This window comes from Harpia harpyja, chromosome 2, assembly GCF_026419915.1.
Source record: "Harpia harpyja isolate bHarHar1 chromosome 2, bHarHar1 primary haplotype, whole genome shotgun sequence".
In the NCBI taxonomy this organism is placed as follows: domain Eukaryota; kingdom Metazoa; phylum Chordata; class Aves; order Accipitriformes; family Accipitridae; genus Harpia; species Harpia harpyja.
This window is the reverse complement of record NC_068941.1, coordinates 82,141,130-82,285,308: the sequence shown is the minus strand read 5'-3', so window position 1 is coordinate 82,285,308 and position 144,179 is coordinate 82,141,130. Positions and strand designations below refer to the sequence as shown.

The window sequence follows — 144,179 nt, the reverse complement described above, 5'->3', positions numbered from 1 at the left end:
CCCTTCCTGAAAGTTAGGACCTTAAGATTGATCCCATTCACGGGATCTGAACCAACTGCATGCTGCTGGTTTTTATTCTGTTTGCTCATTTACATGTGTAGGAAGCATCATTTCTGGGTCATGTAGGTGAATAAGGTATAAAGTGTAACATTCTCTGGGAACATATTCATCATATGTTCCCAGAGAATCCCAGAGAACCTGGATCACCATATTATCCAGGTGCTCCATCTGGCCCTGAATTGCACTCCCTTATGGCTGTGTTATTTGAAGGGACAGGAGGCAACATCCAAGTCAAGGCAGCAGTTGGATTCCAGGAGGCGATGGGGACAGAGAGCTAAAATAAAATACCGAGCTCAAACCCCTGTCTCTGTTCTATGAATAATACCAGGAATACATCCATGAACTACTAACTGTACTGCATAGCCTCAAGAGATACCAACACCTCCCATTATACCATGACCACATTGAAATATTTCCTGCAATTTCTCAGCGTCAGCAGTAAAGTATCTATCTACCCTACACCACCTGTGGTGATTAAATGTGCCTTATAAATGTCAAAACACTTTCCAGCATAAATCTTCAAAGGTCTGCATGCAACTGTGTTTGAAACTGGCTCTTTTTTTTTTTTAAAACTCTCTCTTTTTGCCCTCCGCACTAAGAAAGGGAAATGGCAGTAGATGTTATTGAACTTCAGGCATTTATTTCCACTAATGGTAGAGCACAGAACTGAACTACGAGGTCCTATTGTGACATACCAAAGGCTATTTTCTAACGAGTTCATGCACATCTCTCTGTTACCAATGACTAGTCAGGTAAAAATGTCCTTTGGCCTCTGTCTGCCTGGAAAATCCATCTTACTTTTAAAGTCAATTGGAAGTTGTATCTGGAAATCCTTGGATGAGTTAATCTTAGGGTAGTGTTTTCCGGCATAAAAATAAGCTGGCTAGGAAAATATTCTACTCTCCATAGGGTCATTCACTCCTATGTACAAAATATAACTCATTCTTTTATGGGAACAATTGCTTCTAGAAATGTGAATCATTTATGGGTGGTGTCTACAGCTTCAATCTTGAAAACAATTGCAAGTGTGAGAAGGTCCTGGACTGAAATGGGGCTAGTGTATAACTAAAACGAAGCCGATCAAGTGATGGTCACTGTGCCAGGCACACGTTCATCAGGGGGCAGAAATCCAGCCCTATTAGCACCACCTCATCCCAAGTGCCCCATAGCAGTTTGCATCCTCACAGAAGAGGTGTGAGCTGTTTGGCCACTGAGCACCAAGTAATTTGTGGTGACCTATCATCTAGGCTAAACTACTATGCTATCTGTAAAACCTGATTCCTCCTCTTTCTCATTACTTCATGCCCTCACACCCCACACTGCCCATCCACTTAAAAAGACTGGCCTAAATTGTAGGGTCCTTTAAAAGTTTTCCAAAGGTCAGTAATTTGGGGTTATTTGAAGCCTTTTGCAGAGTAAGTTGCAAGTAACTCCTCCCACTCAGACAACCTTTTCCCAGACCAAAGACAAACATTTGGGACTGTTGGTTCCTATGGGCTGTGGACCTCCAGCACTGAGACTGGACATGCTGTGGAAATGCACACAGAGTAGGAACAAACCTCTCAGGCTGAGTTGCCTCTAGAGTGAACTGTAAACCAGTTCACTTCCCACAAAATGTAGACATAACGCAGACTGAGAGGGAAAATCTGCACCGGGGAAGACTTCAACTTCCTTTGGCCATAGTCCTGAACAGCATGTGCTGAAGGGAAGTGACACAAGCAGCTCTAAGAAGGTCTGGAAATAAGTGGTTGCCAGGTGCAGCCGAACATGAAGTGAATTAGTTTATACTTTGCTGCTCTGTGCACATGCAGAAATGGCCATGGAACCAATACAATAGACCAAAAGTACACATCAATAAACCTGAGGAGCCCAATCTGGTGTAATTCATAGAATCAGAATTGTTCGGGTCAGAAGGGACCTTAAAGATCATCTAGTTCCAACCCCCTGCCATGGGCAGGGACACCTTCCACTAGACCAGGTTGCTCAAAGCCCCATCCAACCTGGCCTTGAACACTGCCAGGGAGGGGGCATCCACAGCCTCTCTGGGCAACCTGTTCCAGTGCCTCACCACCCTCACAGTGAAGAATTGAGGTCAGGGAGATCAATTCCACCATCTTCTCCAGGAATTCCCCTTGGATAAGTCAAAAAGTTCAATCCAACACTAAAGACTTCAGGGCTTTCCAGCAGTCTCAGTATTTACAATAGTAATCAGCACCAAAGACAACCACCTCCTTAAGTCCACAATTATGTGTTTCAGTGGGTTCATTTTGTAGACGTGCCTATACCAAGACCACATTCCTCCAGGAAGCTGTCGCACTCCCTCAGTCACAGAGCATTTGGGGGGACTGTACAAAAACCTGCTTTCTATAATCAGAAACCATAAGGAGAGTGAGCTCCACTTTATCACTATCTGCCTAAAAATATAAATAATCCAAAATCTGAAGTGTGTGTTGGACAGCACCCTCAGGCTATCATTTTACACCCAGCTGTTATTCTCAGAGGGTTCTCAGTAAATCCAGGAATAGACCCAGCCAGGAGTCGGGAACAGGCTCAGAGGAGAATGTCACCATATGGCAGCTCCTGACTGTTGCATAAATATATGGATTAGCTGAACCGGCTTCAGGATGTCTCTATTAAGGACAGTAAAGTCAAGAAGAGACATAAAACTATCAGAAAGATGAAAGAGTACCTGAACTGGCTGGTTTTTTCCATTTAAGTATCTTCCTGTCCAAAGTATGACACCAATTGGTTAATTCAGTTTAAATCTGAAGGTTAAAGACAATTCCTAAATAAAAATTAAACAGAATAATCATATGTTATTGCTATGACAACACAGAATAGCACATTAGCAACCCAAATGACAATATTCTTCTATTACACTGACATTGGCAAGAAAAGAAATTATGTTGGAGTTTTTAACATAAGTTTTCAAAAGGGAAAGATATGATTGCCTGTTAAAACCCACCATGAAGGTAGAAATCCTCAAAGAGTATTTTCTTTACCTATTCAAGCAGCTAGTGAGTGGGTTTTGAACAGTGTGCTTTAAAGCTGAGAGGACCCTGCCGTAAAACAGGTTCTCCCATTCACTTGCTGTGTACCTTACAGCAAACCACTTTAACCTCATTGCTGTCATCATCAGCCCAAGAGCAGCTCAAGGGGGAGTAAAGCTACAGACTTTACCTGGGTCTGGGACTCAGAGGACCTCACTGTGTCCTCTTTGTTGGCAGGTGACACACGTGGAGCAGTGGGTCACAGCAGGGGAGAGCTGCAGTGGGCCAGCTGACAGGGATGGGGCACTGGTGCTAGAGCGTGGGGCTCCTATGACAGCATCCTCCAGCTTGGTACCTTGTAGGGACCTCACCATGCTCTGACAGCAGAGCCCAATACGTGCTGGTTGGGATGGGCAAAATAGATGCCAAACACCAAAAGCCATTTACTCAGAGAGTGAGATTTAATAGGACTGGGATGATAGAGAGGCCAGAATGAAAGATAGTTCATGATTTAAAAAATAAGACAAACATCGGGTATTAGGCTGTATATTGCCCCACCCTCCACTGACAGAATAGCCTTTCTCAAAGGGAAGAAATGCCCTTTTTCTTACTGCTGCTCCTACATCATTTGTTTGTAAGAGCCCTGAGGACACAGTGCAAAGCTGTATTCATTCCCCACCAGGCTGGGCATTTCTAGAGGCAAAGGCAAGGCACTCAGCAAGCCTACAGCCACGTATCAACATCTGCCCTTGGCACAAGCCAAACTCTACAGTAAAGCCTTAGTGTGGTGCCCAGGAATTTACTCATACAGCTTCACAACAGCAGTAAAAGGATACATTTTTCTCTATTTTCAGTGTATCTGGATGGTTTATCATGATGTTTCAGACTCTGAGGTAGGATTGGGTCTAGGTTGTTTTTTGGGATTGGCTTGGGCTCGCCATCCCTCTTCATGAATGCAGAATGAATATCCCAGCATGGCACCAGGGACCTCTATGCTGTGGCCGATCCCATGCTCCGGATGAGAGGATAAACTTGGGTTTTCAATTGCTTGTGGCTGTAGTTGCTGTTTTGCACTTCTGGAAAGACTGAAGCTGCTCACCATGACACCAAGCCAATTTCATAGCTGGGTGACAACTGAAGAAGTACAAAACAGCAAACAAACTCATCCTGAAAAGTTTTCTGTACTCCATTTTGGGTTCAAAATGTTCGCAAAGAAAGTTCTGTTAGTTTAAAAAGTTGTTGGCCGAAATGGATGCATTTTCCAGGGAAGTCAGCCAGTTTTTAAAGGAGGCCAAATCTGTTTCCACATGGAAATTGGCTCATTTTTGGAGTATAGATGAGCTCTGCATAAAAATATATTAAATTCCTTCCCCCACCCACAACTGTATACACTTCCATGCATCTTGATGGGAGAACTGCTATTGCATCAGCAATAGGGAAATGCAATTTGAACAAGTGCAATATTATGTAACTAAAATGACAGTCATGTCAGTATGGATGAGACAGGCAAAAGAGAGAAAAAATCTGGAAAACAAAAATTATCCAATTCAGTCAGCTCTTGGAAATGCGTTTTCAATCTATCTAAGCTCTCCTAGAAGCTGCACATGGGTACATATACCTTAAACTTTCTTGTTCTTTAAAAAAATAATCAAAGCCTTAGCAATAGAAAATAAAGTTAGAAAAAAATCCACAACCCATAACATAACATAACATAACATAACATAACATAACGTAACATAACATAACTATTAAGAAATGCATGGTATATTGCCAATAATTAACAAAAGGGCAATTATACAGCTTGTTCCTGCAATAGTCCTCATCCTGAGTGCATTTGGATAGCAAGTTTGTTCCAAGGAGCACACCCTCCTCAAAGAGTATCCTGGAAAAAAGAGAAATGTTTTTTAATACATACTGTACTGAAGAACCTAGATGTGTCAAAAAACACATAGCATGTACCAATGCCTCTCTCTGAAGTGTCTGCCATTTGGAATATTGTCATTCAAATACTTTGCCTGTTTAGTCTATTTTGAATGGCTTCATTATGGAACTGGTGGGAAATTCTCCAGAAACTGGAAAAATATGTTTTGGAAAGTATTTCAGATTCAGGATTGTCAGAATGCCCCATTTTAACCTTTTCAGTGAAAGAAAAAATCAGTGCATATTGATACATGCATATGTATTCTACAATGTGTAGCTATAAAATATATAGCAAATTAATAGTATCTTGACTCACAAATGCTTGGAAATGATCAAAGTAGAAGATTTCAGGTGGTCTGCATTAAATGCTAAAGGAGGAATTAAAGTCAAAAAATGTCAAAATTTTGGCAATTTACACAGGATGGAAACCCAAGTCTTGCCCTCCTGTAATCTTACACATCCCAGATCAATGGCATCTTTAGTAAAGGAGATCGTAGTGCTGCCCATCATTGATCGACAGATGTGAGACCTTATGCCAGATGAGCTTGACACCTCGGGGACGTGTAACCGTGGCACTCATGACCAGGCTGGGTACAGGGAAGAAAGCTGTGCACACGTGTAGGAATCACAGTTCAGTTGCTAACGCATCTCTTATTGAGAAAGGTCATTGCTTCATTCAGGTATTCGCTAAATATAGGAAATGCTCAGGAAGCTGAACGCTTTGATCTTGAAATACTTGTAGGCTTGGCGCTATGAAAGGATGAGAGAAACATTTAAAAAGGATCGAGGGAAACAGATGTCTGGCTTCTTCCATCCACTACCACTAAATCAGTCACTGGCCCAAACTAGTATTTAGCACAGGTGATTTTCCACAAAGCTAATCCTGCTTTCATTCAGGACATTCTTCTTCCAATAAAAATCCATCTGCTTGCCTAGCTTTAGACACCAGCATAAATTTTAGCTCATGCAAATGGGCTTTTCAAGGGGGTCTCTGCACCGAGGCTGAGAGAACCACATGCTGCTTAGTGAGAAATCGCAGAGCTCGTCGCAGCTTGAGCTGTCTGAGTCACCAGCTGATGAGAAACTTGACTTTTTGCTCGATTTTTCCTGCTCTTTTTAAAGGAAACTTTAAAAAACAAATAAACCCTACAGGCAGGCAAGCAAACTTTCTCATTTCATAGGCACCCCCTCCCAGCCATGGTTAAATACACCACAAAATCCATTTTCTCATGGATTTTTTTCATTTGTTTCCTGCTTGCCTCCTTTTGTTTTTCTACATGCATTACTATCATTTTCTCCTCCTGCACACAGGCTGTGAGCATTTAGTTCATCCTCTCCAACATACACAGCAAAGGGCTACCAACCGTTACATGGCCCAGCAGCTGCGTCCACATCCCCTTTGCAAAGAAGCCACACTGAGATGGCTTTTGCTAAAAGAGGGTGATAGCAATAGTTTTGGTTCATGAAGTTTCAGAGTAAGGGCATGACTGGAAATCGAGTCAACCAGGTCCTCCCCTTGCAACCCCAGCCCTAATTTAAAGCCAGAGCTCACTGAAACACCCCTTTGTCAGCCCAGGCTGAGTGCCCAGCTCACAGCTTCCCGCAGTCCCCTGCATCGCAGTTGCTCAGCAGCTTTTCATCTCTCCTAGCTGGTAATGCTCATGAAGCTGTAGACCCAGATGCTTATGGACCAGTCCATAAATACAGATAATTGCTTAAAACTCTTAACTCCAGACAATTATCTGCTTATGTATTTACATCATTCTTATTAACATTATGTCTCATCAGCTCCAATGCATTAATGGACTTCATCCTCTGCAAGTGCCTACCACAATAGAACAAAATATAATGTCAACATTTGTTCCTATTTTTCTTATAAGTAGGTGCCAGGTTCTTCTGATCATCAAAATAGTTTTTTATCTTGAAAACGCTACAAAAAACATACTGTCAACAAAAGCAAGTTTGTACTGGAAAGTTTACAAGTTCAACAAAAGTAATTCTGCTGCTTAACAAAACTGTGATTGCAAAAGAACTCAAAACATTTATACTGCCATGAGTGCAATTTAAGGATATTTAGCCTTTGCTAAACCTTCTACAGACAAAATGATGTTTCACCCTGTCTATAATATCAACCTTTAGACTGCAAAATCTAATAAGGTATGAGCAGTAAAACTGTATTGTGAATGCTGAAGTTTCATTACAATACTGCAGCTTTACAAATAGAGACAGCCTTCTGTAACTTTTTTGAGTCATCATAAAAAAATTCACTGTAAGACATAATTTGTTTAACATCAGCATATCAGGTAACTTTGTTTACACCATGTAATTCAGTTCCCCGTTAAGTTTTATGAACAACAGATAACATGTCACTATATTACAGCAAATAAACCAATGATAAAATCACTAGTCTTTCATCTCATAATTTTGGGTTAACCCAGATTTTTTGTAGTAAGGTAGAGCAATTCTTGTAGTTTGGGGACCACTACAGAGCACAGACTTCTGTAAACTAAGTTCATCAAAGCTTAGTCAGGATGAAAAACATGGGAGGATGTTTTGCTTCTCTCCAATTCTGAGAGAATCTGGGCAAATACTTGGTAGAGACTTAAGTGTCCCCAGAGACGAGAAAACACGCTCGGTTCAGGGTACCGCAGCTTTTCACATCCCCAATTAAAAAAAGTCCAGAGAGATCAATAAAATACCCATCTTCTGAAAAAAATTACTAAATAAAAGTCAATGTTATGGTACCTAACTTGAATCCACACATCTTTTCAGCTTTACGTTTCCTTTGGGAAACTCTGTTATGTGATCACCAGCAAAATCAACTGACATTTTTTCCTTTACCTGTAATACGCCTATTATCCATAAAGGGTAATACATGCTGTTCTGTTCATGGCCTTATGGACTGACATTGGAGGTGAAAGTTGTTTTGGGCTAAAGAGTATATGGCTGATGTATTGCTTCCATTTATTATTTGATCTCATTCTATTGTGTGTTTCCTTACAGCACACTCAATAGGTCTGTAATCATGGGGAACAAGATAGAAAGGGTAGGGCAAGTATTGTATTTCCTGCCTTGGCTGGTGCATAATTTTTATTAGAGCTTATTTTGGATCACAACTTTAAGATAAGGATCCAGCATGAAGGACTAGAGATACAGCATTCTGGGCTTAAAACTCCAGATATTTTTTGTTTCTATGTAAGCAACACAAAGAGTTAATACACTGTCCACTTTTTTATAGCTGAAATGTTTGAGCTTTTGTTTAAAAAAAATGGGAAATGATACAGTGGTGCTTAAAAAAATTGTTTTTCCAGCTCCTTTGGTACAACAATTGTTTGATATAAACTTGCATGACACTGTGAGCTTCCTTTCTGCTAATAGCCCAAATGTTCTTTTTCCAGCAGGAGGAAAATGCCTGTGTCCAGGGTGAGATCACACCGGCTGCCCCAGAACGAGGAGCCCCACTGCGGTGCCAAGGCAGGGCTCGGCAAGCACGCTGAGCGCATGCGGAGTTTGGTGTGTACAGAGGATGGAGGGAGGGATATGTGTATGCAGGGGCTCTTTTTTAAAGGAAAAGCCATGTACAGTGTGGCCCATAGGGGAAAGAGGACATGAAGTAGAAAATGAACTGCAGCTGTTTGCTTATAAAGGAGAACAGGGTGCATTCTGCCGGCCCAAAAGCTCTGAGTGCTCGAGCAAAGACGGAGGAGTTTACACCAAAGCAGCTAAGATGTGGGTAGAGGATTCATCCAGCTGAGGGCATGGAGAAGGGGCGACCTCCAGCTGAGAGCATGGCACACAGCCAGGGACAGAGCTGAGCAAGAGGCTCAGACACCAGGATCCCTGCTCCTCTCCCAAGAAACACCGTTCCCCTTGCAGGGATGGACACCCCGAGATGTGGACATCCCGCCTCTGGCCCTGGGGCTGGGCAAGGCAGAGGGCAGCATACTCCGGCAGCAGGTTCCCAGAGACCAGAGGGCCAGAGCCATGCTTTGATCAAGTTGTCTCTGATGACTTTTGGGAATTATGCCTCAGGAAGTGAAAGAAAACTTTCAGTATAGCCACATGGCTCTTGAAATAATAGAAACCACTTGAGAAGCTGCAGGTTAGGACAGGTCTGGAGATTTCAGAAGTTTTCAGTAAGATCTTCAACTGTTTCTTGAGGTAGCTTGTTGAAGTGGAGATCTTGCCAGGCTGTTACTCATAAAAAGAGTTGAAAGATCCCAGAAAAAGGTCTTGCCTAGAAAAGCAGGTTGCATAAACTCAGGCCATCCAACATCTTCACAGCTTCAACTGCCTGATGGCAGGGGAGTCCGTGACTAACTCCCAGCTGTACCCTTTACACACATAACACCACATGTGTGCAAGAAAAATGCATCATGGACCCAGACCCAAAGAGCCCCTGGGACTCTTCAAGCTCTTTCTTCCAGGAGTGCAAGGGCAGATGGAAATGTGTGTCCCTTATGATGGGCCTCCACAGGCAGGCTCCTCCTCTGCTTGCTGTCAAGGGGACACTGGCAAGGACCTTGCCTGCAAGGTCCCTTTCCCCACCTCAGCTACCTCCTAGCAACCCTGCAGCAGGTCCCCCTGCAAGTCCAAGGTCCGCAGCCCCGAGCTCTTTCTGAAATAGGTTCCTCCCGCTGGGGTCTGCAGAGACCCTCTTTGGCACGGCCAATGCTCCCTGCCTCCCCGCCACGGAGCAGGAGCAGGAACACAAGAAGTTATCATGCTCAGCAAATGCCCTGCAACACCCTGACTTGCCTTCAGTTAACCACTCCCTGGATTTCACATTGTGGGTGTTACCGAAAACCACAGACATTTGATATTCGTACGTTTTGTCTCAGAATTTTTGCTTCAGTAGCCCTCAGTGGGCCTGTCCAAGCAGACAAGATGGTGTAGATATTGCAACAGTAAAATGGAGGAAAGTGGTGAAGCTTTTCTATGCCAGATGTGCAGTGGTTAATTTGGGATGGCAAGAAGCCCACAGTGGCCAGTTCCTGTGTCCTGTCCAACAGGCGATGACATTCTCTGATTGCAAACATGATCCTACGCACCTCAAAGACAATTTTAGTCACAGGCTAAATTGTATAAATCTGCTTTCAGAAAAGATAAAATCTTCCCTTGTATTTTTTTCCATTGCTCAATTAACTATTGTTTCGCTCAGCATGTTTTAATCATAAATAAGTTCATTAATAGATGTGCTCTTTGGAGTCATGGGGGACTCTGTGATACGATGGCATTAATCTTTCTGAATAACATCATTAATATCATTTGCCCCTTAAAGGCACCCACTATGTCCCCCGGGCAATTAAAACTGCTTCGTGGTACTGAATGAGCTCATCCAGCTGAAATGACTACAATGCGTGTCTGTATAATATTACTGTTAGTTGCATCCTATTTATTTATTTATACTACTTATCAGCCACTATAAGAACTTGTTTGTGAGCATATTTGTCCTTTTGCTGTAAAGCCACCAGCTCATCTGGCTGCTCTCCACCTGGGTCTCAGGAGAACTGTTCTATAGAAGGGTCATGAAAGGAGAAGGAGATCTAGAAATCCCTAAACTGGGAGCTTTTTGACAATTCTCTTCAAAACAACCTAGAAGTTGTTTTACAACTAAAGCCTGATCCCGTTAGAAGGACTCCCACTGAATTCAGCAGGCTTGGGGATGTTACTGAATCTACCACTGGCATTCCTACCAGCCTTACTGAAACAAAATTCCCAGTTTCTCGGTGAAGATGCATTTTTCTCCCCAGAGCTGGGAAAGGTGAAATTGCAGCACCTCCACAGTGAGAGGCTGGGCCATGTCTACTAAAGATTTCCAGCACCTGACATATTTGAATACATATCTTTATATTCTCCCTATAGCCACTTATACCTTCCTATCCTGAAGTCAAGATTCAAACTCCCAAAGAAATTGGGTTTACTTCTTATTCATCCTACTTCCTCATCAGTAAAACAGGGACACTGCTTTTCTCTCCTTTATAAAGCGAGCTGAGAACTGTAGATAAAAATTCCTATACAGAGGTGGGATATCTTAAATTTTTCATGAGTGTACTGGATAGCTACTGTGTGCTCTGAGCAGAGCAGTGAAGTTTGTGGGTTTGCTTTGTTTATTCTGTCCATATTTGGATGGGAAGAGGCATAGGCAGTAGATGAAAGTAGTTCATATAATAAAACTGGGTTTGGATGAAACTCAGCAGTATATTACTGTTTCGTTTTAGCACTCCTGAAATAGTAAGGCCTTGTCAAATTCAGTCCCAGGGGAGAAGACCAGGCAGATTTCAGTTTCAACATGTGCCACATAGTTGCACTTTGCCATATTTGCTCACATTATGGCATATACGTGTGGAGAAAGAAGGGAAGAATTTCCCCATTTCTAAGCTGTAAAATGTCTTTCAACACCTCTGTTCTTTACTGCAATAACAATATATCATTACTAGTCACAGAGCGAGGCAATTACACAACTACAGCCACTCTATCTGCAAACATGGCAATCCAAAATGTGGATCCAGTTCAAATTTAAGCAGGAGGAATGAATGTTTTCTTCTTAAATTCCCACTTGTATCTCAAAAAAATCCCCAAACCCAACCCAACACTTTTTGCTACCTCTTTCACTTCCAGCTATGTGCAAATTCCTCAATATATGACCACAGCCTTATCCTACAGGGCTTTTGACCAGGGGTTTGACTGGTGTTCCCACAGGCAAGATGCATTTTGAGGTTGCAGGTTACATGAAGAGAAGAAAAAAAGGAGTGTTTCACTAATGAGGAACTTTGCTGACCCTTGAGAACAAGGAGGAGTGGTCAGATACTATCCACAATCTAAGGACAGTGCTATTTGCAGCTTTGGTTGTCAGACCTGTCTGATGGGGGAGGTAGGGGAGGGGAAGGGGAAGCTGCAGGCAAAGACACCAGTGTTTGAAGTTACCTGGAGGCTGAGATCAGGGGAAGAGACATTGATCAGAAACATCCTTTTGCCCATTCCTGGCTCAGTCCAGCAGGAACCGAGGACACAACCACCCTACCACACATGGATGCTTCTCCTGAAGGCCAGAATCTGGATTTTTAACAGCAAGTGAGCTCCTGGGAGCAGAGCATCCCCACAGCCCCTGCAATGTGAGAACCAGTAACGTCTCCAGGTGTTTCTGCTGCCTAGTATAACTATGTGGGATGAAGAGATGCAGCCATCTCACCAAGACCAGACCAGCGTACAAAGTCAGGGTGTCCTACTAATCAAAAATGAGCATGCGGTGACCTGGATGTTCCTCCCAGCTGTGCCACAACGTCCCTTCTGACAGCGGGAAAACCTCTGTGCCACAAATGCCCCCTCTATAAAGAGGAAATAACATTTGCCTTCTCCCACGCCTGGACTGCCCGGGCAAGTCAACCATTTGGACAGGGATTTCATCTGGCTGCAGCTTTGCAGATAAGAGCTCACAGTGGGAGCCCTGATCCCAGCCAGGGCCTCCAGGCACAACAATAATATGAATGATTAGCAGTGGTGAGCGGGCAGGGCAGGCAGCAGCCCTGCCTCTTGTCTAGCTCACACCGCGCACATCAGGGCTCCTAAATATCTCTCCTAGTGATATTTACAGAGCAGCCAGAGCCACGGATGCTGCTGACCCAAAAAAAGGAGGGTGAGGCAGGATTTCTTCCTGCCTCCTTGCTTTCACGTGGGCATGCAAGTTTCGGAATACAGGAGAAATAATTCATCAGCTGAATCTCAGGCACAGGCCAGAGCAAACTCTCTGCTGACTGCAGACCTGTTGCGCAGGAAGCTGCCTCCTGGCTCTCAAACAACATATCTGGTTTAAACCTACTTACAGTGCCTTCGTCCAAATCTTCCTGCCAAACTTCGGATCTCTCTGCATATCCCGCTCCTCTGCCTGTTCCTGCCTCCTGCTCCCTCTCCCTCCATCTTCCTTCCCACAGCCGTGGGAACAGACTTCATCACTTGAGAAAAATGCCCTGCTCATACCCCCCGCTGTTGCTTGAAGCAGACAAAAAAAATTAAAGTCTTTTGAGCAGAGAATCCTTGTCAGGACAAGAAATAATACTGACCTCAGTGAGGATGGCATGTACCGCCAGAGAGGTGGTTCAGGCTGTGTGTGCTGCAACCAGCTGTCTGTGAAACTACAATACGGTGTGGAGTATATGGAATATAATTTCCCTCTCCATTTACATTTAATACAATGGCTTTGGACCACACATTACAAAAAAAATGAAGTCTAGGCACTTGGCTTTCACTAATGGCTTGTTACTCCTCTAACACTGTCTCTTCAGTGCAGAATGACAGAGTGATTTGTGTCTCTCCCAGAGACTCCCCTAGCCTTCTTCCCTACCCTGTGTGAAATTTGCTACTTTTTAAAAATAATAACACCTCTGTATAACAGTGGGAGGACTGGACTCACATGGGTGGTCTCTTATAATGAAGATAGAGTATCTGGGAACAATATTTTAATGTGTTTTGCTTCTAATTGAGTTTTTCCAACGTTTGGGATAATTATTTCTACCAATTAGCCCAGTGGTATTGTTAGCTGGAGGCAACCGGTCCTTCTTCAGGCCTCTGACAGAGGTTTACAGTATGCACAATGGTGCATAGTCCACTTTATGAGAAAAAAATTGCCCCTCTGCTCCCAAAACTATGGGAAAGGACTCCATTGTGAGACAAATATTTCCCATGGAACTTGTCCTGAGAAGCCTCATAAGGGTCCATGTTTCAGATAAAAGCAAGTGGGTGGAGATTTTAAAATAAAGCTCAAGAAAGAAGGGGTTATGCCTGAAGGGGAGAGAGTGGAAAGGAGAGGGGACGCAGCGGTCAGACTTGACGAGGCATGGGACAGCTTTGGTCCTCATACCCTGCAGTGTCCCAGAGGAGATGCTAAGCCCCACAACTCTGGGACTGAGCCTATCCCTAATGATGAAAAAACAGGTCAAGATTTAATGACAGTAAATTCATTCAGAGTAAATTTTAAGCCTTTCTTTACAAACATAAGAGCTAGACACTTGTTTTTCCTAATAAATGAGAGCTGAAAGATGATGCAGTCGTGTAAATGCCAGAGCAGTGGCCTTGGGCACAAGCCTGTAGTGGCTTTGCCTTACATCAGCCCTGAACAGGAAATTTTCTAGCAGTCTGCAGACGGAAGCTGTTAATGCTGAGGAAAGAGGGCTGGCAAGAATTCAGTGCAAAGACCCTGCGGCAAAAATATATAATTATTATAAAGGAAAAGACTAGCGAGGAGTAATGTATGAGATGGTAGAAAATAGGCATAACACCGCGGAATTTTAAGCCAAGTCTCGCAGGACCAAAAATTTCTGCATGGGCAAAATTCAGTTAATGAAAGCAGTCGAATTTTTCGAGTCAAAGATGAATGAGGCCTTTACATAATCCAAAATGCAGATGACCTGGTGATGATGGCCATATAAATATGAATTCTTACCTACATTAAAAAAAAAAACCAACAACCTCCCCAAGTTTTTAAAGAAAGTAGGGGGAGAAATGCTCCCTCTACAGAAATTTCTCAGTGAAATCCTTTTCATTAGAAAATGCTCATTCCTGGAAACGGAAATCATTTGTGGAAGCACAAGAGCATCAGGAGAGATGCCTCTGCATTCAGGACAGAGCTCGTGGGCTGCCTCACAGTGGCAGAAACACGATTTATCCTGGGGCACCGATGACCTGCTGAAACCCCTTGTTTTAAGTACACGTTTTCATTGCCATGTCACGTCAATGTTAAAAGACCACCACTGTAATCTGTACAAGGCAGAACTGCTGCCTCTCCGGCACAGGCCCAGCATGGGATGGAGCCACAATGGTGCTCAGAGGCCAATTGTCTGGGCATTGCCAGAGCTGGCTGATGGATACCAAGGTTTTGCCAACGTAGGATCTGCCCCTAAACATGCAACTACAATCAAATAAAACCTACAGCAACTTCTATTACTAGTGTAGGAAAAGTATAAGAGAAAACTGAGCAAAGCTTGTTATGAAATCAAGCCACAGGGGAGATTTTTGCAAATGGGAAACAAACACTTAGTGCTCCTTCAGCAGGAAAGTAGGTACAGTACAGTGGAATGGGATTTGAAGGAGAAACCCTGTAAAGATAACTCATTTTATGAGCTTTTAGATGTGTGTTTGTCCCTATCTTCTTCCCTTTCCTTCCTTGCCCAGTAAATTCTCCCTGTACTGGGATGGTCTCTGAATTGCTGTTAGCAATTTCAGTGCTTTAGCAAAGAAGCAGAGAATCTATTACTAAGATAAAAGTCCCAAACAACCATTTTATCATGTGCTAGATGCCTTGGCAGCGAGTCCTTTACACAACAAATATCTCCATACAGAGGCAGGAGGACTGAAACTTCAATGGAGTCACTCACGTGATGACTGCGGAGGTACGGCACAGAGATTTAGACCGATCTCCCTGAGGATTACAGAGCCAGCTCATGAAAATATCAGAAATACAAGTCATCCACACCCATTGCCTTTGCCATGACACCTCTTTCTTTATTAAACTTTTTATAATATGTATAAATAAATATGTTTAAGGAATGTACCTCTATTAGACATTGTTTTTCCATGGAAGCAATGGCCCCAGTTTTCTGAAGGACTGAAAGTCCTGTGGGTAGAAATCAGATAATCCATCTGCCTAGACCATTCCTGATGGCTGTCCATCTGTCTGACCTCTTCTGCTAAATCTGCAGTGATGGAGACTCTGCAATACCCTTTGTTAATCTTAATTTCATCTGAAATGTGAGAAAATAAGGGTGAGCATCTTTAAGGCAGGACTGGATAGAAAGGAGGTTTCCTAACTTGAAAAAATATTGTTTGATGTTTCTTTCACATTGTCACTTATTCTACACATTTCAGACCAGCAGTATCTAGCATTTGGATCTCAGTTTTAACTATCTCAGACCAGTTTGTACTGGCTTTTACAAAAGATGAGCAAGCTCTATTACAGCTCCAGGTAGGAAAGGGTTTTTATTGAGATCATACCATAATAAATTGCCTGGTGTCTGTTCTAACGGAGTTTTAGTAACCTTAAAAGATGAAAAAAAGATAAAATCCCAACTACAAAATCTTGAAGCAATTCCTTAAAAAGAGAGGTCTGTCTCAGATTATAAGAAAGTCCCACTGTGATTTTCCACAAGCTCCTACAGAGAGGCTTAAAATAGTGAATCGGGCAGTAGTCAACAGGGACACCATGGATCAGAGCTAATGTACATCCATGCAAGACATTTTTTAACATGTAAGCCAGCATCAGATGCTTTGGAGAAAATTCATGCAGCTGTGGGATAATCTGCCTGCCAGGACAATTTCATCTTAAATCTTAAACACTTAAACACTGAAGAATGACGTCTGATAGTATTTCCAAGCCTCTAGTTTGGTTAGCTTTAGAGTTATAGTTCTCTCTGCACTTGCTATCAATATAAAATGTCCAATTCCTACTTGAACCTTGCTAAATCCTTAGCTTCAAAGAGGCTTGGTTTCAACAGTCTATCTAGACTTTGTCAGTAAAGGTAAAGAGAAAGAAAAAACTTTACAAGTGCCTTAGATATGAGAACCAGCTCCAGGAGAATATAACACTGGGAAAAATAAAGAAGTATAACTTCAAAAGGTCAGAGAGCAAATGTCTGAAACAGCTGAAGAAAAGCCATCTCTCACCCCAGAGATTTAAGATAACTGGCAGAAAAAAGAAAATAATTTTGAAGGATACCTGCTTCCGCCATGCAGAAACAGGTTTTCATTGGTAAATACGCTAACCCAAAGCTGTTTAATATCACTTTTGTAACAGACGTTGGCTACATTTGCACATAGGAACTCCAGGAAATGCTTGAGGTGGATGCAAAGAGCCGTGAATGTAGGTACTTGGAAATACTTTATAAAGCGCTGTAGCTTTCCTGCAGGCAGTGGATCTCTGCCAGTTGCACAAGATGAAGATCTGGCCTACTCATTAAAGGTTTCAGATCTTCAAGAAAAGAGATAGGCACGTGTTCAGAGTTGGGCTCCCTGACCTAAAAACCCAAGGAGAGAGTAGGAGAATGGAGCAGCACATGTGAAAATATCCCAGATAAACTATAGGTCATAGATCAGAGATGCACTGACAATCACATTTAGTTCTTTCAAAGAAGAAATTGCTCATATTTCTAGAGGGTGTACCGGAAAAGGGATCTTAATTCTGCATGTCTTTTTAGCAGCCAAAGGAGGGCACTGCTAATGAGATATGGGAGTCCTGCTTCTGTTTAAGGTGTGAAATCAATCCTGAATGTCTGGGTAAAGCGGAAGCTGGTCTAAGGTAGTTAAAACTTAGTATCAGGACATTATATTTTTAGGTTAAAATACATACAATCATTCATTTCTTATTCTACACAGACATTTCTGGGCAAAAATGTGGAATAAGACCACAAGAGACCACCCCAAGTCAGCGCAACGCCCCACCTAGTCCTATCCGCACCAGTATCAGTGCATTAGGGGAAGGAAGCATGGCACATATAGGTCAAGTATTTCCGTGACGTACCCTCCCGAAGTGCAGTCATCCAGGGACTTACCAAGCTGGGAGGACATTGTGTTTAATAACTGTTCATGGGCTCTGCCTCCTTGAAAATGCCTTTTTGAACTCATTTATAATTTTGGCCTCCACATCATCCCTAGCAATGATTTCCACAATTCCACTGGGTGAAAAATTAGTGCTTTCGTATAATTTATTTTTAAACCTGATAGTCTGACTGGGTGCCCTTGACTTTTTGGGTTGTATTCACCTTCTCTACGTTGCTCAGGATTTCATGTGTCTTCACTGCACTGCCTTCAGCCACCTCACTTCTAAGCTGAAGCGTCACAGCCTATGCATGAAAGTTGCTCTGCTCTTCTCTGTCCCTTTTGCCTTTCTTTGTGCCAGTTCTCCTATATCTTTCTGAACATAAAGATGACTAGGATTACAATTCATATCCAAAATAGAAAAGGGCCCAGCACTGTGTATATGTTCTCTCTTTTCCCCAGAAAAGTGCATTTTAAAACAAGATAATACAAGATTTGCCAAGATCTCTGTAAAGCCTCATTGATTTTATTGTTTCTTCTCATGCACTCTCCACACTAAACCAGTTTTACAGGACTATATCCTTAGATCCTATAGACTTGGCTGTTTTTCCAATAAACTTCAAAGCAAAGCCCTCACTTACTTTAGCAGGCCCTTTTACTTTTGCACTTGAGTTGTATAATTGTTAATCCAAAACATCCTGCCTCAATGGTGCCAAGCACTTTAAAATTAAAATACACCAGAACTTGGAAAGTTATACTAGTCACCCCAAAAATAGCTGGCCTGCCGTTTTCAGCCTGATATGCGATTCAGTGTTGCAGTGAATATCTGGTGTGTCTCCGGATAATCCCTTGCTCTGGTAGGTGTGCATGCTCTCATCTTGGGCTCTGTAGCAAGCACCAGAGCTGACTGCAACACAAGCTAAAGCTGCCAGGGAATCAGCTTTCTGGAGTCACTGCTGGAGCAGGTTTAGCCAGGAAAGATACTGCACAGAGGCCCAGATTTCACATTTCTTCACTCACCACAACCGAAGATCAGCCTGGCTCAGAGTTAGTTCATTCATAGGCCACCTCGGTTCTCCTTGTGTTGTTTCTTTGGGTTTCAGGGTGTAAAGCTTCACGCTGTGTGTGTGACCCACAACCTTGATGCCTCGTGCCCATCCACCTACCCTTCCTCCCTGTCTGCATCCTGCTGGGAGGCACGCAGGGTGCTCTGGGCAGACGACTATTTTGCAGTTGTGTCTGGAGGCACTGAGGAAGGACCTGGCCACGTCCCCAGAATATGTTCCCAAACAGGGGACACAACAATGTCCTTTGCCAGAGACCTTACAGTGGGTGTGGAGTGGTGAAGATGATTCACACAACCAAAGGTTTGAAGTGCCGACTGTTTTCACATGGCAGAAAGGATGGACTACATTTGTCCTGGTTCCTTTTATGTGCCCAGTCCCAGGGACTGTGGCGTGAATCCTGGGAGATACTTAGGAGAACCTCACTATTCAGAATAATAATTAAGAATTAATGACTGGATATTTACCAACACATAGAGTTGCCATGTCCAACACACTTGGCAACTGGCAACCTTCAATTCATGCAGGATCAGACCTGTTTAATCGATTAATCCTCACAACATGTTGAAGCAGCCGGGTTTTATTGTCCTTATTTTGCAGAAGGGAAGAGTTCAGGCAGCAAAGTTGGGTGACTTGTCTTTCACCACAGAGAGGATTTCTTCTCTAGCTCCTCTTACTGGTGCCAAAGACCCCACCTTTTCTAAAATAAAGGACTTAATTGGAAGTCAGCTGAAAGAAGGACTGCCTTTAGATCATCCTGGATTCAGGAAAGGGGGATTTAGACTGCAGGCTGCCCTGGGATGCCTCTCGCTGCACCTCTCACATGACAGTCAGTTCTCACGCTCACACCCTTGTTTCATGTCTTTCAGGCAGATTCAACTGTCTCCAAATAATTCCTGGATTAAAAGTGCAGGCTTATGCTCATCCAGTGCTAAACACCTCCTGTTCCTGCTGCAGGAGGAATGAAGTGTGCTCAGCTCAATAAACTGCATAACAACTTAGGATTATCCAAAAATAGGCCAGGTGTGATGAGAACCAGCACTTCCTGAAGCTAAACTGCATGTGCATGCTACAGAACACCTCTATAACACCCAGTGCTGCAGGGGCTTTTTTTTTTTTAAAGGAAACATATTTTCAGAAAATGATAGATCAAGATCAATAACAAAGCATTAAACATCGATCATGGTAACAAGAAACCAATGGATGTTTATGACTGATCAATCCACTTTGCCAAAGCAATAAACCACCACTGGGGTTATAAATTGTGGAGCTGAGTTTGCAGTTTTAAAATGTCATCCAAAATCAGTTGCCCCCCCAGTCAGACCATTAGTTGTCAACAACTTAGTTAAATAATAAGCCAGCGGTTCACATCTGCTTGGGAACAGAGTCAAGCTTGAGCTGTTTCCCTGGCTACTTGAGCTGAATTCATTTCTGTTATCATTAACGTGAATGTGGGTAAGGAAAGCAAAAACTATGCTGGAAATGAAATCAAGCTCTCCTCCCACTGGCTGAAGCACATAAATCTTCTATGTTAATGGTGCCACAGAATAGGTCTGATGGACTTCAGTGGGGGTCAGGGATGCACAAGGAATGCGGAGTCAAGCCCCATGTACCACTGACCTTTCTGAGGAGGTGTGTGTTATTGCAGCCTCCACCAAATCTGCTGCTCAGTGCCCACCTGATGTCATTAGTATCTGTCTACAAATAGCACCGACAACCCCTGCAGACCCTCTGCTTTGCTTCATCTCGATGTGAGCAGCAGTGGGAGGAGCTGTGCTGTTAAGAAGGCCCAAAAGTATGTGAAACTCAGCTCCTGCCCTTGGCCTTTGGGGTCAGTGGTCAGTGTGGAGATTGCTCCTACCTGCGGTCAGCTCCATCCTTTCTCTCCATGGGACAGAGTTAGAGACACCGCACGGAAGGGGGAAGGTGAGACTTGTGAAATATGGCCCAGCAGAAGAGGAAGAGGGTATCTGGGGTACAACAACCCTGGGACAGCGGGCCACTACCAAGCATGGCTCACACCAGCGAGTGCCCAGTGTCCTGGGCACCTCCCTGATGTGCCAATGCCGATGCTACATCGCTTTGGTACAGCTTGGCACATACTTGGCATCCCAGTGTAGCGGTGGTGGTGTATTGCCCACTGCTAGTGAGGATGGACGCTGCAATAGCCTAATGTTAACCAACCTCACCTTGTTTCTTCCAGTGGGATCGGCAGGAGTCAGGATCTTAGCAGAGGGCAAACTTTAAAAATTAAAACTTATAAATAAATACAACCAGCAAGCCTCACAGAATTTATTCTCCTCTCACACCAATTTTATGCTGTTGACTCTCCAGGGATGTCAGTGACATATTTCCTGGGTTTGCAACTACATCAAGCATTTTGCACTCACTGTCTCTCACATTTGACAACATTGTTGCTCAAGACAGAGTCCATGGGCCTGCTTCCTTTGTGATTTGCACTCCTGTAGCTGAGTACAAGATGGTAGATGATCAGGTTGCTGGTTTTAGATACGCAAAGCGCCCAGCTATGCAATTCAAAGAGCAGTGGTACACCTGGACAGCAAGAAATTAGGCTGGGAACAAGAATCAGGAAAACTTATTTAAAGCCATTCTCAACTACAGTCTTCCTAAGCTATTCTATTTCGGCTCCTGGTAGCTTTTCCACCAGTGTCCAAGCAGATAACTGCCATGCTGGAGCTACCCTTTCGGTAAACACGTTCAAGAGCATTGAGAAGGCAGCCACTGTGTAAAGAAACATAGGAAGTGCTGAACCTGACAATTAAAACAGAGTGTCACGTGAGTACTTTTATCTATTTTTTAGCACCTTTGTCTGTTTTTTCAAGACAGGACAAAATAAGCCAGTGCCACAGCATAGCTACCTTCACCCAGAGATTTGAAAGCAGGGACCAGTAGATCACCCAACAGCCTTTTTCCTTGCTCTCGCCGCCATGTTACATGTGTAAAAAACAAGTGGGCATAAAACCATCACATTAACGTTATTCAAAGCCCAGCCTTACCCTTGCACTGCTCTTTCTTCTGAAGCACATCCTATCCTCCTGTGTGCAGTTATTTATATTTCTTCATGCTGTCCCTTCTGGCAGGCTGTTCTACTTAACACCCCCCGAGAGGAGAATTCCCAGCAGGACCTCTCTGCAGCAACACTGCTTTTAACCTACCATTATAATGACCATAATTTAGTGCAATTGCATTTCTACCCCCCCCGTGAATGTTAAACATTAACCTTGGGCCCACTATTGACTGCTGAAGGCATCTGCTGCAATCATATAGGAAATGTTGGGCATTATTTGGCTCTTCAGGAAATAAAGGCATACAGAGGTCCATGCTGTGTTGTTTCGAGGAAGAGCAGAAAACGTCTGTGCAGAACCAGTTTTTAAAATCAGCCTTTAAATTGGGCTTCCATAACTTCTGCTTCCAAAAGTTGGTTCAGTAAAGCACTAAATCTTTTCCACAGCCCTAGGATTCAGAAGGCACAGAGGTTTCCTTGATGATCAACCTTGTTAGCTCCAAGGACCTATTCTTTCAGAGCCCTCATTGTGTGGCAAGAAGAAAGAAAAAAATGGGTTCTTGGAAGTAAAGACCCTCCTTCTGTTCAGGTTTGAATAAAGAAAGGGTCACTGCCCCTGAAGGCTTGCCTCTCTCTTTTCCTTTTCTTAGACCACATAAATAGAAGAGTACTGCCAGCCCATAAGCTGAATACATCAGGTTCTGATCAGTACACCAAAGCTTTTGCAACACATGAAACTCATATATGCTGTCACGTGCACAGGGTGTCACGTACACGTTAATCCTACGCAGGATTGAATGTGCAGATTCCTGTCTTTCTGTGGCGTGTATCTCCTGTTGCATAATCCCCAAACAGCACTCTGCCCTTGGAATGAAATTCTGAGAATGTTTTGAACTTTTTTTAACCTGCAAATAGAAGGCTGGTGGTAGGATTAGTAGGTGCTGACGGAAGAAGTACTAGGAAGTGTGAATCCTAAAAAACATCTCCTTTCCTTTGTCTTCAAAGGCCCTGATAGGTTTCCCTCTCCCTTGTTTCTTCTTACCCAAACTTACCAGCAAAATCCCTCCCACCAAGTCATCCATGACTTTCAGCCTTCTTTTACTTTTTCAGCGTTTTGAAACACCTACCATGCATAAAAGCAAGGTATATCTAATTGAACCGTCCTCCTCAACTCCCTCATACAGCTCACAGCAGCAGACTAGAAGCACCCCACGAGAAGGTCCTTCGTGTGAGTGCATCCAGCGCCTTGCACATGGGGATACCCATCCCTATTAGTTGCCCTTGGGGGCATCTAAAAATCCAGCGATGGTCCTGTTTGCAGACACATAACAGACCCAAACAGTTTACAGTCAAAGGAGACAAAAATCTCATTGTCCCTTGATGTAATATGGGATGCTAATTACCCCACTTTTTCTACAAAGAGCAGTAAGGCTGTTGCATTTACCCAAAGCTGTGTGAGAAGCCGTGGCAGACCCACTGGATGAGCTCAGGTGGCCTTGGTTCCCATCCAGACCTACTTCAGACAAGCATTTCTCAGGGATGGCATTGCACCAAAAGCCTTACTACACCCAGACCTGTACATGTTGAGATGTGTGGCTGCATTGCCTGGCTCTCTGAGCCACCCACCTTCTTACAGACAAATGCAAGATTGGTTGGACAATATTTGCTCCTCAGCAAATCCAACTGGCTGTTTCTTATCACTGCATTGATTGCTAGGTATGTACAGTTTGATTATTTTTTATTCCAATGCCTTTCTAGTAAATGGTGGGGCTGACTGCTTTATATAACCTCAGGTCCACCTTTCTCTCTTCTTTGAGGACAGAGATTATATCTGCACCCCAAAGCTGCCTGCTTTCCTTTGTACCCTCTGGTGAATATGTTCAGTTTAACTGTGTTCTCCCTTGTCTCTTTTTTCCTCTTCTGTCTTGTGTCTTGCCATCTCTGTATCACAGCTTTTTTTTGTTGGAGAAAACTGAAGCAAAAACAGATTAAATATGTTGGCCTTCTGTAGGTCATCTGTACCTCTCCTGTTCCTCATTAGGTAATGGGCTTCTGCCTGCTGCTGTCTTTTTCTTACTTTACTGTATTTATAGCACCTTTCTCCTTGTTTCCTAACACTCCTCGGTGGTTGTAATTCATTTAGCACAGCAACCTTTCTGCCCTACATGCTTATTTTATTCCTTGATCTCATCCTCAGTAATGTGACCTCATTCTCCTTTTTAAAATTATTCTTCTGGGACTCTCCTATCCTTATCGTATCCTCTGGCTATCCGCAGTGGGTAGAAGTGGATCTTCAACCGTGAGCGATGTAGCCTGGCTCAAGTGCTTACTGCCCGTGAGGGATTCTGCAGCTCCTCACCTCTGGCCATGCTGAGCAAACCTGCCAGGGTGCGGGTCCTCACTCAGGTGGCAAGTCTTTATCAACCGCACAGCACCTAAATTACTCCCAGTCCTTCCAGCACCCACAGACAGCGGGTATGCCCCATATCTGGGCCGTATCAGACGTATGCCAGATGAAATCCCCTTATCTCTGTTCCATGTTGCTGACACGCTGTGACAGCAATGGGTGGGAAACGGTGGGCCTCCATCCCAGGCCCCATTTCCACCAGCACAAGGACAGAGGAGCATCCAGAAAGAGGGAATAGGAAACTACAGAAATGTCTTTGCCCCCTGTTAGGGAGGGAAAGACACAGCAATCTGCCCCCAGTTTTCAAGTCTGCTGGAGACCTTAGTGTCAGCTTAAGATTTATTTGGTCATCTTCTGCAGCAGGGACGAGCATTTGCCTATGCAGATCCACTGTGGCAAGGTTAAAAGGCTGTGGGTCTGCCCTGCTCCGGTCCTCCTCCCTGCTGCACGCAGGAACCGACACTTCCCAAAACCACCTCTGGAAAGTCAGCAGTGAATTAACACGACACTGGCAAAAGTAAAGCTGTTAATAATGTTTATACCTTTAAAACATGTATCTCCTTTGGCAAGAACATCTGACATAAAAAGCAAAACCAATCACTGCCCCACAGTAAGGATTACTCAAATGGAAGTACTGGGAGCTTTAGATGTGTCCCTGTGCGTGTTGCAGAAGGCAGATGTCTGAACAAGAGAGGTTCACCCATGTTTGACTTCCCAAAGACATGAGGGAGTTGCAACCTCACCTGATCCCTCCATGATGCTCAGCAACGCAGCTCTTGCAGTGAAGTCCTTGCAGCACGCTGCCGTACCCAGCAGCAGGGTGAAATGCCTCCTGAGTGACAGTGCGCTCCCAGACCCGTTTCTTGTAACCTCACCAGAGGTGGCCCTAGAAACCACTGGTAAGGGAGCAATAAAAAAAAAAATGCAGACAAAGAGCTGATCACAGCCCCAGTCCAGGTAGGACACCAAAGACTTCTTCTGTCCACTTTGGGTTTGGTGAAAACAAGAGTGATTCTGCTAAGTTTTGACTCGGTCTCACCAGGTAGCTTTCATCCTTAGCACAAGATGTCAAATAATTTGCAAAATGCTTGCAATTACATTGATGCATGCTGGCTCTACTGGCCAAGCACATTTTTGGGGAAGTACCTTAATCCCAGCATGTACCTCCTCAAAATCCCTCCTCTCTGAGATTGCAGGGACTTGGCACTCAGAAGCCAAGGAAAGGGAAAACTGTTGTGATTTCTGAACCAGCAGCCCAGGATGTTTTATTTCAGCACAACTGGAGGCAAACAGCTCCAGAGAGTGTCACCTCCTTCGTTAGAGACCACAGTTAATGATGGTCTTAGAACAGAAATCAACAACCCTTACGGGCCCCTCTTACAAACTTCCTAGATTAAAACCTGATTTTAAAATATTTTAAAGATGCATTTTTAACATCTATAACACTCACTTACATATTATGTCTGACTACTGTGGTGTGCCAAAGCATCAGTTCTAACAACAGAAGCACTCTCTTATGTCCCAAAATGATCTCAAACCTCTCCTTATCCCAGAAAGGTTATTTGGTTGTTTTTTTAATGCCTTGATTCTTTAAATTCAGGTAAACTCCGAGGAGTTTCCCAAAGTCAGCCTAGAGCCGGGGTAGGAGATCAGCAGGGCTGGTTTATTTTTCAGCCCACAGCTGATCCAGGCCCTCGTCGCTGCCTGTCTCACCCCGTGCGACCTCGGGTGAACCAGCCTGGCCCCACCAGCTCCCATATCAGGTTGTGTGAATGCAATCTAAATTCAGCAAGCAGACCTAATTAACGCTCCTTATGTTTATTTGACTCACCAAAGATACTCATTGACCTAAGTAGTAAATCTCATCGTTGCATAGGAACTACAGGGATCAGTTCATTTCCAAATGTGTCCTGGATAGAGCCCAAGATATCTAATACTGTGGGGAAAACACATATTGAGTGTCAAATTAAAGCAACAGCAGCTCTGCAACAAATGGCAACTTCCTCCTGGAAGAGTCAAAGATGGCTGTAACTGCTGATGCTTTTAAATGTACTTTCAGAGTATTAATAGAGCTGATTTAAAATAGTTCCTCTCACTCCGGTTCCTGCTTTAACTCATATCCAACTGCTAAACATACTGTGGCTGTTCCTGTTAATACGCTCTCTGACAAATCACAGCCATACATAGGTTTCCTTTCAGTATTTCCAATTTACTCTTTAATGGGAGACAAATGTGTCTAATTTGCTGACTGCTTAATGAGTCTTAAAGAATTTCCAGGCCTGCAATGGGATGGTGCTTATTAGAGCTGCTTGCAAACTGTTTTATTTGCTTAATTCTGTGCCCACAGGATATTCACTGGCACCTAGATGCTACACTCGCTGGTGCAACACTAACATGTAAATCAGTATATTACATAAAAAAATAGAAACTTCAGTGGGAGTATTCCCATTTACACTTGACAAGAGTCAGAAACCAACATATCAAACTGACACGATGTACATGTAAACAGTTGCTTTACTTGTGTAGTTGTAGGATAGCTATTGCTGTCTGGCTTCCCATCGTAAGCCTCCTTTAGAAATACATCAAGTACCTGATCCTGGCAACTTCAGGTCTGTTTAATTTCATGCACCTCGGATTTACTATTGATTGTACAGAGGGAGTCCTTGTTTTGGTGGCCATGCAAAGGAAAGATGCCTCTTTATGTATTTGTACATGCATTTGGGGATTAGACTTTTTTTTTTTTTTTTTTTTAGGGTGACAGCTCCCTCAGGAAACACTTCCAGGTGCAGTCTTCCTGACATAAATCTTTATACTATCACCTGCCTTTCCACCTGCTCTCAGCCACTAAGCCAGAGATGAGAAGCGTGGATTAAGGGCTGGGGACAAGGGGAAATGCAGCGGAGAAAGAATCTGAGAGGGGAGCCCGGGGCAAAGGTATTTGGGGCATGAGAATGGCTGGAGGAGATGAGGGAGGGCAAGGGATGGAGTCATGGGCTGGGGTGGAGAATTTGTAAAAATATAACATAGAAAATATAATTTTGGCTAGGATGTGAGCAGGTTTTCGCTGGCAAATCTATTGGTGTCCATCGCTCTTCCTTCACAAAGGGGTTTGTGGGGTGCTGGGTTTCGTGTGAGCTGCGGGTACGTGGCTACAGGCACTGCAAAGTGCCTTTGGCAACAAAAGGCCAGATGTAGTGAGTTTGATCAGTCAGATGGAGTTTGGGGGAATAAACCACCCCAAAATAGGTGGTCATTGGAATAGAAACAAAAAGAGAAATTGTACATTGACCCTGAACTCATCTGACCGAAAAAAGGAATAAATCCCTCATTTTTCCAGCATAAAAACCTATGCAATTTTCTAGAGACTAAGAGGCCTTAGATCTTACTGCTTTGTCTTTCTTGCTGCTAGTAGGGCATTCAGCCTTAAGAAAACCATTAAGAATATATTTTCTCAGGGTATCCCAGGCTTTTTACTATTCAATAGCAGGGAAAAAAAATGAATTAATATTATTCTGTTCATTTCACAAACTGAGAGAGACGACTTAAGGATTTTCCTCTCTTAGAAAAGTTTTACTCTGCAGTTCTCAACTGTACCAAAACTAGCCACATTTACTGCAGAATAACCCCATTAGCGTTTAGCATGTATTTGAAATATACAGGCATGCCAGATGAAAACCAGCAGTATGAAATTAGTGCACCAAGACAAAAAGGCAAGGATCGGATCTGATCCTCTGGGGCTGGCTGCCGGCGAGCCTGCAGCGTGTGTGCTCTCCGCTTTACTCCCAGTGCCCTTGATTTCTCAGGCTGTTTTGAAAGACAAAAAGAAAGTTGGTAATCATACACCAACAGATGGTTCCTTGGTTAGTTACTCTTTATTTAGAGGGAAGCAACTGCGATTCATCAGCTTTTTCTTTTTTTTTTTTTTTATAGCTACATCATGGTGAACTTTCAACTCCAAATCTATTTCTAAGAAGTATTGTGTGGCAAATGTCTATTAATAACAAACCTTGGGCTGACTGGAAATTTCCTTATTCAACATTCACATTCCATTCTCTGAGATGTTTTTACCCAATTTTGTTTCACTTTTCAATGACAGAGCTGTCTAGAAAGTTTTCCAGTGAATGCCATATTAAATATACTGCTTTTATGCCTATAATTAGAACTTAGATGTTTCTTTCTTATTTTTGGACTTCCTTTCTTTACCTTAATTACAAATTGATAATTAATGAATGAGCTGCTTGTTTTTTATTTTGATCCTAAACATTTTTGATTGATTATTTCGGGGCAAATATTATGCGTGTAACACCTCCCTATGCATATCAGAGTTAAGCTGTACCTGTGAATAGTCCTTTTGAATGGTATTTTACAAAACTCTATATGACTTAACTTTAAGACTGCCTCTAAATAACCTTGCTAGATGGAAGCCCGAACAAAAAATTTGGAACAATTGGCTTAAAGTTGAAGAGTGGCTCTCTACAATAAATAGAGAAAGCTTGTGTTACAGTCCAGCTCATGGCTGGGGGTTCATTTTCCTCTTGACCCTTTTGGGTTGATGTAGGAATTCATTGCACCTCTTAGATCCAAATGAACAGCAATTTCTCCAAGATTCCCTAATTAAGGGCAAATCCTGTAAAAAAAACCCCAAACAACTAGATACTCTTTGGGGGCTTCTGTTTCATGTTTCCTACCTGAGCAGACATCAGTACAGGCCTGCACCAGAATTACTGAGTGCAAACAAACTTGCACATGAAGCAGTGTCTAAATTTTCTTTTACAGACGTGGAGGAGACTTTCACTGATATTTTTTTTTCCAGCAGCACAAATTCTACATATCAGAACTACTCAGTTTCTCAGGTATTAATGTAGCTTGAAGAAAGAAAGATTTGAAAAACAGAATGGGACCATCTCCATACTTAGTTACCATAAAGAACTTAATGTAGCTGTGCTTATTCATTTTTAAAGAATTCCTTTGAATTTTGCAAGGGACAATCTCAGGGAACTCAAATAGTCAATTTAGTATCTTTAATTCTAAAAGAATCTGATCCATGCCTGCTCCAAATTATTTTATATTTGGACCTGAGGTTTTGGGCTAGTCCATTACAAATCTGTAAAATCTAGATCTACCTCAAAACCAGTCCATAACTGGAGGGATCAGAGCCGAATTCAATATCATCTCAAGGTCACTCAGCACTATGCAAGTTCAAATTTTTGGAAATTCTTCACTTTTTCTCAGGTTATTACCACGACCAAATATATGCCTCAAGGTTCATTCTATAACAGGGAAAATGAGAGGAAGAGTCCCTTTTTCACAGGAGTCTTATGGATATACCACATTGCTGGCCTTTTAGCCAAAAAATGTGTATATTGATTTCCTATGAGGAACAGCATGCTGTTAGTAGATGGGATCATAGACAAGAACAACTCCCTTGTAAACCATTGTCTTCCTCGTCTCCTGTGTTGTCTTTCCTGTCTCCCACCTGCAAAAGGCTCTCTTCTTATTGATAAAACTCAGTAGATAACTGGGCATTTCTTCTGTTGTTTTATCCCCAGTTCACCTGCCTGGACTTGAGTTTGCCCAAGTGCTGCTGAAAGGCATTAGGATGACATCATGGTTTCGCATGGAGAAAGAAGATGCTACAAGGAGATGCAATGGGAGGTCCCTTAGAAAAACCTACCCAAAGGCCTGGACCAAATATTTCAAGGATTTACTCTGTGTATGTCCTCCTTGCAGGAGAGCTCAAGGTAGCCAGGACTGTTGACCTTCTCCAACTCCTCGTCATGAGCAAGAGCCCCAGTGCTCAGCCCAGCCGACTTGTCCTGCAGGCACCTCCCTCCTTCCCCCTGACTCCACGGATTCTCCAGCTGCCCTCCTCCTCCTCTTCCCCTCTTTGGCACTGATCTGAAACCCCCATGGGTCACACAGTGGGCAATGAGATTAAGACTGGGATTTGTAAAGATGATGCCTTTTTAGACAGCTTAATAGACCAGATGCTCAGCTGAGAATCAGGCCATCTGTCCACTCAAGTCCTACCTATACCAAACAGGTTGTTGCTAGCAGAACTGTTAAGAGAGAGATGGAGAAAATTTGGGACTGCAAACCCAAAACCCAGCTACATTGGGATGCAGAAGGACCTCCTGACACTATGCATGTGCAAGAGAAAATGGGAGATGATGTTCATGGCTGGTACAGGCACTAGCAAGAGGGAGACAATCCCAATTGCACACACAGAGAAGGACTTCTTTGCTCTTTCAGCAGATATAAAGGAGCCCAAGAGTCAGCAAAAAAACATGATTATACCAACTTTAAAACCCTTTGCACTGCTGGAGTAGTGTGAACTAAGCCGCTCTATAAATGAGAATCAGGCCCAGTCTCCAAAGCCAGCTGCTCCTTTAGTGCAGGGATCTGTCTCCATACTCGCTGATAAGCAGTCTATGCCCCATGACTTATAATAAAAGGGAACGATGGTCCCTGAACAAACCCAGAGAAGAGGTATTGATTTGCAAATAGTTTAAAAGAATATTCAAGGGTCATGAGCTGACCCTTTTTCAGCTCTGACATTTTATATCAGGGAGGATCCTATTGAGATGGCAATTCATATCCTAGACATTGTTTTGTCTTGTTTCATAAATAAGTTGAATAGCTTAATTGATTGACACCCACTGCACTTTCCCAGCTTCCTCAGGCTCAAAAGTACACTGCTGTTTTCTGCCATAAATAATATGAACATTCAATCAGCCGCCAGGCACAAAAAGGAGCTGAAAATTCTTCATACAATAGCTGCAATCTGGCATACGAGGCACTGCAGGTCTAAAAACGAGAGTGGTATTTGATATCACCAGGTACTCATTTTCTTCCTGCTGCAGCAATAGCATTTTCCTACCCAAATGACCTAAACCCTAAAGATGAAATACCCAGGGGCCTCTGCAGGGAGGAAGACCAGTTTGTCTCAGCATTTATGTGTGTCCAGGGGTTAGGAAACTGGTTTGCAATCTTGTGAACACAACATGGGGAAGGACACGCTGGACCACCAAATCTAGTCCCTTGGAGGTGCCGGTACGGAATCCCTTCATCCCTCCTGGACTCTGATCCAACTCCACCTCAACCCGAGTGACAATATTTGCCCCCAAGCTCCCCATTTGTCCCCAGATCTCACTCCTGTGATGGTTACAAACCTCCTCTTAATTTCCAGTCCATGCTTATTTGTGATTAATTGAGATTAATCTGTTCTGATGGCAAGTTTATGCTTTTACTTAAATAGCTCCTTTCCTCCTTGGATATTTAGCCCCCTGATGGATTTAGTGTTCATTTCTCCTCCTCAGCCTTGGTTTCACTAAGGGAAATAAATAAGGCACAAACTCTGAATCTCTTCTTTTTAAGACAATTTAACGGCCTTGTCAGCAATTCTGGTGACTTTTGGTAAGTTCTTGGGTAACCTTATAGCCCACGCTTTCAAAAAATGGGTGCAAAAATGAATTTGAAAGTGTTGAGGACTTCCTTTTGAGGAAGAAAGGTGTGGATGTAAGCGCTTACCTTCAGTTGCCCAAGTTGGAAAACGTTAGCTACTAACCTCCCTGTGCTTTAACTTCCTCATCTGTAAAACAGAAAGGACAATACAGGCCTCAAAGGGGAGTAAGTAGGGTTTCTGAAGTGCTCCAAGATCTTCAAGTGAAAGGTTCAATTCTAAATGCGAAGCTTTTTTGTCTGTTGTTCTTTACTTGTTACTTCTTAAGGACTGCAAAACCTGGAGAGATGGCACTGAGCCAGACTAAAGCCAAGGAAAGTCTTCTCCATTGATTACAGTGGGAAACTTTTATGCAAAAAGTTTCATAAAGGCTGACAAGCATCTGTTGCTGAGACAGACAGAGCAATAAAAACTGGGAGAGAAAGAATATTGACTGAAACTATTGCAAGGCCAATTGCTAAGATCAGTAGTTTTTCTTTAGAAGCAGCAAACAGTTAAATCTATTTTTGTTGCTTTGCTTTAGAAGAAATCTCTCCAAGGATGACCACCATACGCATCCTCATCTGTAATTAATAAATATTTGGAAGGACACTTTCCCACTCAACGTATGAAATTATAGATGATCCCTTAATTCCCTAGACATTTGCAAGCCTTGTCTTGTCAGAATTGAATTTACTACAGCTGATTACCCTGAGAATGCACTGACCTTCTTAGCTCCTGCTGTGGTCTTTATTTTTTCCATGGCAGATAATATGGGGACCAGAAACTGGGGACTTGGTAGTAGGGATTATGTGATACTAATGAGACAAAGCTTATTGTTGATGTTAACTGTTATTACTACTAAAAAAAGCGCACAACTCCAGACAGATGGACTTCACTTTGTTACACCAGGAGAGAGCGAATGCATTTTGACAGTAGTAGCATCTATTTAAAATCTGGATCACATCTGGTGCCTCTCTGAAGCAGACCATATCTGATCAATCAGAATTATGGCTCTTCAGTCTCCAGACGAGCTAGAAGAAATTCATTATCTGTTTTGAAGCCTGCTTCTCTTTCATCTATTAAAAAATGAAATAAGATTCATTGTCACTGGATCCATTTAGCTACTGAAAGAAAAAAAAAAGGACAGTAATTAAACTAACTAGCAGGCTCCACATCTGAAGACATGATTAATTCTTTGAAACACTGCGCATGTAGGTACTTGGCTCACTCTAGGCTTCAGTCAACAGTATCTTGGCTGATGAAATATATAGCCTAGGACTTATCCCTATTTCTGTTTATTTCATAAACTCTTGGAAACACACACATAATTTTCTTCAAACTCTGTCAGAAGTCAGTATTTGTCCTTCAGGCACATTTAGCCCCTGTGCTGGGCATGCTGCTTGGGAAATACCACCTTGTGGACAGCAATGTCTCCATGGAGCCTCCTACTCCCAAGGATGTCCCTGCTCTCCTGTGTATGCCCTCCTGGATCAGCAGTTTTGAGTGCAGAAAACTGATACTAAAATGCTGGGAATTCTTCTATGTGAGGTCTGCTGAACCCCAAAAGATGGTGGGAGCCTGGGTTTACGAATAACTAGAAGGAGAATGCAAAAGGATGTGTCCTGTTCTGGATCACTTGAATTTCTTAATAAGATTTTTTCTGATTACAGAGAGAGTTTTCTCTTACCTTTGCTGATGAGCACCGAAGTCACACCAACTATGACTTAGCCTCTGAAGTTCTTGTCATTGCTTCCCTCTTTACCACGTGTTTCCTTTGAGATCTGCAAGAGCACAGTTCAGAAAGTAGCCTTCTGAAAGTGATGGACTTTTATTTCCCTCATTCACAACTTTTAAAAGAAAACTTAAATTAAAAGACAAGGCATTTTTATAGGTGTTATAACTAAAGCTGGTGAGAGGACAAAATGGTATTTTGGGGATGGGTTCAAATCTATAACCTTTGAAGAACAATTTAAAATGCCCATCAACATTTGTGAAATATTTCTCAAAATTCATTGTCAAATTGCTATTTTTCATTTGTGCTAATGAAACCCAGAGAAAACATCTACTTTTATGAGTGGGTGGGGGCAGTGGCAGTAACCTTTCAGAGGAGAATTAGGTGTGCAAAGGAGACCAAGGCTGGCATTAATTTCTTTTGTAGCAGTGATGGCTGAAGAGCAAATTATTTTGACTTCTTATGGATCATGTCCAGATGGGTAAAGTACAAAATGATGTTGTAAGTGTTGCCTGCCCCAAAATGCTAAACCACCCTCAAAATTAGGTGGGCAGCTCCAAAGCCATTTATCTACCATGGGTGCAGGAATGTCATGGCAAACTTGGCTCTGGATGATAAATATCAAAATCTCCTGCTAGCAGTACTAACTTCTCTGGAATTTCTACAAATCATGGATGACAACTTTCTAACCAAGAAGTAAAAGTTAACGGTAACTAAGGTGGAAGTGATTATGTTTGATTCCTCTCTAAGCCAGTCAAAAACACATGGTATTTCAAGGCAGCCAGTTTCACAAAGCTGAATCAAGTACAAGCCAGCTGTAAGGAAGGACTGAAGACTAGATGTGATGCCTGTAATGAATAGTTCAAAATTATTTAGCTAGATGTAAAAAAGCCAAATAACAACAACAAAACCATACTAAGACTGTAAGTAAGAAAGCATGGTTCAAAAAACAATCTAGGATAGAAAAGGATGCAAAATGAGCAATAATAAAGATGAATGGATAGATGTTTAGAAGGCAGATGTTGTAAACACTGAAAATACATCCTGGAGCTATGTAAAATTAATAAGGAAGCAAAGGTATATAAGGAAATATATATGGCTGAAGAAAAAGACAGTAAGAAGCAGATGTTTGAGTCCATTGGGACCAAGAGTAACCCTACCGATACTATAAGCTCATGAATAGTAAGAGCATCAGAATAGCCAGTAATAATGCAGAAAGTCAGAAGTGTTTAACAAATACATCCATTCCTTGCCCAGGAGAAAACCAGACATTGTGTTCATATCATAAGGAAATGATGAATATTCTCCACTCTAGTCATAACTGAAACTGAAGTAAAATGGTCACTACTAAAGGAACTTTTTAATATCAGTACAACCAGACACCTTGCACCAGGATTACTGAAAGAACAAGTTAGGAAGCTCCTCTGGATGCTGATTTTAGTAACTCAGGTCCAGACGTGGCAGAAACTTGAGAGAAAGCAAATATTATGGCAATGTTTGGACACAGTAAAGGAAATTATCAAGTAAGTATGTGTCTGTCAGCCTGACACTTACTGAGGGTAGTAATAACAGAAAATTTGAAACAAGATTTAACTGCTAAAGAATTCAAGCAGGTACTCTAAACAATAATATTTTGCAAGAATTTATGGAAAACAGAGCTTCTAACACTTGCTAATATAATCACTGTGAAAGACAGAGACAGATAGGACCCATTGTTTTCACTTGTTTTCATCTCCAGAAAAGATGAAAAATATTCACTTTATGCCCCAGGTAAGAAATATTCGGGAGTTAGGAAAATGTGACACAAAATTCAGACTTATGTTCCTTGAAAAAACTTTTGTTATCAAACTTAGGAGGATGTAGGAGGTCCTAATTAGGGCTGGTACAATTTGATAAAATTTTTCATTGAAAATTACCAGCTGTAATCTGTAAATTTTTTAGTTAGTTGTGGTGATGCAGTAATAGGTTTTTGTTAGTATCGTATTTTAGCAATGGTATAAAGCTTTGAAGCAGTGCGATCCAGAACAGCTGCAGAAACCCATAGCTGATATGAGATACTCTTCTCCCCTCTATTTTTACAAACGTTTCAGAATTAACCTCCAATATAAAGAAATAAAGTATTTGTGAAAGAAGTAGAAGAGAAACAGCAAACTTCATCTAATTTCTACCCAAATCAGAAAGAGGTACGAAGCATGGTCTCTGTAAATAACTGAAACACTTTTTTTTTAAATCTGTCATTTCTTTGCTGAAATAAGGCACATCAAATTCCTTGAGGTGAAGAGACAAATTCCCTTTTTGTCCTGAACTTTCTGAAATAATTTCAGCACATGCTCACCACTCCCAGATGGAGCATGCAACAGCAGGTTACCAAGTTCAGGGAATGACTGGAGTTTACATTGCCGGTTGCTTTGTGCAGTTATTTCTGCATTTTACAACAGCCCTTTTACCACATGGAGATGAAACTCACTTTCAATCTCCAAACCATCACACCTTCTTTAAAACTGTCCATAACTCAAGGGATGGGATTAGAATCCCAGATTAGGACACAGGAGCGTAGCGAGGTGTCCAAATTCCTGCTGCAGTCAGTGGAAAGGTAGTCAACATAGTAGTCAGTGACTCCTGGAGAGCTATTTGCCTGAAGAAGACACCCACTTTGATCAGCAGGTTAAATCCCACACAAACCCCTTTAATATCTAATTTTTCAGAGAAATGGATCCAGTGCTTTGCAGAAGGAAAACAGAGCTCTCTTTTCCAAGGAAATATTTCAACATACATTTCTCTCTGTAATAAAATTTCTCCTCAGGACTATACAGAAGGCATTGCTTACTGCTTTAAAGCAAATGTTCTTTCAAAGACCCCATTGTTCCTCAACTTTATAGAAACTTCTTTGCTTCACAGCTCTGTCCTCTTAATGTGTGACATCTGAAGGCTCCAGCTATCCCCAGATTTTTGCAAACACCATGCCAGTTTTCAAGACTAAGTACAAACCAAAGCTCTGCATTGATTTCTCTCTGCTTTTTGTTCTCTTTGAGAATTTATTTTTCCTCGCTTCTGGATTTGCCTGTTGACTCTTTCAAAGGAAGCAAAATGACAGCATTCTCCCAAATGCTGCATGTTCTCTTCCAGCTCCTGCTGAGAAATAACACTGCGTCCGAGCCAGGCTTGCAGGGGATGCAAATCCCTTGTAAGGAGACTGCCCTCCCCAGACAGCCAAACTAAAGCCATCTCTGTCTTGTAGCAGAGAGCTAAGAAATGCCAAGCAATTTTGCTCAGGTCACCCTAAGCCGTAACCTTTGGTGCGAACTCCCCCGCTTGCAGGAACAGGGTGGGAGGTGCACGGTATGAGAATACCCAAGGTGTGAAGACGCATTTGCATCACATCTCTGATAATCAAGATATGCTGCCAAGTGACTGTTTACAGGTACTTGGTTATCGCATCATGATTTGCAATATTCCAGAATATAATATGAAAAAAGGCCCTAAACAGAGACAATACCCTGCAGCACCACCTTTGATGATAGAAACATATTTTCCACACCTGCCGACTTCACAACCAAACCAACGTCTATTTAATAAACACTAGGGGGGGGGAGAAAAAATTACCGACTCTGGAGTTTCATCAACAATTAGATAAAACCTCTTAGTCTGTCAACAATCAGCTATTTCTGCTTGATGACTGTCACGCACATTTGGATGAGACATGTTTCTCTGTTGTTCTCATTTGGGACAAGGGCACGATACAGGTGTATACTAATTTTAAAAAGCAATCAGATAGCCTGACTTATGGATTGCATTAAAAGGAATCTCACGGTGGAACTCAGACACAAGATTATCTTGTTCATACATATGGTGTAAGCACATTTTCATCCCAGTTTGATTTTGCATTTTAAAGCTAATTACATTTAGTTAGACAAGATGAGGAGATTTTTAAGTGCTTTGACAGTCTTTTTGCTTTGCAAGCCATGCCAATTGCCAATTATTAGCACCTTACAATCTTCTGATCTTCACCCCTGACATTTTTCTTCAAAGCCTTTTATTTCAGATTCTTTAGGTGTTCTTCAGAGCCCTACTTAATCTTCCCATTTGAACGTCGTTCACTCACCTTCCACACATGCCAAGCCTTACATTGCTTGTTGACTTAGCAATACAGCCTTGCAAGATCCCAAGACACTTGTCTTCACAATGTTTGATAATGTAAATACTCCCTGGAAGAAAAAAAAAGTACTACTTTTTTTTTCACTGAAATATTGCATTGGAATTTTTTCCCCAAAAAACTTATTAAAACCAAAATTTTAACATTTTTTATGGCTTTTATAAAAAAGAAACAAACCCCAAATATATTAAAGAAAGTCACTGAACTGGATCGAGAGTGCAACAAAGCATTATAGTCCTAAATCCTAAAACCAAGTAAAAATTCAGAATCTTGGCAGTCGCAAGGTTCCTCCAGCCGAATTTCAGTAACCTGAGAACTTTAATAAACCTGGCCCAAACTCTTCAACAGTTAAATCAGCCTACAAAAGAGGAACCCCTTCCCTGGGGTCCTCACTGGAGCACTGTCTGCCATCAGCTGAGAACATGTCCTGCTCAGTCCCAGCACCGCCGGGAGGTGCTCCCCCTTTCAAAGCCAGCCAAATCCATTTGCGTCACACGCACTGCCTGCCCAGGACCGTCCCTTTTCTGTGCCTGTGCCCATTTGGCAAAGCCCCCCGGCCCTTCCCCCAGCCCGTGCTCCTATCACCGCAGCCTGCACACACACAGATTGCAGCCTGAGCACCATTTTGGCACTTCAAACGCACAACACCTGTTTTGAAGGTTAACAGATAGTGACAAGTATAATCACAGCTTCTGCTGAAGTTTTAGCCTGTCAGACAGCCAATTATGCTATTATTTTCAATAGTTTTTTTCTCCCTGCACACCCCCCCCCCACCGCTTTGCAAGGCAGCTCCACAGGCAGCTGCAACGTGCTCCATTTTGGAAAGACAGTCGCCTTTTCTTTGTCTCCTTCCTGGTGGCCAACAGCTCTCAATGCCGTTCCCCACCGCACCAAGGCACTGCACCGTGCTGCTGCTCCTCAACAGACTGCATGGCATGAGGATGCTCCAGCAACTTTGTCCACCTTATGTTCATGGGGGCCACCACACAAGGCGAGGTTACCTCCGGAGCTCCATCCTCACATTTCGCCTTTTTGGGCTCTAAGGTCCACGGCCAAGAGGGGTCACGAGCTGCCCCGGTCATGGTTGCACATTGCAGGACTTGGAATGGAGCTGGGGTCACTGCCAGGGCAGGAGGAGGAGGCTCATATATCCTTGTCTAAAGGTTCCCACGACCAGAAAGTTCTCCTAATCTCGGTGCAGGGGGCTTTCATTTGTCGATGAGTATGCTTTGACAGAGGTCTTCTCCCCAGGCAGCCTGAGCTAGTCTCTTGTGCAGGGAGGAGGTTAGGGAAAAGGGCCTTAAAATGTGATTGCAGCAACATCCTCAGCTCCCCCCAGCCCCTATAATACACAGTTTACTGGTGTTCAGTCCTACAGCCTCAGTGTGGACACAGTTCCTGGACATTGCAGTATGCAGACAAACACTGGCCTAAACCTTCATATTTTCAGCATCAGGCTTCTGAAAACTTCCATCCAGAAGTTCCCCTCTGGATTTCTCAGTGCACCACTTTGATTTCATCTTAGCACAGAAAGGGGAGACCAAGCTTTCTCCTTCCATCCCTGGAAGAGCGTCCAAAGATACCTGCAGCACTAAGGGCATTCAAAGTCCATTTGTATTACAAACCCTGCTGACCTAAGCTAAGCAGCATGGACACTGAGTGAGGGTTCTTTCTTCAGGGTGCTTAATGTACTCTGCAAATGAATCCCAAGGGTTGAAAACAAATGTTGAGCCTGGTGGATGTAATCTGGAAGGGCAGGGGGAAAAAGCCAGGTTGTTGCTTCACTAAACAGGGGCACTCAACTTTTTGAAATGGCTTTTTTTTTTTTTTTCCAATTAAGCTGAAAAAAAGGCAGCTGTAAATACTTGTTTAAGGGGTCATTAACTCTGCCACCCAAAATAAAGCAAACATAGCAGCATGAAAAGAGCTGTGATGAGCTGACAGTCTGCAGCACTCCTCCCCAGTGAAATCCATTGCTTGTTTCCACTGGAGCCAGCATGTGTTTTCTGTAGGGCTCCACGAATTGGATAGCCCTGTCTCCCTGCCAGCAATGGGGACACCAGCCATGTTCAGCAGGTTTGCAGCACCAGAAGGCGGTGGCAAGGACAGCACTGGCATCTTTGTGGAGAAAAGTCAGAGGCTCAAGATGCAACTAGAAAACATGACATCATTGGTGTTTATGATGTGCCAGCATAAGAAAACACACAGGGCTATTTCCTTTGAGGCGAGAAGGATGGACAGGGCATAATGTTTTTCTCTTTGCTGACTTCCCAGCTGCCTAGCAGGACCTGTAAATGAGCATGGCCCTCTCCTAGTTTTGGGGAAGGGAATATAATTTCCTCTGTAAATTTCTTGCAAAATACCGGTTTGGGGGAATCCACAACTTCCCTACAGACAGGAAGCCGATGGCAGCACAGTTTCCAGTGGGCACCCTCACTTGCTCTGAGTTAAGAAAGTTCACGGTCTGCATGGAGGAGGTAGTCATGGGGGACCTGGGACCAGATGCCAAAATCTTGTGCCAGCGTCCCCTGACCTAAGGTTGCATTAGGGCAGCTTGGAGGTATCGCATCCCAGAAGACAAACGGTGGGGGTTGGCATGGGAGGGACAAGCCTAGAAGTGGTGCCGAGATGATGAACAGCTGGTGACAACAAGCCCAGATCCCACCTGCCCTGTGCAAGGAGAGGGCTGGGAGAGAGCAAGGAGAAGAGGAAGGTGGGACCAGCTCCTGTGCATCGCAGGGTGGCCTCGCGGTACCTGGAGGTATCGGCTTCAAGAGATGGCAGATCAGCCCAATCAGATGCATCTCCTACCTGGACCATGGGGTGGGAGAGGGGTGACGGCACATACCCGAAAATGTAGGTGACAGTGGCCTGACAGGGAGGTTCACATCAGTTCACGGTGGACTTGCTCCCGGTGTGGGACTGAGACCCCTCCACACACTGGAGCGCTGGCACATGAAGGCTGTTGTGGATGCTAAGAAACCAGAGTGGCTCAGCAAAACAGTCCACACAAGGGAAAAGGTTATTTAAAGGGTGCTTGCCCAGGCTATGCACCAGCAATGCTCTGTTTGGAGGCTGACAGCCCTACTGAGGGAGCAGTACGAGGTGAAGGGTTAGGTGCCAAGTTCTCATCTCATCTTTTCCAACCACAACACTGCTGCTAAATTTAAACAAAATCTGCTCCTGTCCATTCTGCATGCTGTGCTCTTCCCTGTCACACAAGGCGACCTGAACCTGATACACCCTCCAAGCATTTGTTTGTTTGTTTATTTATTTATTTATTTGCAGCCAGTTCAGCTGGTGACCACCCATCCCTCCAGAACATCCCATGACCTCAGGGGCACCCAGCCACCGCTGCATGGGAAAGGATGGAAATTGCAGTGAATTTGCTGATACGGTGCACCCAGAATCCCCAGGAAGCGTAAGGGTCTGCATGTTGTCCAGCTCTCATGCAACATGGGGCAATGTACCTTCTCCACTAAAAATGAGGCTTACATTTGAATGAAAGCTGTTCCCAAAGTGAGGCTAACTTCACAAACGCATTTTTTTTCTGAGAGCCGATTACCTTGGCAAATGCTTTTCCTTTCTCTGAGAGAGGAGAGATGGAGGAAACGCCTGCTCAGAGCTCCTGTGTCCTCAGCTGCACAACAGGTCAGTAAAGAGCAATGAAACACTCCATCAACTAAGCCCATGCTATTAAATTCAAACCAGCGATGCCACACGATTTTTCCCCATATCATATAATCAAATAAAACTGAAATGTCCATTCCTTTTCAACTGCACTAATGCCATTGGAATGACGTGTAGGGTAACACCAGGAAAGTTACTGCTGTAAAGTAAGCACCTGGGGTCTAGTTTGCATACTGCATGGATTGGGGGTTATTATCCATTTAATATATTTCTTTTGTCATGTATTAAAGAAGAGCTTTTGAGAAACAATATGTTTGCATACTGCCTGCAACTAACACTGTTAGTTAAAACATTCTGTGGTATATTGCTAATAGGATACTAGAAAAGCCCAAAACAGGAACACCACCATTAGCAAAAAAACATAGGGCATGTCCTCAGCAGAAGGAAGAGAGAAAACACACCTATATTCCACACTAGCATCCAAAAGTTTCCCATTTGTCAAAGCCAAAATATTGTCATGCTCACAGCATTTCTGAATGAAATCCAATATGGGTGGCTGGGAAAATGCCAGGCCCTTTTATTTTTTATTCAAAAATTTCTGAAAGGAAATAATAATTTACAAAACCTTTTTCACTGGGAAAAAAAAATAGAAAAGGAAAAAGAAAAGGAAAAAGACAAAAAGAAAAAGAAAAAACCACCAACAACCAATTCTAGCTACATATGACCATCAAAGCAGTTTTTGTGATTACTACCCCAGGAGAGACCTGGGCTATAACTTGGGTTTCCCAGTGTTTAATTAATTAAAGTAATACATAACAACACTAAAGAATTTGTTGGTTTTGCCATGGTCAGTTATGGCCTGTCCTGGAAGCTGTGGCCAAACTACCAGGACTTTCCTGTGTCTGGTCCTGTGATGCTGGGTTTTGTTTTTATTTTTTTTTAAGTAACGCCATATGGACTGCACGTGCTCTCTAACCAAAGGCAAGGCTGTGAGCACCCAATGCCGCTGAGCACAATCCCCCTGATGTGCCCAACAGCTCCCAAACACACATCTGGCCATTCCTTTCCCCATGGATGACTCCATCCCAGTTCTCATCTGTTTTAGCTGATTATATTTAAAAATAGAGAGCGAAGAGAGGAAATTTCCTTTTTCATTTGTTTTCTTTAGAGTCTAGCTAGCCTTATAAACAACAAGGGGGGACGGGGGAGGGGGGGGATTTAAAAAAATCTCCTCCTGCATGGTATTTAATATTTGAAAATCAGAAGGTGAGACTCTGGCACTACACAGGCAAGTGTGCAGAGTAATTGCTCTGATAGCTGGACCCAACTTCTGCATTTCTGTTCAGCAGGTTAATGCTGAACCACTCTTTGTGAACCTGGAAATGATCCAGAGCAGCTACACAAGGCTGACCAAAGCCTTCACTCCAGAATAATCTGGAAGGCGGCTCAGATTTCTGATTCAGTTTCTGGTTTTGACACAGAGGATAAGTGATTTCTGTCAGACAGACTTGGAGAAAGTTCTGCTTATAACTTGTCAACAGGGTAGCAGAGAGACACAAATGCATTAGCCTTTCAGTCCATGTCCAGTAATGTATGAAAATGTGGATGGATTTCTGGACTGTTACTCAAGCCCAAATACCAGCTCAGCACCACACATGTTTGGGGCACTAGATAAATCAATCCACCTACATCACTTACAAATAACAGAAAATGGTGGATAACAGGGAGAACCTCCTTGGGCCTTCAGGAGAGGTTCATAGCTGATCTAAGAGCAGAGACCAGTTCCCTGACATGTGGCTGAGAGCACTCCCACACCACTGAATCATTCCCCATCAACAAGAAAGCTGAATCCATCTCTGGTAACCTCTCAGCAGACAAGCTGACCCCAGCACAGGAGGCAACAGGGGGAGAGCATCCACTTTCTTGACCCATCCCTCCATAGCACTTTGCATCTTGAGCACCACAGAGCACCGCTATGGGAGACACCAGCCTTGGAATGAGGTGGAGCATCTTCCTCAGTCCTCAGCCGTGACTCTGCAGTTGGCTCTGCCAGGCCTGCCCGTAGCCATCCACCACAAGGACATCACATATACGTTCATTTTAAATATAGAGAGGTGATCTAGTCCTCTGCTGCTGTGCAGCTAACTGATGCTTAGCCAATTAGATTGATCTGAGTGTCCTAAATGGGATGTAGTCAGCAATTAAGTAGATCATTGACAAAAATAGAAAATCAGAAGGATCTGGGAGCTATTTTGGTCTAACCTTTGACTGTAAATGGTGTGGGTGATAGCTGAGACCACTGGCTCTATTACAAGTAAAAGCCCCATCTAGAGTAAACAGATGAACTGAATCAAATAGACCAGCTTCTGGTTTTACATCTTTATAAGTCTTTTCCGATGAGAAATACTCTTAACAAGGTCTACATTGGCTTATCCCAAGGTCCCTTACAAGGGAAACAATTAATCCCTACTGTCCCTAAATACCTTCTCTCTTTCATGTGTATCCAATTATTGCTGTACACAAATGTTTTCAGATGATGTCTTTTGATTCAGAACACCAATATCCATATATGAAAATGCAGCCCACATCTTCTAGCAATATCAGAGGACGGTTTCCAGTAGATAAGATTGCTGCACTAAACCATATTTTGGAATGCAATATCCAGCCTCTGATCTCTGACTGACTTAATATTTGCCTCCCACTATAGCATTTGAGAAATGTTAACGGTCTTTTTTTTCCAGCCAACACCTGTGAGAGGGAGGGAAGTAGTATTATCTCTGTTTTACAGAGGATCACTGTTAGCAGAAACAAGCTAAGGTCAAGGTTATCTGAAATGTCTACAACCCAGCCAGAAATAGTCCTTCTGGGTCCTACTGAAGGTATTGAAAAAGGTAAGAAAGTTGGTCAAAATTGTTCTTGGAAGCTAAACTTCCCCTGACAGTAGAAGAATGCTTAATCCAGAAAAAAAACCACCATCACAAATCCCAGTGGGTGAAAGCTGAAATAAAGCACTGAAATAGACAGTATTTTTCCCGGTTGTGAGGATAACCTTACCACGATTTCCCAAAAATGGGGTCCTTCAGTCCTACAGTCAAGAGTGGATGCCTTTTTCAAGCTCATTTGGAAGCTATGAGCTTGATGCAAAATGATGTCTTATGGTCCGAATCATGTAGGAGGTCAGACTGAAAGATCATCATAATCCCTTCCAGCCTTAAAGTCTAACACAGATTAGTGTCTTTCATATGGCTGGTTCTTGCTCTGAGCAGATGCTGAATTATTTCAGCATTTAAGTGTTTTGCTGCTGGCTCTGATAGGATTCACTGCTCCTACCACGCTGCCTTCCAGCTCTTTATCTTCAAGACAACGCCCTGCTGGTAAGGGCTGACACGAGCTTCGTTTTCCAGTCACCATTTTATTGTAACAAGCACCGGATCAAAAAATGGACTGACAACCCAAGATAAGAGAATGGCAGAATATCAATTTACGGCCTCTTTCTCAAGACAGGCACATCCCTGAAACACCAACTGAACGCATGAAGGAAATAGTTGAAAAACACTTCCTGTGCTGTTTTGTTCATGTTGCTCCAACATGCCAAGGATTCTCAAGTACACCTGCCTGGAAAATTTCCAAACAACACCTGGGATGCCAGAATTGTACTTTAATAGATGACACCTCCTAATATGTCATCTTGGACTGATGTCCCTTGAGGAGAAACCTACTATTAGAGTCCAGCCTAACTGCAAAATCATGGAATAATTTAAGTTGGAAGGGACCTCTGGAGACCCCTCCTCCAACCCCTGCTCAAAATAGGGTCAGCTTCAGAGCTGTCTGCTCCAGTTTTGAGTGTCTTCAAGGATGGAGAGTCCCCAAACTCAAACTACTGGAAGAAGAGCAATAAATAATGGAACTAAACTCTTCTTGGCAGTGTTAGAGGGTAGAGCACAGGACAGTAATAAAGGGTAGCAGAAGAGGTTCCCAAGTTGCAGCTCAGGAGGCTCAGACTGGCAGCTCTGGGACCTGTAACTGGAGAGGGGATAGAAATTCCACCCTTGGAGGTTTTCAAGACTTGGTCAGACAATGGCTGAGCTGGCCTGACTTACTGTTGGCAACAGCCTTGCTTTGCATGGGAGGTTGCACTAGAGACTTCCAGAGATCCCTTTCAACCAGTGTGCCTATGATTTTGTAAATAGATAAATCAATGGATCGATCAATCAATGGAAGTCAACATAGCTTTTGTAAAGGTAAGTCATACCTCAAAAATCTATTAGATATTTTTGAAGGATTGCCATACATGAGGGCCAGAGCAGTTTGGCTGATTCACTGCACTTGGGTTTCAAAAAGCATTGACAGCTGGTAAAGGCTCTAAAGAAATTATTGTCATGGATTATCATAAACTCATATCAGATTAAAACACAGGAAGTTAAAAGTAGGCATAAATAATGATATGCATGCACACATACATATGTGTGTGTACATATGCATGTATATTTTTATATATATGCATATTCTGACATGTGTAATAGAAGAAGAGTTTCTGGAAAGTCCCCAAAGACCCTGTAACTTGTGCTGGAATTTCAGCTGTTTAATGCCATCAGAGTGATCTGGAAAAGGGATGAGTGACAAAATGACCAATGATCAAGTACTAAAAGTTATCCAGGATTTTCAGATCTAAGTCTGAATGTGAGTAATTGTGGGAGGATCTCATGACATTGAGTAACCGGGCAATGAAACCACAGTTAAAACTCAGTGTTAATAAGCACAGATTAATGTATGTGGGAGAAATCATCCTAGCCACACATAGGAAAAAGACTGAAGTAATTGTGAATAATGGTTTGAAAATTCCAGCTCAGTAGCTTTGAAAAAGAGAGTGATAAGATTTATCAGAAAAGGGCAGATAACAAAATAAAAAGTCCATTGCACACCCTCAAATTTTGGAAATTTCAGACAGCCCTGGTCAATATTTCTCAACATCAAAACTACAAAAGGTAAAGAGGAGGGCAATGCTGATCAGAGACCTGTAGTGGCATCTGTATGCCAAGTGACTGCATCAACTCTTCAGCTTGAAAAGAGCTGATGGAGGGATGGGTCCCCAGATGCAATGACACCAGAAACAGGCTGTTCCATCTGTAGGTTTAATTTACCCTAGCCCTGGCTTAGGTTCCTTGCAAAAAGCATAACTGCACAATTCATACCAGTGCACCCAGATGCCACCCATAACGTGTGCAGACGACAAGCCAATTAGCAGCCTGAGGCCATTTAGCTATGTCATTCTGCAATGGCCAGATTACACACATGTGACAAGATCTAGCAGAACCCCCCCATTTCAGTCTGCAGAGGTAGACTGAGAGAAGGAAAGAAAGCAAGAGACAGACCTCTGACTCACAGCTGCTCAGGTGTGATAAGAACAAATGAGAAACGGTTCAAAAGAAGCTGCATCTTTCACACCTGCAGGCCCCATGATGGGACTGTAACAACCACGTGGTCTTTGAGTGGTGTCAGCAATGGCAGGGATTCCAGTTTAATGCCATTACTATTTACTTATAAATAGTATTCAGTGGGTGGAAACTCCTATTTCCAGTTTTGTAAGGGAACAAATCACTCTAGAAGTCTCTGCTCTCTCCAGAAATATCAGCGTTGGGGTGTGTGACAGGTTCAACAGCCTGGAAGACAAGGTCTGGGCACCAAGAGCGGTGGACAGGACATTATATTGCATGGGCCAGATTGGGGCTGGTGCACGAAATCTGACTCGCCTGTTACCAGGTAATGAGTCCAGTGAAGGAAAAGCAGTCTGCCCCTTGGATTAACAAGAGCTTTCTCCAGATCTGGGCCAGACGTTGCTGTAAGAGGCAGGGACCTGAACTGCCAGATGTTTTTGTGACAGCTGAACAAATTCATATTTGGTGGACAGCCCTTTCTAGAAAGACATTCATACAAAGTGCTAAATTCACTGGAAGATTTTTGATGTAGGACATTAAGAGCTAGGATGCCAAAGTGGTCAAGTTAGTAGCTCCCACCCATACACAAGCCCAGCTTTCCAGACACTATGTGCAGACCCTCAAGCTCATGGTATGATGAGCATCATCCAAATGGATTTGGGTTTCTCCTTTTGGTATAATCAATGGGTAAGTCACAGGTTGGAGCTTCTTGGCAGTAGTATTTTGACTTCAGCATCTTACAGAATGGTAAAGGACCATTATAGAGTCCTGCAAAACCAAGTACCACTTCTGAGTTTCAGTTGTGCCTGACAGGTTTCAGAAACCAAAACTCTACCCCCACAAAGCTTTGCAAACGGAGTGTGACAGGAAAGTTGGCCAGCACCCAAGCCCATCCTGACAGGGGAAACTGGCACAGCTGTTTCTGAAAACACCTACTCAGTTCACCCATGCACCGAGCAGTTTTACAAGTTAGTCATTAACCACCTCACCCCCAGTGAGGCACACACAGTGTCTAATAACCAGATGATGTGGCTCTCTAGTGCCAAGTGCTTTGCAGACGTGTGATGGGTCCAAACCCTCACACACCCCTTTGGGGTCTTGGGGAGGAGTGAAAGGAAGGAGTCTTGGAAGGAAACTCTCATGATGGTTTCAGTGGTACTCTAGCTGCCAAAGAGGAGTCAGGATCCTCTGTGGGTGCAGCCCCAAGTGATGAAGGTGAGTTACAGAAAGTCAGCTGAGGCATTACAGAACCCGAGAACAGCTGCTAGAAGCCGCATTGTGCGGTACCGCTCGCTGGCAGGAGCTCACCTGGGATGTGAGAAATGAGAGTTCCTCCTCCACCTGGAAAAGACTCAAATCCCCATGTTGCTTGGTAGGTGTCTTAAACGCAGGGGTACTGGCACTGCTGGATCAAGACATGTCCTGTTGAAGTTGGCCCAACAGGTAGCCACACAGGAAAGGCTTGTGGGGCTAGAAAGATGCCAGGTGGAGAGAAATGAGACCTGGTAAATCAGACATTCAGCAGAGACCTGGCTCATACGTCTTGATCTAGTTGGGTATGCTTATTACTAGGCCATGACTCCAGTCTCCAGGACAAACTCTGCATTGCACCACTCATTTCCTCATCCGTTCATACTTTCAGGGGCCCGCTAAATCTTGAAGGGCCAGGAATAGATCACGCAGAAGAGGAACAGCTCTTTTTGTTTGATTTTGAAGAGATCTACTTTGAGAGAGCTGCTTTCTGCCATGGAGCCCCTGGCCCATTGCCCCCTTAGAGCAGGACAAGTGCCTCGTTAGCACAAAGGAGGATTTCCCAACCACCTTCTGGCGCTCCGGGAGGCTGCCAGCAAGCATGGGGGGTAGCTGCAGTGAAAAGCTGGAGAGAACATTTGATAAACAAAAGGTTTCCCTCCCCTTCACAGCAGTGACATTACGGAAGGTAACAAAACAAAAAGTGACACAGGGCTGAGATAACACCCTGCACCCTGTCTAACCCTCTGGTAGGGTTCCCTCTACTCTTCCAGGCCGGAAAGCCTGGGAAAGAGAACATGCCCCAGCTGCAGAGCCCGAGGTCCTCGTTCCTTGCCAGCATCTTCAGGACGCTACACCCCTAATTAATTTCTGCTAAACTTGCTGAGGTAAGGTCTTGAGCGTCGTGGTACCACCCCTGCACCCTGAAGCCTTCTTCCAGGCAGCGGCTGTGGTTGTACCTACTTTCCTGTCTTACACACAGCAATTTTGGAAGCATGTCAGCTGCAGTCAGGGAGCGGGTCCGGTAGGTGGCATTTCCTCAGCTGGAAACAGGGTCCGGCCATGGTCGCACAGCGAGCTGCGGGCCCCAGGCCTCGCTGAGGACCGCCACGCGCCCTTGAAGGAAGGAGTTTTACTTCCATCTGGCAGCTCTCGGTGCAACAAATCAAGCGACGCATTGTTAGTTTTAAGACAAAAGGGGAGGGGAAGAACAAAAGATCAGAGCAGGACTGATTTCTGTCTTGTCGTCCTCCCCGCGGCTCTTTCCTGTTTATGAAAAGTTTGCTGAGGGCTACAGAGGAGCCTCAAGTACAACCTCTGCTCCAGACAGCCTCGAGCACTTGGGAGGAGGAAATGACTCCGAACTTGGCAACGCGACGCCCGTCTTTGCCTGCACGTCCTGCCGCTCGCTGGAGAGCAGAAAGCAAAGCGTCTCGGACGAGGCGTGCAGAGCACCGCTCTTTGTCACAGCCCTCAAAGTGAAGGCAAATGCACGCTGAAACCACGGCGCTTAAAAGGATACAGGGAACCCCCCAGGTCCGGCAGAGTCATGGATGTCGTAGAGCCAACAGCACACCTAGAAATGAGGCTGTTTCGCCATGGGATCCCACAGGGTTTCTCGTGAAAGCGACGCAAAGGGAATGAAGATCTCGCACCTCAAGGCTGCTGAGTTTGCTTGTCGTGCTCATGCGTGAACAACTTTCAGCCTACAAACCTGAGGCGTGCTGCCAAATAGTTATAGGAACACTTTCCCCTGTCCAGATTGTATTTGCAAGGAGTTAGTATTTGCTGTGGCGCTTGCAGAGCCCCTGTTCCTGCAGTAAAGGCACGTGCGTAGGGTTCTGGGTTTAGATATTTTTTTTAATAGGAGCCAAACCTTGGTTTGCAAACACAAGAGCCACTCTGCCCTCAAAACAGGTAAATCTGCTCGTGGCGGCTTGGCTTATGAGCACAAGTGCAGACTTTGGAGCATGCGCAGGGATCTGGCGGCTCTGCAAGGAGATCCACATGTTAACCAAATCACTTGCCAGTGGTGTCTTCCCACCCTCCCCTCCAGGCCTGGCACAATGAAGTCCTTCAGGGAACACGGTCCCCGCTCGTTCAGCGCAGAGGATGCCAGCCCAGCCGGCCATCAAGATCCATATCCTCGCCCCACCAGCATGCGAGACGCAGGGCTCAAGTAACATTTTCCCCCTCGGGCTGGACTATGTCCCCCCATGGAGTAAGGGGCCACGGCACCACCTTCCAGCAAGGAACCCCTCTTGGGGCAGGTCTGCTGTCTGCTCTCCCTGTAACCCCAGACACTGGGCACAGCCAGGGGGGAAACTGCCACGACCGTCATCAGTGTCCTAGGAAGGACCTATCTGGGCTGCCCAACTGGGAGGTAAAAACCAAGAGCCTCTGGAGAGGAGAGAACCTGGCCACCAAACCTTATGTCTTTCATCCCTCTCTCTCAGGGTATGGGAGGATATCTAGGAGAAAGTGCAAAGCTGCTCCATCTCTACAGAGGCAGGTCAGGATTTGACCCACCAATGATGCTACAAAGGATGATGCACAGACAACTTGCACATGTACATCAGTGCTCTTGACAGGGACCTCAGGGTGATGAACACAGGGTTAAGTAGCTTGGGTGGGGAGAAAAAGGTAAAAAATAGCTTTTGCCCAAGGGAACAGAAATGGGCCATGGCACTGATCCCATCTCCCTGCTTAACAGCAAAGCTGCTGCTGCATAAGCCTGGAGAGTCGAGACCCTGTGGACTAGCCCCTGCCTCGCTCCCACAGCTTCAGCGACAACCGTCGCCCACGAGAGAAGGAAAGGCTTTTCCCCAGGTGAAGCTGAGGGACCCTTACCCTGCCCAGGACTCTTCTGTTCAAAATGACCAGCTAAAACATGCTCATTGCCATGCCCGGGAAAAGCCCTTCTGAGGGCCCTAAAGTAAAATGTGAACACGCAAACCATCCCCGTGGTACAACAAGGAGTGCGTGGGTGAGCAAGCACCGTTCAAAGGCACTCTGTCGACCATCAAGACAATGTTTTCCTCCTGACTGCCAGCCCTGCAAACGCAGGCTGTGGTCTGGACCCCCCCTCCGGGTCCAGCACTAGCACATGCTCTCAGTGCAGTGCCCCTTGGGCTGTAGATGTGGCTCACGGAGGCTGTAGACCTCCAGCACCCTGCTACGTCTGCTGGCACAGGGGCACCCCGGCTGTTGGGAAAGAAAGGAGACGGCTCAGCTTTCCGATTCCCAGATGAGTCTCCAAAGCAGGCAGTAAACAACCCACAGCAAACACAGCAAATGGAACGAGAGAGACAGTAAAGCAACAGAGCCATTTTCAGATGGCCGGAGTACTTCGCAAGCCAGGGGTGATATAAGTGGAGTTGGCCCCAGGTTTGCATGTAGGCAAGGCACAAATAGCCTTTGTTGGCCAAAACCCAGCATATCCTACAAGGCTAAGAGAAGAAATCGGAGGAGATCCTGCAGGGTGTAAAGTGCTGTGCGCCCAAAGCATCCTGCAAAGGTAGGAGCCCATCCTTGCTGGCACCACTGGTACACGAGGGTGCTACTCAAAATGGGACAGGGTTATAGTCGCACTGCATGAAAGACGTCCTTACCCTAATCTGCTTTTCAGGCTGTTTAATTCCTCATTTAATTTAACGTCTTCCCCAGCCCTGGGAGTCCAGGGGCTGTCACCTTGCAGGGGTCTTCCTGCCCACAGCCTCCCGATGACCAGATCCCTCTCTGGCCAGAGGAGCAGCCTCCAGAGCAGCTGCGTGCAGGGGACACCCTGGTCCCCTGCACGATCAGCGAGGTTCCCCTGGCACAGCCGGTCTCGTGCCACCCAGCCACGGGGACGTGAGACTCTCAGCTACAGAAGGGCAGTTGTTCTCCAAGGCAAAGCCCACACGTGTCCCCCCGAGGGCAGGTCAATGCCAAAGGACACTCTTGAGCTGGGGTGACACGTGCCACACGGGCAGTGGTCTCCAACCCTGCCAATGCACTACAGGTGGCCACAGCAACTGCAAGCTGTCCTGAAACTGGAGCCTTTACAACTAGTTAGATAACAGATATGGTCCATTAGTTTGGCAGGCCGACAGGCCCCCGTGCCAAAAAGCCCATCTCTACTCAAAAGGGACACTGTTAACAGTAACTCAAGAGGATGCAACAGAAGAAAATAAACAACAGTTGAGGCAGTTGATGTAATTGGCCAGCAGATGAAAATAAATTTATGCCAGCTTGTCAATACGGCTGCTGAGCACGATTCGGTGAGTAAATCATGTGGCACAGAGCACAGGGCAGGCAGGAATAAAATTAAGTACGAGACAAAGGCCAGGCTGCCTCTTGGAGAGTATCACCCCCCCAACCACCCAGCTTTTCCCATTTCTGCCCCTTTCACTCACATGTGTCCCCTGACGTCATTAATGTATGGGTTTCCCAGCCAGCTATAATGATTTTCAGGAGGGACATATGCCTGCGCCACTGCTAAAACAAATACCCAAACCCCCCAAAACCCAAGCAGAATTAAAAAAAGAAAATGTTCAGCAGAAAATCCCAACCATTTCAAGTGCTCTTTGAGCACCATACATGAATAACAAAGAGTGAGCCTGCCATTTATTCCTTTGCGGATCACTTTTAAGATCAGCTTTTGTTCTGTGCTTTTTAGAGCAGCTCGAGTCCAACGGACAAAAATTCCATTCCCAGGAGCACACAAGAAAGAACCAGGAGCCCTGGGCTGCACATTTCACCTTTACTTTTTTTATTCTATACTATAAATGTTCGGCATGGTCTTAACACACTAAGCCAGCGTCTTCCTTTATGCAGTGGGGCCAACAGATTGGAAACTGGGATTCTGCAAGAAGGAAAGGAGGACAGAGGCTATAGATGATGTGAATCACCTAGAGAAAAAGAGACCTCAGCCAGGGTGGATGGGACCCTACCAAACATGAACACAACCTCTGCTTTGCAGATGCCCCTTCTGAATCTTACAGGCAGCAGAGAAAGTATCTCCCCTTTCACATCCTGACCTGGATACGTTTAAGGCAATTTAGACGTCTGCTCGTGTCCTGGTTTTGCTGCAAACCACTTGCTCTTGTCAGGTCTCTCTGTGAAACACCGGCCTACCTTTTTTGCAGGGAAGATCCAGTTCTTGCTCACACAAAGGTGGTTTCAAAGGCAGCAGAGCCCCAATGCTCATGTTCTCTCCCACCTTCACAGAGACATCCTGGCTTGTTGCCAGCTCAAGCCCATTCTTTGCAGAGAGCTGGGGGTCTCCTTCCTAGAGAAAGCACTAAACAAGCTCCTAGAAAGAGCTGGTTTTCTTGCCTTTTTCCTCAAGCTGATGGGCTGGTTGTTTCCCCCCTCAAATCCGGATTTATTCACCCTATCTTTTTCAAAACAGTCAACTAAATCACAGTGCAAAGCAATGAGGTCACTATAAACTCTGCAGAAGATGTTATTGCTGCTATCCTACGATTCCCTCAGCCTTTACTTTGACTGCCTTGTTTTCCTGAGCCATATGGGAAGATACTGCCTCTCGGCAAAATATAGACATGAGAAGTCTCAAGGGCTATGCCTCAGATAACAAAGACACTAGCATTCCCTTGACAAGTATAACTCTAAGAACTAGAATTTTTCCTTTTTTAAATTATGGAAGAAATATTTGGGCCAGATTTTCAAAGATTAGTTCAAATCCCATTTAGGCACAGCAGATAAATGGCCTGGTTTTTCCCCAGAACTTAGAGGCTCTTTGAAAAATCAGGTCATAAAAGTGACAGCGGGAGCTGCTGAAGGCAGAGACCTTCTACCAAACCTTGCCCCAAACAGCTTCCCATGCCAAGAGTCACTCCTCTTTACAGCCTCCCACAGAGCTTGGGAAGTAACGTCATACTGGTAGCATCAGACAGCTGGAGGAGGTGGGGACCACTGAAATTAGTGTCATTAGATATAGCTGGCATATTTAAGCACATAGATTTTCATGCTGTGATAGGATGCACAGATTCACTGAAACTGAGGCAGGAGGATCCACAGCAGGCGTCTAGCCTGGCCTTGTATGTCCAGTACAGTAAACCGTTTCCTTCTTTGAATATGACAAATGCATCCATAGTGTGACCACAAAGTCTCCTAGACATAAGGCATTTTAGGCTAAGGTTAACTAATTAATAATGAATTGTGTTTAATGCACATTTGAAACCACAGCGTTCCTGTAGAAAAGCTGTTTATGGGCACGTGTGGTTGTGCGCAGACACATGGAGGCAGTCGCTGCTGCGTCGTCTGACGGTGAGGAGACTCTAACGCGTATCTTTGTACCTGCAAAGCCACTCATCCAAAGTCCTCCAACTGCCTTGCAAATATGAACTGACGATTCACATCCTGGGAACGTAAGTAAATATCAACTCCTGTGTTTTACAGACGGGTCAACTGTTGCATAATCTCATTCAATGCCATTCAGAAACTAAAACCAAAAGGTCATTTTCTGGTTTAAGGACTATATCCCTTTCTCTGCGTTGTGTAACATTACTTCACGTTATGTAACCATTTTTTCCTGGTATTTTACATGTGTGTCTATCCTAAATTCTGCTGGCTTCCATGGTTGTCTGTTCTGAAACCACAGATAAGTGTTCTGCTTACTTATTGGAGATCTCCCTTATCTGCAGGCTTTCATCACATGTTGGAGTCCCCAACGGCTCCTAACCCTACAGAGCACCACCAAACCCCATGCACAGGTACCGGAGGGGACTGTTTGGACCCAAACCTTGAGCAGATATCACTGGGGCAAGCTGTGAACCAGATACTCAGATGTCTAATGACTGTCCAAACACATCTGAAACCCAGAAATCCTGCATCAAGCCTGGGTGGAAGGGACGTCTGCCCAAGTTAACAACTGGCAAATCTAAGCCATCACCTGAGGTTCATTTTCAGCGTTTGGCACACCACTTCCCCCTTTATTTGGAAAAATACCATTGACCAGAGGATTTTTAACTCCTCAGAACTCCCCAGGGTGGTGGGTGTGTTAAACCACATCTTGTAAAGAGGGAGAGAAAAGGTGTGATCTCAGGACAGACTGTTACTGGAGAGTGACACAACTGTGGGGCTGCATATCTCAGCTCTGGGGCAATTTCTGCTTCTATCGTTGGGACCTTTTGCTGCTGCTTCGTTATTAAAGCATGCAATGCCAGCCAGCTTTAGAATAACCTTGTCTGCAGCAGGTGTAGCTCCAGATTTCATATCTCCGAGTTCATCTTTTGTTTGTTTTTCTCTCGTTGGCCAAACCTCTGGTGCTGTTCAGGGTGGCAACACCAAGTTACAAAGGCTGAGTAGATAAGGAGCAGGAAATCAGTTTCTCTAATGGATACAAATTCAGCATCAAGATATCAGGGTCAAGCAGAAAATGAGGTTTCTTTTCCCTCCTCCATTTTTTTTTGGGGGGGGGGAACAGGGTGAAGCAAGAGTGCTATTCTTGTCACAACTGCAACGTAGCTGGTGACAAGTGACGCTAGAGGTTGTTACTTGACTCTCCTCCCCCCGCTGCGCCAGTGTCCCATGGAGGATGTCCCGGGGAAAAGAACTACCTTTGACAAGACTGTGACAAAATATGCAGCCCAGGAAGATCACCACGGGAGAGTCAGAAGCCAGTTTTGGCAGCAGCCCAAGGAGAGACATGGTCTGCCATAATCCAACCATCCACCTCCTGCCTTGTCTTGTTCCTCTTGGACCTGGGACAGGGCAGGCCTCACATTGCCTCTGCCCCCACATTGCACAAGGTATCCTTTCAAATAACTAGGCAAGATACCATGCAGTCTTTACAAACACATCTTCTCAGTATTCATTGTGGAAGTACCACGTTCATCCCACCATAGCGGTGGAACACGCATTTTAACCAATATCTACCAATCCAATAGCTATGCTTGTGCTTTAGGCTAAAGTATCATCTTCCGGGCAAGTTACCTTGAGCTTCAAACTGATTCCTCTTCCATGAGGACAACGCGATGTGTCTGTCCCAGATCTTCCTCCTAACCCAGTGATGTTGGAGGACTTGACCTAGGAACGATCACAGTTCAGCACGGGTTAGAAAGATGGAGAGTTAATACCACTTACCAAAGGTGCCCTCCCTGCCCAGCAGCAGTTGAAGTTATACAGCACCTTCCAGGTTCCCCAAAGGATCATTTTGCTCTTAGACAGGCTCTTAAACTTTTTTTCTTTCTCTTTTTGCAGCACAGAAGGAGAAACACTAGCCGTGCTGATTGAAAACTTTGTTTCATGGAGTAAAAGCTGGCAATACTGAGGAGAAACATAAGCTCGAGAAGGAAATGTGCTCAAACGAGCACCCTATTGTGAGATAAGTTTTTCTTTTAGCAATGAATCAACATAATAATCCATCTGTAACACTAGATGTGTCTGCCTGTACTACAGCAAAGGGCCATCTGCCCATCTGCATATATGTTCAAAACGCTGCTGGGACAACCAAGATGGTCTCTTAATGAAAGGCACTCCGCAATTAGTACTTAAGTGAAATTGTGCCCGGGTAGTTCTGAACCCTCATTTGTCCTTCCCACTCCAATGGAACAAGTGTCTGTAACTTTTTCTTTGTTTTTATTCCAGCAATTTCTTTTTAAAGCCGGTGGGGAGGGGAGAACATGTTCTGATTCCTGCAACAGCAGGAGCCGAGTCAAGTTGTAATCAACATATGTCCGGTGTAAGCTGTGCGGCCACGAATTAGAGGGGCAAACTGCTCATCGTTTCCAAAATACCCACCTGCTCGGGGGCCAGGCTGCAGCAAAGCCATCCACTACGTGGCTCCATCTGTCTGATAAACAGGCTGCAGATTTACTGAAAGCTGAATCATTTTGCCCCTATTTACTTCCTTTCTTCCCCTCTCTTCTCCCCCCTCTTCTAATTGGAGCTCGCTTGAAAGGTGCAGACACCCACAAAAACAATGCAGCACAATGAGGTCAGCGCTGACGTTCGTTAAACTGCTTCAACCGAAATCCGTGCCCGGCTGAGGCTGAGCAGGCATAAAAGAGACAGACCTTGTCAGCCTCCAGCCGGAGCGGGAAAATTAAAAAAAAAATCAACCAGGCTACAAAACGGTGCAGAAAATCCATTTGGGGTGTATTGTGTTACGGTTATAGAAAGTAGATGCAACCAAGATGCAAAGGGTGCTTTGGCACATGGGTCCTGCTGGGAAAACTGGGCGACAGAACATGCCTGATGTTAAAAGCCCCGAGCACCAGCTTTCCAGCACCACGCAGGAGAGGGTCAACACAGGAGAGAGACCGGAGCATCCTTGTGTCCACCCCTCAGCTCTGTTGCAGGCTCTTTCATCAGTTTTAAGGTATAGTCCCAACGATTAGGTCAAGCACAGGACTTGAGCACAGACCCCAGAGTGTACAAGAAAGTAGTGGAAATTGTGTGTATTGGTATTGTAGTGTCTAAGCAGGTGTAATCAGGAAAGCACAGCTTCTTGGAGGAAGTCTTCCCTTGCCATCCACAGCCTAGAATCATCATGGCAGTCCCGTTGTTGGTAAAATAAGGGTATTTCTATCCTGCTGCAAAGAACGATGGCCAGGAGGCTGAATTGCTCCCAGCCTGGAAAGCACAGGCTGCTGCATGGAGTATCTAGTCCAGGACCTATTACGGTCATGAATTTCCTTCATCTAATCGCTTAACCTCATTAAGGAAATGCTGAATTTCTCCACTAATCAGACCTTCCATTTCACTTACAAGGAAGAGGAAAAAAAGAAAGAGAACTAATTGTGATTCTAAATATATTTTACTAAAAACATTCAACAACTTCTACCAGACAGTAAAGACATCCTAGGAAGGCACATTATTTTCCCAGTAGCCTGGACTATATCCATAGGAATCAGTTACATTTTTAGATGGACTACTTGCAAAAGGCATTAAAATTAGACAGTAAAAGCTGTTTGCAAGAATTAACATGAATAGAAGCACCGATTTTCTGGTGACAGAGTGAGATATGGAGAATGAGTCAGGTTTCAAACACCTCACAAGTCAAAAGGTGTCTTTCTGGGGAAAACACCTCCTCCCCGTAGATGATGATGAGTTTTTTCTTCATGCTTTGCTGCTGCCTCATTGGTTTGCTCCCCAGCACGGCATAGAGAGGATCTGAAAGACACATCAAGTTACTCAAGCATTTAGGATGGAAAGACTATCGGAGAATAATGTTCGCCGCATGCCTAAAAGTGTTGCTACAAGCAGTTGATACTGCTGCCAAGTGCAGTAAATTCCTCCGTGGGTTGCACTGCTCAGACCTGGTCTTAAAGGGTAGTTCTCTTCCATTCATTTTATCCATGATCTGCTGTTTTCCTCCGGCTTTGGATACCCATCAACCAACCTGCCCATCCAAGACAACCTTGGTCCCCAACAAACATCTCACCATGACAAGCAGCTCCCCCCCAGCCCCCCATGAACCCCCACTGCCTGTTGGTCCCTCCTGACTGCCCCCCCTCTGAACAATGCAGTTAAACATTCAACAGCCCAACAATTTACATGATTAATTGCAGTTCAAAGTTTGCAGGAGTACATTTCAACACTGCCTGAGGTCCCAGCCCCTGAAACGGTGCTCAGCCTTCAGCCAGATGAATTGCCAATCATATTTTTCCAGCCCCGCTCCCACCTCTGCCCAAAAGAAGGATGCAGGGAATCCATGTGACAAGTGCCCCAGCTGCACGGAGGGCAGAGCATCCCTGCATGCTGCCTTTGGGCCACCCACAGCACAGCACATTGGGGGTTTGATGGCAGCAGAGACACATGGTGTGTTTTCCAGGAACAGCTTTTACTGGAGCCGTGTGTTTCACAACCACGCAGGTGCAATGGCAAGGTGAGATGAGCCAGCGCAGCACATCCACCCACAGTATGCAGCTCTGGGGGCTTTTGCCATTAGGTTCTAAGGAGAGAGCTCCAGGGCACCGATGCGTGTTTGGCAAAGGATAAGAAACTCAACTGACATCTCCGCAACAACTGATGGGGAGCCAGGAAGCCCACAGCAGGGCCAGAGCCCAGCAGACAGGGTCAAAGGGAGACCAGCACCATCGCTGGGTTATAGGTGCTGCTCGTACAGATATCTGTGCCAGCACACAGCGACACATCGCTCTTGTGCGGTCTCCTACCGCAGCACCCCATGCTCCTCCCTGCCCCCTCGTTTTATAGGGGTCAATCCTGCTGCCCTCCTGCCTCTGAGCCCTGCGTAGCTGAGAAAGCTCTGGGAACAGGTAGGGAGGAGGGAAGGGGCACATGCTCTTTGTAAAAGATCAGTCCCTGCCCCAGGGATGCTGGGGGATGCCAGACCGCAGCTCTGCCATAGCCCTCCCCACCATGGGCACCGTGGAGCCAGGACAGACGCACAGACTGATGTCCCATCCCATCCCCACAGAGGTGCCTGATGCCTGGGGCTGCACCACTCCCTGGCTGTGGGCACCCAGCCCTTGGTCCCCTACACACATCTCCAAACCTGAGACCCCATTTCACAACCCAGCAGTGGAATGCAGCTGTCCCATGCTGGAAACCCCTATATGCCCCGTAGGAGCTGGGCTGAAGCCAATTGGCATCGGCTGCGTTGCGACCCACCTAGTTCTCTCCCAAATGAGGTGAAAACCTGGAGCTTTCCACCCCGTTGCAGAACAAATCTGACCCCAGGGCAATAAGGACAGGCAGGTACACCACCCCACGAACCCCAGCACGTTGTCAGAGGGATTAAAATGGGGGCAACAACACGGGACCAGCCAGCCCGCTGTGGCAGAGCCTGGATGCTTGTTGAAACATCACAATTTTTTATACCTCCGTACCCGGTTTCAGACAAAGCCTTCCTCATTGCACTAAAAAGATGAGGAAGGAGGAGCAGGGCTGTGGGCAGAGGGAGTTACTCAGACTCCTTTACAAAGGCCATTTGCACTGACCTTGGGGATCCAGCATCTCCCCCCCTCCTTTCGTACACGCCTCATCGTGGGGCCAAAAGTAGAGTTTTGGCTGGCAAACGGCGAGCCCCAACCCGAAGCATCACGGGTACATGCAACGGCCCGGCTAACGAGCAAGCCCATGTTACAAAGCCCAGCTTACCGCTTCGGCCGGTGGCCCAGCTGCCTTCCCGGGCCCCCCCCCCTCCATTTGCATAACTCTCCATGGGGGGAGCAGGGCAGCCCCGCAGCTGAACAGCTGGCCATTCGCAAAGTGGATTATATCACCCTTTTGTCCCCACGTCTGGCTCGCTCCGCTTGCATATTAAGCTTTTCCCCCCACCTGGGCATCTCCTGTGCTGGGGAGCCACAGCGGCACTCGAGGTGCTCCCGGCTCAGCCCCGCTCCAGCAATTCAGTTTGTTCAGGTATACGAGCACCGGGGTGAAGAAAATGAAAAGAGATCAATCGAGGCAGAGCCCTTAGTGTGAGGGAAGTTGAAAGGAGGGTGTGGAAATGAGGTTGGATGTTACCATTTGCAAGCGGATTTAGGAAGAGGTGTAACTCTGAATACTGGAGTGTGTGAAAAAGCAGCATTAGACAAATTAACTAGAACGACAAACCCCCATACATTTAGGAGTCGCTCTTTTCCTGACAGCCTCTAGTGTCACTGCTACTATTATGAACAGCTTTACTATGCAAGATACACACGCCTTCAGGAGTTCAAGGTCTAGATAGCTTTGTGTACGCACAAACAAGACTTACAGCCCCAGTCCCTTCCTGCTTACAGGCTAAAATCACATTCTTTTCCTGAAAAGCAATAGTTTTAGGAATATTTTCTTGGCTAGAATTCAAAGTGACTGGTGCCTAAAGACTACCCCAGCCATTCCCACTAGCCCAGACTAATATAGACTGATAGAAATGCCTTCTTTTAGAAGGAATATTTGTTTCAGATGAAAAAAAATACAGGGTAGGACAACTTGCATTTGCTACAGTTCTGACATTGACACGCAAGTCTTTTGGTTTAAATGATGATCTCCCATACTGGATTTTTTTCTATTCAAATTTCTCTATTTCTATTGATTTCCATGGTTCTTTCCCCTCTCTGTTTCTGTCACCATTTTCTCATTTGCGCTAGATAGACTCCAATATAATGGCATTTGAAAGCAGAACATTCACATTAGACAGACAAGTCAGACACACTCCAAGATCAGGTCACCCAACATTTTCCATTACGAGATCCTGATTTTAGACTTGTTTCCAATGACTTAAAGGTGTTCAGGCTGAAGTTCTTCCATGTCAGGTATTTGCTTTGGGTTGATTCCTTAAATTTGTTAATAAATTAAATTGATTCAACTCTCTTCACACTAGGCTTTGCTCAATTAAAAAAAAAAACAAAAAAAACAAACCCCCACACCAATTATCTAGCTAAGAAGCCTTAGCATCTATAGGGACTTTGTCAGAGTTACTGTGATTGTCACAAAGCTGGTGTCACAAATCAGCATTTGTGATTCCTGTAAAATTTCATCCAATTTTGACCTTGCTTTAAGGGCTGGAAAAACACACCAGTTTGCAAACTCTTTGTTGAGATTTGAGACTTAAGCATCTCAACTCTCTAAACATTTCATACGCACCGAGCATGCGCCTGCTGTCCCAGCTCCCTGCTGCTGCCCGGATAAGCCCACGCACCACTCAAACCCTAACAACAAACCAGCTCTGGACGTGATTTTCCAAACCGATAGGATGATGGATGTAACTGAGTAGCATGGGGAACAGAACAGCTTGATGGGGATGGGGAGGCATTAGGGATGCTAGTGATTCAGAGGGGTAAAACAGAACTAGATCATCTTGTAATAGCCAGACTTCAAAAAATCCGGAGTAAAACCCATGCTCCCTAGGCACAGACATTGCTTTCTTGGCAAGTAAAAAGCTGTGAAGACATCTGCAAAACATATACCTTACTTCCTCTCTGGTGGATCCATGTTATCAGACAATAAACAAAAGTAGTAGGCTGTTAGCTCGCATAGTGAATGACTTTGCTGTGGGTCGTAAGACCATGACAATGCTGATGACCGAATCTGGAGAATTAGTATATTTTCATATCTTTTTTCAGTGGAGTAGTTGTATCACATAATGTTTTTAAAACTGTGTGTTAGAGCAAGATGAAAATTGCTAAGTCCCTCAGAATTAGCAAATAGCAGATGCAAGGCCGCCTACAGACTCGTAATTTGCTCTCATGCACCTTTCTGCATCATGCAAGATTCTCCATTCATGTAACGACCTGCTCTGTCTTCCACAGGAACGCGTCTCGTTCAGTGCATGGAAAGAGCTGTTGGGAGGATGAAGCAGAGTCACGCAGCAAAATCAGGCCGTCGTATGCTGGACCGAAGCCTCATTAGCTGCAAAAAAGCAAAAGCTGCAGACGGTACAGGGCCATCCTCTGTCACTCTTTTCCAAGATCTCCCTCTTCTTCTGCCTGAGAATTAGATGAGAATGGATTTTGAGGAATATCTGCTTCTCTGAGATGTGAGCAGCCCTCTGTTTTGATGAGCAATCCCATTACTACCACACATCTCACAAGTAAGGGCTACAGCACCGACCTTTCCCTCGCTGTAGCTACCTAGCCATGAGCCGCAGCTCTGACTCTTCCAGAAACCCATTCCGACAGTGTCTCAAACCCCCAGCTTACAGTAGAGTAGCTGTAAGATGAAGCAAGGAAGAGCAAAGAATAAAAAAAGAGAAGGCAGCTGGGGCAGCTGAACATCACCCCAGTGCATAGCCGAGTGCTCTGGGAATATGTTCTCACTCCACGCTGCTGCAGAGAGGAGTTCAGCCAAGTCTGTTTTGGAAAGTGGGACATAAGTTTTGAGCACTCACAGAACAGCCCTTGCTTTAAATTCACATCATCACTCACATCAGACGAGCTTACCTGAATCAGGACACCACAGCTCTTTGACCGAACTGAGACATCACAAAACATTTAGTCTTATAGTTTGCCTTTTAAAGAGTTTAAGAAGTGAAATGCTGCTCTAAGGAAGTTTTAAACTTGTCTCCATAGAGTTCATGCAATATTTCCCTGGCCCAAATCACTCGCAGCATAGATCTCGAAGTCACTTTACAATAGCAAAACCCCATAAAAGCACTACTGCCGGATGGGCCCAAGAAGCTGCAGATAGTGAAAGCACCCTCATTTTCCCCTAGTAAATACCAGTTTTCGGCATACCAATGACTTGTGCTGACCAGATGGTGGTAGGAGCAGTAACTTGGATGATGTTAATTACACACAAACTCCAAAACAACTGCTGTCAAAACTGACTTTGAAAACAGAACGGGCTGCTAAGCATATGGCAGCAATGCTCCTCTAAAACTGTATTTTGTGTGTGTTAAACAACTAACAAGCTCCACCAAGGGGTCCAATGATAAGCAGCCACACAGCAGGGTCCCAGATCCCGACTGTTTGATGCTCGTCCCTTTATAATGCTGAGGAAAAGGAACGGAGACGTGGTGGAAGTGGCAGCCCACAGGTCCTGGAGCAGGTCCTTTGCAGAGTGAGCACATGAAACCCAGCAGCTCACCTCTTTTAAGGACAAGGCCTTGAGGGAAACATCCCAGGTGATCTGCTGAGCAGCACTGGATGATTTCTAATGAGATGAGCCCTGCTGCGAAAGCCCACTGTGCAAGCACACAGATCTATACTCCAGTACTTTTAAAAATGAACACCATATAGTTTGCAAAATAAACACAGTGAACAGATTGAGAAAAATTATTCTGGCATCTGGCAATGGACCACCAAGGACTTTCCAACAAACCCATGTGTTTTCAGAGGTTTTGCAGAGGCTAGCTTTATACCAACAGATAATCAGCATCTTTACCAGCAGTTTGAAAGTAAATATAAATTCATTAGGCACCACCCCACCAGAATGGACTTGGATACAGACAAATACGTATTTATGTTTTTCAGAAAGATGATTTAGTACAAGCTTACAACATAGGGGCCTATATTCTAGCAAATGTCAACTCTGAATAGCATCTATAGATTACAGTTGAACCATGCACTGTGAGCTCCTACCTCTGCTCCAAAGTGCTTTCCTTGCACGTCATCCTCAACTTCTCTTCCTCCAGCAGTTATTTACCTTTTAACTTTTAGGCTTGCTTGGAGATGCAAGTCACACAAATTCAAAGGAAAATGGGATGGGAAAGGACTGTGGGAAGTCAACCAGCCTTTCCCTCCTGCCCCAAAGCAAGCTGAAATGCAGCTATTGCTCCTGACAGATGCTTGCTCTTGACAGACCTCTATTTGTGGAATAGCTACTACCATCTCCCTGCACATCTGTTCAGTGATTCCCTATCCTTATTTTTTTATATTTGGCCTTAGAAGAAACTATCACTCAGCTGCAATTTAAGCCCAGTCTACCATATGATTTCAAGCTCAGGTCTTTCAGTGCATCCTCACAAGCGCATTTTCCCACGGTTTCAAGGTATCAGTCGTGCCACTCTCCACCACACTGTCTAGTCTTAAGTGCAGCATCTCAAGTTGCATACTTACAGGTGCTCCTGTGAAGCACAGGATTATCTTGAGTTTCACCAAATATAGTCATTTGTGAACCTTAGCCTGAAGCTTGCTTTTCTACCACCAGCAGGACAAACTGTCAGATCCCTTATCTGAAATAACGCTAACTAGGTGGCGTGGCTCTGAATTTGGACAGTTGTTTAACACCATCTAAATTTAGTACCTCTCTGAAAAGGATCTTGTCTTTCCCCACCATCTCCTCCCTGTTGCACTTGTTTCTGCAAGCTGCCAAGACTATTTTGAATTCTAATGCTATCTTATCTTTCACATCTGTCCAGCTTCCTGTTGACTGCAAATTTAACATACATACTACTTTGTTATCCAGGTTGCTAATAAAAATGAAAGAGAAGTGACCTACAGCAACTCCCACAACCCCATGCAATAGTCTTCCGTTCTGACACTGGGTGCAAGACAGAAGGAAACCACTCCCAGAGCAGAGCTGCTTACAGCCTAGCTCAGCCCACTGCCAAATACAATTCAATCTCTGAAACCATGCTTTCCCTTTTTGCAAACCACCTTCTTTATTTGCCCAAAAGCCACTACAGATTTTATCCTATAATCAAGTGCAACAAATGCTCCAAATTAATAATCTGTGATTTTCTTTTGGAGCAGGACTTCACAGTCCTTCACAGGACTTCACTTTTAACCAGTAATTCCTTTTACTTTTGGTTCTCAGGAGGGATTACATTAGCATCTGTAGACAAAGTGCAGAGACTCCTTTCAGCAGACTTCTTCATTTGCCAGTGTTACTGCACAGCTCTCCAACTACTTGTTTTCCTGTCATCCACTAATAAGAGCCTGAACTAGATAATCACTACTTCCTACTTTCATGAAACTTGTTCTTCGGTATCTGAACCCACTCCTTTCTGTTTGTTTCCACAGAAGGGCTATTTAGAGTTTTAACAGCTGGCTTACCAGGAGACTGAGTCCTGTATTACCATAAGCAAATGTATCTGTACCTTCACTTGGGAAACCCCTTCCTGCCCTAAGCACGGGGGTAGGAATGCAGCTTTGTGTTGACTGAAAACAGCGCACCTACAGAAGGGAATTGGAGAACGCTGCTTTTGAGGCTAAAGTCAATTCATCAAGATCACAGCCAGACCGTATTTCAGAGCTAGAATAAATACTACCTGGTCTTCTACTCTTGCCTTTGCTCTATCACAGTCTTATTAATAGCTTCAGTTCTTGTTTTGGTTTTTGTTTTTTTTTTTTTTCTCTTGACAAAGCATATCTTATCTCCTTTTATTCATGCCTTCTGAGGTATTTTCTTCTTTTATTTCTTCCAGGAGCTTGTCTTCCTTGGGGGAGGAAGAGACAAATGGATTGCCACCTTAGCTTTCCATGCCATTACACTTTTAACTAGAGTGCTTTCAAATAGGTAAATTAACATTTAAGTGATCCCAGTTGTACTATTGGCCTTTGCTACAATCCTGCATTAAAGCTGATTCAATTTTACTTACCTCTATTGATCAATTAAGAAGAATACACAAAGAGAAGTGTAGTTCTGCAACTAGTAATTGCAGTCCAGGAGGGAGCTGGGTTGTTCCATTACCCACAATGACTGATCACCACGCTACAGCGCATTTCCCATCTACCCACGAGGGGAACTGGCTGTACCTCACTTGCTACTTCTTGAAATAGCTATTTCTTGAAGAAGTAGCAAGAATAGTGATCCTCTGTTGCATAAGATTATTTCAAAAAGCTCTGTGCATGTGTATGCCACCATCTGCATGCTCTGTGCTACACCAGAGCAAATATCTGTGGGGTGAGACGCCCACTCTAACAGGAGCTTCTGAAGGAACAAAAGTCCTTGCTCCAACAGCAACTCCTTTATTTACTCATCTAGAAAAAGGAGAATGATTTTTGTCAACAGTGAGCAGCTTCACTTTCTCCCACACAATATATATTAGCATATCAAGAAGGCGACAAGTCTTTGCAGTGTTCTTGCACCTTACTACACACATATACCAGTATCAGTATGACAGATCATTGCCACTTGTAGTTGTATATGGAGTAGGAGTCATAAAAGCAAGAGAAGAGTCTAGAGCTTCTTACTGGCTACCCAAACTTTTAAAATTTTGTATAGATACTGAGTTATGTAAGCTGGTTCAGTAATTAAAGGCCAATTCTCTTTATGATCAAAGGCTGACCCTAACTACAAGGCTGGAGCCTGTGTCATACTTTGCCACAGACTTTGTCATATGCCTCAAGATATTTATTTCTTATTTTAATCACATTCCATTAGCTGACTTAAAATATGTTGCTGTATTTTGGTTTTATGGCACAAGTTATAGTAGCAGTTGGCTCACTGGAACACACTAACACGATACACTGAAATGCCATAATCTAAGCTTCCCCATTTCTATCCAATTAAAAACCATTTTGAGATTGATTTCCCCCTTGTTCAGGAAAATCCTCATTGTAGCTGAACTAACAAAATAAGTATGTGTTGCAATAGTCTGCAATGAATACAGTATTACATTTGAGATGATTGCAGTGTATGTAATCACTGAGACACACTTTGGGATGGAGCATGAGTTATTCCCCAGCTCCCCAGACTAACTTGATGTCACTTTCTTTTCAGATGACCAGAAATCTGCCCTCCCCTCCACCCAGTTCTGCACATAAGTACCATATTACAGAATCTGCCACAGACTACACATTTTCCACTAGTAAAATTCATAAGCAGACACAAGTGCAAAGCAAAATGTCATTTTATTTAATTCAAGGACTATTTTCCTTCTAGTATTGCTGAAGGGATCACCTCCTGGGGAATTGATCATTACAAAGTCCCTGTCTAAAAGTTCAAGTGCTCTTGTTGTACATTCTTTTGAACCACAGAAAACATAATGACCAAGTAGGTGGGCAGCTACTTGCAGTTTTATCCCACCTAAATTAGCATTGCTTCAGGCTAGAAAACAATTCAAGTAGTAAAATAATGGAAAATGTTAACCTTTAAGGTCACTACCATATTTTGATCAAAAAGTCCTGAATGTATGAAAAGAACATTTGTACATGTTATGAAGTTTCTTTTAACCAGACACTGTCAAAGATGGCAGTTAAGTATTTTGGACCAGTTGTCAACCAGATATTTAAGAGTTCTATCTGAAGGTTTATTACCAATTTAATTATGCAATTCACTTTTCACATTAAGCTCTTTAACAAAAGCAACATATACCCGCACCAGAATCACTGTAGACAGATTTAGTTTTATAGAATGCCCTTCTGAAAATTCATTTCAAAATAGAGATGCTTTTTCTCCAGAACTGTAAAAGCCATAAAAATGCAAAATATCTGTTAGGAAATTTTTAATCAAAATTATTCCTTAATGTTCAAAATAACATTTAACCTCCTACTTTTTTTGTTGTCATCCACATATTGATCAATAGACTAAACAGGTAACAATGGTTCACGTTTTTCCCCCACCTGAAACATTTCTTCTAACACAGGCCCAAGATAGGCAATACAGAGATTCAGGGACATGGATTATGCATGGCAAAGGTAATCCTCTATCATTTTAGTTTAGAACAACTCTGATTCTAGCACATAACTTGGAGTCTCAGTTGTTTTCAATCTGCTCTAGGTCCAAGTCCCCACAGTCTAGAGGAAAGATGCCTTCTTCAGTGCTCTCACAATCACTTGTGTCCTCATCGCTTTCACACACTGCAGCTGCTTTCTTATAATCCCTTGTTTTGAAGCTACCTTGGCATGACCCGTGATGCCTTACTTCATCCAGCTGTTCTTTCATCGGACTGGAACCAGGGGTGATGATGTTCATAAGATCATTTGAGTCACATGGGGATGACACAATTGTCTTCATTTGTGTGTCATCATCATCATCTTCATAGTCAAGGGAGCAAAGACTTTTGGAATTTTTTAAAGTCTGCAATTAAAAAAAAAATACACATATATATTAACCATGACCGTACAGGAGGAACAGAATAAATTCCTTAAATTCTTGAATGGATTGAGAGTATGTACTCAAAAGCAGAGTGCCACATGTTTAAAGTAATCCTGGAAACCACGAGGGGCATGAAGAAAAAGGAGCAAGTATATTTATTTATTATACAATCTGGTTTTGCACAGATATTTTGCCTATGTAGATTCCCATTTGTCAGAAAAACTACCAGTCTCTCTTTTTATGCAGAAAGATCCAAAACCCTAGCTTTAGTCAACTAAATGAGGAACTACAGACACTTGGGTTGATCCATTAGCTTTCTGGCAAGTACAGAGCATAGCATTTGGTAACATCAGCATTTAGGTCAAACAGCTGCACTGCAGCCTAGTCAACAATTAATTTCTCAAAGTTCCCAAGCGTTGAGACAATGAGCCCTTAAGCGTCACCTCAGCAAGAGTCTGCAAGGCAACTGGCACATTTGGGTAACCTCAAAACAGGAGAAAACCAACCTTCTACTGGAAGCATCTTGCTCCAGAGTCAGCTTAGTTTGTCTTACATTTGGGTACCATTTGAAACAACAGCTCAGGAATTTGAGCAATTCTGTTCAAATGAAAAGTATATTAAAAACAGAGGGACACTCACCTTTTAGGCAAAGGAAAAAGAAAATAAAACCTCAGTAAATGTGCTACCTCTGTCCCTCAGATAAAGGAATAAAATGCCTAAGCTCCTCATGTACCTGTAAGGGACCCTTGATTAGAATCCAGAAGCAGCACTTAAGAAAAACCAGAACTATACAGGCAGCAGAACTTAGATTTTACTAAGTGAGAAACTTCTAAATTCTGCCTCATACAAGCACACAGTGAGAAGAGGGTGAAATAGTCAGGGCTCCTCTCAGAGAATAAAGTTGTGCTAGCTTTCAATATCTTACTGGTTAAGTGACTCCAGTCTCTCATACACACAGCAATCGTTTTATTACAAGTAGATCCACAGGGAACAAGACCAAACTTTCACACCCATTTTCAGCTTCCTCCCCCAGTCTGTCATTTCTTAACTATTTTATATTTGCTGGTACATTCAGATGAAATAGGAACATTGCAACATTCTCAGTATGCTATATTCCAGATGCTCTTCCAGAGCACTGGGTAATCGACTTCACCAATGCACATCAGCAGCCACATGAGCAGCTTACCAATATCTTTGGGTGGTTTTTAAGCAAAACTTCACAAATTCAGAGAAATCTGAATTAGTCAGCTTTGCCTGTATACAACTGGATGAAGGCGAGTGAGGAAACCTCACTGAGGTGATTTGCCCTGACCCCTTAGGGTCAATGTTGCATATGGAACATCTTGCAGACAAGCTCACTGCCACTCTGCAAGTTCAAACAGTTCCTTGGACATCCCTACATCACATCCACACAGAAAGTTTGTTTGAAGGAAAGCTCGGGTAAAGGTAAAAAGCAGAACACTTGAGTTCTGGAGTTCAATCGCAGCACAACTAGGCTGAGGAGTGAACAGCAGTACGGGTATGGGATGGTGGTTCACCATCATTGGTATCTCTCCACAGGTTAAGATGCTGCAGCAGTATTCCCCAAGCCTGCACGACATGCAAACACTTCAGTGCGACACTCTTCACTACCGATCAGAGGTTTGTTATGCCTGTATTGCACACAGCTCTTCTCTCGCTCGAACAACTTTCATATCTTATAATATACATTAGATGATTAGTTAACAAGTCATAGGTTTCAGGCCAGAAGGATCTATAAGGGATAATCTAGTTTGCTTGGATAGACACAAACAAGACTTCATTTACGAGTTGATTTATGCAACTCCAAGACCTGCATCCAAAGATCAACTTTCGGCGGGGGGAGAAGACTTGACTATAGCTCTGTTAGGAGGAATTCATCAAAGTCTTTGTTAGCCATGGTTAAAACCCACATCCAATTTTGTATGTGACTAGCATCAACACAACTGATAACCTTGCATGATCAAGAAGCTTTCTATTTCCAAATTTCGCTCCCCTATGAAAACTGTTTTGGTATAAAATCCATTCCTGTTTTCAAAACATTTCTATATAGCTCACTTACAGCTTTTATTCAAGTACAAACATTTGAGCTCCTTTTTACGACTAAGAGGTGTGAATTTTGCTCATATTTACTTAAAAGCAAAACAGTATATTTTTGAAGTAGAAAGTGTTAAAGAATATTTTAATCCTAATTCTATCTCATTGCTTTGAAAAAGATGACATTTCCTGTTGTGTATCTCCATATAGGGGACAATATTTTCAGTTCTTTAAATCTTATAGTAGGCAATGGGAAGGAAAGGGAGCCAGTAAAGCTTTGAAAGTTCTGCTTTCAATGTTTTAGAAAGGCATTCCCAAGTCCCCCTTCGAAATTATCTTTTATTCAATTTACTGCTAGAAATTAATCCAACCACACAGCTGTCTTTCTAGAAGGTTTGTGTACATAAATGGAAAATTGCCTGTTAGCTGTGCTGTGCTGAAACCACTTGAATGGGAACTTTTAGTCGGTTTCAACACAACAGCAAGTGCATTCAACTGGTTCTTTGTTCACCCACTTGTCACAACCGCACCGAACTAAAAATAGGTGGATTTATTATCTCACAGCACAATCCCACTTCTTTCACAAAGCAAAAGGTAGAAATTGCAATGCATTCAAGCCCTCTGAACTGCAGCTTTACATGTTACACTGGTACAGTACCACACCTTTCAAGCACAATTGTGCTCAGTGGGGAGCCTGCGAGTACTTGCTCAATGGTCCCCATTTTATAAAGGATGCTGGACTAACAAGACAAAAGAGTCCACAGTTGGCAATGGATAGAACTCAATCAGCTAAAAGTATTCTTTTGTGTGATGGAAAAAAAAGAAAGAAAAAAAGAAACTCAGAGTTTTAAAAGAAGTGAGGCGATAAAATGTCTGAATATTAAGAAAAAAAACTTTGTACCGAAAACAATGGCGGGGAAGGAAATAAAAGAAATCTCTCTAGACCCTTGCCATACAAAGCAAACAAGAAAGGCCCAGAGTAGCCTGAAAGGAAGCTAATGTCTGTACTCTTTACTAAACCTCCTGTTCAGAAAGCCGTAATACATCACTTTCCAAATATAAAAAGCAATAAAAAGGTTGTTTTTGTTTTACTAACAAAACTAGAGCATTTGCTACAGTAGTCAAGGGAAAAATAAGTCATTTATGTGCATGAAAACCTAGTATATAATGGGAGCAGCAGTTCTCATGCTTCTTCCCCATGCCCCCATCATACACCGAGTCCACCCATTTTCCCCCCTCAGTTTTGAACGGGGGTGGAAGATACAGCTGCTCTGAAGAGGTGCAGCTGCAGCAGCTGGCACAAAGCGAGGAGCAGAGGAAGCCCGAAGCCACCAGAAGCCCTAAGCCCATCCTACCGCTTCTCGGCACTAGTCATCACGACAGGATGGGCTGCTCCCTGAAGCCATAGGCTTAGGAAGAGAGGGAATTCATCAGACTAATTAGACTAGGTATTTGGCTTGCTTTCTGGCCCATCCTGAGGCTTTTGCCTGTAACTGCACAACACAAGATATGCTGCTTTAAGAGATACCAACACAGAGGGTTTCTTGACTGTTAAGGTCTCTACCGGGGAGATGAAAGATGTGGGTGATGCGGCGGTCCTCACGATGAGATCCTGGAATGTCCTGGAATATCAGCAACTAATCCAAGCATAAAACACTGAAGAGGCAGCCCAAGCTTGAAGTAACACATGGCTTTTTCTCTTGCTTCCCTGTACCTAGCCAGTCCATGGAGATGGGGAAGGAGCAAGTCAGATGGGCAACATTTCCCTTTGAGGGCTTCAAAGGTCCTTATTTCACTTCCTGGACTTATGTTTCCTATAGATTAGTCAGACTGGCTCAGAACTAAATGCCTTTACTGTTGGTAACTCATGCCACAGTTCAGTTTTAGATCAGAAGCACCACACACAGTATGATGCGTTCCTACCTCAGAAACTAACCTATCCCCAAAGAGGTTACAGATTAGCCTCAGCAATAACAAGTCCAAACACGGTACAAATTCGTTACATTGAAGAGACTTCATTTAATGAAGCTAAGAGGGAGACTTAAGGAAGGACTTCAAATTCTAAGAACAAACTGTCACAAAAGACTGGTCCTAAGCAGCTCATTGAATCATGCTGAAAAGTGTCTTCTGAACATACCATCACCTGACTGATATCACATCCTACCACAAATACATGTGAACAGTGGCCCTCCCTGTAAACTGAATTTTCACTTCATGTATCTAATTACTTGCATTAATACCATTACCTGTGACAATTCAAGTTGGAATCACGTACAGCTTTTATTGTAAATCATTAGAAGTGTCAGCTGGTTGTATAGATTAAAAAATATCCCATCACAGTCCTAATTATGCATAGTAGAAGATGCAGGTAAATGAAAAATAGCAAGAAAAACACCTGTGTTTATGTAACAAACTATTAACCTTTCTGTGGAGTAAAGCTCTGACTTTTCTGTCTTGAATAGCACTGAGCATTTTGTGAACACTTCAGTGTTCACAGATAACCTTAGCTTTAAGAAGCTTGCAGTTGAGAAGAAATACTGCTTCATCAGTATGAAGTAGTGCTGACAGGAAGAAAACAATATAGTATTCTTCATAATGTTATATGCTTGAGGCTTGCTAATACCCTCTAAAAGTTAAAAAACAAAGTTAACTGGGAAAGAATTTCTCCCTGCTCAAATGAGAAATCAAAGGTGTAGAAATACATTGAGTTTTTAAATTCAAGTGTCTAAAAAAATACTTCAGGTCAAAAACATTGCAGATTTTTAAACTATGCATTTGAAATAAAACAAAAGAAAAGTTGGGGTTTTTTTATTGCATTGAGCTACAAACCAAGTAGTTAAGGAAAACATTTCTATTTATGTGTTTTGTGGAAACAGAATCAAATCCCTAGAAAATTCCTGACACCTTCATGGGCAAAATCTAATCTCTGATCAAATTCACTTTGGAAACCAAACATGCTGTTCACTTTTTGTTGCTCTGCAGTTATCCCTCATTTTCCTGGAAATTTGACATGTATTTCTAGATTTTAAAATGCAATGCTTATTTCATCATCTATAACTAGGAAGCAGAAAAAACATGGAATACTAGATATGAATGAGAAAAACAACCTCTAACATTTTGCCATGTAATTTGACACTTAACTATAATAACCGTTCCTTACATCAGAGATAAAATTACTGCTACAGTTCTTGTAGTCAAATAAGGTAAATCCTATTTACGAAGCCAAAGACCTAGTTAAAAATCAATACAAGCTGACACACAGCAATATGGCTATGACTTGAAATGAAAGTTGTTCACTACTTTATCTCTGCTGTATCTTCAAAGGTTATTTTAATTTTTTAGATGTAAGTGCCCAGGAAGAGAAGTAAACTGACATCAACTCATTTCACATCAGATGCTAAACAGAATCATGAAGTAACAGGCTTTCATCTTCCACGAGCCAGACTGTTCTAGATTTAAGCATGCAGTTTTCTGGTGTAGTCTACCATGAAAGTTGGTCTATTTATTGGCCTAGATTTTTATGCTTATATTCTAAATTGTGCCACAGTATCCTTGTAAGTTTTTTTTTTATGAGCTGTAAGAACTTGTGGTTTAATTTGGCTTTTTATTTAGCACTATTAGTTGAAAAAATACTATCGCTTAATGAAATAGAAATATTTCAAGTGAAATGCTGAATTTTTCTAATTATACTCACGTATGCAAGAATAAAAGGCTGTTCATCACGTGAGATAACTGACAGAAAGTATTGGAATAGTTAAAGCCCACAAATGAGAAAAACAAATTGCACGATGACTGGGAGGAGATTGGGGGTCCAGTTCTCTGCCTGATCACCACTACAGTCTGCACACACTGGTCACCCGCACTGGTGGGGAGATTTTGGGAAGTCATGCACTGCAGTCTTCAGACCTGTACAGCAGCCTACTCATTTTGCTAGGAAATTTTGTAGGACCCAATTAAAATCATTGCTATCACACCAAATTCCAAATAGCCACTTGTGAAGTCACAGGCATGGCAGATCCCAAATACAGCAGGGATTACAACCACCACGGATTAAGTTCAACCTGAACACCTGCTTCCCCCTTGCCCCAAAGTCAGACGTAAAAATTATTCATGACAGGCACTTCACAAATTAAATTTCACACTCAAACTAAATATCCTTTCCACATCTTTTCCATGTAATGGTTTGCAAAGATCATCTAAACAACTGAGGAGAAAATCCACAGTCCCCCTCAGAGCTATTAGCTCACCCCCTCATGTGCTTAGCATACACATGTGCTCAATTAAGTTCCAACATTAAGTAACATAAGAAACTAAGGAATTTAAGCAGATTAAAGAAAAGTTTGTCAGTCTAAAGGTGTTTCTTTAAACTGAATTTAAGTAGACAAAACACTACTGCCATTTTTTATTCATTCCTTGCTAAATTAAATTTTGGTCAGATAAGGGCAGTTCAGTGCAGGAAACTCAGGTGCTGTGGTTTAGCAGTTTCCACAAGTCCAGGACCATTCATCACAGGGGTTAACTTTTTTTGTTTGTTTTTAAGACAAATTGGAAGCTAAGTGGGTTAATGCAGTACTTCATGTAATACAGTCAAGAATATGATTAAACATCAATACTAACACGAAGAGGGCAAACATATAAACATATATACCAATTTTCCCCTTGTATAAAACCCAGGCCAACATTAAACTGCATTTTTAGAAGTTTACAGTATGGAATTTTAATTAAGATGTCGGCATCTTACATTTTCTAATTCAGTGGATTTGTGAACTGCAACCTTTTACCTTTCCTGTTTAAGTATAAATCATGCAAGCTTTTATTATAAGAATGTGGAATTACATTCTACAAACATTAGACCTACCTATTTCACCTGCATGTAATTAAGTAGAAAGTTTCAACTATTCTTAGTACCAGTCCAGCAAGCATAAATACCTACAGATGCTATGAATTATTCCATTAACTAAAACAGAAGAGGCTCACACAGTAGATTTAAGTGTTCTGAACTGGCTGATAATCAATATAGTGTCAAACAAAGTGGAACATAATGACATTTGCTTTGTTCAGCTGAATAATACAGTACAAGACTTTGGCCAGGGCAAAAGATGATTAAGCCAAACAAGACAACTACTAGATACAGCAGCAGTGTTCGTCTGAAATGCACTGATGCATTAGAACAGAGGTTTCCTCAAAGGGAAGGAAGCACCACAGAGAAAAGACTCAAAAGGGCATTGAAATAGCCGGAATAGTGGCCAGGAAAATAGGTTCTAGCTCTGTTCTTGCTTAGGCAGCAGCTGCAGTCAGGAGACTCTTGCAGGACCAAAGCAATTGCTCTGCCTTAAGGGAAACAACTGTTTTTGCATACCTTCATCCAGTTATTTCCCTCCTCCCTGCTTCACCCATAGCACATCTCTAATATGGATAGTGGATTTATCTACCTTCTGGATTAACTGAAGAGCTGGACAATGTGGAATTGGGCTTCTACTGTGCTTGAGCTGCACAAGCTCAAGAGGCTTCAATCTGGTAAATTCACATCAGCCAACTGCATTAATGAGTGATGGTGTGATGAACAAACAGCTGCACCATTTGTGTTCATGCAAGGATGATGAACACATCTGGTTTTGTAGTAGAAGGGCACAGAGGGAAACAGTGTAAGTACGTGCTCTCTCCCAGCAGAAATGATTCATGTTTTGCCAGAGTTGTTCCATCTTTTCCAATTCAAGAACTCTTACCTTTTCTTTTAGAAAAGAAACACAGGCTCTGGAAACAAGAAACAACTGAAAGGGCATATTACCATCTTCATTAATAACATGAAAAAAGGATTTTATAGAGACTTAGTTTAAATAATGACTAATTATACAGATTTTAGAAAGATGCATCTAGTTTTCTGCATTTTAAACTGGGAAATAAGGAAGCATGCTCGCATCATTAACATGAGCTACACACACATCCCTTCACAGACATATACTAACATACTTCAGTTGCTCAAAATGTTGATATCCCTGAACAGTACAAGAAAACTGCTTAACAAGAATATGATTACTTGCAGTACCGTGTCTGTGTTCAGCATTCAGGATCCAAAACCAAAGACCACCCTGGGTAGCCAAAGCCTTCTAATGTATTATTCCTCTGACAGAGGAATTAACAGACTTACATACCACAATCAGCTCCAAAACATAAACAAAGTTACCTCCCAACCTAGGAGTTTTACTAGGTTTCTAGATTTCTAACTAGATGCATTCAAAGAAGAAGAGAAAAAGCTGTAGCTGTGCTTCCACAAAACTCCTAATAATCAGTCACATTTTGAAGTTCACTTTACCATGCCAAACCCTGTTCTCAAGTAACAGGGTTTAAGTTGACTGATTATGCACCAGAGTAACACAGGACAGGATTTGACCCTTGTGGCTTCAAAACATGACCATATTGGCTTCATTTCCTGCCATTTATGTGTCATCTATTTTTATAGAGAACGTCTATTCCTGAGCAGTTTAGCCAAGGTCTTATTCCTTCATGACTTTGCTATGAGCTGCAAACAATTACTTTCACAACTGAATCACATATGCACTGATTTTTGCAGAGTACACCCAGGTACCAACTTCTCTTAAAATTCTAGCATGGTTTTTTTTTTTTATCCTCAGGTCAAATATAAGTTGATACGATGCATCAAATTTATAAGAAATTAGAGAAGTAAACTCCAAATACTGATTCTAAGGCTGCCCTCATTAGTTACTGACAGATGTCAGCCTCACCTATATTATTGGGTTATGCTGGCACTCCATCATAACTAGCATTTTAAGGGATTCTATAATTGGGCCATAAAGTTCACTTCTGCCAGGGAGGGGGGATGGGAGAGGAAGGGAAACACGATCTCAGCTTGGGAACAGTTCTCCCTTCTTCGGACCAATTTTCCACTACAGAAATACTTGTCCAAAACAAAGCCTTAAGATCTTGTTATACAAGTGCACACAGGCACACATGGGTATATACACATGCAGACAAAGTACAAGTGCTGTTACGAATCTTTTGCTCAACTCAATGCAAAAACCACAATTTAACAATAAATTCTTGTAGAAGCATTAATTCAAACTGTAGGTGGACTCTCGCCACTAATTATTTCCAGAGACAAGTTAAGTTGAACACAACACATTTGTTTAGAAAGAACAGAATTAGCACTGTTCACCTTCAATCTCCGATATGCATACTGAGTTTTTCTAGCTTAGTATCTGATTTTGGACGATTCTGAACATTTCTGAAACTGTGGCTCAGGAGCTGTTCTTGACATCAAGTAGCAAGCCTGCTATGTATTTTTAATACTGAGTCAACTTGTGTTAAAACTTCTGTTTGATAAATACAATTTGGAGTAGTTTGTTTATTGGTTCAAATACCAAAGCTGACAACACTTCAGCAGTTGATGCTCAATATGTTTAAAAAAGTTAAGTCAGGAAACCACATATGTGACTCCTTTATCCTTCAGCTGCACTGAAAAACAACAATACATGTTTTAAAATACATCATACCAAGTCAGAAGAAAAGCAAACTATAAGCAACTTCTGTGTAAGACAGTCAACATTCAAAATCTGAAGCACTGTGGTAACACAAACTGAGCTCTACTTCTCATTGTACAGCCAACTTCAGTTTTCCTCTATTTTGTAATAAAATCAGAGTTTGCATGAAAAAGCTATACATTCAAGTATTACACACACTTTTTTTCAAAGACTGAAATTTGTTTATAATACCACAACTTGCAAGCTTCCTAGCATACCATAAAAGCTTTTTAAGTTTTAGTCACATGGTTACTGCCATAATGAAAACTGAAGTCAGGAAACTCATCAGAATTCTCATTTATTTAAAATTCAATTTCTGGTAATACTTAAGTTTTACTGCAGAAGCACATGTCATCATCAGCATATAAAGAACTGAGTACTTTCAAGTATATGAACAGATCAGCTATTTGATTATCTGCAGCTAACTTCAACACCAAACCGTCACCTCTATGCAGAAAACATCTGCTTATAACTGTACTCCATTAAAAGTTACATCTAACAGCAACTTAAAAAGAACCCACACAAACTTCTCTTCAGTTTGTATGTACTTGAAAAAGAACATGTGAACAAGTCAGTATTTCCCATCCTAATGGAAGAACAAATTGATATCACTAATTGATGCAGATAAATTCAAATCATTTCATTTTCACATACTTGAGACATCTGTTTTGCTTTTATCACACCTATGTACCAGTATATACATGCAGCAGGAACTGATCTATGCAATGCAAGACTAACAAAAGACAAAGTGACAGTTAAACTTAAGACTTCCTAAAGTGATTTTAATAAACCTCTCTGTAGAGAAAAACCTCAGGTGAATCGATTTTATTTAGGTCTCTTTCAGAAGCTGATGCATCAAGTCAGAAAGCGACTGTCAAAAACCAAGGGAAGTTTCACAACAGGTAATATTCAGAGTACGGAAGACCAAAGCCTAGTTTCAGAACAAGAAAAGAGTCCTTCCAATCTGGTACTTTAAAGATGCACTACTCTATTAATTTGATTACCATGTTATTACAAGAATACTGAGTATTAGGAGAACCCCCTCTCCCAAAATTACCCTAAGTTAAACTCAAAGAGGTGTAACTCATTTTCTAATAGGTTTTAAAAAATTAAATTGGGATTTCATTCTTTGCCAAGAGATCTGGAAAAAAGTTCCCATATCAATGATATAACACTACTCAACTCTTCCGCTGCCACCATCTCTTGCAATTTAGAGCAAGGAAAAAACCTAATCCCCTGCCACCTGCCAAAACCCAGATGGTAAAACCTGAGAAAAGTGCTCTCACCTCTCTTTAAACCCTCTGGTGCAGTTTAAGCACATTAACTGTAAGTACCCTATATATAACACTGAACCATAGCTCTTAACTCAATATCGTATTGTATTCCAAACAACATCACCAATAATTTTAGCATAATCCAATTTTATGACAGGCTAAGTAATAATTAAAAAAGAAAATATCCACAGCTGGCTGAAACCTGGCTTGTGAGTTAATAGATGGCCCCTTTTCTCATAATGTCAAATGCAGCTGGTCTGGTACTCATTAGCTCTTTCAACAATGAGTACTTACTTGTACATACAGGAACTTGCCAGAAAGGAAAAAGCAAATCTGCAGCAGATATTAAGCTGCCTCTCCTCTTATTAGCACGCTGCTTACAGAAAAGTACCATAAACATACAAAGCTAGTTTCAGGTATGACAAAGCAACATGGTGCTGAACAGCCCTGAGAAGCTCCAACTATTTGCAAGACATTTGTTACAGAGCACGGTTTACAAAAGAGGAGAGAAAACCCTCTATCCTTAATGAGGTTTCCTTTCCTTCACTATCCTCAAGGCTTATACGCCCTCACTGTGAGAGCACAGGGAACCTCCAGCACAAGGGCTCACTTCATTACATACCATTTTGCCTAATTTCACATTGTGACCCACTCTGCTGATGCAAAGAAAGCAAAACGCCAGATGCTCTCTGCGCCTGCTACCTCAGTAGCGTTTCATTCACTAGTCCAAAAAACTTCCAGGCATCCATTCAAAACCAAGCACCCCCAGCCTGGTCTGTCCTGTCACAGGACAAAGTGCTGGCTTGTCTTCAGCTCACTTTTGATGCTTGCCTATCATCTCCCAGCCCAGCCTACGCCTATCTCCTTTCCTTCTTCCCAAGCCTGCTGGAATTTGAACTTTAAATGGACGCCCTCCATGGCAACAATAGATAAAAAAGGAGCCTTTGATTGTTCATGCATTGCAGAAAAGAAAGGAGGAGATTCATCCTGGCTGCGACCTAGCAGGAACTCATCAAGCACAGCTCCCCTTCCATTGCAACGGGATGCCTTAGCCTGTAGCTACTCATTCAAAGCTCCCTGCATCTATGTTTCCTATTCAAAGAGGATGAATTCTTCAGGTTTCCCCTGTTAAGGACTTAAATGTTGATCCTATGAATGAAGGGCAACACCAAGCTTGAAAAGCTGCCAAAAGGTTCTGTAATGCTCAGCAGTTTGGAGTTAATCCAATACTTATTGATATCTAGCAGGATTTATAGCTGCATTATTTATAAGGAAAAAAAATCAGAGCCATATTTAGACCTTGGTAATAAACTATTTTTAGCACCATCTGTTTTTCTAGTTTGTTCCCTAGCTTAGGCAAGAGCATACTCTTACCCAGTTCCCTCTTCCTTGCCCATTTGAAAGAATTCACAGACCCCAAACCAAAGATCAAGTAAGGTTCACGCAGAGCATTTATTGTGCAGCAGTCCTACTAATCATGTTTTGGAAATCAAAATTGCTGACTAAGGACAGTCTTGGGCTGATGCAACAGTATATGTTGTCTTCAGTTACAAAACTGAGCAGATTTTTTTAACGCAAGGGGCAACATGTTTCACACAAAGAAGTTTATTATCTGGAAACAAACAACTCATCATTAACTGCATTAAGCCATCTGAAAAGTGTTCACACTCCTGGCAGTGCTTTTCTGGGCAAGAGTTGCCAAGTTTCACCCTCATTAAACACATAGATATTTCATCACAAGTACCTTCTGCCAGGCCAGGCTGCTGTTAGAGGGGGAGACGCAAATCATAAGCAGCTGCTGCAAGCACCTTGCCTCTACAAGATGAGGTGTTTCAAGCTGCAGCTGCCACCCAGTCAAAAGCCCCTCCAAACCTCAAATTACCTCTTCAGGCTTACATTTATATTCTGCTTTTAGTATGGGACACAACACTGGTGGCCTCTGCAGCATGACAAGAGGGACAGAGAGAAGGGGTTGCCGGTTCCTTGAATTCCAAGGAAAGCAAGGCTTTGGGTACTTGCATACTGATTAAGTTGTCAGAAACGCACTTGATAGCAGTAATATATTCATCTTATCCTCCTGACTCACAAAAGTTTCCTTTTTACCCCAAACAGTAGCACAAATATTTGAAAGCTTTACTGTTAATTGTGTCAGATTAAGAAATTTTGCTTTGGAGAAAGGCAGAAAACTCATCTAAAATATGAACTCATGGAGTTCTTACTCTTTGCAAAGGGCAGCAGTAGTAAGGGTTGCAAGCTGGTTTACTAGGGCTTGCAGCACAAAGTCAAGCATTCCTGGGAAGAAGAAGACATGAAGCAAAAAACCAAGAAAAAAATCCCAGCATGTAGCACATGGGTCAAAATTAAATTCTACAAATGCACAACAGAAACATAGAGCCATTATGATGGGTTCCAACAAAGAGTCCCAAGAACTTTGAAACTTCCAAGCAATCGATATTATTGATTAATATAACACCCATTTGGCACTGGCATTATCTGACAATAACTTTAGAGTGTAAAGGAAATATAACATTACAGTGCTGTCCAACTAGCAGCCCTTGGGACGCTTTTTTCAGTGGAGAAAACAGGGCACAGCACTTTTAACAGCAAGTACAATAAACTGTCAGGTAGATGGAAGGGCTACTTGGCAGTGTGATACAGGGTCAGGCCATTCCCAGGATCACAGCCAGGATGCTGAAGTCTGCTCCTGGTGAGATGCATCTCCATACGCCCCAGCAGCAACTGCTGTGCCCCATCTGCCAGACAAACCTCAGTGGCTGCTACCAACTGATGTGCTGAGTGGTCTGTCCCTCTCAAGGGGAAAAAGCTCCAAATCCATGCTACTTTGACGGGACACGTTTCAAAGAGCAGTCTGCTTCAACTGAGAGGAGTTCAATAAAAACCATTCAAAGGAGAGAATCAAAGTCTGCAGTACTTTCAGCAGCCATATAAAGCACATGGACAAGAGCCAACATATACAGTAACTGTCACAGTAAATTGAAGAGCTATTGCCAAGTATGTTTAAGAGTAAAAACTAAGCTTGCAACTTGTAGTTCAATTCCCTAAGGCTGTTGCATAACCTGCAAATACATTACAACATGAGAACACATTAATACTGGTGATTAAGCAGGAATGTAATCGGAGGATCTGGAAGTCTTCAAAATGCAGCTTGTTGCAAGCACTGTACCAAAGCATCTAAGTGATGTGGGCAAGGATGCTCACTTGTTTGCACTCAGTATCAGTCTTACATATAACCATGCACTTTTACACAGATTTGGAAGGTGTAACCTACCTTACTCCTTTTACAAAGTTTACACCTTATTAGCTAGCATATAAGCATTTTTAGTGTGAATATGCCTTAAGACAGGACTACAGGAACACATGAATTACAGAGTCTCAGAAAGCAATTGGAGAAGATGATGGCAAAAAGAGCCAGGATAAGGCTTGTTAGGATCTGCCCATCCACCCTTCACTTACACACCAGATGGCCATGGAAAGACAACAGTTATCTGTCCTTAAAAATCAGCGATCACAAAGAAAGGACTTTGTGATTAACTCTCAAGTCCACACCCATTTGAGAGATGGCTAGATGCCAGTGAACTGTGGCAAGTCAGAAGAGTCTGTCCAAACTCCATTTATATCCTAACCCATACAGTGATCTCTCCCTTCCACCCCAGTGCCTGGAAGGGGTCTAAGCAATTGTAATCCACAACTTCAACACCGAAACCCTTTCTCAGTCAATATTCTTACATAGCAACCCTATGTTAGTGATCTACATCTGGTTCTAGCTGTATCAAAACATATATTGGCAAAAATCAGAAACCATTAGGAGATTTGCAATTTATCCTAGTTAACTAATAATCTGTAAGTGAAATCTGAGTTTATCTTCAACCCCTGATTTTAAAAATAATGCTCCAAAAGCATCAAGGTACTTTTAACTAAGAATGTGACTTAAAAAAGAAAAAAGTCATACAATAGAAGTACTTTTTAACCTCAATAAGCTTGTTACTGCTACTTAGCATTTTGAACAGTATTACTTCAGTCTACATGATGATCACTATTCAGCAACATGCTACCATGTCAAGGTATCCAAAAGCAGAGCACAGGAGAAAAGGTACAGAAAAGCCTTTTTATATTTATTTAGATTTTTTTTTTTTTTAAATATATATATGTGCTCTTTAAACAGCCACAAACAAATCACTGTCTCTGGAAGCTAGTTAGAATAAACATACCAATGCTAGCCTGCAAGGTCACTTACATTAACTTATTCAGTGTTAACTCCTCCTAATTTGGAGTGGTATCACCCTTGATAAAATGCTTCTGCTAGGAATATGACGTCAACACAAACTTCCTTGACCATTTCCAATAGTTCACCATTTTTTACAATTGCTGTATTTTCACAAGATCACGCTGGCTTATGCCCACTGCAAATGTTTGGGGGCCATTTGAACAAGTTTGTACTATACTTTACTCAAGCTAAAGGTGGGATTCAAAGTCTTTACTTAAGATTTAGGAAGTGGATGCATACTTCGGGTATTGCAAGTATGCATTTACATAAGGATTCCTCCTACACCCCTTAAACAGTCAAGAGTATGACACTCTTACTACATCTAAATGTACCATAAAGTTTAACCAAACTGTTTTTGAATCAGACTGTATCACTTTAAGACACAACAAAAACTTTACACTTAACATCCAGGTACCCTTTTGGCTTGAGTTCATTTATCTTAAACCAACTGAATTTTCTGCTGTCCACTCTTCCAGGGAGAAGACACCTCCTGCAGAGCTCAAACACCACGAAGAGGCAAGCTAACCTGAACTTGGAACAGTTTTTTTCAGGGATAAGATAGCAACTAAATAGTTTGGATCTCAGTGAAGAATTTAATCCCCAAAAGATGGGGATCAATTAAGTCCTTTCCAGTATACCCAAGCCACTTAAGATCATTAATCACCATTACCTAGGGTCTATGCTTTCTGCAGTTAAAGTAGCTTTGGCTCAATAAGAGAGAACAAAATTCTTACTACTTTACATAGTTATTTTAACTCCCCAGGAGGTGTGTCCTCTCCCTACGAGAGGTGACAGCAGAAAGAATTCAGTTATTTTAGAATATGAATAGCAGAAGATAGTATTTTTCAACATAGAGTGTATATATTTTTTAGTTATAAATTTGAGGTGAGTCTAGAAGTTAAACACACTCCACTGCAAAGTTAAGTATTTCTGTATCATATTAAATCCCATTAATACATTCCTACTCACCTGACTTAGTACACAAGTACAACATACTTTAAATTTAACAAGCTTAAGAGCCATTTACCAACCCAACTGCACACTTGCATGCCCTGAAAACACACCTTCCTGTGCCAACTACATGAGCTTTACAAAATTAAAAAAGCAAGGTTTTTGCTCTGGGACATGCAATATTAACAAGCCTTGGAAATTCAACTTAAAATGATTTCTGGTTCTATAGTAACACCCATGCAAGTTACAAGGCCTACCCTATCCAAATAAAATTTGTAAATGCTTAACACAATGACCACTATGCATTGAGCACTTACAGCAGTATACAATCACTTTGAAATCTTGAAGTTCATATTTTGATTCAGGTAAGTGTCCTTAAAACAAGTACAGTGCATAACATTCTCAAAAAAAAAAAAATGCTGCTTAGGCAAGCTGTTATGCAAAAGTAAACTCTAATTAAAAGCTGAAAGGAGGGAAGAGGAAAAACAACATACTAAGTTTACATTTTAAAGATTTAGAGCACATCAGGAGTCTCACCCCCTGGATCAAATTTATTATTGTGCACTAATGAAGAATTTCCAGTGAGGCTTATGTTGACTATGCTTCAAGCACATCTGATTTGCTGCCACTCTAAGCACACACTATAGCAGTTAGAAGTAACCTTGAAACTCTACAAAATAGGATGACAGTTAAGCCACAAGGCACCTGTCATAGGCGCTTTAAGATCTTATTTAAGATCTTTCATACTACTTGTACATCATAACACTACTTCATATCACTTAATTATTTTTAACTACCATTTCAATCTAATACCCTTATAATGTACATCTTTTTAAAAGGACAAGTTTTAACATACTAGCTGAAATTGAGTTGCCCAGCATTAGCTGAAGTTCAGAAAAATTTTACTCCTGCTAAATAATTTACGCCACAGTATGCTTGTTCGAATACGGAGATCGCAAAGTTCTCCTGTTTCTTACCATGAACATGCATTAGTCTAGAAGACAGCCAAAGTGCATACTGATCAACCTAAAACAGAACTGAAAGCTGAGATAGTTAAAATATAACTAGGCAAAGAAAAAAAAAGCAGCTTCATACAGTATGAACATCCTAGCCTGAAGAATACCTGGAATCTGCAAAACCCTTTCCCAGAAGGGTAGTACCTTTGCAAGGCTTAAATTGCTCGATCCCTGGTCTTAAAGGCTCTGTTAAATTCTGAGTTCATAAAACGTGTATTTGGTGGCCCAAGCAATCCCATATGGAATTTCTGAGCTGTGACAAACTAGTCTACCTCTTACATGAGAAAGGGGGCCATGTAAGCTACGTGCCTTCTAATTTTACTATTCCGGCTATGCTGAGGCAAGGCAGTTTCTTCAGCAGGTCGGAAGCTAGAAACAAATATTAGTAAGTGTGGTACTGGAACATCCTGCTACACATATCCCTCCTGGGTAAGGACAAGGTGGAAGAAGAGACTCACACCCATGACCCACAGCAGATACCGGTGACTTCAATGAAGTGCTAGAGCATCCAGAAGAGGGGACACACTGAGCCAGGCCCCAGTACTGATGCAGACCTGAGTATCTACCAAAGTATGAGATCTACCATTCCTCCTTCCCATGCTGACATGTATGGCATGTTATTTTCCTGCTGCACTGAATCCTGTGTGAGAAGCATCATGTCCTTTTGGAAATGAAAAAATAAAAGCTAATCCTCTTTACTGATATAGGCAGTTACACAAAAAAGCAGTTATACACAAAAAAATTCTGCATGTAAAATTTCAACACTAATATTTCTGATCAAGGCAAACTATGTAATGATACCTGGTGTGCTGGGGTACTGCAAATACTGAAAGAAGTTAACAATTTTCAACAGGCCTCCAAAATGTAACTCAGTATTTTAACCCACTGCATCAACAATGGGACCCACCTTTGTGCTAGAGATACTTTACATTCAAACATTCTACTAATGTGAGCAAGAGGCCCCTTTTTTGCACCCACCTGAGATAAAGACATGCTCCTTCTCCATTTTTAGAGGAAAATGGACATTAAGGGTTTACATCTACATAGGAAGAACTGGAAAAAGGCACTAAGGAAGAGTGTCTGTATTCAGCTATTCTACAATAGCCATTGTCCTTCAAAACTCACATCCTTCCTCACTTGATAGCTGTGCTACATAGGCAAGCCTCAACTCATTCGTATATACATGGAGCCTTGCTACAACTTGTCCACTTAAAATAATGAGCTGTCAAACTGATAGTATGATTAGGGAAAAAACACATTTTTAAAGACCAAGTTTCCTTTGGTGATACTGCAAAATAATTTGTGTGGAAGAATGTTAGTGCTGTTTTCAAATTAAAACCAGAGGGTGTTTCCCTACTGCAGGAGAAAGATGTTTGACAGTCTCAAGATACCCTTTGTCAAATTGTCCAGTATACCTTGCATTAATTAAGCACAACTCGATTAAACACAAGTTCAGTTCAGATGAGTTCACTGGCTTTCATGCAGCTGGAAGCAATGGTCCTCGGTCAGAGGAAGACAAATTTGTTCAAGAAGCTGCAAGTAAGTGAAATAAATGGATCCTCTCTCCTTTTCCAGTTTCTGAAGTATTCTGCATTTCTGCTTCCCCTATCATCCTTCTTTAGAATGCCCAAAAGAAAGGATTTTGCATCGAAAAAATAAAATGAACTGGCAAGAAGATTAGCTTTAAAATGGTTTAGTTGCATTTAACAAAATATTCACTGAAAATATGTTTTAGCTGAGATCAGTTTACCAGTTTTTATATATAATTTGAGCACTTTAGTACTTAGACATTTCGTTGACGTTTACAAGCTTGCCACATTAATAATGAAGTTATCAGCACACAGAACCCCAGTTTTGGCTGCTTAGTATGCAGTTGGAGCAAACAGAAACAGTTCTATCTTAAGAACTGAAGATAGCTTTGAGAAAACAGCAAAGGCATGTGAAGGCAGTTAAACAACTGGAATTACTATTAAAGAAGAGTCCAGATTGATGGAACAGTCATTTCAAAGAGCACTGAATGAGCTAAGTTAATTTTTTTTTTTATTACTGCAAGTTCAACGTTCTTAAAAAAGACTGTTAGGTGGATGAAGTGTGTCATCCCAGTATTGCAACTTAAAAAACTAATGGAAAGCTACCTAGGCTTATGTTTCATACAGGGTGCTGCAGTCATGACTCCAAAAAGCTTGGGCTAAGATAAGCTCTTCACATTTTTTCAGTTTTACTGTTAAAAGTCAAGTACCAGTTTAGTCATTACAGGTTTATCAAAAATACGCTGTCAGCAAGATGCATCTTTTGACCTCGCAAAATTAAGCTTAATGCAGAAAGACATATCTACTACTTATCCTGTTGATGACTTGCACTAGAAATTGTATTTCATCTCAGACTACCTTCTACTGCACTTCAGATTTAAGAACTCCTGTTCAGGAGCTGCATTTTGTTCTCCATCACTTCATTATTACAACAGACCTAATCTCCAAGGCACCATCTTATTTGCTAGTTAATGCAAATATTTACTTGAACTATTTAATTGCATATTTAAACTAGACAGGTGATGCCTGATCAAAGTATTTTCCTGCAAGTCAGATACACAACGTAGCAGATGTGTTCACATGGCAGAGCAACCTCAAAATCTATGATGTGATCTTCAGTACTGGGAACAGTGCAGAGAAACAATAACCATGACAACAGCTAGTCACCTAGAAAAAAGCTGCAACACCTCCTCATACCAAAACAACACAAGTCCTAACTTCATCCTGTGTTGCCCAAATACAAGCAGTATTCTTCACCCCAAACTGATACTTTTCATCTTGAACTCTGAAGAGCAAATCTGAAAGCAGCTCCTTCTGCTACACATACATAAAAAGGAATCAGATTAGAGAATTATTCAAGAACTAAGAAAACCAAAGACTCCTGAACCTAAAGAAAAACATGTTAAAATAACTCATTTTTTGGTCTCTGCTTGCACACGAAAGGTAGACAACTCCAAACACCTAGATAGGAAGAAACTAGCAAGTTCTGAAAGAACTTTAGTTTCATTTACTCCATTTTCTTTTATACAGACTTGACTGCAAATGACCATACTGACTTCCGCCATAAAGAATTTCAATTTAACAAAAATTATTTAATCCTTTGCATCAAAATGCACATAAAAACATCAATCATCTGACCACTTGATTACTGGGAAATCCCCACAAGAATTCCAGAAACACTCAAAATCCTAACCAATGGACTGCACACTAGCATTGGGCATCCTTCCTGCCGTGCTCTCCCTTTCACCACACCAAGAAAGCCCCCAAACTTTAGAGGCCTTCTTGATACTGTCTACTCCCAGATAATTCTTCTAAAATACTGAAGATTCCCCCTCGCTTTTTGCAAACTTAAACCATTCTCATTTTAAAATGGAAATTGCCCTCCACACATACACACAAATCTTCACCCTTGTAATTTTAGCAACAAAAACTCATTTCATATCAGGACTGCAGCTGCATTTATTGTAAGCCAATTTTATTCTTTCACCAAAAATCCCCAGCAGTCATTTACACTAAAGTAGTCTTACAGATACAAGTTTGAAGCAAGTTATTTTCTCTTATATGTTTATATACCACACTGAATTTGAAAAGCCTTTCTGAACATCAAAAACCCCACAAAAGATAAGTTTTCTGCACTAATCCAGCTAAAATCTAGGACCTCCTTATCTTCTTTCTGTGTGTACTGATCTCACAGGAAGTTTCTTGGGTGGAGACTTGAAAAAGTTTTAAAAAGCCTCTGAACTGTATCTGAATTACTAGTACTAGTTCAGTTTTCTTGCACATGCCCGTTTCTGCTGTCCAAAGAAACGGACCTAAACCAGAATACGGTTCCAGAGAAAAACCTCAGGCCTGGCACATCTTCAGCCCCTGAAAGCTGAAGAGATCACACACCCCGCTCAGCACTGCAATTAATTGCAACTCTTAACATATTCTGCTTACCCTTGTTGACTTAGTCAAAGCAGATTGAAACACTTTTCCATAGCAAGATAGGCAAGGCAGCTAAACGACCAGAATTCAGTCCAAGGGGGCCCATAACAACGGCATGACACAACTAGTCTTGAAAGTTACGCCTTATCCCAAAAGGAAAAGGGTTAGTTCTTCAAAACCACACTATGACATACCGCTTGGCATAAAAAGTCAAGATATAGTCTGTATTAAAAACCCCAATAGCAAACTAGAGCTGCCTACAAAAAAATAAACTAAGCACTGAACCTCAATTGCTTACTCTACAAAAGTATGTAGAAAAACAAGACCAGAGGAGAATAATTGTTTCTTAAATATCCTCCTCAACATCTAACCAGTGGTCATCATGATCAGATAGTTTTATAAGAACTATAGCTCTTCCAGTTTTATGTACTTAACAGCACTAGCATGTTTGCCTCAAGTGTGGCAAACAAACCTGCTCTCAACTCTTATGCTACCTCAGTCACCAGCTAAAACATCATAGATTAGTTTTGCCAGACATAGTACAGCAATACCAAGAACCTCGTATAGAAGTGAGACCTAATCAACATACAAAACAACTGCACAAAGATGGAGGTGGCCATCTATAGATGATGCATCTGAAGACTGGTTAAAAGGGGGGGAAAAAAAAAAATGCCCCAAAGAGTACGTTATACTAACGCACTTCACTAGTTAAAGTTGAGTGGCAGCAGCCACATAAGGGAAGGCTGGAATATTCAAGAACTTGATTGAAATGATACCATGGGGACATTTATAGGAAAGCACAAGGTCACACTATCAAACTGCATTATGAGGAATTCATCACTTGGAAGGGTCAGGGCAGGACAAGAAAAACAAGTGACTGCAGTCACCAACACAATACAGCCGTAAAAGGAGACAGAATAAAGCAAAAGCAGACCCAAAGCAGAAAAACTTGTAGCGTTTCAAAAAAGGAGTCGAAGGTAGGAAACGTTCACAGAAAGGCTACTTCCCAAGACCCTGGTTTATTTGGCATGGGGAAAAGGACAATCAGCAATAACTGTTCTCTAAATGTGCATACTGTAAAGGGATCAAGTGGAAAGGAAGAGCTAAAGAACCAGCTCCAGAGAACACACATAAGGACAAGTGATATAATCAGCCATGAATAAGTTTAAGGGATCACTCTCACAAGCTTAGTCTTCACACCAGTTTTTTTAATATAAGCCAACCATGTTGGGAATGAACAATAAAATCCAGTTTCAGTTTAAACCCATGTTAGTTGGTGCTTACATGCTAATCAAAGAACAACAAAACAAATCAACTTCTGCTTGTCACTTGCCTTTTGCAGTAAGTTGAAGCCTACGAACCTGTGTAATTTCTTTCAACAACAGACATAAGCTTGACTATATATGACAACTATTACTTTTTGAAGATTTGATGTTTCTATAGTATTTAAGCCTAACCAAGAAGGTTGCGGAAGAGAAACCAAAACTAGTAGGGTGGGGAGTGTTACACAAGAATGAGCTTATCATAAATATCAGAATATGTTTAAATAGATCACAAAAAACATTTTGAACACAAGTTGGTCAGTGAAGGGTGAAAGCAGCCTAGTACAAAATAGAATATTGAGAGCTGTATCTTAAATACAGTAAAATAACAAGGAACCAACATTTAAATGCCTTTGTAACAGACTAGCACTCCTAGGCAAGATTTCTTTTCAGAGAAAATATGAATGGAAACATTTATAAAAGGAACCCATCCCAAGTTCTCTTCAACTGTATGGAGTACAGCAAGAGGAGAAAACTGATAAATGAAATAACTAGGAACTAGTGCATTTAGTTGATCAACAAGCTTCCTGAAGGCAACAAAATGCACATTAAAACCAGAAAATACAAGGGGAGAAAAGGCATCACTGACAGTCATTCATGCATACTCAACTCTGAGAAACAGTCCAGAATATCTTGCTTATTGGTTTTCAGGCTTCTAAAATCTAAAGTTTAAACTGGAGAAGTAAAAAAACCCAGATGCTACAATTTAATTTTAAAACAAAACAAACCAAACAAACCAACCCACAACTTTTAAACAAATTAGTGATACTCAAGCCCTTTATCTTACTTGTTAGGGAAAGGAGTATCATCCTATGCCTTACCCTACAAACAGAAAGCTTTTTCAGATGGAAAAAAAAGTAGGTATGAATCACATTAAAGAATTTAAATATGACTGATCTGGAATTTATGTGTAGAAGAAGGAGCTTTAATGCAGAGGGAGTTAGCAGCATTCATAGTTTGCTAACAGTTCCACTGAGGTTTGTTCTTACAGATTAGAGGTTATTACAAATATGACTGTTCACTAAAAATGCATTTCAACATCCTCTCATTCCTCTTCATTTCCTTCTCTGTAATCCTTGGGTTTACAGTTTCCAAGCATGAACTTCAAGGATTGAGTTACTTCTGCTGTAACTTAAAGGTAAAACTACTAATGTGCATTACAAACTATATTATCATCAGAAAACGGGATTTGACCCCCACTCTGAATGGATATAGATCAAACGATCCCCCATGGAAGGCACGATACAAAGTCTGTTTTGTAATAAGGGAAGGACTTTACCACAACAGAAGAACAAAAAAATACCAAGTATGACAGCAGCTAAAGCAGCCAAGCAGTACTGTTTGCAATATTTCCCATAAGATATCAAAGCAAAAAAGGTCTTTTTTTTTTTTTTTTTTAAATAAACAGAGGAAAAATTCAAAGTGTCCCAAACCTGTCACTCATTGTGCTCTGCAGACAATATGTTGTAGCACTAGTTTGAATCTTTCCTATTTAGGTCACAGTTCCTGCTACTCCCACAAGTTACTGTGGTACTCCGTGACTGGGACAGAGAAACACCTCACATTGCCGCTATTAGTTGCGGTGAATGTGGCACTACATTGATTTTTGCTTTGTATGACTGGCAACGGCTTTCGTCACTGCTCAGGAGAACAAGAGTCTGAACTGAAGTTACTTCACAGGTGCATGAGGAACTCCCAAGGTAGAAGATCCAACATATATCAGTAGACTCATACCTGAAGAAGAAATACCATTTATACTTAAAAAAAAAAATTTGAAACCAAAGGCCGTCTCAAAAACATCAGTGTTACAGATAGTGCTGCTCGGGAAAATAGTAATTGCAAGAGACAGGCATCGTGAGCTATTCATAGACCTAGAGCATAAACTAAAAAGGCTTGCAGAGGACAGATTCCTTCCTCTCCCCCCTCAAATGCCAGAACCCCCTTGTGAAGTACAAAAGTATGCTTTTTTTAACCCATAGCTGTAAGGCACTAACTTCTAGATTGTCAAACTACTGACAGTGGTAAAGAAAAAAAGATATCCCCAAATTCTGTTTGGGCACAGAGCTTTTGGGAAGCTTTTACCCTTTTGCCACCATCATCTGGTTGTTGACTGTGCCGTACATCCTACTTGTGAGACTTGCATCATGGTTCCCCAGAGGTCTTCATATTTTTTAGAATATGCACTGAGACAGAAAAAGCCAGAACCATGCTAAGTGGATTACAATTTAATACAGTAATGTTAAAGATTCAGAACCACAGTCATTGTGGAAATAGGTTCACTAAAAAATACAAGTACAAGCTGTAACGAGTGCTGTTTTAATAAATGATGGTCACATTTCAATAAATATTATCACATTTGAGCCAATTTGGATACCAGAAGGATGACCCTTTTGTTACAACAGTAGTGTCCGGGAGGGAATTGTGGGTGGGGATGTTGAGGGAGTTCACATGGCCTCCCAGATGCTTGGAAACTCTCAGGCCTGGCCGTCAAACATGCTATGGCTATGCTTGAGCCACCCAGCAAATGTCAGGGTCACTAGATCCCAAGCTTAACTAGTCAGGGAACATTTCAGTAATCTGCATAAGGCAGCTTCTACAGTAGCCCAAGATGAGCTCAGTGTATTTATATAGAACTGCAGATACTACCATCAGTTGGTCATGCCACCACACAAAAGAGGATCAAAGAGAACTCAGTTCTACTGGATCTTTTTGGTAGAAGGTATAGAATACTTCTTACTGCCACAATGAAAGCAGAGCAGGATTTAGTGATGCTCAACACCAGGAGGCACAGCTGGTTTTCTGGACAGTTATTCTCTACAAAGGAGCCTAAACAGGATTTTGACACCAGACAAAGAACTTGAAAAATCCCTAAACAGAAAGCAGAAAAGCAAGGCAGAGCAGCAAAGATAACTCAGAGCAACGCCAAAAGGGAGTTACAGAACAGTAAATATACAAGAAGCAGAACCTGAAGAGTGGTAAGCTGTATAAACTACTTAATTCAGTGCATGCCCTGGTCTCACACTGTAATAAAAGAATTACTCCTGCTTCCAACATTCACTTCTCTTGTCCCCCCTCCAAAGAAAAGAGAACTTACAACAGCAAATAATAGTCCATAACTTCCTTATAAAACATAAGCACATGCAGGCACACACAGATCTAGTAATGGGGAAAGAAGCTGGCAACACTTTGAAGGAAAAAAGTTTTTAGACCATGTGGAATTAGTCAGGAGACATCATGCTGGCTTGCCAATTTCCAATAAACACAGACATGTATTTTGTAAGGATGCTTAACTGCCATTTGACAAAAAAAAGTTGATTCCGAGTAGAACAGTTCCATACTTTAGGCTTGTACCATGTAAAATTCATCCTAGAAGAAAAAGCCTTACACGCCTACAGAAAGGCTTGCTTTCTCAAGGCCTATTACTGAAGCAGCTTTTCAAGTTCAAGCACTGACTTTTTTTTTTTTTTTTTTTTTTTTTTTTTTAAGAACACTGCTGGGCAGAATAGCATCCAAATTCAACGGTAATAGAGGCAAAGACTAGAGGCTCTCCAAACCATGTGTCAAACCATTAGACTAACCTCTTCAGGCAACAACAATGTTCAAGGTAAGAAAAACATTAACCTGTCTTTGAAAAATAACTAGGTCAAGAAAATGCTGCTGCAGTTCGAAAAAACCACAAGGCTACTTCTTAACCAACTTTGACCTGTACAACTCCGGTTTGGAACATAGTTATCAGTTATGTTTCAGTATAGAAAGTTTCAATCTGTTCTTGACAGCAGCATCATTTAAGGTACAAGATTAGAAAAAGTGTTCCCCTCTAAGATTGCTCAACCTAAAAAGCTATTTCTAACAAATTAAGGACTTCATTAATTAGCAATTAGAGGTATAAATAAAGGAGCTTTTTCTTTGTAATGAAGAGGGGAATTACAGAAGATCTGGATTATCCAAGCTCCAGTACATCTGAAACGGAGCCCTAGATGACAGCAATTCCCACCCCCCACCTCCCCTTTTTTTTAAATTTTGTTTTTGGTTTTTTTGTGTGGGGTTTTTTTTGGTTTTTTGTTAGGGTTTTTTTGGTTGGTGGTTTTTTTTTTTTTTTTAAGTCATCTAGGTAATTCATCTTGTTTGTGGCAGGAAGAGATAAAAGCATCAAATTTAAGACTTGCATTATCTCCAACACCTTGGCAAACTGCAGATTCATCCTCAGGTATTTGTTCTGACACCACAGTAAAACAAGTCTCAGTTAACTGGGCCTGTGTATTAAAACAGGATTAGAAAATTTAAGAGCAAGTTCAAACTGAAGCCTGGTAGAGGCTGAAGGTATTGCGACAGCACATGCTGGTCCTGCCTGAAGGATCTGTCATTGATATCAACGCTTGCTCCCATAAGTCCGAGACTACACAACAAGCCTCAGATGTGCCCTAGAGCTCTTAGGGAAAGCTTTCCCGCTCTAAGACACCTGGACACCTATTTTGAAAGGCCTTCCTTCTCAAAATGGCTGTTCCTTGGAAGAGATACCAAAATTAACAGCTTTGGTGTCAAAACATCTTCACCAGTAACAGAAGACTATCAAGGAATTTTACTAGTTTTATACCAACCGCAGAGCCATATGTGAACAACATCAGATGTGCTGAAATAGCAGGGATTCAGAAGGCCACTAGTTCAGTAGAGCCATTAAGTGCTACAGGCAAGATTCTCCCATTTAATAGAAAGTGTGAGATCTGATGATTAAGCACCCCAGGCTACTAAAAAGAAGCCCAATACTGCCAACTGGAAACTTTCAGCTTGCTGAAATAATTATTTGTAATAGTTTTAAACTAAGCTAAAGCTACATAAAAATTAATTATCTCAAATATTAGGTAACCCTAACTCTACTTCAAGTTTAAAATAATATTTAATATATCAAGGATACTTCTCCTGCTCACCTAAATCAAATATGAAGCTAGTGTTACATGCTCACCAATACAGGCAAAATATCAATTGTCTCCCAAACTATAACAATGATTATTTTTTAACAGATTAAACTTTAATCTCTGCTGCCCTAGAATAAACTCACAAGAACTACGTGAACAAACAAACCCCAACAGGTAACTGTGTGAGAGCAAGTCACATTGCTTTTGTGCCACGGTATAAAAAGTTGGCATTTAAAGGCTTCATATATTAGATCAAATTATAAACTATGTAGAAAATGTTTCTCTAAACCATCCCACTAAAAGGCAAAATACCTGTCAGATAATGTCCTGCTCCTGCTAAGCTTCAGTAATTATCTATTACTCATTAGCTGCCCCACAAATCTGTTATTGCTTCCTCATATGGAAAGTTCTTAAAGACTGTCATATTCTGGAGCTTGGCAGTCAGAAGATGACTCACTTGCTTTGAGACAAAACATTATTACTAAAATATAATGCCTGTTTCATACAGACATTGTAATCACCATTGTATTTGAAAGAGGAAAATGAGGAAAAGGAATTCAACTTCCCTTCCTCTGAGTCCTCCTCATACAAAACTCAAACCACAGGGGTGGCAAGGGGAGGGGAGTGAGGAAGGGGAAAAACAAATACTGAAGTGGTTTCTGTAACCAAAACCTCCATAATTTCAAAGCAGACTAAATGACTGCACAACACTAACATACTACAGGATAATCACAGGAAAGCACAGCTTCAGAGAAGGTAATGCATTATCACCAATGCCTTGCACGCTGGCATTTGCTTAAGAACATCGTTAAAATATCAACATAAGAATTCAAGTATTTGGAGAATCCAAACTTAAAACTACACAAGAGTGGACGTGAAAAGAATGAAGCATTTTACAGTTAGCACATCTTCATCTATAACAAAACAAAGAGAAGAAAGCTAAAGTGAGTGAAGGACTACCTTTAATTCAGAACAAGGAAAGACAGTTTAACACAGTTTAACTTTTTTTCCCCCCCTATAGAACTTTTTGGAAAAAGTTAATTCAAGTTCCCAATAAGCACTTTGTTGAACAGGGCAGGGGGAGTCTCAATCTCAATTATATCCCAGATTCAAAAAGAATTTGGAGGAAGTTGACAAGAATTAGTTTCAACATCTCATTTTTTATTTAAGGATGCCCTTTTTTTCCAGCTGTATTCAGCTGTATAACTATCTGAAGTTCAAGAAAATGATACAGCAAACATTAATTGCTATCAGAAATGCTTTTACTTTATGAAAAATCACTTTTTATTTTTTAAAGGAAAAGAAGAAATACTGAAAGCCTCGAAAACCAGGCACCATTCCCCATTTAATTTGTTGGGCTCAACATGTATCATCAGGCAAAGAGGATCCAAACTCATCAAGCCAGTCTGCCACTACAGAGTCTCCTACATCTTGCTTTTGTAATAATTGCACTCTTAAGTTAGCATTGTTCTGCCAGGAAACCCTTACAGCTTACACAATCAACCACATGTATTGCAAGCATAAAGGTCCATATAGACTGTTCAAAAGGACAGTTAATTCCACAAGGCAGTGTCTCTGACAACCAAATCCACACCATTTTTTCCGCATTTTGAGCTGAGTTACATGTTACTTACATGCACTTGGATAAAGCCCACTGGCTTTACATGAAAAGCTTCAACAAGTCAGTTCAGTAGCTACTTACCATAGCACCATCTGGTATCCTAAGCCTTATGAGGTTCATTGTCAAATTAAGTTACAATCTGACCAGCCTTTCTTATAGCCAAATTTTGGAAAGGTTTACACAATGCTTACCTGCCCCTGAAAGAATGGTATAATCTAATATCTTACTTCATTTTAGGAACCTAGACTCTTCTCATTTCCACAAGAATTCATAACAGCACACTGAAGAACTAAAAACCACACTTAAGTCCCTGCACCTCCTAAATAACAGTAAAAGCTCCCAACATTCGCTCCCCCAACTTGCCCTTCAAAGTTAGTCATGGCACAAAGGTTGTCTTTAAGCCATGCTGCTATACACACATTTTGGTGAAAGACTCAGCGCTTTGTACAAGAGTAATTCTTATTTCACCTGGTACAATGTCTAAACTTATTAAAAGAAGTTAAAACTTAGTGTTGTTAGATTGCTTTGTTAGTTACTAAGCATAATACCCAGATTTAAACAAAACACCTCAAGATTTTCAAGCACTTCACATTAAAAACCATCTGGGAAGGGATGGGGTAACCTTGCTTATAGAAAATGAACATCAGTTTTCAAACACCACAGTTATTATTAATAAGATCTATGTAATTCTAGATAAGCCTTAACTGATGTTAACAAAGTCACTCCTGAAATAGAAAAATTTAGAGACTTCCAACATTACTATCACAAAACAGATGTGCAGTTCATTGATTTAGAAGGATGAAAGATAGCCATACAACTATGCCTGAAATGATAAAACCCAAACTCATAACTGATTGTCAGATAGTAACATAAAGCCCAGTGGAAAATACAGATTTCTAACAAGGTTAAAAGCTGTCTTTAAACTTAAGTGAACTACTTATGCCACAAATGCATGCTCTGTAAAAATAGTTCAATATCTCCCTGAAAATGCTATTGCTATTTAAGCAAGTTCCTGCTCAAACAATGAACACTGCAAGAGACAAGCACGTGATGAAGAAGTTTAGAAATAAATAGTACTCACAAGTACAGGTATATTTAAGCTACATAAATTCAAATACGGGAACAATTCCTAGTTCAATAGACCCAGCATATCACATCCCAAGTGGAATCACAGAGCTAGCAGAGGGAACAGCTTGCTTTCCTCAAGTCAGAAATCACCATTGGCTTTTCTGTCTGAAGTTACTGCTCATTCCCCTTGGGGAATCTCTTTTGAGAAGAAAATACCATTTGAACTAGACACATCCTGGTACAACCTCCCTGCTATTGATCTATAACAGCATAGAATAAAGTTGTGTTTGTTTGGGGTTTTTTTTGTTTTGGTTTTGTGTTTGGTTTTTTTTTTTAAATATGTTCAGAGTTTAAGTCCACTTATTAGTTATGCACATCTTCACTGCAGATCACAGGAATACAGGCTTTTTATTCTGACACGATACAGGTTAACGAATTTTTTCTTCTTAAGTTTTGAAAACAGCAGTTGATTTTTTTTTTTAACGTAAGAACTTCAGTATAGGAAGCAACATTTGTGTAACACTTCACAAAGAAGAGTAAAACTTAAAATGACTGAAAAGGTTCATCACTTTCTACAAAATATTCATTTTGATTAACCTATTTTACTGGAGTACTTTGAAGAGCTTTAAATTATTAAGAGACATAACTATTAGTGAAAGGAATAGTCTAAATGTTTGACTGGAAATGGAGATCTAGCTGAACACTTTAGCTGGTTCTACTCAAGTCCTCAGAAAGTTCTGCAAGAAACCCTAAGTCCTTGACTGTTATTTCTTACAGCAAATACTGTTCATGTGTAATTCCTCTAACTCTCATGAAAAAAATACTCCAGGCAAAAAGCACAATCATCCCTAATATTTTCATAAAACAGAAAGGAATAACTGGATACAGACTCCTAGTCTCTAGACACCATACTTAATACCTGCTATCCCTCCTCCCACTCCTGCAGAAATTGCTTTCAAATAGAGACTAAGAGAGCTCATATGTTTTCATTGACCAGAGGACCAGGAAGCTTACTTTAAAGTTTTATTTCCATAAAATATTATCACGACAGTAGGAAAGAGACCCAGAAATACATGCCACTATCTTAAGTGAGTCTGAATGAATTTTATACCTTAAGTGAAACTGCCTTTGCTTCCCACAAAAGCCTCTTTATCTGCTCAGGAAACCCCATCCCTGGAGGCAATTAAAAGGCTACAGTGGACCAAATACTAAAAAAAAAAATATATATTGTGGGAAGTAATCATGCATCAACAGAGCATTAGACAGGATGATTTAAAACATCTTTCCTCACCCATGTTCTCCACAGTTGGTTTTTACAGATTGATAGTAAGCCAAACGTAAGTAGTCACTCACACAAACTTCAACTCAAACTGCTGTATGTTATTTTTCATTTAATTTGAAGATATGGGAGACATAATCACACTACATAGTAGATGCATATTGCTCAACTTCCAAGTATTTTGACTTGGACTGTAGGTTAAATTAGCAGCTTTGAAGTTTACTAGACATCTGTTATCCAGAGACAGGTGCAAAGAGTTCAAGAATATCTGTGCTGTTTCACCAATGAAAGTGGTGCTGGGACCGTGACTAGCCATCACTGAAGTTTGCTCAGAAAGTCTCTCCCTTTCATAATTGGACAGGAGAGTAGGCATCTCAAGAAACTGTTCCAACCTTCCACATACTGTTCCGCTCCAAAGAGGGGTTCTTCCCAATCTTAGCAATTCTCTAACTTCTAAACTAATTTGCAATGAATAAATGTAACAACTTTATCAACCTCTAGCAGATCAAAGTTGACTTGCATTTCATTATTCAAAATCCTGCAAGCATAGCAGTAGTTTATTTTCACTCTGCTGAAGCTTAGAAAACCTACAAATTATCTTATTGTATCCACTTCCATTCAGACATTTGTCCTCCAAGTCATAAAGTTGCCCTTGAAGAAAACACTTACACTTTGGAAATGCTGAAGTCTTTGGCCTCTTGCACATAGGGGTACATTGTATAGGCAAACAGTAGAAACGTTTTCCTTGAGGTCCATTGCTGACCATTTCTTTTCAGCTATAAATTAAGTTTATGCCTAGAATTACACAAAGTGGATTTAAACCACTGATTTACTTAGCCAGACAATTTTGATACCCAGCTCCCTTCCTCTGAACAAGACCATTGACCACTGAGCTTAAATTACTTCATGCCTTTTGAAATACAAATCATGTTATCTTTTGCCTTCTTGGTTTATGATCACTTACAGAAATTACTACCAGGGGAAGGAAAAAAAAAAAGCGCCTCAGAACTGTTTTTCAAAGGAAAGGTAGGCCAGGATTAGCTCTATTTTTCTAATGTGAAGTTAAAGGCTCCCCTAGGAGTAGGTATTCAATTTTCAAACAAGAAACAAAATTCTGTCCCTGGCTCAATTGCTTCATTCATAGCTGTTCTTCTTGGTCCTTAATCTTATACAAGGCGAAACTACTAGTAAATTAACTAGTGTTACATATTTACATTTGCTACCATTTTATTGATCCCCATCAGCCCCAGTCCAATCCTTCACTACATACAGCTCATCTGTATTGTATTTTCCACAAACCATATTCCAAAAGCCAAGGGCATCAAGGGTGCCCTGAAGCAAAAAGATACCCCCATACAGTGCAAGGACATCTACCATCTATTTTGTCTGAGAAGCAACTGTGCACATCAATGCATCACTGAATTACAAAGTGTCATCTACAAGTAGGAAAAAAAAAAAAAAACAAAACCAAACCACAGACCTGTATTCTGACCAAGAGATGCTGTACTACACCTTCTTGTAAGAGTACCACAAGAGCTTAAGCGATTAGGACTTGCAGTTGTATTAATCATCTTCCCCAAATCATACTACACAAGTGTAGTCTGCTAGGCAGAGAACAGCCTTTGCTGACTTAACTGTATCCACAAGTGGGAAGTGCATCTACCCCAACTAACCTGTTTGTTCCCATTTTGACAGGAGGCCATAAGAGACAAGCTTTACATAAGCATCTCAAACTATTTAATACAACATGCTTACTATTTAGAGAACACAATCTGAATGAACTTCGTGAGCCAGTACTTAACCTACTTTAGCCAGTCCAGGCTTGACTCGCAGGTTACCCTGCTAGCATTATAAGGGACTCTTGATATCACTTCTTTATCTTGCATATGCTAAAACAGCAGCCTGGGAGAAAGCCTAATGCAAGTGAGCGGCTACTTCACTGCACTACTCATGGGTATGATACCGTCTCTTCTACGTCCATACTTGAGTTCTACTTACAGCAGTGATACTGCTTGTGCAGCTTGGGAACATTAATCCACTTTGTTGTGGCATAATAAAAGTGAACAAATCTACTGTAACTATGCCTAACAGGGCATACCCAGAAATTTTCTAGACAACAAGAACTCAAAGAATCAAGGAGAATGCTTAAGAGCTTATTTTGCTTAAACTTAGCGAGGCCACAGTACGGCTAATTCATTTACCTGTTTGCATACTGACCATTAGAGTGACCTCAGAGAGAAAAAAAACCAAAATGAATGCCTAATAGTTCTCAGATAGCAACCACAAGTTTTGTTACCCTGGTTTAGATAAATAACTAGTATCATATCTCACCCTCGTACATATTCACGTTGGCTTCTGCAAACTGGCCCACACAAAGTAAAATTCAAGTAAGTGAATGCAGAGGTTCCACAACAGAGATCAGGAGTTACTAAGAAAGTCTCTGCAGGAAAAGTAGTGGTCATCTGATCTAAGTTCAGTCACAGCACTCCTGATGGGTTCTGCCCTTCATAAAATACTGCCTCCTCCTCATCACACCCTTCAGGGAAATATATCCACATCCACCATTCATCCGTACCTTGCATACATTTTTAAACTGCTGTGGAAATCACCATCAACTAGTCCCTCTGCTTATCTTCATACCTAAGCAATACTAGTCTTGCTGTTTTGGCCAGAGTTGACAAGTCTTTATGATTCAGAAGCTATCTTCTGTGAGAAGCCCACCTTGCTATATAGATCCACAAAGCCACTACACCACTGTGACCCGAGGCATAAAAGTCAATAATCAAAGCAGAGACAATTTAAGCTCAGTTTACTTTAAGGATCAAAGTTATTCAAGTGTTTTGCTGATTCAAGACCTTAAACTCCAAGAAAGAAAACAAATCAACCACTCAGGTGTTTGGAGAAGGTCACGATGAAGACAGTTTACAAAAATTAAACTCTTGTAGAATATTGTGGAAGTCCAAGATAAAGAGTTAAAAAACAGGTTAGCCACAGAAAACAGATCTACCAGTAATTGCCAGAGTTTGAGCCACTGATCCTCACTTTGAAGCCCCCAAGATGCACACTGGCAGAAGCCAGGCCATCACGCTGGAGGAAATATCACATTCACATTGCACATTCATTGTTCCTGCATGCCTCAAAGCAGCTGTTCTCTGTCAGGCAGGGTGCCAGGCTACACAGAGTTTGGCCTGACCTGGTGTGGCACTTAGGATCTCTCTCAGTACCAGGAAAATCCGCTAGTATAAAATCCAGATGACTTTAAAGCATTTCTAAGAAGGCAGAAGCACCCTGGGCTAGGAAATCACAACTTCAGTTCCCAAGTTCCTTCACTGTTCAGAGCCCCTTAAAACTTTTCATTGTGTTGTCTTACCTAGTCTAATGTTAATGCATGACATGCCATAGCACTGAGTAGTTGAAACTACTCCTTACTTGGATAAAGCCAGCTATTTTGTATTAACTATTTAAACAGACCAAAGACTACTTCAGAGAACATGTTAAAAGTCTGGGGTTTTTTTAAGCATGATACCAAGATTTTTTTTTTTTTTTTTTTTTTTTTCCAGAACTCCACACCACAGCATTGGGGGAAGAGTAGCACAAGAATGTTAAATACCAGCAAGACTTCAAACTATGGTGTGTTGTTTGATCTAAAACAGAATTAAATCTCACTGTCACAATAAAACTTGCTTAGACACTGAAAAACATGTGCAACCTCTTGGCTGTTCTTTACTTGTTGCACCTCAGGATTGACTGATGTAATTCATGAAGCAGAACATTTGAAAAAAGCTCAGCAGTTTCCTCAGTAAAGAAACATTTCTACCCTCCTACTGCAGTTACCAGTCTAAATGCCACCTCTACTAATTCTGCAGCAGCCTCTGTGATAGAGCTTATTAGATGCAGAAGAGCAGAAGTCCAAAGAGGCTCTTTGCCATGCACAGTCATCTTGAAATACCAAGGTGACCAGGTGCCTGCTGCAGTGAAGGAAGACCAACACTCCTCACTGGAGCCAGCTTCTTAGTTGGACAATTGTGAACAAATACGAAGTAGGCATAGATACTCTGTTCTGCTGTTCTACAACTCATACAGCTATTCTTGCATACGTAACTGAACAGAGAAAGTAATTTTGAGTCCTTAGGGGCTGAAAACAGCTATCACATTTTGTTATCTTTTCCTACAGTCTTTTCCATTTGTTTTTACAGCTGTCTTCACGTTCTAGAAGGTCTGAAGTTTCACAAGTTTGTATTTTCAGCTTCAAGTCCAGAAAAAGATCCTTTCAGAATTTAGCACTATGCGAGAGCTGAACAGTGGTGTACAGGAGTCTGCCCGATCATTTCTATCTATTTCTACATACGTGAATTACTCATTTTACTGAATATTAACATAGTGTTTTCCATGAGAATTGAAGATATGGCATATTCTTTTCCACGAGGGCATAAAATCTAAAACAGAGGGGGAGTACCGTGAAGTAAAGTGTGAAGGTCTGTGGAAGAAGAAAATAAAATCAAAGTATATAGAAAGAAAGTTTATGGTGTTAAGAGCTGCCTCATTTCTTTCCTTCTTTTAAATAAAGGCACAAATTAGAATATTAAAGAGGCAACAATGGAAGGAGCAAGCCATAAACAAGTACAGAAACTAAGGATAGCTTATAAGTATAGATTAATAATCTGAATTTACTCACCTATGAGCTCTAAGCTTAAAAAGCAATGGCAATGGGAACTTGGCTTTCAGAATTAGACTGATTTTCTAGCACTTATATTAGCAAATTAGTAGGGACTGAAGCAGCAACTACTAAGTACATTTTCCAGAACTCAGCTAGCAAAAAACCAGTTCACTAATGAAAAAAAAAACCCCAAACCCAAAAGCACCTTTCATCCCCTTCTCCCTCTAAAACTTCACCCAACCACAGCTATTCAAGATCTACCTGAATGAAGAACAGCTTCAGGTTAAAGTAAATAAATCATTTAGTTCTGACAAATATTGATTTGAGAGAATTCCTAGCTGAGAAACCTTGAGCAACTTTGGCAGTGCTGACCTCTCAGGACTCCAGAGCATTGGCAAAAACAGCTGCAGACCCAAAACTCCCCTCTTCACACAGTTGTGGCTCCAATATACCACCACGATGTAAAGTAAGAACTCTCCCTTCCCAGCACCTTCAGATCTATGATAACATATGACTTAAGTTCTTCACAAGCAATACTAATTATCTAATTACTGACCTGGTTTTGAGCAACTATTCAATAAGTTTAGATTTTCAGGAAGATTTCAGGACATCAAAATATTTGCAGTAAAGCTTAGAACAAAAATCCTTAAAAGTACTTGTTTTCAACATAGGTCTTTCAGAAACTGACTTAGAAGTGAATTTGAAATCACAGAAAAAATATTTTTGGAAACAATAAGGAGCCATCAAGATACATGAAAGAGAGGTCTTACTGAACTTCCCCTTATTGTAGTCCTGATCTTCACTGAGCTATATGCAAATATGGGACACATCCACATCTCCTTGTATGACACTTCAAAACAAGTCTTCTGTAGTATTAGCTTATAATATTTTGCACAGCAGTAATTTTGTTTAAGTTTAGAGAGAAATGTTTAAGACCACAATATAAGTTTCAAAGCACATATATCTGCCAGGATTTGGCATGTGGGGAAAAGGTAGGCTATGAAGAAATAGAAGACTTCTAACAATGTAATGGCTAAGCAAGCTGCCATTCTAAGAAAACCCCAACAATTCTTGAAAGGTTAATTTGATTTTTACTTCAAATGTTTTCAGTACTTGCCTAGTTTTTGAACAGATGTTTTCACTAAAGTTAGCATGTTTGGAAAACAATGCATTTCCAAACTATACTTTGTGCCTTTGATTAAATACACAGTAGTATCTTTACGGGAAGATTCTACTGAAACAGCTGGAAAAAAACCCCAAACCATCAGGCCTTGACAGAGTAGAATGAATTTCATTGCATAAACTACTCAGCTTATCACGAAAACATTATTTCAAAATAGATCTTACAGGAAAAAGTAATCAAGACTGGCTGAGTATTAGTCTCATGTACTCTTCAATTCAGCAGCAAATCTAAATAGCCAAAAAACTTCCTATAGACATGGGCTATATCAAGTTTTCTTCATACACATTATATGGATTATTTAGAAGGTATAACATCTGAGCAACTAAAACTGTTCTGTCAGTCTGAAATACTTTATCTCACCTCTAGAGCTTGAAGAATGCAAACAGCAAGTCTAGCCAAAAAAGGAGCAGGTTTTAAATTTTACATTCAGTTTAAATAATGAAACCTGAATTAGACCACACAGGCAGTTGAAAGGCAAATCCACTAGTATTTCTGGAGTAGATTAGCAAACTAATCTCAGCAGTGATTAACAAAGAGAAACAGGTAAGATCTGATTAGCTAACTAGTAAACTTGCATCTTAACCAAAACTCAGAACAGTGTCTAGTCATATCTAGAACAGAACTGGTTACCAACCTTGTCAATAAGCAAACAGATCATTCTATATGGCTTGCCAACCAATTACCTACCCCACAGCTTCATCAAAAAAAAGCCATATTTTTAAAGAAAATCCTTGAAGTTGTAAGTTGTCTCAAAGGTGTAAGAGAAGGACAGATGTCATCATACAGACTTTTAGTTAAGCAAAGGGGACATAAACTAGTTAACTCAATATCCCACAGTAGACCGTTCAGTTCCAGTATCTTACTAGTATTTTTGCCACACATTTCTATGTAAAGCCTACTAATACCAGGGTACCACTGATTGGACATTTTAGCCAGCATCTCATTATATTCAGCTTTTCTTTTGCACAGTGCATCAAATAGCAGGAACACTGGTGCAGACTATTTCCTTTCCTTACATTTTTATTGCTACTTCTGCAAACTGCCTCCTCCCCGCTACTCGTAACAGATCTACTCACACAAACCTCCTGAGTTTGGTATCTACTGAAGCCAGTACTTACATTCTCACAAGCATAAAGTGTTCTCTGACCATCACGTAAGACTCAATTTTACATTTACAGGAACTAAACGAGCATCTTCTGTTTTAAACTACAGCTGTTGCCTCTGTGGACACAGAAGCTTTGAAAAATGAGCTCTGTACGTGCATTTGTATTACATGCGAAGTATAGGCATGAACTGAAGTTTACTTGTTTTTAAGTCGGCACCTTTACTGTCCCATGAGGAATTAAGTAGAATTCTGAGTAACTGGAGTAAAACACCTCTCCATTGAGCTGGACCATCTGCAGTTGCCGTATTAGAACACTATTTCTATTTATGACTGTTTATTAGCAGTTTCATTAGTTAGTTCATTTATATAGGGGTTTGCTTGCTCTTATTTAGCTTTATGGAATTATTCAAACTGTAAGAGGAAGCTTAACGAAACAGATTTGCACCAAGATGACTTAGAAATCATTGCACGCTGTTCTCTAGGAACACAGTGGCCTAACTTTTTTGCTACCCTGTCTATCTGCCCCCCCCCGCCCCCCCCCAGCTTCCCTGTGTTTTAAAAACAAGCCATTTTAATTTGGCCTCTGCTTCAAGCATGTTTTCATAGCTCTTTGTAGTCTGTATCAAGTAGACTGGACTTCAAGAACTGGACTTGGGGAGCAAAAAGTAACTGATTTGCTATAGAGTATATAGCACTGGCAAGCGTAAGATGCCTGCTATACTGCTGAAAGTGATACATATCAGCACATGAACACAAGCAAGTCTGTAACAACTACAAATTAGTTCAGTATATCTAGAAATAGCCTTTCTGCAAGAGTTCCCTTCACACACTGAGGAAAGTAAAATCTCACCCGTGTCATTTTAAAAAAGTCTAATGATGGTCTGTTCCATCGTACATCCTCCTCCCGTCTGCGCTTTAGCCGGCTCTTCTTTTCATTCAGAACGCAAGGCTGAGAGCGGCATCTCAACAAGCCCTGACGCCGGCTGAGCTCGGGTGTGGAGGTGGGAGTGCTGTTGGCTGAAGGCAAGAGATTTCCCGTCTCAGTGATGTGCTCCTGGGAGAGGGAGAGGCGGCGCCTTGGGTTAAAGTCACAAGGGCCTCCGGAATTCCAACGGGTACTGGAGCTTGTGCTGCCCTCGCTACTGTCCACAAACCCGCTGCTGGCAGAGGAAGGTCTGGGTACTGGTGATGTGTTGAAGCTGGTGATAGTGAAGACATTGTTTAGCGACAGTATGTTTTGTGGCAGACTGATACTTGTGCTTCTCTGTAAGGTTGCACTTCCATGACTGTTGCAGCGTTGCAAGGTAGCACTACCACCACTATTACACCGTCTCTTTGACACGGGAGTCCAAACCTTTGAATTGCCAGGCTTCCACGGTGACCGACAGCGAGCAAGCTCATCTGGCTCAGACAGGGACCTACAATGGCGTTTCGTTGGTGGTGCCAAGGGTTGACCCGAGTTCTCGTTAAGGTTTAATTCACTTATCCATCCTGACACCATAGACGTACTGGAAGATTCCTGCTGCCACTGCAGACTACCACTACTGGCAGTGCCGGTGCTGAAGGGGCACACTGGGAAAGGGTAAGCCGAACTCCTTGTTGTGTCAGTCTGGATTGGGCAACCCCCATTTAAAGCTTTCCAAGGACTCTCTTCTGAAAACAAAACAGATACATGTGAAAGGTGCAAAGGAAAAAGACAATTTGCTTAGACCCAGTTTAATGTAAAACCATGAATCAAACTCAAGCTTAGAAAGATGAGCCACAAATATCCAGCTCTTAATCGAAATTTCACACTATAGTTACGTACTCATTTTAAAAAAGGTAGAAAATTCCAAAAATATGAAAACCGAAGTATTTCAGGAGCCAATTCCAGTATATATGTACCTTGTTAATGCTTCTTCCTACATCCTGAATGATTACAACACTGTGTTTCTTAGCAAGCAACACGGACAGCTTGCTTACCTGCTTCCTAGCGCATAGCATATACCACTATTAAAACCTGTAACAGTGAACAACCTAAGGTACAACCAAAACGGATTAACAAGTAATGCGAGAACTTTTTTTTTTTTTTTCAAATAAAAGAGCAGGATAATCTCTTCATAGACTGCTGTCCTTCATTTGGCTGTTACTCTTTTCTATTAAGAATACCTTCCTAAAGAAAAGTTTCAGAGATGCGCATTCACATTCTGTGGTGTGAAAAGCTTTACTTTAAATTAGAAACAGTATGAAGTTAAATCAGACTGCAGATTGTTTCCTTTTTTTTTTCTTCATACTCAAAGTGTAGGGAAAAAAATCTCAATTCAATGCATGAAATAACGTGAGTATCCCTTAAGACCCTCTTGCAAGTTTTACTGTGAATACAGACATAACCCATAGCGCACAACTTCTCATCTGAAGTGGCAATGCTGGGTTAAAAGCAGTCTGCCAGCGAAGCCTCTCACTCTTTTGTAAAGCATTTCTTTGAGAACATTCTGCACATTTTACAGCTGTTCCTCTACATTATACAATGAAGTGTAAGAAGAACTACAGCAGACTTTGGATTTGCAAATTGAAAAGCAGCAAAACTGTTGGCCAGTTAACAGTGCTTCATGCTTGGTTAGAAAATTTGCTAATTTAAACCAATTAGCCAAGTAAGTTTCACTTATCCTGGCTTTAACGACAGAATATTTAAAATACCAAGTTTTTCCCCTATGCCTATTTTAAGAACCTAGATATAGGCTAAACATTAAATATTTGTATATTCTTATAGTTGGTTGTCTAAACTAAGTTTTTAGAGTAATCAACAGATAAAACATTTGCTGAGTAGCTTTAAAAGTTGCAAATCCAAATAGTTGTACATGTTCCATGCTGAAAGTATGTCATGGATTATCCTGTTTATTTGGATCTTATTTAAAGAACACCCTATTGTCTCAAAATCATTTAACTGTGCAGACAGCTGGCCTATTCAAACAACATGTTTTATTAGAATTCCTCTGTCCTTCCTCCTCCATTCTTTCAGATGGGTACAACCACATACTGTGCTTTGCCTTAAGCATGTAAGCTCTTCAAGGCAGGGACCATCCATAATTCAATGCAACTAAAAAAGCCAACACAATGGGATCCAGATACTGTTTGAAACTCCTAGCATCTACTGTATGACAATTTCCTAGCTTGGACTGGCCTGATTTTTAAAAATCCTTAGGAAGCTTTCTCCCAGGCTGGGAGGTTGGTTTAAAGTTTGCTGTAAAAAAAGTCAAGAGTTGCACACGTGTTTTAACTGTTTACATGGTAATGGTATTTAAGATAAAATACCATTTCCCTTTGAAACGTCACACAAACCAAGATTCACATTTTACAGGGAATCCCACTGAGCAAATAGAAATCTTCCATGCTTAAAGACACAACAGAACATGCATAATTTCAAGTCTATCCCTCAATAAAGCAGTACAAAGTTTACATATCAATAACTGGCATTTTTATTTTTTGCCAGATACAATTTACTCTTATTTTAAGATGGCCAAGGGGGGAAAAGCAAATAACACTTGTATGAAGGCACTGGACTTTAACTTATGGTTTGTATCAAGCTGGATATTCTTTGTGGCAAAGCATGTAAGAAGGTGTGTAAAGATGCAAGAGCTTTCTGCTAGTTGAGGAACCTGAAGATGTTTAGCATGAAAAACAGCATTGCTGTGCTTCTGTACACCATAGCAGATATTGAGCCACCCCCCCCCCCAAAAAAAAAGTGTTACAAGGGCTTTTACTATGCAAAGCAGATCACAAGTACAAAACTAACAACTAGCTATTCCCAGTATTGTTCAAAGACCAGCTTAAACCAGCAGGCTCTACAACAGCATGCTCCATCCCCCTCACCTTATTTACAAAAGAAAGGCTGCTTGCTATACCAATTACCTCAGTAAAACACAGCTAAGGTTTCTGAAGAACTTACCGTTGATTTCAAAAGGGAACAAGCTGCCACTTTTGTTCAGCTTCTCAGATGAGTACTGAAATTAATCAGAAAAAAAAAGTTTTAACTGTGTGAAGGAGCATACACCTCAAGGAAACTGCATGCAGTTTTCAGTTTCCCTGTATGTGCATTTAGCAATGTCTTTAAAAGGACATGGTTTTGCTGGGTATCTTGAAGAAATTCCTGAACAGCTGATCTTTCTAAACAAAACCTCTGACATCTAACTATTTGTAAAGTTTTCTGATATATTGCTAAGCATCAAACTGTTTCAAGCATTGCAACATTACCCCATGTGAATAAACTGCAAATTTAAAAGTGATAATTCACCCTTAATGAAAAAGCTTTGATCCAATTCTCATTTCAGTGGAGAGGAAATTACAGTCTGACAATCGGCTTTCCATTTTCATTCTTAAGGGTAAAAAGCAAAACACTTCATCTTAAACTAAGAGACAGGAATAGCTTTATCTAAACTAAATATACAAACTCTTAAGGGTCCCCAGAATGAACATTGCCCAATTCAGGCTTTTTTTTAACTACTCTTTACTAGTATTTTACATTTCCTTAAGAATCAGCATAGCAAAATGTTTTCCTACTTCTTAAAGTACAAAATCCATTAAAAAAGTCTTTCCTATCCAAAAACCATTTTTTGCAGACTGACAGTTTTTGAAAGCACAGTTTATTGGTGAAGGTTCACTACTCAGAAACAATGCAAAAGCCATGCTTAAAACAAAGTTTGTGTGCAAAGGGCTTCAGAATTTATGATTAAGCTTCATCAGTAACATCTGCACAGTAAGACAAGTTTGTATGCAGAATGTCTTCCATTTTATTAACTAATTTTACCTAGAAAAATATTACTACAAAGGCATTCTTAAACAGTCTACATTTTTCAGGCAAAGAACAGAGCTTGCTATCCAGCCTCCTAAAGAGTTATAAATAAATGGCTTAAGGCTCCATTAGAGCCCAGGGGCCATTATTTATTCCCCCAACACCACCTCAGGATGGAGAGGAAGATTGCTTTAAAAGAAAGCAACACACTTTACATGAACATTGTTTTTTGTGTATAGCCAAAGAAGATAGCATTGTACCTACACTTCCTTTCCAGATACAAAGTCAATTTTTAAACAAACATCCTTGGGCTACAAAGCTTTTCTTTCTTGCTGTATAGCAACACATGGACTGCTAGTGACAACTTTATATCCTTGAGCCCCATGTGTAAGATACAAATGCTAAACTATGGTAATACTCCCTTGGTGTTATTGTTTTAGACATAGGAAATAATGGAACAAATAATGGAACTGATGAAAGGATAGGACAGCAATCAGATTTTTAATCTTATTTTTTATCAACATCTGCATATGAGACAAGCCCTCTGATTTTTACTTTACATTTGTATCTGTAGATACATTTATAACTTCTTTCTAAAAAAAGGCTACTTCAAATAAACCGCAGAACCCCAAGTTTTAGTCTCCATTGGATTTGCAGTTAATTAGCCCTATTCAAACCATGTGAAGTTTGCAATTTGACAGCAGAGGTAGCAGTCACTTTTACTAGTTTGCTTTTCATAACTGCAGTTGCCAGTTATATAGTATACACACTTAAAAAGCTAGTATCAACTGTTTACTCTAAACAGCTACTAAGGTATCATAGAGAACACAAGAGCACATTAAGATAGCAGTAATAGTTACATTTCAGCTGTCCCTGAAGAAGAAACAAACAAAGAGACTTAAAGATAAGGTTTTTCAGCAAATTCCTCCCTCTCCAATTTTCCCCAAATGAAAGGCAATACAACCTATTCAACTTTCAGATAGTAGCTAAGGAAAATATGTTTATAGAACAGAATTCCATGGCAAAAAGTCTTAAAGCTAATGTAACTTGAAGCACATGGAAAAGGGCAGTAAGAATGACTTAATCATAACATAATAATTAGGGATGTTTAAAAGACCATTCATACAGGCTGAGATCTTAGATGCTTAGAAGGAACAGAACCTCAAGGACAATCCCATGTGGCAATTATTAGATTGATATTTACTTTTTACAAATAGTTTTCAGCCAAATGCATCTTTAACAAGGTTCTCTTCACAAATGCCCGAGTTATTTGATTACCTGCACTTTAACTACCCTAAAAAAGCCTTGTTCATCAGGTAGAGACTAAACTACATCTTTGACACCTGCAAAGCACTGAAAGCATTTTTCAAAGGGGCAAGGGGCATGGAAAAAGCGAGATCACATACAGACTATCTCTACTACACAGAATGACTGCAATGTTCTGTAATGCAGACAGCAACCCCATCCTTAGAGCTATTTCTCATCAGCTTGTAGTGAAGTCAGTGCTCAGTTCTATGACAAAGCAGACATATTACAACTACAACTTGTTCTCTTAAGTGATCATTTATACAGAATCCTGTTAATTTTAAAAAAGTGCTAATTCTTTAGAAATTCAGACCAAAAACCCTCACTAAGAATGTCATACGTGACATTGTATGCAGAAAAGAGACAGTAAGCTGCACTATTTCCAGTAAAAAGTTCAAGGCACTGAAATAAGGGGTGACTAACGGGACAATAAGTAAAGAATCTCCTTTATGATATATACTTGGCTTTCTATAACTGAAATTAAAAATACTTGGAAACACTATCTGGTAGTGTATTTTAATGATGTCTGGAAGTCCAAACTTGAGTAGACTATCAGGCTGTAAATTGTTTATAGGAGGAAGGATCTTTTTATCTATACGGCACATGGCAGAAGTCCCACTAGATATTACTGTAACAGGGCACTGAACCAGTTTATCAGCTCTCCTGGGTTGGCTATGCTCTACCCTCCTCCATTCATTCCCTTTGTGCTGTGATCTACCTGAAGCTTCCTGAATGAAGAGCTCTTTTTTTATGGTTATGCTCAAGAAGAGATTGCAATTGTTAAGAACCTTGACAGGGAGGTCTGCTACTCTCTGTGTGAAGGAAGTCTTCCTTAGAATAAGGACAAATTATTCAACAAGGTCATTTTCCTGAAGAGGAAACTCAAGAGGTCATGCACATCTATCTTCCAACTACTGCTTTTTGAATAGATGTTAAAAAAACCCACCAAGATCTGATGCCTCTTGAGAACTTTCTGGGGGCCGGGGGGGAAGCACAATTTAAGATAGAGACACACAAAATAATGAAACTACAAGTTTCACCTAAGGCTGGAATTGTTTGCTTCATGCACGAAAGTGTATCTATTTTGAAATGCTTATTCAAAAGTAGAACCTCTTGTGCATTTGGCTCAAAGACTAAGCTCAAAAGGAAAGGAATTGTGTCATATGACATTTAGGACAGTGCTGCAAGTTTCAGTTGGCTTACTTAGTCTCAGCAGCTGTTGTTTCATTAAAATATTCACTTAAGACACCTAGTCTTGAACTGAGTAAATGGAAGAGGCACACAAGGGAAACTCGTAATGAATTATAATTTACATCACTAATTTAAAAAAGTGTTCTTTGCTAGCAAAAACCCAGCTGTAACAAAAATAATTCTGGCTGTTCTTCTATATACACTCCAATCTACTACATTAAGAACTTCACAGCCTGTGCTATCGTCCTCATTATTCTCAGAATGACTTCTTGATCTTCCTATTTTTAAAATTAATTTCTTTAATTTCAAGGCATTTTCTCCAGTTTCCAAGTATATTTGAGTTCCTCCAATTTATCAGCATTCTTCGCAAATGGCAGGAAACCCAGTGTTTATTATTCAAGTACTACTTTAACCATCACCATACAGATGTGACTTTCATCATTTGAATAGGCCATGCCAGACCTCCATCTCTACCAAATATCCTCCAAGTATGACTGGATAGGAAGTAGAGAGAAGCATTTGACCTTTTCTCAGAATGTGAAGTAGTGATTAAGTCAAGTCACATCTTAGACTCAGCCCTCAAGTCTTTCAGCTAGTGGCTTTCCATCCAAAGAAGTCAGCCCATTTTAAGTCTTTCAATACAAGTCAGCTTCGGAAAAACTAAAAATAATGAAAACCCACACACACAGAACGAGTTTATAGCAGAGCTTCTTCCTTCCACAAATGCTTGTCCGGAGATGCTCACATTTCCTTCTTAATACCTCACCTTGAAGTGTTACATCTCACACAATGTTATTTCACAAACCAATACTAGCTTCTACACGAATACCAAAAAAGTACAAGCTTAGCCAGAACATATAGAAAAGCCCTCAAGACTCTTAAGAGATCTATGTTCAAGGAAATAGAGACCAACTATTTGATTTAATGATGCTGTCAGCTCATGAAAGCCTTAATATGCTCGCAGAACATCTCACTGTTGTGAGGTAGAGTCAACCAACCAGCAATACTATTCTACCTTGTAAGCTAAACTGTCCACTTGAGACAAAAGTTTGGAACAACATTCCTGCTTCTACAGCAGGAAACCCAATCATTTGGGTTTTTTTAAGGCAGGCGCAGCGCAAGACTGTACAACATAACTGAGCATGCACTGGCCAAATGAATTACACCAGCTTGGAAAATCAGCATGTTATTTAAGAGTAGCAAAAGCAGCTACAACAAGTATTTTACACAACATACTTGGGCAACAGGTAAAGAAGGGTATTTGGTCATCATACAGCTTACAGAAATGAAAAAGCATACTATGTCCTATACATGTCTTTATGCCCAGCTTGGCTAGCTGGAAGGTAAATAGCTTTGAAAGAGCTATTCTTTCTTTCATAACCCTCATTTATGAGCTGTATTACAGAACAGGTTTTCCCCAGCTACTTTACCTACTTATGCCAAGACAAGCACAGATACACTGTGAAAGGTATCATGAAACCTGTAAGGGTTAACATTAACCCAGGCAAGAAAGGTTAGTCTTAATCCTAGATCAGCTCACAAGACAATTCACCACATGGTCCCACAGAACTTTGTGCCAGCACAAGTAATGAAAGGTGCAGGCAAGACCATTTCAGAATTGCTCTAAATTGCTGTTGCCATTAGAAGAAACTATAGCATTAACCTGAACTTCTTACCAAAAAGTCTAAGTGTGCTAGAGCTGATTCAATACCCCCACTAGAAGTCTTTTTCCCTTATTAAAATTTAGCAGTTGTCTTTACTAGTGGAAAAAGTGTACTTTATTATCTTAGGTTCATGTTTTAGTCAAGAAGCCCTCATTTGCTCCCATGAATCCTTTTTAGTAGGGAGCAACCTAGCTGCACACTTTTATTCACACTTGCTTCTCCATTTCCACACCTCGCTCTGCAATTTCTACACTTTTTCAAGTTGCCATTGTGTACAAACAGAACCTGTTGCTGGCCTCAGAACCCATTTTCTGCAAGAACTAAAGGATTTATAAAACCAATTGATAAGATTAAAGGAGGAGAGGAGCAGGAGAAGTGCGAGGACAAAGCCACTGATGAGAAATCATCTGCCATTTTCCACTTCACTCACTCTTTTTCATGCTTTATTTTAAGTACAGATAAGGACAGGAATAAAAAACAACCAACCTACACCACATTACAGCATGCCACCACACTCCTGTATAGACTACACACAGTGTAAAAGCAGTAATACATCCTTCTCTGCCCTTACAAGTCTCTGGTCCAAAACCTACAGTGACTATCAGTAAAAGGACAGCTCAGTTTCCTAATTTATGCAAACTTCAGTGTCTCAAAAACTAGAAATTACAAGACACCACTACAAGTTGAGAGGCAAGCACTGCTACTGGTTACAGGTCATCATCAGCTCACATCTAGGCCCAGAGTTTAATTACAAGTGATGAGTTCATCAGTTCACCAATACAGCAGATTCCCCTATAAACTGCGTATCCCAAGTGCTTCATCAAGCTAGCTGAAATAAATGCAAGCTCAGTAAGCACTTCTAAGACAGTTAACATCATTCCAAGACCTTATATATGCCCTTCAAGAAAAGCACATATTTAAGGTGAAGATAGCAAAAATGTCAGTCATTAGAAGAACTCTAAATGCACCTGTTACAGTTTTTAAAATAAAACCATTTGATTAATGTCTACTATTAGACATTCTTAGTGGACAAAGTATTGGACAAAGGGCCAAGCACTTCACATACGATAACTGCAGGTGCTTGTGCACAAACTCCACTGCATTCAGGATATCCTTTACCTGGTTTGGGCTTGTGGAGTTAATAAGGAAGCAGTTCAGCTACTTAAGTACAAGTTACAACAGAGGTAGGATCTTACTGCTAAAGTAACTGAACATGCTTCAGGTTCAATGCTTGCATTATTTACTATTTAAAAAATAACAGAACTAGAGTTGAACAATACTTTGACATTTAGTAAAATTATTTTTCTTTGGTCTCCCATTGGTACATTATCTATGGGAGGGTACCATTGCAATTAAAGTCAGTGAAATAAGGCTAGTACATTACATGAAGAACATGGTCTCAGGGTTATCAGGTGGGCACCCAAAATTGACAGGAGACTATTCTGAATTACCGACTCTGGAGTAGATAATCTCATTTCACAAGTGAGATGTGAGAATAGATTCCTTAGTGTCTGAATAGCATGCTTGAACCACACCACAGACCCACAGATTAAACCAGCAGAAAGTAACCCAGTAAATATTACAAAACTTTTCAGAGCACCAGGCATCTGACACACTGATAAAGCAAGGATCTACTAGCAACAACAACAGTTTGGTAGTCAGTAACCTGACTTTCAGTTCAACTGTATTTACCTGATGACATGTTCTCCTTCTGCCCAGTGCTGATAGTCACCTACATGGTGGTCACTGACTTTAAGTAAATACTGTTGTCAGATATCAAGCACTTGGCTATATTAAGCGAAGAACACTTCACCACATACCAGTACTTGTGGTTTTTGTTAGGGAAAAAGGAATTGTGAGAAGTCTTGAGAATTCTTTTCGGTCATTGGAACAATTTATTTTAAGAGAACAGGCTTTCTGTTAATTATTTAAAATGAAGCTGTAAGATTAAAAAGATTATTAAAATAAGAAAGCATCACTTCAAGAAGGACCATACACTGAAGTTTCACTTTTTCCCCTTACGACTCTCATCTACCTTGTAAACCAGTCCTAACTTCAATGGCTGAATTCTGGCTGATATACATTCTTGAATTTGTTATGTAGTTTTGCGTTACTTTTAACCTACTTTGCATTTCACATTTACATGTTATTTTGGTAGATCCTTACCAGATTTATATTGTATGTTTTACACCTCAGATCATCCAAGCTCTGGTTCTGCAGCTTTTCTGTTATTAGTGTTACCATGGTAGTTGTTCCTTTTCCACTGCTCACACGGAAGTGTTGGAGGCTCTTCAGTCTCTTGTTTCAATACTCAGGAGCCATTTCTGTTTTGGTGTAAAGTCTTGAGATTTATGCTGCCATCTTATTGCCAAAGTTTATTTCCAAATGCTGTCAGTGTATCATGTCTGATTTTCTGTAAAATTGGAGCAGAAAAAGGAAAGAGTCAGAAAAATTCTTATGTACATCATAATTAGTGTTGTAATAACAGGACTGATGTTTGGACCGTTCACTCGTGCAAGTATACCACTCTGTGACCAACGTTATTGCCTGGCATTTCAGATTACATGCCTATTCAGGAAAGAATACTCCTATTGAGATTTCATTGATTACAACTTCAGAAGGGAGACGAGACTCATACATAGTAAAGATCAGGATATTAGCTGGCCATTTCCTACTATTAAACCGATTCTACCTAGGATTTTTATCCAAGGCAGTAGGAACAACTTCAGCTTTCCCTCATTTAAACTACTAGTGAAGTCTTAGCCAGGTATACTACAGCAGCATATGAAACACACACATATCTACCATACTGTTCTGTACATTTAACATGATTTGCCATTTTAAGACATTCTACCATATTGTTTCATGGCTAAACACTCCTTAAAAAGAAGAGTGGAGCAGCAGGTAGCTCAAATGCTATATCTACTTCCCGAACCCTCAGCTACTTTTAATATATTCCCTGTGTTTTTTCTTTGTTAAAGGTTATATAATTGCTACCTGTCAGCAAACACCAGATCTTAAACTTGTAAGCAGGACAGATTACCATACACGTAAAAGCATCACTGACAAAAGCTTAGATATCTTTATTTAGTGAGCAGTCATCTAAATCAAAAGCACTAGGTTCACCAGCTGCCTCTTTCTATCCTAAGCATCCTCTACATTAATTTCTTCCCCTCTCTCTCCCCCCTCAGCATCAGCAACCCTTAACTACTGCAATATCATTCCTCACTGTCTTCCAAAAGTCTTTCATTAGCTGATTATTTTTACCATAGCAAATGAACCTCTGTATTTTCCTCCACTCCACCTCATTCTTCCAGTTGTCAAGAGGAACCAGAACAAAACCACAGGACTTCAGCTTCTTCATTTTCCTTTTTCTATCATGAAGTCTTTCAGGCTCACCACAGTTCTCAAATTCACTTCCAGTTTTCAAAACCAAGTCTACATTAGTATTAATTGTAATTTCTTCACACTATCTTCAATGAACTCCTCTTCCCATAACTTTGCCTTACTATGTTAACAAAAACATCTTTCCTGAATTCATGCTGATGATCCATTAGTGACATGCATTAACCATTCCTGTTTATGATTTAAGTTGGTCGAGCATATTCAGTGACTGCTTATGGAATAAAAAAAAAAAAATAAAGGAAGAGATCCACACACAGGTATTTCCAGGTTTAAACAAAAGCAATATGTGGAAGGAACGCTGCTGCTGCTAGGACCAGAAGTTTACTTCCATTTGCTACGTTTTAAAGCCTACAGTAAAAAAAAAAAGGATAGCAGAAAATAATAACTTTAAATGAATGTTTCTATAAAATACTGCCTCTTTTCCACACTACTACTTATCAGCTGTTTAAGTAACCAGTAGTAGCAAGAAAGTCACTTGAGTCCATGACCAAAGTTAAACCCATCTAAAACTAAGATATTAATAGTATTAATGATAATGTTAGATTATCTTTTAAACCTGTTGCCTTTGAGTACATCCTCAAGTATGATTTTCATATGCTAACCATACACTGCTTCACCTTCACACAAGTCTGCTACATAACAGCCTCCCTTAGCCTGACAGCTACCCCACAATCATGATTTCTGCCCATCTTTTGGCCTCATTCTCATATCTACTTTTATTTGCTATACAATACGATGCTTACAAGTGCTCCTCAACCATAAACAATGCTACCCAGGTATCTGGAGATTCCACCTGTCTATTTTTACTGAATGTGTTCTATCTTTCAGGAAAGCACCCAACAACTTGAAATATTTACCACACCTTGTTCTGAAATTACACCAAGTCAAATATCAAAAACAGTCAAGTTCATACACTCACCAGGAAGTTGCATGTACCCTTTTCAATGTAAGTATCTGTCAAAGCAAAGTGCAGTTCATGAAATGCCATGCAAGTTTAAGGGCAAGTGTGTGAACAGAGCAGTATTGAGAGTAGCATGATCAAACATTGTAATGCGCCTTTTAAACCTGATGAAGTTTAAACTAGATCTAGAAATCCAGAATAGAAGTCAAAAGAAAGGCTGACTAGGGTCAGAAATTGTCCATACAGACTGAAAATATCCTGAAGCTTAGGAGCTTAGTAACTGGCACAAAGACTTTCAGATTCATTTTAAGGATTAAGATTTCTACAACTAAGAGGCCACTATTAAGAATTAGCTGGAAAGTTCAGCAGGTATTTACTTACTTTTCTGTTTGGAAGGGCCATATAAGAATTTGTGGGTTTTTTCCCCCTCAAGGAAAAAAGCAAATCAAATAAAACTACCAAAGACAGGGGAGGAACAAGTTTTTGATCTGCAATCAGTTAACTATAATGTAGTTATATTTTGCTTAATTCTTCTAATCTTCAAATGTTTCACTGAAATTTTAAGTCCACATAATACAAGCCAGAATAAGGAGAGACTAGACAGAAGGATATTAGTCTTTAGTTAATGAACCGATACATTCAGTTGCATGAAAGGATAAAGGGGAGGCAAATGAAATCACAGAAGCTGAATTGTAGTTATCCACATTCTTAAATCCTACCAGCTACTGAAAGTAATACTCGAGAGTTGCAACCATTCAGGCCCTTTCTGACTGTGTGCAACCCAATCAGCTCTGAAACACAAGCAAAGTGGAAATTCCCCCCCAAAGTTTCTCATTTTAGCAACTCGTACTTAACCAACAACACTTTTTCAAATGAGACACGCTCCATTGAGAAAGATTTTTTAAAGAATGTATAAGAGCTACATGGGACAGGGGTGAAAAAGTGGCGTTAGCCAGGCAAGTCTTCATGTATCAGCTCCCAGTTTGTACTGCTCCCTTCCATGAGCAAATTCCATTTCTCAATACCAAGTGCAAACCCTAGGAGCAGGAGTTTTAGTTCAGATCAGAAGCATGCTTTTTAAGTGAATTCCCTCTTCATCCTCCATTAATGTGCTTTATCTCTCATTATGGACCATTCTCACCCAGAAGTAATCCACTCTGAAACAAAGCCAGAAGGTGCCTTACAGCCACCTTCAGGTGTTCAGCACCCTGCACTAGACTAATGCTGGTCCAAAGCAAGCCACCAGGCTAGGCATACGCTGTGGACATCAGTACTAACTGTTTATGCTACAAATCTGTTCCTACTGGGCAGTCCTCCTTGTTAATGAAGACAATGAAAGCTTAAGTGGAAAAAAAAAAAAGTTACCATCATCATGTTCCTACCAATGAAAGAAAGCCGTTCTAGGTTGCAGTTTGATATCCCTCAGCTGCCACCACAACTGCCAAAACATTTTCTTCTCTGGCTATTTGTTGCCCACAACAGTATGCCAGCACAAGTGTTTTTGCTACTACGCAGAGAACTGCATCAAGGAATTTTTATAGTTGGATAGAAACAAAACACTTCCTTTTGTTTCTGGGAAAGGTTGTTTTCCAGCTGGATCAGTTCCCCAATCTGGTTTGCCACAAACTGGACACAAATGTTTGTGTGGACACACTGTGGGATGCTGACACTGCTTATTGAGGTACCTGTCCAAGTACAGTGTCGGGGGGGGGGGGGGGGAGAAAAAAGCCACACGAGCCAGCCAGTTGACATTAGCATTTCCCACACTGCACCAGGCAGATTCTCCTATAATTAAGAATTAGATGCCCCCTTCCAAAGCATGGGTTGAACATGTTTTGCTCCTGTTTTCCTTTTCCAATTCATACTCCTTTACTAGTCAAACTCACCAGCTTAAAGTGATCTGAAATCACCCCTGCAGCCTCAGCACCTTAACTCAAAGTGACTTAAGTCCTGGTTCACTCTAGCTGAACAATTTATATTCTACCAGGAATTGCTTCCCTCATCTTTACTAATTAATATTGCCTGTTAAGAGACAAGAGATTCTTAAGAGTCACTCTAGCTTCACTATGATGTTGTCATTTTAAAACTTCCACCCATATATATTTTTCAAGCCTTACAAGCTTTTGGCCCTTAATACCTCCTAGAAAAGTTCCTTACACTACAGAAAACTCCTCATGGTATTTTCACACTTCGGGGGGTTTTTGTTTTTTGGGTTTTTTTTTTTGGTTTCTTTCAAGATCCTCTACTGTGGTATTTATTTAACATACCCACAGAGATAGTAAGCTATTTTATGTACTTTTTCCACCATGCTCTCTCTCCAGAGCTAGTCACAGGCAGCTAACTTTCTTTTTCAATCTCTCCTTATCATGCCCTTTATGTTTATCAGGCTGAATCCTTCTCAAACTGCTCGGCACTTCAAACTAATTGGATTTTCAGTAATCGGAACCATTTGACCATCCTTGTTAGGGCAACGTGGATCCTGCTGAATTTGCCATTCTTCAGCTGCCTCACAGCACAGATCTTAGCACAATCAAGTTCTGCCTACCATTGTGAGTACTTGCCCTGCTTTCTATACAACCTGTAAGCACACCCCAAAGATACACACCTCTGCTGTCACCAAGTCTCCACAGGTAGCAGCTGAGCCAGGCATGCAAGTTCAAACACTAAGATACTCCAAGCCTTGAGGTAATAATAATAATAGCCCTTGGAGCTCCAAGTTGGATGAAGTCCTACAAGATTATGGCCATCTTTCCCTTAGCACACCATGCTTTATGGAGCCTGATTAGGTAGAAGAGCGAGAAAGCTGAGCCATCCAAGACAAACACACATGACAAAAGATGTTAGTCTCTGTCCTGGGAGAGACTCAATCTTACTGGGATCTCCTTAAGCTAGGGGGGTAGAGGTGAGAGGTGGGGGAAAGAGAAGCTATTTTTATTGCTGAAAGGTAGACTAATGAAAAGGAATAAAATAAATGGAACAAAAAAAAAAATCAAACTCCAAATGCAAGCCAAAGCTAACATTCCTCACAGTTGGAGAATGAACTGTGATGGAGTCAGTATCACCATTATCTCTGATTTAAAGTTCTGTTCTATGACACATTCTGAAGTCTGAGAAAAGTAAAGATTTATTATTCTATCTCTATAGTACTACTAAAGAGAGGTTTTATTTCTTTAAAAGTTTAGCCACAAGTAGTAGTGACTTGTAAAATCTCTGCCAAAATTAAGGGTAAAGATAGAAGAAAAGTGCTCGTGTCACGAATTCTCTATCTTCTTAGTGATGTCACCAGGGTCTTTTTTGGGAACACTACTATAAATATGGATTACCCAACCACCCAGACAATTAAAGGTTGTCAGAGGCTCATCCAATTTGACAACCTACTTTCAAAGAGATGAAGAGTCCTGATGAAGACATAAAGCCAATTCAAAAATCTCTTCTTGGTTCTAAGAAAGCAAGGCAGCCAGACTCATTTCCAACCCACTCCTCCTCCTCTGCATCCTGCAGGACAAAATGTTCCAGCAACAGCTCATCTCACTGGGAAAATTTACATTTGTTTGAAACACTTCTACATTTCTCCTCTGTCTCTGGAAGTTCCATCTTGGATAGAGAAGAAAAGATCACAAGATTTTAGATGATTTCCCCATAACACAAATGTAGGTGTTTCTTGATGACTGCAATTCCATTTTTTCTGCCTATGGGACGAAAATTACGCAGTGAGAACAAACACAGGTCATTCCCTCTTTCTGTTCCTTCACATTATTTCCTACTCTTCACTCAGAGTGCTACATGGAATCCTTATTACCAACAATCCCATAAAGACATACTTAGCCAGCTCCCAGCAGAAGAAAAGGATTAGCTGGAGTCAAAATTCCAATTCGGATAAGTAGGTCCTTTAAAATATTATCTCTATTTCAGCAAGCCAAAGCAGCTAATCACCCCAGCAGTACTAACTCCAGACCTAGATGATTTTGCTACTAGACTCTAGATGAAAGATGTTGTGATTTTTTTGCCTCCTGGCACTTTCTGCAGCATCCAAGAAGCATTTCAAAATTGAAACATCACACAAAACTGATCCAAGTTTTAACAGAGCATTGTCTGTCCCGTCCTAGTTATGCTTGAAGCAAGACCAAGTTGGAAGACCAGCTTTTTAGAACCTGCTTAACTAATACTCTATGCCATCTGAAAAAAGCTACATCATGTCTAGTTTCTTGCAATGCAGAATTCCAGCTTCCAAACGGAGAGAGAACATTCTACTCCTAAAACTACACATTATTTACCACAGCACTAAGAAGTTCACAGGGAGGCTAAGCATTCCTTGTAACATAAGTCTATTATTAATAACTTTTAGCCCAGAAAAGTTCTTGATAGCAGGCATTTAAAGAGAATTATTTGGACTCTATCCTTTTCAGCACTAATCTGCAGAGTGGTTATTCTGCAACCTTCCAAAACTCCACATCAAGTAAAAAAAAAAAGTTTAAAAAAAATCAGTTTTAATTAGAAAGTTTCCTGCAGCTATAGAATTATCCAGCAATGTTTGGGGGATAGGCACTAGAGGGGGACACCTCGGTTTCCAACATGTTCTACTTCAGGGATGCTCTCTTAATGCACAATTAACTACACCCCTTTATTTTCTGAGGTTCTCTATAAAAAGTTTAAAAACAGTGCATTAGAACAAAAGTTTCTGACCAAAAGGGACAAAGAGTAGAGTTTATAACCCTAGTTCATATTCTGCAGAAATTGTTTCACAACCATCTAGCAAATCCTTTTTAAATAGTAGTTCCTCTCCCCAAAGGGTTCTGATGTAACAAAATAAGGTAAGGCTCAACAACACTCTCTACAAATGCTAGAGCTCAAAATGAAGCCAAAGTAGTTAGTTCCAACATTTGAAATTCAGAGTTTAAGATATATTTCCTGAGCTACAGAATCTCTTAGCTTTCTCCATGCAGTACCTTCATAAGCCAGTTTTTATTAGAAGGAAGCCTCAATGTTATGAGGTGTTCAAGCCTGGATTAAGGTTGCCACAACTCCAGCACAAAACTGCAAAAAGGGACAAGAAAAATATGCTAGAAGGCATCCTTTATATTAACTGATGGCCACTGGAGTCAAGTTTCTCAGATATTCCACCGGCTACAGAAGCACAAGTAATATCAAGAGCTCAGAACTGTCTGCTGTAGAACATACCTCACTTAATGTGCAAGACAGGACTATATTTCACCATTCTAAGGTTGAAAAACTAGGATTTGGGTTGTTACTGCCTCCGGATATAGACGAGAATAAATATTAGGTCCACTTGCCTCAAATGCAGAAAATCACTATGGAGCCCAGAATTTCACTGGTTTGGCCCTAAAGCATCATCATTCTAACACCAACTGGTCACCGAGACAGCTGTGACGAAATATAAACCATTACTAAAATGAGGCTGCATCCTACACACTCACTTCTACTTTATCTCCCACACTTTAGTGTGAGAGCTCCTATGAGAAGGAAGCAAAGCCTCAATCGTCACATACAGCCTTTGGACTCCGTTTTGCTTAAAATGCAAGACATTTCAGCAAATCCCCTGAACACAAAGGGAACAAGTAGTACTCAGTCTTCTGATTGAGAAAACAGACCTTGTTCAAAGCCTCCCAGGTGAGATGGAGAAAACCTGCAAACAGAAGCACCAGAAGTAAACTAAAGAGAATATCCTGGCTTAAGATGGTGCTTTCCAGTTTGCAAAATTCACAGCCAGATGATGCACTGGAAAGAGGTTAAAGGTAATACTTTGGTGTACAGATTTCTCATTCTTCAGATGCAGAATTCATCCAGCTTGGCTGAGAAACACATACAAAATAAAGACCTAAAATTGTTTAATAAAATTTGAATTAGAAACTGAAGATTTTACTCCCTTACACAGTGAACTGTTGTCTGTAGTAAATATACTACCCTTTATTTCTCAAGTTACTATCAGGTGGTTTGGGTTTGTTTTTAAACCAGAGGAAAGTCTCCTTCCAGAAAGGTGAAGGAAGGGCGAAGATAGGGATGTTAAAGCCTTTGTCACAGTTTATAAAATATATTTCTCAAAGCAACAGAAGTGGTGGAGAAGTAAGCTCAAGAGACTTTTTCCAGGTCATACCTAATTAAAGTAGGGAATGTATCACCACAGAAAACTAGGGCTAAGAACTCAACCCATCCAGAAGTTAAAGCATTTATTATTGCCAGCTCATATCAGTAAGAAGTCCCATCAGTCTCCCAGATTTAAACCTGTCTTTCAGACTTGAGGAAGACCTAACATTCACATCACAGACAAGTCATCCTGCATCTTTTAAAGTATTTTTGTTAGACAGGACAACAGATGAGCTGTGCCTTGTGTCTGATCCGGTACAAAGATGCTTTTCCAAGATGCTTTCGTTACTTACATTCTCTTTCCTAAAATAATCTACCACTATTTAAATGGCAGGCAAGGATTTCATTAATTTTGCTGAAGGATATTTACATCTACTATGTTTGGAGTTCCATTTGAGTTAGCCATCAGCGTTGGCCCATGACCAGTCATCTCCCTGCAATGTGCAATTTGGAATCTTTTTCCTCCTCCTTCTCACCATTACTGCAGAAAGCACAAGACTATGATGTACAGCGCTGAGGAACAGGAAGCCTGGTCTACTGAGGCTTTTATACATGAACGCCAAGCCCTTTGCTTTTGCCATAATTATGAACTAAATGTGCTAACAGTCATTATTTCAAGAATACGCTAGCTCAAACTAAGAATTATTGCCTGTTTAATAAGTAGTTCAGAACAAAACCTAGTGGGCAATCACGACTTAGAGTATTACTGTAACTTTCAGTCTATATTACTGAAAGCTTGGAGCTCAGGTCCTACACAATTTATTTCCACCTCCACATACTGTTTTTATAATTACTCTGTTTAAAACCAATGGAAGTATTTATTTAGTATACAAAGCCTCCAGTAAGATATAAAATTCAGATTCATTATAAATAGTAATTTATACAAAGAATATTAGTGTTTGAAGAAACATACATACCACCAGCCTAAGCCTACCACACTCCCACTAAAGTAAGTGATCCAGATCATACAAGACCCACATGACTTTATTTTATTCTAAGGCTTCTGAAAAAAAACCACATAGATGAAGATTAACTGGCCCTACTACTGAGATACTTGCTTCACTCCACCAGTTAGAGAAGAAAAGCCAGGGGAAAAAAATAAAGATAAGCAGTAGTATCACCTACTTTCTCTTAGTGTTTGCCCTTAAAAATGAGAAGAGTAAAACAGGCACATATGCATGCTTTAAAAATACTCAGGCCTGAAAAACATGTAGCACTGACCCTTAACTTCTATGGCAGTGACAATGATGACTATTCCACACACATCCTGCTCCCCCATGATAGCCTGAAATAATATCAGTACTGAAGTACTGTTCTATTACCAAACCCTATGGCCTTGGAGCTGAGGGATTATACAAATCTCTTCCATACATCCTGCTTCCAGAACACACACAGCTAATAAACCTCCTCCTATTTGCCTTCAGGTTCATTCTGAAGAGTTTAGACATCTGCTTGGCTTGTTTGAAATAAAAAGCCCAACTAGTAGGTTTGTTTTTATGATCCCAAGTGTGAAATGTTCTTGCTGGAGGCCTCAGGCCAGGTGAAAAACACTTGTGTTAAGATGCTACTTCATGGCATTTCAGGGATCTAATGAGCTATATAATCTGCACACAGGGAAGTCTCCCTAACATTAGCTTGCGTAAAACTATGGAAATTAAGAACAAGGAACCTACAGTAGTCCAAATATTTTTCAGTAAATAGTACAGCTGGTGAACTGCTAAATTTAGAACTCAAGTGCTTAACAGTATTCTGTAAATATCCATCCATCTCGATGCTTACAGTAACACAAAATACACTTCTCCCCAAGCCTTACTGTCCTAATTCTTTATACTATGAGTAATATTTCCCTCTCATGACAAAGGACTATGCCCAATTTAGTGGCGTAAGAAAAGTTTCAGTCTTTATCTCAAAATTATAACTCTCCAGAAGATCATTGTTCAACAGTACTGAATGAGCACACATATGTGCGTATCCTTATTTTAGGAGTTTGACAAATACACGGTTTACATATTTACATATAAAACCCAAAAGTCTAAAAAAGAAAGCAAATTACAGGACACAAGAGTAAAGTTCTATGCAGGCTTGCATACAGCGGTTAAGCTTTCTGCTGTATTATCTATCTTGAAAGAGCACGGAAATGCATTGAACAGATATGAGATACGGTGCGTAACAGACAACCAAGTTCCCTCTCATGGCCCAAACTTGTTCTCAATCATGGCTGACCATCTGTAATTTGTTACTCAAGAAACTGGAATTCATCTGGCAGGAGACACCACCTCAAAAGGTAACACACTGAAAGACCTCATGTTTTACTACACATATCTAGTTACATCATCCATTAGAATTTAGAAAAAAGCCTAAATACCACACAGCTTTCAAGTAGCAAGAATTTTCTTTAACATAAAGAGGTCTCAGATATCACACTACAAATACCAAAACTGAATGCTAGTTTGAAGAATTTGTTGTTGTTGCTCCTTACTTTGCTAAACTACAGCTCATATCAACTTAATTATTTGTTGGTTTCCAACTTCTGTTTTGCACATCCCATGAGTTTTCGAATGGTGAAGTCTCTGAAAGGATCTACACTACCTATAAACTGCTTTACTACATGTGAACCATCAATAACAGTTCACAAATGCTCCAAGTATGAGCAGACCACAAATTAAAGTCCATTAAAATAATGGAATGAAATACAAAGACAAAAGCAGTACATATGTCAATATTGTGTGTGCTTTCAGCATTGATTCAGATATTACTTCAAGCGTCACAAGGGGCATCCCTCTTGCCAGACTTAAGGTACTTTAATAATTAGTTCAGTTGAGCTATGCAGCTCTTACTAGTTCACTAGACCATTCCAAAAGCAAGATAACTACTTTCTCTGTCTGTGCATTCAGCCTTCAACAGCACACTGAACAGCTGGATTCAGGAAACACTGTGCTAGAGGTCAAGACACAAACCAAGGGGTACACAATTGCAGTAGGTATTTAGAAAAAGCATTTGTAACAATTAGATGAACTAAAAGAAATCTCATGAGACAAATGAAGTTATACCACGTAAGAGAAGATGACCACATTAAGTCAGAAAAAAACCCACAGTGAACTCTATTTTAACTACATCAGTGATTGTTTTCTTTAAATACTGAAAGACAACCTTCTGCTTGAAGGAAAAGCTCAGTATTTTCACTGTGTGCTACCTCAACACTATCAGATGTTTAATGAATGAGTCATTAATTCTACAAGCAAGTTCTGTGGAAAGATTCATTTGCCAAAGTGGATTCATAGGAAGTCACTAGGACTCCAAATCATGAAGTTTACTCACACAGTACAGGCTATGAAGCCTTAATGCAAAACCATGCTCCTGTATGGGAAGCAAATGGGCACAAGGTGCTGATCAGTACACAAATATTATGGACCACACTTCAGGTAGTATAGGGCAGAATAACTCAATTTTATTTGAGCACAAAAATGCCAGGTAAAAAATGGAAGTTGAGGACAGGGAAGAGCCTTTAGTTTTCATCTTCACCGATTGGGACAGAAATTTAGCAGCTTTAAATGGCAGTAGGTAAGGCACTTGACTAGCAAGTCAAGCACGTAACATCTACAGACAACAACAGTGCAAGAGAGGACAGGACACTGAGTGTTTGGAAGGGAAATCTGTGTCCTCCCACTTGGGCAATTATCTTTACAGATGACTGCCTTCTGACAAGATCAGCTTCTGGTAACCAAGTTGAAGGACAAAACAGTAAAGATTTATGTGATAAAGTCAACAGTAAAAGAGATGCAAGCATGTCCTTTCAGCTCTTCACCTGAAAACTCTCAATCTTTCAAATGATCTTTCAATACTGATAAAAAGTGTGCTTTATCTAAACACACTTTAAAATATGCCTCTGAAATTACATCTGGGTTTCTGGCATCTTCACTCATGCAAAGGTTAAGCATACTATATAGTCTGCATAAAGCAGTAACATCTTTTCTGCTGAAGATCTGAAACATCAAACCACTGCATTAGGGGAAGTCACTGGCTGAGCACCTGGACCCAAGAAGTCCTGAAGTGATAAACAAGCTATTGACAGCTGCAGCCTTTTCTGCAGGTGCAAGAGGCATTTACTTCATTTCAGTTTGGCTCAGTTGAACAATTAGTTCAATAACTAGTTCAGAATTTAGAAATAGGTTTTGTTTTATTTGATCCTCTCAGATCTTGTGCTCAACTGAGAAAAGGGGAAGGGGGAAGGGAAGGTTCCCCCAAACCAGTTCCAAAATTTAAGACTGCATATTTAACAGGACTATAAAGTTTAGTCTCAAGGATACATGGTATTTTGCAACTGATTATATTACTAAGATTTGAGCATCACACTTAATACAGAAAAAACCTCCCACAACCAAGTATTAACCCACCTTGCACAGTTCCCCCGTACCACCCTCAGCTGCAGTTTCCACAGCCAAGCTTGCCTAGCAGCATCACCAACAGCAGGATGCATCTAACTAAACAAGCCTAAAGAAAATGCATCCTAACAACAAAATCCCCATTTCTGTTGACTATTATGAGCTTGGAGCAGTTAATTCAGCTGAAGGTGTTAGAAGCTAAGCAAGTAAATCCCCCCCCAAATATCTAACCTGAGGGCGGGAACTGGGATATGCCTTGCTGTACAAGTGAGCACACAAACGCTGCACACAGCAAGCACAGAATTAATTCCCACTTTACCCACGCGCCCAATCCATGCCACCCACCACCTCTTCAAGGATATTACGGGGGATACTTCTCAGTCATACTATTCTGCAGCAAAAATTGAAGTTTTGGAGTAACAGCATGAAGCTACTTATATCTTAACATTTTGAAGAAGAAATGTAGTGATTTTATTTTAAGATAAGGTATTACACAAATATAAGTTAAAAAGCCCTTTTACTTTTTCATAACATTAAAAATAAGCAGCTATACTTCATCTTGTATATCAAAATATAAACAAGTGTTAACATCCTAAAGTACACTCCATACACATTTCACCATCCACATTGCCTTTAACTTCTCAACACCAGGAGATGCTGCCTTACTTTTTTGGCAACATACTGTGGGTTAAGAGTGATCACTGAAGTCATCTCAGCTAACAAACAGTCAACATCTTCAAAGAAGGATTATCAGACTTTCTAAACCTCTGCTCAATTTAAGACTGCAGCATGATTTCAAAGGATAGATGTCCATCTCCTTAGAGCACACAGTGGAAAGAATGGTTAGAAGATTAATTATTCCAGCTTGCAGCCAGCTGCATCAAAACTTTAACTACACTCAAATATATCTGGGTGATGAGAATAAGCTGCTACATATGCAGGGAGTAGAAACAGGGCAATGATTAGAGCAAGACTAAGGAAATTACTGGAAGGTAGAGATGCAAAGTAGCTTGAAAGCTTACAGGGAGATATGCTGGAGAAGCAACAATGAAGAGTATTTACAGAACTGCGTCAAACAATCTCAACAGAGACAGGGTTCAGAGAAACCCATTTCTATAAGGCGCAAGATTAGTTATGTGAATCGAGTTTGGCAGGGAAGATATCATGAGAACTAAGATTTCAAAGAGAAAGTTGCGCCCATAGAGATGTCAACAAATACTTCCAAATACAAATCCAAGAAAAAGTACCCAAAAGAAAAGTTAGCCCCAAGTGGTGGGGCTTATTCTTCAATGCCTACCTTGCGATGCAAGAGAAATTTCATCTCAGGAATGGAGAGCTTAAAACAACCCTAACTACAAATGACTTCAGAGTCACTCTGCAACACTTGGAATTATTTGCAAGGTACCACATTTAGGCTATTATGTGATATATTTGAGTACAGGCAGAAACAGGCCACGCTTTTTAAAAAAAAGTTTTGGACATCAGTTTCTGAAGCTAGGCCTGCCTTCATTGCACATCTGTCTTCAGAAAAAGGTCAAAATTCATGCGACTAGTCTCCAATTCCCCACATTCCAGTAGAATTGCACGGGAGGTGGGGAACCTTTTGTGAGTACTAAAAGGCAACAAGGAGGTGAGTAGCACCCACCAGTTTCACTTTGACATCAGAGTAACAGGGTTTAAGGACAGGAGAGAACCTACTGAGGTCATACACCTAAGTTTAAAGACTACTGCCTGTTGGAAGGTAAGCAAAGGCTGCACAGTGAATGCAATACTTGGTGGATAACCATACCCCCAGAGCAGTTATCAGTGGTGCATGGGAGAACACACCAAATAGGAACCCAGCTCAGTTCACCAATTTCTTTGTTTCCCATCATCTGTTGCTGGCAGAGTAGGCTTGCTACAAGTAGGAGAAAGGCTGGAAGAACTACAAGACAGCATTAAAATTCTACGTAACTGACAAATTGGAAAACTGTTCTGCAAGAAATAGGATACATTTCAGTTCTGAAAGGTATGCTCAGGCAGGATTAACCAAGCAAACAGGAAGGCAAGTTCTTCAGAAGAAAGCTGTGGGCTAGGTTGGATCAACAGGCTGACCTTGAAACAAGTGTTAAGCTGTTGTAAGAAAGTCAAATGTATGGGGATGCATAAACAAGAATATCAGCTCCAGGGCACGTGAAACAGCCTTTTTACTCCACTCAGCACAGGAAAGCCTCAGCTGTAAGCACCATACTTGAAGACCAATGTGAACTAACTTGAGAGAAGAACAAAAATGATTAGAGCTGAAAAAACAGGACCTCTTGGGAAGAACTGAATACACTAGCTTTATTTAGGCCAAAAGTATCACAAGGCTGCAGGGTGGAAGGCAAGACACAAGGAAACAGGAACATCACAAAGAACAGTTCAAATATTTTTAAAAGATTAGTTACTATAGCATAAAGAATAGCTGTCCCTCATGCCCAGGGAATTGGGCAATAAGCTTGACCTGCAGTAAGGAAGATGTCTAGTTACATATTCAGAACCAGTTTTAATGCTGAGGAGAAAGTAGAGCTACTCAAGTTTGTTTTATGAATCACATTGGAAGTGCAATACTGGTACAGGGCAGGGGATTCTTACAACCAGCCTACAGCTTTCTCAGCCCTACTTTTTTTTTTTTTTTTTTAAATGACTACCTCAATTTCAAGCCACTGTAATGTCTTTGCTTATCCTCCTACAGTGTATGTTTAGTTTCAATGAGCTAGAATTTACTTTTCTGAGTTTTCAAATTAAGACTTCAGGATTTGCATGTTCAGGTGATTTTACTATACAACAAAAGTCACACCTGCCTCATACTTTCTTCACACAGAAATCAATCAACTCCAATCATCTCCCATGGCAGCATGCAAATTTCAGCAATATTGCAGTATCCTGTTGTATCTTTCCCCTCTAACCAAACAGAAACCAGAAGCCAATTACTTCAGAAAGACATGCGTGCTTAGCGTTCTAACAACCTGGAACAGTGATGTAATAGCTTTCATTGATGCGGTGTCACAAAGCACCCTGACACAAACATATGCACGCAACTTTTAATACAACTATAGCCTTAGGCTTGGTTAGGACTTCCTGAGGATGGAAAATGCTGCACACAAACCAAATACTCCAAAATAAAAACTAAGATATGCAGGATTTTACAGATGGGGATTTGAAACAGACAGCATTAGTTACAGGCAGTCAGAGGAAGTCTGTGCCTGAGGTAAGTTACATGTTCACATTTGAACTGCAAAACAAAGTCACTGAACAGGGGAAGAATTAACTCATAAGAGCTCAAGCACAAATAGGACACCAAAGCAGCACACAACAAAGACAAAATACTATCCTTTTTCATCCTCTGTAACAGTCCCGGCACTGCAAGTACTTATCCAGGTACTATGTCTCTTTGCTTAAATGCCATCCTTCTGATTTGTGAAACATGAAAATAAGAGAGCAGCAACAGTCCATCTTACCCTCCAGGAGTTCAGCAATTTCTTATCTGAATATTGAACCAGACAGGTCTGGTCAGGATGGAGTCCTAATGGAAGATGATGATGAGGTAAGCAAGCACACACATAGCCAAGCTCAAATGGACTACCATATGTACTGAGAAGTCAACAGGCTAAGCTTCACACATGTTGCAGTGCCAGCAGTATCCTCTTCTAACCAGCAACTCTGCTACTGTATCTTAACCTTTGGTAGCCCCTTACAGCAGGCAACAGCACTTCAGTTTAGCCTCCAAATTACACTTCTCAAATTCATCAAGTTTCAACTTTGTTGTTCCATTTAATCACTTTTAAAAAATGAAAAGATGAGGTCCTAGGTACCCACTCCTTCTCCCTTTCCCACTAGAAGAAATATATACCATATTTTAGCCAATTCAAGTAAGTAGTTATTGAATGCTGTTTTCATTATTGCCCTCTCCTCCTCATTTACTAAATTCTGCATCAAATTACACTCTGGAGCACAGCAGCAGTCTTGAGGCATGCTTACACACCACTACACTCCATTCCAAATAGGACATAATGAGTAATTATTTGCCACTACTATTAGGCTGGGATAATTGAGCAAAAAGGTTCCTTTTTTTTAAACTAGGATTGTAATTCTAACTGTCAGTTCATCAAAAAACTATGCAGCCATACAAATAGATCCTAGGTATGTAAATAGAGACCATCACTTAAAAAAAAAATCACAACCTCAAACAGTCCATAGAACAAGTGTCTCCTATGTTACAAAAACAAAGCTAGTTCACACCATGATACAAAAACCACCTGCAACCTCAGTGGCCATCTATATGTTGACTAAGATATGCTGAGCTACAAGAGACAGAACACAGTGGATCCAGACCCATCCAGCTTCAAGCACATTTCCACGACTCTGTGTTGATTCATATTCTGCATCACAACTGAGGTTCCAAACTACAACATTTTTCATATTCTGCATGCTACTTTTGGACTGTGGAAGTTGATAAAAAAACAGGGTTTGTCAGACCCAAATGACATACAGCTTTTTATCACTTGCACCCTTCCTTAAATATGATAAATTTTCATCCCTCTAAAACCAAAAGAGGTCAAATCAACAGAAACCTTGAAAGAAGACAGAAAAGTGCATTTTTCATTGGGAAAGCAGAGGGAGTTAAAGGAAGCAGTACCTTTAAAACAAGAATTTTCCCTATAAACAGACTTTGGAGGGTAGAATAAAGAACACAAACATCACACAGCATCCAGTAGTAACTGTATGAAATGGAGGAATACTTCATTATGACAAAATCTAAAGCCACAATGAAGAAGGTGAAACACACATGCACAGCACTGAAGGAATGATTTAGTGCCACAGACATCAACACGAACTGCACAGAGCAAAAATTAAACATGCTGCAATAATAATTTGAACTGCCCAATTAGGTTAAAAAACGCATTTACCCTACAAATTAAAAAACCTCCCAAACCCCTCAAAGGCATTAATGCTGTTCACAATGTTATTTGAGATGCAAATTAGAGACCTAAAGTTAATATAACACCAACAGCAAGTTCCTATTATTCCCATTCATGGCTCAAGGGGAGGCGACAGTAGAAGAGAAGCCACAGCCTTGTATGAGGTCTTATTAGGACAGTAAAGGTTTTTCTTAATCTTTTAAGTTAATCCACCTTAACTTCAGTGTAGAAATTGCCAAATTATAAATGTGATCTTTCACAAACCCAGAAAACTTAAGTTGCATTAACAGCTGCCGAGGCTGGTTGGATGAGGGGGATGTTAAGGAAAAACAAGTATTCTTCAGAAAAAAAGAATTCAGATCCTGTCTTCCACCATCACAGATCTCAGTCTAAAGCACAAAAGTAAACATATAGACAGTGGTACTGCAGTTATTTCTTCAACTATTTCCTGTACCAGCTGGGTTCCAATTTTAAAGCTCAGCAAACGCAGAAACAGCTTTCTTCCATCTGAAATGCCTTTTCCGCAATGACATGTAGGTCTTAGTACACCGAGTCAGTTTTGCAAATGACACTTCTAATGACAGCTCTAGGCAAAATATTGTTTGATTTCACACTCTTAGCTCTATCTGTACAGACTTACACACATTGAAGAGCAATTGCCATCACTGGCACTGTATGTCCAAAGCTCTAGGCCTGCAATTTGATACATCATTGACAGTATTCTTCCCTGTACTTTATACTAGAGTTTAATTTTCACAGGAACTTAAACCAATATTGTCATACTAAATTCAGAGCAATGATGCTAACATTAGGTAATCAGAACCCTTGATCTTCCTGTTTACACCCAACAAGCAAAACATAAGTGATGGCCTGCATTTCACTAAAATATAATCAAGTTCAAACAGTTGAAAGCCAATTATATTAGTTTTGTTTTTATAACTCAGGACATTTCCCAATTGAAACATTTCATCTTCTAAAGCATGGTATTCAACTGCTTGCTTAAAAAAATAGTGCCGTCAGTAAACTGAAAGCCATAACCCAGATAATGTATTAACAACCCTGCCTACTTCCTCCCCTCAACCTAAAAATTAGCAGAAACATGGCCTTCAGAAGTTACTTGTACCCACTACAAACCACCAAAAGTTAGCCGAGGAGTTTCTTGCCAGTTTGTTCATGACACTATTCCCCATACCGACCAAACAGAAAAGCCAAAACAGCACAAAACATAGAAATGGCAATATTAAAGAGCTGACAGTTACCTTGATTTCAGGTTTTTCTATACTCAACAGTACTGCAATATCCAGTTGGGTCATCAGAGAAAAATCTGTAAAACAGCCTAAAAAGGAGTTGAAAACTTTTGGTTTTTACAGGCCTCCTTTTGAGGGGGAAAGAAAATCCTTAAAGAAAACCATTTTCTAAAATATGACTGTCTCAATCCCCCTAGCAGAGCATTTACAGTCAAGAGAAACCAACAAAGCACAGATTTTTTTTTTTTTTTAATACAGACTCTTTCATCACTGGATTGCAATACTTCACTGTCGGCTAAGGTCTTGTTAACCACACAAACTTCATGATGTACCAAAAAACACATTGTCAATGTAAATGGCTACCTCTCAGATATACACAGTCAACAGATTAAAACAACTTACCTACCAAGAAAGTATCAGCCACTACACTGAGTTCAAGTAGCTGTTTCCCTAGCCATGAATTTCTTCCCTAGAACTAATGAAAAGGGCTGCCTTCTGCTCATTAACCTTTCCTTCAGGAGTGCTCATAAAGCCCTTCACAGGTTTCTGTGTATAGTTTCACCCCCCCAGTAAGCTTATGTTACTTACAGTATCTAGAATAAAAGTTACAGCTACTTCTGCAACAGACAGGAATCTCTTACATGTTCTACCATAATATATTCCAAAATAAAAGTTTATATGTAGATTGTGTAATGCTAAAGACAAGGTTCTATGAACATTTACCTGCAAGATCATTCCTACATGAATATCAGCTCTCAAGAACGTCAAAAATAGTCCAAGAAATTTATTTTATAAAAATAAAAATGAAAGTTCAAAGCAAGCAAAGTTTTCTCTAAAAAGAAAGCACAAAACTTGTGAGCTTGCAGGGGAGAAGGAAATTCACTGTCTCCAAAAGGCAAAATTTCTGTTTATTATGACCATCAAAATACAGAAAAAGAAATTTAAATGATAATACCAGTATTTTCCACTAAAGGTTTAACAAGACTTCTTACTAGTATTTAAGAAAACCCAAAACAGAACCAGAAAGGACAAATTCTTAGAACAAAACTCAAAACCAGCACCAAAAAAAGTGTAGGAGCGAGGAAAGAATTGTGTTTGGAAAGTTTTAAGTACACCATGTTTCTAAAGGGAATAATCTATCAAACCACAGGAGGTGACTAGAACTGCCATCATCACTGCTAACACAAAGGAATGTAGATTGGGGGGAGGCAACAGAGGAAGGGGGAGAAAGAACAGGGTAGGGAAAATGAGAAGGAACTAAAAAAGGGAGCTACAGTAATGGCTACCAGACTCTCAAGGAATTCCTATAGGAAAGAATAAATCCTTCATGGTTTTTTTTAAATAAAGCAATCCATGCAATAAATTGCAGTCATCTCAGTAACGTTAATCTTTCAGTTTATCTGCCCACCATATTTTCATAACTGTAGTTTTATGCCTATACTAAACTTCCAAAGCTTAATACAATGGTTGCGAATAGAAATACTATTTCTTCTTTCAGCCTCCTCATTCTTCTGAATCATAGTACCCTGCAGAAAAACAGCTTTCCAAGAGGACGCAGGGAAGTTTAACTACACCAAATTTAAAATATCCCTCTACAATTATTTAATCAACTTTAATTCTCAAGTTAAAGACACAATAACTACGGGTTACACACTGGCAGGTAAAGGCCGCTAGAGGACAGCCAGATTACCACAGCATGGAACATCCTGAAAGGATATCATTAGGGGGATGATCTTGCAGATCAGTATTTTATGTCTAATAGGCAGCATGTACTTCCATATGATGAAGAGCAGCATCTTGTTACTGACAAAAAAAATAGGGATGATTAAAAGTAACAGATATATTAATATGAATAGTATTTCCCCGAAATTCAAAGCGAGTGAGTAGTAAGTAAACCCATTTTCCAGTTAGGAGTTCCACCAGCTTATGCAGAACTACTTGAAATGTATATTTGAGCTCCCTACACACACTGATCTCCTGCCTCGGAGCGCAACTCTTCCGAACATTTTCAGACGCACAATAATTGTAAAGATACAAGCTCTTTGGGCTCAATCACATACGCTGCATCTCCAATAAAACCAGATCAAGTCACATGCTTCATTAGGAAAGTTTTTGCTATTCGGCGAACACTGCACTCCAGATTCCATAAGCCCGACTCGAAGCAAACAGACTATCCACAATTAAAACACATGCAGAAACATTTGAGCTTGCCACAAGATACACAAACTTACTGGTTCTTGCCAGAAATGGCTTTGACGGAAGTATTTTCTAGCAGTCAGGCATATGAATGGGAGGCAATGTAACAGTAAAGGCTGTAATAACTGTTCTCAGGAGCTAATTTTAATGTAAGCACAGTGAACCAGAAAATAGATTTGACCAGCTGGCTCAACTCATCCCGAGGCCTAGAACTCGGCATGCACGTTAAAAGCCAGTGCCTTATCTGGTCTGACTCACCAAGCCACTCTCAACCCTGCAACCTGAAAGTTACAGGGCTACTACAAAGCACTGTTTCTGTAACGGCTGTTTTCTGAACGGTTATGACGGATATATCATTTACCTAAAGAGAAAACGCCTTAACTTTCAGATCTCTACCAGAAGAGTTCAGATAACTGACGCAACGCTAAACCAGAGGATCGTCTACAACGGCCAGCCTCTCTGTCTCATGAGACCTAAAACGACCTCCTTAAACAGCACCCAAGATTTCGAGAACGCAGTTCTATCTAGCCTTCGCACAGGCAAGGAGACACTTAATAAGCCAAATAATCAGAACAAAGCCACGCTACTGCCCTTCGGAAAGCCAGAACAACACAAAGAGCCTATTCACTCACCGATCTCGGACTTTTGAACCCAACTGGTCGTTACACTCACGAGCCATAAATTAGAAATCAACTTTCCTATCGCTTGAGGGAGGGGAAGGAAGAAAATAATCACGGTTTTCACCCAGGAACCATCGTGGCAGGCAGCTATTGTGGAAAAACGCGCACCTACTCTGACGTAACTCTCTACCCTTGAGCAACGGAGGGGAGAATCGCCTCCAAAACGCCGGGGCGATGTGCCCGCAGGCGTGTGTCCCGCAGGGCAGCGGCACAAAGGAATGCCCGCGCCCGGCCGAGCCCCGGGGACCCCCCCGGGACACCCCCCCCTCCCCCGGCCGCCGCCGGGGCAGGCCGGAGCCCTCGCCTGGAGCGGCCTTGGGAGACACAGCACCGCCGCGCAGCCAACCTAATTCCCATCCCGAGCGGCAATTATTAATGCTAATGAGGTGGGGGTTGGTTTGGGGTTTGGTTTTTTTTTGGGGGGGGGGGGGTATTTTTTCTTTCTTCTGCCAGGGCTGCGGGCAACCGCCGCTTCGCTTCCACACGAAGCCTTCGGCTAATGGCAGGGCGAAAAGGCAGCTAACCTTTACCTCCAGCTGCGATGAAGGAGCGTGGCCCCCGCTCTCAATACCAACAGTAATTAAAAAAAAAAAATACAGCACCCATACCTATTTATCCATCTAGCTATATAATTAAAAAGACGAGCAGCCCGCAGCTCTGCGGCAGCAGGAGGGCTGCAGCCGCGGGGAAGGGCAGCTCCGGGGTGACACCCCCACCCCGCAGCGTCCCTGTCGTGTCCCCCCCCCGGGGGGCGGCGGCGCCCCGTTCGGCGCTCCTTCGCCCACCGAGAGCCCTCCGGTCCCCACAGTCGCCCGGGTTCCGCGAAGGGGTCCGGGCCTGGCCGCCTCCCCTCCAGCCGGCACTGCCTCCGGCCGCCTGAACGGCTGTTACCTGCCGGTTGCGTTCGCCCTCGGCCGCCGGGTGCTGCCACCCGCGGCCTGCCTGACTGCCTTCCCTCCCCCGCCCGCCTCCCCTCACGGCAGCGCCGGTCACCGGTACCTGCGCCCGCCCGGGCCGCCTCCCCTCCGCGTATGGACCGGGCTCCTCAATGGCAATTGAACAAAACACAGCCAGCTCCGCCCCCTCCCGGCACCCGCCTGCTCCCATTGGCTGGCCCGCCCGCCCGCCGAACTTTGACCCGCTCTGCCATAGGACGGCGGGGCGACCTGGCCCGGCCCACAAGGGGCGGGGGGCCGGTCCCGTTCCCGGCAGGGACTCACGGCTGTGGTGCCGGGCGGGGCGGGGAGGACGCGCTGGACTACAGCCCCCAGCAGGCGTTGCGGCGGCGCGGCGCCCTTCCCTCATTGGCTAGCCGGGGAGCGTGCGGAGGGGCGCTTGGCGGGCGCGGGGGGGAAGCTGCGCTTCTCGCCCGGGGGGCGATTACGTCATCGCGTCCCCGGATGGAGCCGCAAGAAGGACGCGGGTGCGCGTGTGGCGCAGCGAGCGGGGCACGGCGGAGCCCAGCCGGCCGAACTGCGCATGCGCACTGGCCAAGGGGGCTGGGGTGGGGGCCCTCACCTCACCTCAGGAGGGCGGGAATGGGTGGTGATGGTTCTTCTCCTCCTCCTTCTCCTCAGGGCGGCGGGGCTGGGGTCTGGCCGGGTGTGGGGGTTGCCCCCCGCCTGGAGCGAGGCCTGAGCATGCCAGTCAAGGCCGCGCTGCTGGGTTTGGGCCTTGTCAGTCTGTGGGTGACCTCCGCCAAGGCCTGGCCTGGCCCGGCCCGGCTGGTTGCGCCCAGCCTGGCGACGGTGGCAGAGCCTCTCCCCAGAAAGGCTGAGGTGCGGGCAGCCGGGCCTGTGGCAGTGCCGGAGGGAGCAGGAATGGCACCCGGGGCTTCCCCCAGAAGCAATTGCCGTGGCTTGCCCTAACCAGCTCCCACTGCTTATGTGACTTTCCCCACAGCTGGTTCTTCCCAGCGACGTGCTGCTCTGGGCTGTGTAACGGTGTGGTTACACTGCCCTCTGCTTGCCTGCTCCGTGCTTCCCTCAGCTGGGGGCTTCCAGGCCGACCTGCGGGAAATACATCAGCTTCATCTCCCACAGGGGTCCTGCATGGATCCGGACTGGTGCCATCTTCTCTTGTCTCTCAAAATGGAGGCCAGAAAAAAACCCAACATCTGCTTCTTACTCTGCAAGAAATGTTCCTATGGGAGTTTTTCAAAAGTAGTTATGAGTCAGCCGTAGTGAGGAAGTGGGATGTGTTGGGACAACAATTACATTGTACACTTGTCAGGGCAGAGACTGCTTTATGTGGATGCATAGTCCTTAACATCATGAGAAACCAAACCCTGATTTACTGTTGCCTACAGGCCTAACGTTACAGAGGTACAGGTATTTTTTATTAATGGTAACTATTAGCAAGCTCTTCTCATCCCTTTAACAAGGATCTGCTATGTCAACCTTCTGCAACCTGTTCTTCAGTGGTTGCACATGGAGTTGTATTTCACTCGCTCACCTTTCCTTTGACCCAGAAGTTTTTCAGCTGACTTTACCTTACTATCCTGTAAGATTTTGCTGAATTACAAGACAATGCTGCAATAGATAAATAAGTTAACATTGCAATGCAGAGTCCAAGCCAAAACTGTGTTCCTGGGAGATCCTTACTTTGGCTTGCTTACTTTCTAGGCTTTCAAATTTTAACCTTAAGAGACCGATAACTTAAACCCAATTTTACTTCAGACAGCATTACCAGGTTTTGCTGCTCGTTCTCCATCACTGTCCTCTCATCTTTGGCGCTCTGTACAACCCTACAGTAACCAGTTTCTGGAAAAAGTTTGTGTGTTTATTTTGATAAACCTTAGGCTGAAATTTTTTCAAATAATTTTCCGAGATACGTTTCCCAAATTATACAGTGAATATTTAAATTAGCATACTAGTTCTCTGTAAGAAGATCAACACCTACCTCTCTTTAGAAAGATGTTACAAGCGATTAAAGGTACACAGAGAAAAGTACACAGCCTTCTCCCATAGCTCAGTCCTGGCTCTTGAAATATTTTCTGGTTGTGCTCATTTTGCTCCTGGCCTTATTGTGAATTCTAGTGCATGGGAAATTGTAGTTCATCTGCTTTCATGATCCTACCCATATCTTTGGCAGGGATTTGGCTCCATTCTGTAATCAGTTTTGTACACAGAATTCCCCATTGAAAACAAGTTATCCCTGAAGCATTTCATTGCTAAATCCTTATCCAAACTTAGAATTAACAATTTAGTTTTTTAAAAAATGAAGTCATAATGTAATTTTATCTTTCACAACCATTATACCTAAGTATTCCACTGGAGTTTAGCAGCTCAGGCATGAGATTTTGGTGTAAAACTGGTTTTCCCTCACCTACAAGTTCAACCATTTTCATAGTTTTGAAACATTAATGTTCCTCTCAGTTAAGCCACAACACTTTCCTCCAGCCTCCTGCACTATTTCCGCTGCAAGTAAAGGTAAAACCAGAGGGTACTTTGTGTTTCTGAAACTGAACTGTTTCTTAATTGCAATTGTTTACTTACAGCCATGGCTGCAGCGATGGGGGAGGCATGTGAAGGGAGCTACAGCTGCACTCCCCCAGCAGTCAGTGCTTCTGCTTTCAACTTCCACAGGCTGGATACTTCCAACTAGGGTGAAAACTTTGCAGTAATTAAATTATCTTATGGATTAGATAACTCTTAAATCTTCTCTCTCTTCTTCTGTAATGCTCCCCTGTCATTTCTCCCCTGATTTCTTTTATCACTTTCCATTCTTTTCTTCAACTTTATCAGCCTTTTTTTCCATTGCAACAATGGCTGATATTCTCTTCTTTTGGGGTGGATCTGCTTTTACCTGTCTGTAGTCCAAAACCAGGTGGGAAGCTGAGCCCTAAACTAGTCATGTTACAGAGGTGGTACCACCTATGATCAGCTGGTTGCATCCCAAAACTTACCATGTGGGCAAATCCCATACAACAGTCAACAAAAACTAAGGGACTGGGGTGGGAGGTAGGAGTGAGAGATCATATCTGAGACAGGGCAGGTGGTAGCTTTAGTCAATGTCATTCAGTATTCAACCATAGTCGTCTTCTATTTTATACCCAAGAGTAAAGCTCTGGCAGGGATCCAGTTTATAAATCAGATCTTGGTAAACACAGACCTAAATTTCCCTCATGACAAAGGTCGATAGTAATTGTCTAGCACTTTAAATATCTAATTACAAACATGCTACCACATGTTAAAGTGGTTGGTGTCTGTTCACTCAACTGTGTGTCTCCAGGAAGGGCCATCTGTTTCCAACAAACAGTGAGACATTAATATAGACAGGTTTCTAAATTTAAAAAAAAAAAAGAAAAAAAAAAACTAAAGAGAGACACAAAGCTGTCTTTACAATAAAGCACAGGCTGAAATAGGTGCAATCAGAACGAACCTCAGGAGAAAGTTTTCACCTAAGGGAACTGATGCATGGCACGCTTGTTCAAAGATACCCTTCTGGGGATTATTTTATGTGCCTAAACTACTGGAGTAAGCATATAGAAGTCTTCACTACATATACAGATTATATGTTCTGTTTGGTCCGTCTTGACCCCTATTTTCCCTAAGGGAATAGCAGTTCCTCTTACATCCCATCTTGACACCTAGGTCCTGGATCCAGTTGTTCAAGAAAGGGAATGTTTTCCCCTCCTTAATCAGAACGTGGTAGATGATAGATAGGCATGAGTGACACTCTGGCTTTGCCTCTCATGCAAAAACAACAGATAGACCTTAATGCTACGGATGTGTTACTACTAAGCTGCTGCCAATATAGGCAAATGACCACCTGAGATCAAGAAGGGAAACACAGGAGACTATGCAGCTCAGTTCTTTTTTTGTTATTATTTTTATACTGTTTGTAGATAAGGAGCCAGCAGCTATTTGATGTAGTTAAAGCAATCAAGTGCAAAAATAGTTCTGACTCTCTGTAACATGCACAGCTGCTCATAAGGTTCAGATGAGCATTTCTAACACTATTTCAAATTAGCTGAGAGGTATTTTGCTGTGTACACTGATCACTTTTTACTTAGCACAGCAGTAGTAAGCCAAAAGTTAGTGTGTTTACTACATACTGTGGTCCTCTTACAATGACTTAGAGAAGCAAGACAAGTAAGCGAGTTGGGATATTTATAGCAAGCCTCAGGTAAATTTACCCCAAATCATGGTATTTCTC

General features: G+C 41.5%; 1 protein-coding gene and 1 long non-coding RNA gene across 6 annotated transcripts; both read right to left on the bottom strand.

Annotated features, from left to right (window-relative positions):
• Window positions 1–31,355: 31,355 nt before the first annotated feature.
• On the bottom strand, window positions 31,356–37,778 carry LOC128138946 (uncharacterized). Of its 2 annotated transcripts, none has more exons than XR_008234194.1 (4): window positions 37,714–37,778; window positions 37,270–37,372; window positions 33,123–33,216; window positions 31,356–32,511 (listed from the first exon to the last, which is right to left on the bottom strand). It is a non-coding gene; the product is annotated as an uncharacterized LOC128138946 (long non-coding RNA). The 2 variants fall into 2 exon arrangements; XR_008234193.1 differs by having other exon boundaries at window positions 37,683–37,770.
• Window positions 37,779–66,810: 29,032 nt separating this feature from the next.
• Window positions 66,811–140,094, bottom strand: FAM53A (family with sequence similarity 53 member A). 4 transcript variants are annotated; one of them, XM_052780707.1, is made up of 5 exons: window positions 140,019–140,094; window positions 117,333–117,579; window positions 110,164–110,218; window positions 107,089–107,891; window positions 66,811–67,997 (listed from the first exon to the last, which is right to left on the bottom strand). In XM_052780707.1, the coding sequence occupies exons 2-5, from the start codon at window positions 117,408–117,410 to the stop codon at window positions 67,674–67,676; spliced, it is 1,260 nt and encodes a 419-aa protein (XP_052636667.1). In that variant the 5' UTR covers window positions 117,411–117,579; window positions 140,019–140,094; the 3' UTR covers window positions 66,811–67,673. The 4 variants fall into 4 exon arrangements, with proteins under 4 accessions (XP_052636667.1, XP_052636668.1, XP_052636670.1 ...); XM_052780708.1 differs by lacking the exon at window positions 140,019–140,094 and adding an exon at window positions 139,628–139,649; XM_052780710.1 differs by lacking the exon at window positions 140,019–140,094 and adding an exon at window positions 136,156–136,232 and having other exon boundaries at window positions 107,089–107,888.
• Window positions 140,095–144,179: the final 4,085 nt, after the last annotated feature.

Coding starts and splice junctions, on each gene's coding strand:
- FAM53A (XM_052780707.1), bottom strand. CDS start 117,410: ATGGTAACACTAATAACAGAAAAGCTGCAGAACCAGAGCTTGGATGAT. Junction 107,892..110,163: donor GTTCCCTTTTGAAATCAACG/GTAAGTTCTTCA, acceptor TTTTGTTTTCAG/AAGAGAGTCCTTGGAAAGCT. Junction 67,998..107,088: donor ACTTTTTTAAAATGACACGG/GTGAGATTTTAC, acceptor TTTTAATTGCAG/ACTTTAAAAAATTCCAAAAG.